This window comes from Geotrypetes seraphini, chromosome 11, assembly GCF_902459505.1.
Source record: "Geotrypetes seraphini chromosome 11, aGeoSer1.1, whole genome shotgun sequence".
NCBI classification, from domain to species: domain Eukaryota; kingdom Metazoa; phylum Chordata; class Amphibia; order Gymnophiona; family Dermophiidae; genus Geotrypetes; species Geotrypetes seraphini.
The window spans coordinates 26,195,883-26,339,482 of record NC_047094.1 but is presented as its reverse complement, the minus strand read 5'-3'; the positions used below and the strand labels follow the sequence as shown (position 1 = coordinate 26,339,482).

Genomic DNA, 143,600 nt, shown 5'->3' with positions numbered 1-143,600 from the left:
GAGTTTTTACTTAAAATGCTTTCTTAATACTCTCACCTTGTTGTCTTTTGACTTCAGATTGTGTTGAGCTTTTCCTCTAGCCGCTAGGACCCATTAGCTTCATGCTGGTGTACAGTTTTGCAGTATTTTTTTTCCTGCTTTTCTCCATCACCGTCGTCAGTGAGAGTCTGGCTACATAGTCTAATATAAATCTCATGTAATGTGTGGCAAATTAAAATTTATTTACTGATAGTCAGGGCCAGCCCTCCCAGCAGATAAACTAAATGCCTGCCTACGGAGGCACAGTTCTGGGGGTGGCACTGGAACCTGCATTGTCACTGAGCACTTCAAGGCCTGCTGCATCCCATCACCTCCAAACTTCCTGTTTCAGCGGGTTCAAGCTTTGTAAAAGAACCCAAAGTTATTTAAGCAGGCATTTTGGGCTCCTTTTACAAAGGTGCGTTAGGGCCTTAACGTGTGGAATAGCGCACGCTAGACCTTAAAGCCTGCATTGAGCTGGTGTTATTCTAGAAGCGTACCACGCGGTTTAGTGCGCAGTAATTTTGTGCGTGCGCTAAAAATGCTAGCGCACCTTAGTAGAAGGAACCCTTAAGATAGACTAAGAAAGGAGACATTTATGAAGTACGACTCTCATGAAGGAGTTTCTTTTGGAAGATTGAGGAATTTTTTTTATGATCGTTGTTTTTTTATTTGGTATTTTGTTCTGTTTTGTATTCATAATTATGTATGTCAAGAATTTTTAAGCTTGTGTAGAAATATAAATATTTTAAAGAAATCGTTTTCAAGATTTTTGTCCTGTTTTCACCCCACAGTTTCTAACTGCTCACACAAGAGTTCTGCGTAGAAACGCCTAAAAATTTGCATTATGAGGGAACAGAGGAGTGTCAGGTCATGTATTAAAAAATGTCCTTTATTTTTAAATTTATTTCAACTTTTTTGTTTTATGTATTTGACTGTAGCTGCTGTGTCTGTCCTGTGCAGGTAGGTGTATTTTTTTTTCACTTGGACATGCATATCTAATTACTTAAGTACAATTCTCAGCTGAAAAATAGATGTTGGGATCTGAAACAAAAATGGTTTGCCTTTCGTGTAATTTCCTTCTTTTTTATAGTTCAACATCGTGCCCTTGAGAACGTACATTGCCTTTTCTCATTCTGTTTTGCAGCAAAACGTTTCTTACATATCTCTGCTTACACATTTCCAGTGTATGTTAACAGACTTTGCAGTTGTTTACACTAAAATCAGCAAAGCTGTTCCCCAAGAAGGTAGCGTGGCCGAGCGGTCTAAGGCGCTGGATTAAGGCTCCAGTCTCTTCGGGGGCGTGGGTTCGAATCCCACCGCTGCCAGACTATCCTTTTTTTTTAAATTCTTTTATAGGTTCAGCTTTTACTGCAGCGCCGCCTGGCGTGGGAACCCTGGCTCGCACCACACCCCCCCCTCCCCAATCTCCGGCTCCCTCGCAGGGAATTGTGGGTAAGAGGAGCCATTCCCACGTGTCCATGCGTGGAGCAACATGGCTGCCGCCTGAGAGGCGCTCGGGAGCTCGGAGCTGCCCGGAGCTCAGTGGTTGTCACCGGCGCAGCGGCGACCGGCGTCCTTTCTAAGGAGGCTTTGACTTTGGGTCCTGCCTATCGTGGGCGGGCGGAGTCTTCTGGCATTTCATTGCGGTTTCCCTAGTCCGGGTGGGAGGCTACGACGCCGGTAAGCAGTTCCGGAGTCCGCTCTGCCCGGTTGGGGGGGGGGGCAGGCCGGAGTCCATGCCCAGCTTCCACGTGTGCCCATGGCATGGGGTTGCATCAGCTTCTGCAGACCGATGCTGCGCCTCCCTACGGCCAGTTTGATCTCTCCGGGATGATTAAAGGCGGGCAGGATCAAGTAAACTTAGGAGCTTTTGCAGGGGTTGCTGCAAACGTGTGCCCGGGCATGGGATTGGAGGGATCTGCCTCTTGAGCTGTGTGTTCCCCCCTCTTCCCGGGGAAAGTTGGGGTGGGGGCGGCGGCTGCTAAACAAACCCGGCAGGGACAGAAGGAGTGGCGCTGCTAGCAGGAAGTTAACCCAATAAGACTAATTAAAGCTATGCTATAGGAGCCACCTCCCAGTATTGAACGAGTCCCTTGACTGTGTGCTCAAGGTGAGTGAATTCCTGTTGGCCTTAGCACCCCCCCCCCAATCGTTTAGAAAATTTGCTTACCGTGTAAACCTAGTGCCGTTGACCTTTGAGCAAAGCATTACCTCTGAGTAAAGAGCTGAATCCGGATCATATTTTGCTTACTAACTGAATGACATAAATGCCAAAATGTAATATACACCCAGTTCAGTTCATAGAAAACTGGACCTCAACCCAATACCTCAAACTAAATAAGAGCAAAACCAAATTTCTTTGGCTAGGACCCTCACCTGACCCATGTTACATTCCAAGGATTACAGTAGACGACCCACCATTAGAACTACAATGCTGAATCTTAGGAGGATAAATTGTGCATAGCTCTTCATGGTTAGGTGGTTATCAATCAATAATAAAACAATCTTTCCTTGTGATGAGAAAGCTAAGATTCATTAGAAAATACTGTACTGTACTTTGACACAGAGGCTTTCTGAATTTTAGTGTAATTCTTAATCCTTTCTTGACTAGACTATTGTAATGTAACACTAGTTCTTTGTTCTAAAACATTTGCTAGTTCAAAATGCAGCAGTAAGACTTGTACAGATTATGGAACTCAGAGCACCTATAGTCAACTACATAACTGCAAAGATCAAGTTTAAATTAAGCATCACTACCTTTAAGATCCTGACAGGCAATGCCCCTGACTACCTAACAGTGTTGGTCACCCTACTCCAGGTTGCCTCCAACAGATATTCCATCAAAAATATTATCCACTTAAAATTCCTAGCATGGAACAATATAAAGTCTACCAGGTAAATTACTTTATCCATCCAATATCAATTAGCAAAATGCTGGAACCAAGTAGCACTTACACTATGATCTTGTGAGCACTATCTCAGGTTCAGAAAACCTTTAAAAGCATTTCTGTACCAAGACAGGGAGCCAACCCTGAAGTAACTGAAATGGTAATTGTAAAAGACCATTTCTAAGCTGTCTAATGTAGCTCCTGGGACATGATAAGCCAATTATAACCTACTTGAACTTGTAACTATGTATTTGTAACTATGACCTAACTGAATTAACTGTGTATATATATATATACTGTGTATATATATATATATATATATATACCATAACCCTCCTTATAATATATAGTGATCCTTCAAAAAATCTCTCAAAATCTTCTATACCCACCTGTCTACCACCCTAATAGCCCTTATAGCTGTAGGTTGCACCTATATGGAAATAGAGCAGGATTTTGGTGGACTCACACTTTTCATCATAAATGTAGTGGTTAGAGTTTCTTATAGACCTAGGTTCTCCTCTCTTTGGCTTATTAGACCATCCACAAGGCTACTTAAGACACCTGTGTGATGCTCTACTAATCTTTCCCATACCAGATGCTGCTGTGAAGGTGGTAGGCATCACTTAGATAGGATTTTAAATAATGCTGGGGAGGAGCTGCCTGTCTTGTTACATATAGGTACCAATGATGTAGGAAAATGTGGGAGGGAGATTCTGGAAGCCAAATTTAGGCTCTTAGGTAGAAAGCTGAAATCCGGATCCTCCAGGCTAACATTTTCAAAAATGCTCCTAGTTCCATGCGCAGGACCCAAGACACAGGAAGAGCTCAAAAGTCTCAATGCGTGGTTGAAATGATGGTGCAGGGATGAGCGATTTAGATTGGTTAGGAAGTGAGCAACCTAGGAAAGAAGGGAGCTTATTCCGGAAGGATGGACTCCACCTTAACTGGGATGGAAACAGGCTGCTGGTGGTAGATCAAATTGGAGGGAGGTTGCGCTATATGTTAGAGGGAATTTGAATCAAACAAAATAAACATTCCAGTGCAATAGGGATGGTTTGCGGAACCAAGGGTCTTGCATCCGCTCCCATGAGTTTGTTGCAGGAGATACTGATTATTGGTTTTCAGTACCACCTCCTTATTCCTGCCTTCTGCTGCCTCCAGTCGTCATTTCTTGTGCAAGTGAGCCTGTAGAAGCAACTTTGATCTGTTTACTCTTTTTTTTTTTTCCCCCCAAGTATTTTTTGCAGTTTTTAGCGGGATTTTGTATTCCTGTTCAGCTCCAGTGACTGCCTAGCTGACAGGTGGATCTTGCGGAGACCTACTCAGCCAGCCTGCTGGAACTGTGGAGCTTGGGGGTTTTCCCCTTCTGTTTGCTCACTCCTTGACTTGATCAGGAGTGCTAGTGCAGGCTGTACAGGCATCAATTGTGTTTCTTCAGAGTGCATGCAGTGTTGACTGCACTTTCCTTCCTCCTCTTCGCGGTGTTTGGAGATCCTGTGGGTTGAGGCTCAGTCCAGCTCTGGCCCAACTGACAGCTGAAGAGTCAGAAGAGGCAGCTTTCTTGGTGGCAGAGATCCTTTCCTATTTCCAGCTACTCTGAGAGGATCCGTGGTTGGTTGCAGCACATCTTCCCAGCATCTGGTCTGTGAGAGGATGGTCACAGCCCACAGGGCAGTTCGGGGGAGGGGGAGATCTGGAGTTGTGGTTTTTAAGGTTATATTTTGTTGTAGCCTTGTTCCCCCATCCTAAAAATCCTAAAATCATTGGGTTTTTAGGTCCTCCTGTGGAGATACAGCTGTTTGTTTGTTTTTAATGGGAATTCCTGGCACAGCCATCTTGGATTTTTCCCGATTTGATTTCTAAGTTTTCATACTTCTTCCAAAAAGCCTCATTTTTTATTCTACCCACCAGGGATGGAGTTATAGCTAAAATAAAAAAGTAACATTTAATTTAATTGCACATTTAAAATCCATAGAATGCCGGAATTAGGAGAACATTGGCAGCCAATACAATCAAGCTAAATAAAAAACAAAGAGACACAAACCTACAAAGTAATATATTAAAAAGTATCTAACTCCAAGCATAACCTTAGAGGGTAATTTTATAATAGGGCACATAGGTTAATAAGATAGATGTTTTTTGGCTCCAATAGCCTCTTTTACTTTACCTTTTAACCATGCCGGCTCTCTTCTCTTTTTTCTACCTTTGTTAATATATGAAATACTTCTGGTGTATAACTTTCCCTGAATGTCTAACAAGAAATGTTTGTTTGCATCAGAACGATTGACTAGGTCACATTCTTAATCTAGAGGAAAGATGAAATGATTATTGATACAGGATTATATAAAATCACAGGTTGGCTTTATAATGTTTGAAATAAACCTCTGATGGCACCATCATGCTTTTTTTTTTAATTTCTTTCAGATATCGCCCAGTGAAGATAGCTCAAAGTTGAAAGATTTTCTACTCATTCTAGCATGGCAAATGAGGAAGATGATCCAATTATACAGGAAGTAAACATATTTTTAAAATTGTGTTTGTGTTGTAATTATCATTTGGTTAAATATATAAATATGACTGCTTGAAAAATAATATGAATTACTCCAAAACTCGGAGCTTCTGTTCTCAAAATCATAATTACTGATAAGAATAATGACGTTTGACTAGATTAGCATAATTTCTCTCTGCGACCCTTTTGGTAAAAACAGAAACATCATTAGAATGATTAATCTCCAGTATGATGTAAATCTATCATTATGGCTCCTTAGAGCAGAGAGATGACTTCTTTTTAGTCTATTAGAAATAGGATCATTGTGACTAATGTCATAACCTGTCCTTGCATAAATCTTTGGTGAAATCTCCTCTTGGAGTGCTATGTACAATCCTAGAAAGTATGTATTTGAAAGACTGTGGAGTGGAGGAGTGGCCTAATGGTTAGGGCTACACCTCATCACCCTGAGGTTGCAGGTTCAAGCCCAGTGTTGCTCCTTGTGACCTTGGGCAAGTCACTTAACACTCTATTGCCTCAGGTAGTACGTTAGTCAGATTGTGAGCCCACTAGGACAGAAAGAGAGAATTACTTGAGTACCTGAAGGTAACTGGTTAGGCCAGGGATAGGCAATTCCGGTCCTCGAGAGCTGGAGCCAGGTCAGGTTTTCAGGATATCCACAATGAATATGTACAAGATGGATTTGCATGCAGATCTCTCTCATGCATATTTATTGTAGATATCCTGAAAACCTGACCCGGCTCCGGCTCTCGAGGATTGGAATTGCCTACCCCTGGGTTAGGTCATAAGCAGTGTATAAATAATAAAATAAACAGAATATCAAACGGTGAACTTGGACAAAGAAGTGGCTACTAAAATGGCCAGTGATCTTTGTCATTAAGCATATGGGGACAGACTTAAAGATCTCAATATGTATACCAGTATTTTAGAAGAATGACAATAGAGGGGAGATATGTTAGACATTTAGCTACCACTAGGGCAGGCTTATCTAAGTTCAGTTCTTGAGGGCCCACAACGGACCAGTTTTCCAGGATATCTCTTAATGGATACACATGAGACAAATTTGCATGCAAATCTCTCTCATACATATTCATTGGGGATATTCTGAGAACATGGCTTGTTTGTGGCCCTCAAGGACTGAACTTGGACAAGCCTGGCCTAAAGTAGAATGCTCTCAACGGGAAGGAGCCTCTGTGTTGTAGAATGAAGGTGAAAGGAGAGTACCATATATACTCAAATATAAGTTGATCTAAATATAAGTCGAGACCCCCATTTCCCCCCCCAAAAAAAAACAAGGAGTTAAAATGGTTGATTCAAATACAAGATTGGGCCTTAATATTCAAGTGCCCTGCCAGGCTCTGCACCCAGCGTCACCTCACTCTCTGCCAGGCTCACTAGGGACAGAAAAAGTATTTGCATATAGTATATGTAAACTGCTTTGATTGTACCCATAGAAAGTTGGTATTTCAAATCCATGACCTTTACTCTTAATTCTTCTTTTTTTGCCATTTCAGATTGATGTCTTTTTGGCTAAAGGCCTGGCAGAAAAGCTGTACTTGTTCCAGGTACTGTATATGTTAAATTTTTATACGCTTTGTATTTTTATTTTTAAAATATAGGCAGATGTAAAAACTGATCACACTTTGATTTATTATAGAGCAGGGGTAGGCAATTCTGGTCCTCGAGAGCCGGAGCCAGGTCAGGTTTTCAGGATATCCACAATGAATATGCATGAGATGGATTTGCATGCACCGCCTCCTTGAGATGCAAATCTATCTCATGCATATTTATTGTGGATATCCTGAAAACCTGACCTGGCTCTGGATCTCAAGGACTGGAATTGCCTACCCCTGATATAGAGCTTCATTGGCTTCCTGTCCAGGCAAGGGCACTGTTCAAATTTTACTGTAAGCTCTCTAAAGTATTGTTTGGTTTGGCTTCATCCTATCTAGTCGCCCAATTTGAATGGGGAGTGATGTCTAGATCTTGGGGGGGGGGGGAAAAAGACTAAAATTGGTAAATTTGATGGCTTATTGAGTGGCTAGGTTAGACATGGAAGTTTTGATGAGTTTAACTGATTATTTCAGATTTCCGGAATAGAATTGACATGTTTATTTTAGAAATATATATGTTCGTAGAAAATGACTATTAAAGGTAAGTTTAAATTGTCATAATATCTGAAAATGACCATCCTTGAACTGAAATTAGTTAATATAGAGTATGTTTGTCAAATAATCTTTAGAGCTTTTGTGTTTAATAAAGGGGGATGTTATCAATGTGGGAGACTTTAAGACAGGGGTGTCCAACCTTTTGGCTTCCCTGGGCCGCATTGGCCAAAAAAATGTTTCTGGGGCCGCGCAAACGCTGCAGCAAGACAGAGGAGGGAGCTGGCAAGACGGTAAACACCCAGGGGCAGCAGAGGAAAACACTGCATCGCCCTTGACCTGGGCTGCACAAAATACTTCACGGGGCTGCAGGTTGGACACCCCCGCTTTAAGATATGTTATGTTACTGTGAACCCAGTTATTGTCGCTGTAGGTTGTATGTGAAGGGTTTAGCTTAGTGAGGTGGATCTTTGTAGCATTCATTAAACCCCTGTCTTCAGTCCTTCTGTCAAATCACTAAAGTCTTGAAGTAGAACATTAAGGGGCCTGTGCAGTGAAGTTTTACACTTAACCATGCCTTAACTACAAAAATGAACAATGGTAAGTGCAGGGGCTGCGTGCAAACTGTACCCTGAGTTCTTTATCACACCTTAAGTGTGTTTGCCTCTTGGGGAGGGGTTAAATGCCCCTACCCTCACTGCACAAGCGATGCATGCTGTTAAGTAATGTGTGCAGTCTCGGTGCGTATTCCATGTCTGTTTTTCACCCATTTGCTCCCACTGTTAGCATGCCTTAGCGAACAGACCCTTTAATGCAGAAAAAGATACCGTATTTTTCGCTCTACAAGACGCATCGGACAAATAAGATGCACCCACCTGAAGAGGAGGAAAACCCAGGAAAAAAAATTCCCACTGCTTTGCCCTGTACCCCCCTCTGGTGGTCTAGTGGTAAGCTGGGATAGGGTCTTATAGAGTGAAAAATCCATAGGCAGTGTAGGCACCCCCCCATAGGCAGCAGACGCACCCCCTTGTACCTTTTTTTTGTGCTGTTCGCGTTCCTGCCTGGTCCGGCGCCGCTCCCCGATTGGCTGCAGTCAGTTCTCGTGCCTGCCTTCTACGCCGCTCTGTCTGGCCCCGAACCGAAGAAGAGCCATCCGGCGAGGGAGACAGGCAGGAGCGCCGAAAGGGGACTTAAAAAAAGGTACTGGGGGGGGTGCCTGGGCTGCCTACGGAGGGGGGGGGAGAGTATTCGCTCCATAAGACACACCCTTATTTTCACTCCCTTTTTGGGGGTGGATAAAGTGCGTCTTACGTAGCGAAAAATATGGTAATTTCATTTCTTTTTCTCGAATTTGCTGAGATAGAAATGAGAACTAGAGCAGCAGTTTAAGCACAAGGGAGAGGCAATGCCTCTTTTGTTGTTGCTTGTAAACTAACTGGAATATGCCAAATAACATTCTGTTTTCTCAGAAAAAAGAGGGCTGGGGGACCATTGAATCATAAATACTCATTGCAGAATGAATGGTGGGACTAACTTTCAAAACACAGGCCAAGATCTCACTTCGTTAATATTGAAAAGGAATAAAGCAAAATGTCATGTGCAATAATTTACATACAGTGGTAGTACAATATAGTTACTGTATATACTTGAGGACTTGCAGCAGCCAGTCACTAGTGGCTCCCTAGAAGGCTGCTCCTGCTCTGGTTCACTACTGGACGCAAGGGAGGTAAAGGAAGGCACAGGAGGCCGGCACAGGAGGCGGGAAGGATCCCTCCTGTCCCGGCCCACTGCTGGACCACTGAGGATTTTTAAAGTAGACGGGAGGGTGGGCAAAAATTTTTTGAGTCGGCCCAGACAGGAGGCGGGAGGGATCCCTCCTTTCCCAGCCCACCAGGTCTTTACAGCAGGCCTAGTGGAGGCCTGCAAGGCATTGGGAGGGAGAGGGCACAGGGTAGGAGGGAGGGGGGCTGGGTTCAGAGCCTGGAAGGAAGGGAGGGGGCACAGGGTGCAGAGCCAGGGAGGGGTGGCTGGGTGCAGAGCCTTTCAAGAGAGGGAGGGATGGAGTGGGGCTGGATGCAGAGCTGGGCAGGGTACTTGAATATTGACCCCCCCCCCCTTCCCGGTTTATATTTGAATCAACCTTTTTCCTCCTTCTCTCTCTCTTTGTCCAGAGTCTTTCTCTCTCTCTCTTTGTCCAGAGTCTTTCTCTCTCTCTCTCTTTGTCCAGCGTTTTTCTCTCTTCCCTTCTTCTCCCTCTCTTTGTCCAGCGTCTTTCTCTCTCTTCCCTTCTTCTTTCTCTCTCTTTGTCCAGCGTCTCTCTGATCCTCCCTTCAACACCCAAGTTTATCTCTCTATCTCTCCCCTCTACCTTCGAGTCTAGTATCACTCTCTCTCCATCCTACCCTCCCACCCATTGTCCAGCATCTCTCTCTTCTTCCTCCTCCCCCTTCCCCCGCCTCAAAACTTATCTTCTTCAGGTCTGTAGTAATGGCAGTGGCCTACTCCAGTGCTTTCCCTCTGACTTGCTTCACCCATGTGTAAACAAGATGTTGGTTCAAAGGGAATGCTCTGGAGATTGCCAAAGAGATTAAACTCTATTCATTGGCTTTTCTTTGATTTGACTCTTGTTAATCTGTTTATTCATCTCCTTGGCCATTTCCACTTCTCTGTAGACTGTTTCCTGTGTCTCCGAGGGTAAGAACAAAAGATCTGGGGTTTGGGTTTTTTAAAAAAAATATCTTGTGCATATTCATTAGGGAAATCCTGAAGACCTGACCTATTTGTAGCTCTTGATGACTGAACCTTTGCCCCCTGATCTATGTGATAGCCTTATGCAGAGCCTTGAGAGTTTTTCAATATGTCTTTTGAATTAGTTATATGGAAATATCTCTTGCAAATTTAGAGAATGATTTGAAGAGGCAGTTTCATTACATTACATTACATTACATTAGGGACTTCTATTCCGCCTATACCTTGCAGTTCAAGGCGGATTACAAAAGAGCTAACTGGACATTTCCAGTGAAGTTACAACAGTTTGTTTGGTTTTTTTGGTTACAAAGGAGGAGAGGTAGCTGGATTAATGCCACTATACATTAAGGGGTCTTTCCCAGAATAAAATGTGGATGTCTCCTAACCAAGTTATATCTGATATGTAGATTTTGAAATGCCCCCAACATGTGAACCATTGTACGCTGAATCATCTTGCTGCTCTTCCCTGCTCCCCTCTCCTCATAACTAATGTGCACCTGCATGTTTCTCTTTCAGTACCCCATCCGACCTGCCTCTATGACCTATGGTGATGTGACCCATCTGTCAGCTAAAATTAAACCAAAGCAGCAAAAGGTTGGGCACTTGAAGAGGAGTCTGAGAAAGCTACTCCTTTCACAAAGTCTTTTGTACAAAAAGAGAGAGACATCTTAGCTTTGATTCTGCAAAACTCGAGCTGTAGAAATGTTCCAGTATCTGGAGAGATTTGGTCTTTTTTCTCATTAATAAGTGGCACCTTGTAGATTAACCATTTTATCGAGGCGTGAGCTTTTGAGGACCAGAATCCACTTCGTCGGATGCCTCAATAAATTGATTGGCCTGCAAGATGCCACCTGCCTCCTGTCAGTGTTATCACACTAGACTAACAGGGCTACCCTTTCTAAATGTTTAAGATATGTTTGGCAGCTCTCTGCAGTTTGGCCCTTGCCAAATTTTGCCAATTAGAAGCCTAAGAGAACTTGTGTGGTAGGGAATAAAAGTGGAACACAAAAGAAAACAGAAATCTCCACAGTAACTATAAATAGAAACACAAAGAGTGGAGTCTCAATACTGTTTCAACTGTGGTGGTCAAAGGTGCTAAATATATAAGAAGAGTCTCTTGTTTCAAGTTTTATTAAGTTTCAAGTTTTATTATTTTTAATATACCGACCATTGACAAGTATCTAGCCGGTTTACAATGATAAGATAAAATAAAAAATTAAAATAAATCTTATAGGAGGGGGAAGAGTGAACATTAAAAGACATTTTACAAAGACAAACATGAAAGTGGGGGGTAGAAGGAAAAAGGGGGGTAAATGATTACATTGTTAAAAAAAAAATATGAGTTGAAAAGGAAGGGAGAAGGGATGTAACAGGGATTGGGTCGCTTCTTTTTTTTTTTTTTAATTTCTTTATTCAGTTTTGCATATTACAACAAGTGTATCAGAAAAATTCATATAATCTTGATTTTCTTCATGAACACTTTAAGTACAATATATCATACTTATATTCATATTTTATAATGATTTAAATATTATGTAATACATTTAATAAATATGACAAATGTAAATAAAATAGAAAACCCCCCAATCCCTCCCTCCCTATTTCAGAAAATCTAACCTAATACATCAAAATGTATTAATTAATTCATACATATTATGAGATAAATAAAATAAAACCCACCCCCATCCCCACTTAACAAATATCTTATTATGGAAAAATGTTATTAATCATTACAAAAATCTGCTAATGGCCTCCAAATCTTCTGAAACTTAAAAGCGCTTGGCAGGCTTTTGAGAATGAGAAGTTTAGAAGCTGTGGAATGCATCTTGAAATAAGAATGTTTTTAGTTAGACAACACAAGGGGAATCCACACCTATAGAAACCCCAGTGGATAAAGTAGTGGATATGAATTTGTCTTTATTTCTGGAAAATTCCCTTGAGGTTGTCACTCAAAGAACTACCATGTTGTTGACCCTAGCCTTGGAGAGTGATAGGGAATTTATTCTTCGTATGTATTTTCGTCATATAAATGATAAGTTTTTGGGCTCTAATGTTCGAGTTTTTCCAGATTTAGCTCAGAGGACCCAGAGACGTAGGAAGGAGTTCTTGTCCCTGAGGTCAAGAACCCTGGCTCTGGGGGCTACATTTCTTGTTAAATTTCCTGCAAAGTGTTATGTATCTTTTCAAGATAAGAATTTTCTTTTTTTTTTGAGCCCAAACAACTTTTGGAATTTATTGGACCAAAAGAGAAATTGGTAACCATGTCTAGTAATGTATGACCTGCCAGCTGGCTGTAATTTGGGAATCTAATGCCGTGACCTTGATTAGTTGATTTGTTACTACTATTTAGAAGTTTATTTCTTTCCTTGATCTTTAAATTGTGGACTAAATAAGACATTATTATTTTTCTTTACAAGTTTTATTGAATATTATTACTGGATCTCTTGCATTGTATAAAAGTAATGCTTGTATTTAAAATGGAAAATCTTATAAATAAAAAAAATTAAAAAAAAAAAAAAGAATGTTTTTAGTTTAGCCTTGAATTTGTCAAGAAGATTTTCGTGATGGAGTTGGGATGGCAAGGCATTCCATAAAGTTGGGGCGACTACGGAGAAGTTGGTTTTCCTGGTGTAATAGAATTCTTTGATGGAGGGGACAGATAGTAGGTTCTGATCTGCTGATCTGAGAGTCCGGGAAGGGCAGAGAGGGATGATGAGTTTATCCAGAAAGGGTGGAAGACGCGAGAGTTTGATTTCAAAGACTAACATAAGTGTTTTATAAGTAATATGGTGTGTGATAGGTAGCCAGTGGGCTTCTTTCAGAAGGGGAGTAACATGATCATATTTACCTATCTTATGTATAAGTTTTATTGCCGTATTTTGGATGAGCTGTAGACGCTGTAATTCTTTTTGGGGAATTCCGTTATAAAGAGAATTGCAGTAATCAAGATGAGAGATGACTAATGAATGAACAAGGGTTGTGATAGCTTTGGTTTCGAGGATAGAAGTCTTTGTTCTGGTAAATTAAGCTTCATTGATATTGGAGAAAGACACAGGGACAATTTTTTTTTTTTTAATTCTTTATTCATTTTTTAAACTTAAATTAAGTGCAACAGTATATAACATCATTTTTACTTAAGTACAACACTTAATAATCTATTAAAATCTAATTCAGATTCCATATCCCTCCCTCCCCCCTACTTAATAACTTTCTTCAAACACAAGAAATCACATAATAGCCTCCTCCCTATTTTTTATTAGGACTCATAAAACAAAAACATTCCCCCCACCTCCTCCTTGGATGTGCATATTTAAGGGAAAAAGAGATATTCAATCTTTACAGTATCTTGTTAATGGCTCCCAAATATCCTGAAATTTCTTAAAATTCCCCTGCTGCAAGGCAAGTATCCTTTCCATTTTAAGGAGAAGCAGGAGATTTGGGCAGAGAGCAGAAGGAGATCGGAGCACCCCGGTTTATATTCAAGTGAACCTTTTTATATTCAGGTATATATGGTGCTCCCCTAATCCATCCTGAACTCTGTTATCAAATTCAAATCACTTAAAGCTCATTTTCCCAGTTACCCCTTCCATTTTAGGTGGAGTATTTGGATGCATATCCAGAGATTCAGTCACTATAGAATATTTTGCATACATTTTAATTTTTTTCAATGATTTTAATGTGTTAGAATTTATTTCTAAGGTATGAATGAGTTCTACTTTTAATGACATTCTTTTCTTCCTCTGCGTTTTGTGTTTATTAATAATATTTTATAAACACATTTTGACCTGTATGTCAGAAATGGCGGTTTTGAAACAAAATAAAAAACCCATTTAAGTCCTCCCCTCTACACTGCATGTATAGAACACTAATCCGAGCATTGATGAATTAAATCCTCTTGTGGTGTCGCCTTAGATGTTAACCTAGGCTTAATAATCTGCAGGTGGAGCTCGAAATGGCCATCGATACCATGAGTCCCAACTATTGTCGCAGCAAAGGGGAGCAGATTGCACTCAATGTGGACGGAACCTGCACTGATGAAAGTAGCACCTACTCAACGTAAGCGTGCTCTTAACGTGGTCTGTGTTCTCCTTTGTGTGCTGAAAAGAACTCTTGGGTACACTGAGGACTAAATGCACTAAGACAGGGGTCTCAAGGTCCCTCCTTGAGGGCCGCAATCCAGTCGGGTTTTCAGGATTTCCCCAATGCATATGCATGAGATCTATGTGCATGCACTGCTTTCAATGCATATTCATTGGGGAAATCCTGGAAACCCGACTGGATTGCGGCCCTTAAGGAGGGACTTTGAGATTCCTGCACTAAGAGGACCGATGAGACCGTGTAGGTCTGCTCCGGTCTGATTTTTTGGCTGCTTCAGAAAGTGCTATTGATGCACTAAAAAGCTTGCATGCAAATGATTCACGCAGATGCTCGTCGTAATTCCCAACTTCCGTCCGATTGATCGCTGTGAGAGCGACTCTTACACGTGCACAAAGCCGGCAGGGTAAAGCCCGAACAGCTGAGAGGCAGAGGAAAGCCTCCTTCAACTCAGTTGTTCAAGGCAGGAAACCTTTTTTTCCTTCTTTTTTTTTAATGGACACAGATGGTGTGTCTGTTAAACACGTACAATATCTGCCCCATTAAGAAAAAAACCCTACCCCCCCCCGCCGATAATGGCCCTCCCCAACAACCCTGTTGAACGCAGCACCAGGAATCCCCCTAATCACCCCCCACGCTAGCGAAAATCGGTAGGAGGGATGGCCATTCCCTCCTGCTATTTGCCTTCCCCCCATGAGACAAAAATGACAGGGACTATGCCCACTCCTTACTGTCATGCCAAATCTCTCCCCCCCCCCAGGCAGCGAAATGGCATGAAGGATGCCTACTCCCTCCTGCCACCAAAGGGGCCCTTTCCCCCAGAAAAAAAGGCAGAAGGGATGCCCACTTCCTCTTGCCATGCCGTTTTCACTGGCGTGAGGAGGGGGGGTGGAGTTGGTTCCCAGTGCTGGTTTGTTGGGGAGGGCCATCATAGGTGGTGGGGGCGCTTTTTTTTTTTTTTTCTAATGGGGCAAATATTTTGCATGTGTAACTTGCACAGCATCTGTGCCCATTAAAAAAAAAAAAGAAAGGTAAGCGACTGGTCTTGACCAGTACCTTTTTTGGGATTGCTAAAAGCGATCACTTTTTTTAGTGCATCGGGAAGCCATGTTAGAGCATCAGTCGCTGTACTAATTTACATGGCATTTTAATATTAATGAGTATTTTGCATAGTCAGATCAGGGAATGAACAATTGTGCAGAAAAACAGGTGGTGCATTGGATTGGCAAATTTGATCGTTGATAAAGCCTGTTAAAACAGGTTTAACGATGATCACCGGCTTTAGTGCATCTGATCCTGAATGTGCAGCTATATAATGGGTGCAGCACTCTATCCTCTCTCTCTTTCAGCTTCAGAATAACACGCTTAGTACAGTCCAGGAGATTTCAGCCCAGCCACAGCCTTTCTGAATTAGCAGATCTCTTTGTGGTTAGACAGGGCCCTAAGGCCATGCTTGCAAGAGAAGAAAGCGTAATAAAGGGGGGGTTACCACATGGAACCTCAAAACAGAAAAAAAATATTCCTAGCCCCTTGTCTGGGTGGGTTGGGGTTGGTGGCAGAAGGGTCAGCGTTTTCATAGAGGTGTTTGGCATAGCGATTCTGGTGGTTTAGGGAAGGAAGAAAGGGGTGGGTGGTAGGGGATAGACTGGACTGGCTTGTTCTCTGTGTTACAGAAGGGGTTTTTTCTTTGTGGATGGGTGCTGTCTAGTATAATTTTGATGCACAGAGGTGTATCGTATTTATGGTGGTTTCTGTTTACTCTATAAAACTATTTCATGGTTGGCATAGCAGAAAGTTTTCTGTATGGACTTGCTTGTAAACTGTTGATACTGTTTGTTTTGCTCTTGTTGCTCTTTTGCCATCAACAAAAATTGTTTAAACAAAAAAAAAAATGTAATGATAGCTCTAGGTATTTCTGTATAACCTGTGTTTATTCCTTGGTTTCTGTACAGGAAGCTTATGGATAAGCAGACATTCACATCCATACAGGCTGCCAGTAACACCTCCCGCTATGCGGCTGCAGTCTACAGAAAAGGTGACGTTATCTTCTTCTTATAGAAAATAGTCATAGTACAGACAGGAAGGCATTTTATGAGCCTATTTTGTGAATAAAATCTGGGAATATACATACACACAAAAGTGCGTAGTGTGTTAAGTGGGAAGTGTGCAGATGTGGGAGTGGCCTAGCCGTTAGAGTTGCAGCCTCAGCACCCTGAGGTTGTGGGTTCATGCCAGCACTGCTCCTTATGAACCAGGGCAAGTCACTTAATCCTACATTGCTCCAGGTACGTTGAGTAGATTGTGAGCACACAGGGACAGATAAGGAAAAATGCTTGAATGTAAAAACCGCTTGGGACAATCTCCATTGATGGGCGGCATATAAATAGCAAATAAACTTGAAATATTAGCTTAAGCCCAGAGATCTGCACAGTGTTAGGCGTCTAAATTAAGACCCCGTTTATAGAATATGTGCCTTACTTTCCAAGATCTCAAATTAGACCCATATATAAACCTGTAGACACCTCTCTATTCTTTCAAGAATACTTTTTTTTTTTTTAATTTATTCATTTTAAAACTTACAAGTGCACAAATCACATCCTTGAAAACTTTTACAAATCACTTGAAAAACTTTCTCTTATCATAAATACATAAAATTTAATCCCTTCCCTCCCACCCTTCCACAATTAACTTAAATGAAAATAGCATATACTTGTTATAATCTTAATTATGCAACACAATTTCATACCCACCCCTACCCCTAAGTAAAAATATTATCAATGAAAAATGATGTCTACTCATTACAGTAATTTTCCAATGGCCCCTAAATCTTTATAAAATTATTATAATTCCCTTTCTGCAAAGCAATTACTCTTTCCATGTGACATAAAGAATTCCACCAGAATGAATAACTAAGATTAGTATAATAGTCCATCCCAGAGGGTGTCATTTAGTGGAAACAGAAACATGATGGCAGATAAAGGCCACCTGACGACCTGTCCATGTTTTCAGATGTCCTGCAAGTAGGATATAGGGTCTTGGGCACATTGATAGCAACCGTGCTTTTCCTTTTTCTTAATTTAGCTTTTTCAAAGAACAGTACAAAATACAACCAGTAAGCAAATATACAACAGCCAGACACCCCACATTCCCACACTATCAAGAAGCCGTACCGCGGTTCTTCAATACAAGGCTAAACAATTCAACCTGAGGGACTAAACCCCCCCCCCCCACCTCCGAATGAACGGTTGCAAAAAAGAAAAATGAGAGGATAAGAGAACTTGGTGATAGTCTACAGCTGGGCAAGACTAAGTGAGATGGGTGGACCATTTCATGTAGGGATCCCAGATTTTGAGGAAGAGGGACAATCTATTTTGCATCATTGCAGTCAATTTGGACATCCGGAAAATAAAATCTAACTTCCCAAGAAAGTGCTGCCAAAATGGAGGAAGGGCGCGTTTCCAATGAGCTGCCGGCAGCAAACATGTGGAAAGCCAATTTCTGAAATTTGCGAGGCAACATCCCATGAGGGAGACGTAACAGAGCGCTGCCCATAGTTTTGCGAATTGGTCTATGCAGTATGTCTGATAGTTTCAAACACCATATCCCAAAAAGGAATAATTTTCGGACTGTCCCACCATTATATGTAGAAATGTTTCCTGCTGCCCGCACTGTCTCCAACATGATTCCGAAGATTGGGGTTATATTCTATGGAGACGTGCCGGGGTAAGATACCACTGATAGAGCATTTTATATCCGATTTCCACCAAGGAGCTCGCAATAGAAGGGTGTAATAAGTTCTGCGATTATTTCTCCCATCACTGGTTTGGCTGAGGCTGTCCCAACAGGGTTTCCCAAATTTGTATATATTTAATGGGGCTTGTGTTTTGTTGGATAAGCGCTCTATAGAATTGGGTGATGCATCCTCTCCCACTTATAGCCCATTCAAGCAGGGTTTCCAGCAGTCGGACAAACGTGCTTTTCCATGTGCATCTCGGCTGAGGTACATCATCACATTAGTTGATTAAGAAAATAATTGGTGATATCCATCGTCATATTCTTCCTTGTGGAATATCCTGGTACCACAGGGGCATTTGTGATTGGTGGCCTAGGTAACAGGGATTGTAGATTTTGTCTGCCTTGACAGTTTCCTCACACCCTTATCTGTCTGTATTATAGCCTGGCTATTATGAGGTGTTCAAAACAGACTACCTAGTCTCCATTTCTTAGGGGGAGGGTTGGATGTAGGCCAGCCTGCATCACATTTCATTGTAACCTCTCAAAAAAAAAAAAAAATATTGCCATTATGGTCAAGATTCCCCTAAAGTCCCCCTACGTGTATATGGATGCCAAATTACAGCTCTTCATTAGAGGGGGTGTGACATGTTACTGGAGACAATACAGCTGAATGTGACGAAAACAAACTTATTATCCGTCAGTTTATATTTGCTTCACTTTCTGAATTCCACTTTTGCAGATAACATCTTGACTTATTTTTTGGCAGGCGAGCTACATTTAACACCACTGCATGGAATTCTGCAGTTGCGGCCCAGTTTCTCCTACCTGGATAAAGCTGATGCCAAACACCGAGAAAGAGAAGCGGCAAATGAAGGCAAGTGTTACCTGGCAGAATTTCTTTACAATTGCAGACCCGGTAATGGCCCCTGGGCTCCCTTCAGCCTCTGGGTCAGTTTATTTTTTGGAAGCAGGAAACGAGCTTAATCTATAACAAAATGCTCATTCCATGAGAAATTTTGATTTTCTGACTTGAGTCGGTGGAGGGCAGCACAGACATGTCATAGCATCTGTCTGTCTTTCATCTTTAGAGCAAGCAGCTGTTTACTTGATTGCCAAGACCAAAGACTTCAGATGTTAAATAACTTGCTTTAATAGACTCTGTAGGAAGCTTAAGAACATAAGAATAACCTTACTGGGTCAGACCAATGGTCCATCAAGCCCAGTAGCCTGTTCTCATGGTGGCCAATCCAGGTCCCTAGTACCTGGCCAAAACCCAAAAAGTAGCAATATTTCATGCTACCGATCCAGGGCAAGCAGTGGCTTCCCCCATGTCTTTCTCAATAACAGACTATGGACTTTTCCTCCAGGAAAATGTCCAAACCTTTCTTAAAACCAGCTCCGTTATCCGCTCTTACTACAACCTGGCAATGCGTTCCAGAGCTTAACTCTTCTCTGAGTGAAAAAATATTTCTCCTATTAGTTTTAAAAGTATTTCCCTGTAACTTCATTAAATGCCCCCTAGTCTTTGTAATTTTTTTTTTTTTTAAGTCAAGGTTTTTTTTTTTTATTGAAACATTTTTCAAAGGTAAACATACAGATGAATGAAAAACAAGAGTTATACAAAGTACGTAATATAGTGCATGTACAAACCAATATCTGAACAGAGCGATATCATTATAACCTGGAATAAACAGTAGTTGTATAACTCATACACTTAGAACAAGTGAAAATACAACTCTACAGCATGAATAAAGAAAAAATAAAAAGGAGGAAGAAAAGGGAAAAGTAGAAGGTATGACAGAGCCAGAAAGATCAAGAAATAGGAATACTGAGGAAGATTCTTAGTGAGTTCCATCTGGTTTGAAAGCGAGAGAATCTATTGGTGGCTTTAGCTAAGTAAGCTTCAGTGCGATATGTAAGACAGACTGAATTCCACCATTGAGTATGTGACACCTTAGAAAGGTCTTTCCAGTTGCTAAGTAGGAGCTTGAGAGCGAGGGAAAGCAAGAAATCTATCAGGTAAGCATCATCCTCTGAAAGTGTGTCCTTCAGGGCAGTGGATTTGAGAAGTAACATTTGATAATCAAGGGATTTGTTAAGGTGGAAAATGGAGCAAATAGTATCCCAGACCTCATTCCAAAAGGAGTGTATTGAGGAACAGGAAAAGAGGAGATGTTTTAAAGAACCCACCTCTTTATGACACGTCCAACAGGATTTTGAATAGGAGGGATTTATGTTGTGAGATTTGAGGGGAGTCCATTGGGCTCTGTGCAAAAGAAAAAACATGCTTTGGAGAAAGGATGCCGATCTGGAGATGTGAAAAGTAGAGTGAAAGATGCGAGACCAGTCATCCTCGGAAACGGTCTTGTTTATGTCCTGTTCCCAGGATCGTAAGAGAGAAAGAGATGGGTTAGGAAAATGGGATTTGAGAAGTTTATAGAAATGGGAGGCGGTATGACCAGCATCTAAAAATTGGATGGAGAGAGTATATAGAGACGGTATAGAATTGGGGCCAGGAGTAAGGAAACCTGATTTTGTTATGGAGGAGCGTAGTTGCAGCCAGCGATAGAATTATGATTCAGGAAGTGAAAAGGAAGTCATTAGATCAGCAAAGGAAAGCCAAGACCCATCAGGATGACAGATAGAGTCTATAGACCAGATATGTTTGGTGAACCAGGAGGGCCATGTAATAGGTTTTTTATCTATCAGAAATTGACGATTATTCCATAAAGGATAATAAGATGATTTACACCAGGGTATGTCTAGATTTTTATCAAGCTCTGCGAGAGCTTTGTAAGTGGTCATAATAAGTGGGTTATAAGGAGAATGCTTAAGAAGGGTGGAGCCCAAAAGTCTCAGTAGCGGATAGGGGCGCATAAGAGCTGTTTCTAGGGAGAGCCAATTAGGAGGATCGGAGACAGTTGAGGGAGAAAGCCACAATGCTCCTTGCCTCAGAATGAAAGCCTTATGATAGCAGCGAAGGTCTGGGAAATTAACCCCACCAGATTGTTTAGGTGACTTCAATTTTAGCAGTGAAATACGATGCGGTTTATTATTCCAAAGAAAGCGGAGCATAAGGCTTTCTAGCTGTTTGTAAAGAGGAAGGGGGAACATGAGAGGAAACATGTTAAAAATATAAGTGATTTTGGGAATTACCATCATTTTTAATGTATCCAGTCTCCCCCACCAGGAAAGATGTAATGGGGACCAAGAGGCTAATGCATCTTTGACCTGAGAAACGAGTTTGGCAGTTATAGCTTGAGAGGAAGAATTGATGTCCTTTTCAAATGGTAAGCCTAAGTATTTTATGCCTGAAGTAACCCAAGTAAAGGGATATGACGTGTTGGTGAAAGGAATACAGGAGTTATTGAGAGGCATTATTTCAGATTTATCCCAGTTAATTTTGTAACCAGACATTGTGGAAAAGAAAGAAATAAGATGGCCTAGGGAGGATACGGAGGATTGCGGGTCAGTAAGATATAGAAGAACATCATCAGCATATGCTGAGATCTTAAATTCCACATTAGCAATTATAATACCCTTAATACTTGGGGATTGCCGGATGGCTGCGAGGAGAGGTTCAAGAGCAAGGTTGAATAAGAGAGGGGACATAGGACAGCCTTGCCTAGTTCCTCGGGATAGAGTAAATGAGGTTGAGGCGTCGTCATTAACAATCAACTTAGCCATGGGGTAATGGTATAACAGAGAGATCATATGGGTAAATTGTTGGGGGAGGCCAAAATGAGACAATACACAAAAAAGATATTTCCACTCCACCCTGTCAAAGGCTTTTTCTGCATCCAGGGAAACTATAGCTGAGGAGTTGGTGTCTGACAGGGCGGAGTGGAGGATATGACATAAGAGTCTAGTATTATCGGCACCATAACGTCCTTTCATGAAGCCCACTTGGTCTCTATGAATCAAGCTGGGCATGACTGTTTCCAATCGCAAAACCAAGAGTTTAGCAAAGATTTTGTAATCCAAGTTTAGAAGTGAAATAGGACGATAATTCTTCACCAGTTGAGGATCACGATTCGGCTTTGGCAGAAGGATGATGTTTGCTTCTAAAAAACGATGAAGGCTGTCAGGAGAGTCAATTAAATGTTGAAAGTAGGTAAGTAGGTGAGGCAATAGAAAAGTGGAGAGAGATTTGTAAAATTCAGAAGGAAGACCATCTGGACCAGGAGCTTTAGCAGAAGGGAGCGAAGAGACAGCTTTAGTGATTTCTTCTAGAGACAAGGGACGACTCAGGGATTGCTGTTGAGAGGCAGTGAGGGAAGGCAGATCCAGAGAATGTAGAAATTCCGTGATGTGGAGTTCTGATGAGGAAGATTCGGAGGTGTACAAATTTTCATAAAAGGTGCGGAAGTCTTCCAAAATGTCCTTTGTAGTAGTATGAAGGTGGCCAGTAGCGGTTTTGATATGAGTGATCCGTTGTTTAGAACGCCTGCCTTTAAGATATGTGGCCAGGAGATGTCCAGATTTATTAGAGGATGCATAATATGTTGCTGAGCGTCGAAATATTGAGGCAGAGGCAAGAGAACTAAAAATTTCATTATACTGAAATTTCAATTGTTGCAACTTCTTGTAAGCGGTGGAATCAAAATGGTGGTAAAGTTGAGTTTCATAAATATGAATGTCAGATTCAAGTTGGTGGAGGGTTAATTTCTTTTGTTTAAGGAGAGAAGCGGCAAAGCTGATCGATTCTCCTCGCAGCCAGGCTTTATAAGATTCCCAAACAAGGGAAAAATCAGAAACAGAGGAGATGTTGTTGAGGAAGAAGATCTGAGATTCATGCTTGATGTGGGAGATAAGAGTCATCTTGTAAAAGAAGGTTGTTCAATCTCCATTGTCTTGATTTAGGAAGGTTAGACCAGTTCAAAGAACAAGAAACAGCAGCATGGTCCGAAATAGTGATATCATGAATTTTGGCAGAGGTGGTGATGGTAACAATGTTCTTAGAACCCATGATGTAGTCACTCCCTTTTGTTGGGCAAGTCGGTCAGAGTCCTGTCGGACAATGCCACGGCGGTGGCTTATGTCAATCGTCAGGGGGGCACCAAGAGCACTCAGGTGGCGCAGGAGGCGGCTCGGCTCATGGTTTGGGCGGAGTCCCATCTTCTGGATCTCTCGGCCTCTCACATAGCCGGGGTAGAAAATGTTCAGGCGGACTTCCTCAGTCGTCACTTCCTGGATCCAGGAGAGTGGTGTCTTGGCGCCGTGGCATTTCAGTTGATAGTGCAGGCTTGGGGGCAGCCCCTGATGGACCTGATGGCCACGAGTGGCAATGCCAAAGTGCCCCGTTTCTTCAGTCGTCGCAGGGACTGTCTGGCCGAGGGTCTGGATGCTCTGGTCCAACCGTGGCTAACGGAGGGGCTGTTGTATGTGTTCCTTCCTTGGCCATTAGTGGGCAGAGTACTTCTTCGCATTGTTCACCATCCGGGTCTGGTGGTTCTGGTGGCTCCGGATTGGCCTCGACGTCCGTGGTATGCGGATCTGGTGAGGCATCTGGTGGCGGATCCTCTTCCTCTCCCTCTCTTGGACGATCTTCTGACGCAGGGTCCCATTCCCATGTTCGACCCGTCTCCCTTCTGTCTTACGGCTTGGCTCTTGAAAGGGGTCGCCTTAGTAAGAAGGGATATTCAGATAAGGTGATCTCTACACTCTTGGGGTCCTGGAGGCTTTCTACCTCTCGGGCTTATGTGCGGGTTTGGCATCTCTTTGAGGGATGGTGCCGGGCGCGGGGAGTGTTCTCTTTTCGCGCTTCCCTGCCTAACATTCTAGAGTTCTTGCAGGATGGCCTGGATAGAGGCCTGGCTTGGTCTTCTCTCCGGGTTCAACTTGCGGCCCTGTCGGCTTTTCGAGGGTTGGTGACAGGTCAGCGTTTGTCGGCCATTCCTGATGTGATTCGCTTTTTGTTGGCGGCCAAGTTGCTCAGGCCTCCCCTACGGCCCTCTGTTCCCTCTTGGGATCTCAATCTGGTTCTCTCTGTGTTGGTGCGCCCGCCTTTCGAGCCGTTGGATGGCTGTTCTTTGAAGGACCTTACTCTGAAGGCGGTCTTTTTGGTGGCCATTACTTCCGCTAGGCGAGTTTCTGAGCTACAGGCTTTCTCTTGTAGGGCTCCCTTCTTGGAATTTTCGAGGGAGCGGGTTGTCTTGCGGCCTGTTCCTTCCTTTCTGCCGAAAGTAGTTTCTCCTTTTCATGTCAATCAATCGGTGGTCCTCCCGGTCTTGGGTAGTCGGGAGGGCTCTTCTGAGCAACGGCAGCTGCGCAAGTTGGATGTCGGTCAGGTCCTCCGCTCTTATGTGCAGCGGACCCGGGAATTCCGGAAACCCGATCATCTCTTTGTCCTTCTGGCGGGTCTTCGTCGGGGGGGGGGCTGGCGCTTCTAAGGCTACTATTGCGCGCTGGATCAAGGAGACGATTGCTTCCGCTTATCTTCTGAGACAGAAGCCTGTTCCGGAGTTTCTCAAGGCTCATTCCACTCGGGGTCAGGCAGCTTCTTGGGCTGAGTCGTCGCTCGTGCCTCCAGTGGATATTTGTAAGGCTGCGGTTTGGTCCTCCTTGCATTCCTTTGTTAGACATTATCGGGTAGATGTTCAGGCGCGTCGGGACGTGGTGTTCGGTGAGCGTGTTCTGGTATCGGCCCTTCGGGGGTCCCGCCCATGAGAGGGACTGCTTTGGTACGTCCCATTTGTAAAGATTAACCTCTACTGGTCTGGAGAGTGCTAAAGAAGGAGAAATTAGGTTCTTACCTGCTAATTTACTTTCTTTTAGCTTCTCCAGACCAGTAGAGGTCCCCACCCTGTCTGTTGTTGTTGTTGTTGTTGGGGCTGTTTTGCGGGCAGTTTTGTGTTTTGCTGCGGGTTCTAGTATTTTTCTAGGGCTGGGGAGAATTGAAGAACAGCGGCTGTGGCTCGGCTGGCTTAGCTGGCGAGCTGTGGGGACATTTTCCTTTGGGTATTTCTCCTCTGCATTTTCCAACAGCATTTGGGTATGTTATTTGTTACTCCTGTTCGGAGTATTGTTTTCTTTCTGTTTTCCAGTTCTTGGTTCTGCTTGGCTATTCGGCAGACTGAGGTAAATAGAGAAGGGAGTATATTATATACTGTCCCACAGTTTTGTTTTCAGTCTCCACCTGCTGGTCATGATTGGATATATACCCATTTGTAAAGATTAACCTCTACTGGTCTGGAGAAGCTAAAAGAAAGTAAATTAGCAGGTAAGAACCTAATTTCTCCTTCTTCTTCACCCAGAGAGTGGTAGAAAACTGGAACGCTCTTCCAGAGACTGTCATAGGGGAAAACACCCTCTAGGAATTCAAGACAAAGTTAGACAAGTTCCTGCTGAACTGGAACGTGCTCAGGTAGGGCTAGTCTCAGGGCACTGATCTTTGATAAGAGGGCCGCCGCATGAGCGGACTGCTGGGCACGATGGACCACTGGTCTGACCCAGCGGCGGCAATTCTTATGGGCATCCAAAAGACAGATGAAATTTTAATATGGATAAATGCAAAATGATGCACATTGAGGAAATATAACCCAAATCATAGTTAGCAGATGCTAGGGTCCACCTTAAGAGTCAACACCCAAGGAAAGGATCTAGGTGTTATCAAAGACAATACGATAAAACTGTCCACCCAATGTGCGGTGGCAGCCAAAAAAGCAAATGATGCTAGGAATTATTAAAAAAGGGATGGTAAATAAGACTAAGAATATTATGCCTCTGTATCACTCCATGATGCAATCTAAATTTGAGTATTGCATTCAATTCTAGTCGCCATATTTCAAAAAAGATATAGCGGAATTAGAAAAGATTCAAAGGAGAGTGACTAAGATGATAAAAGGGATAGGACTCCTCTCATATGAGGAAAAACTAAAATAGCATGTAAAGCAGAGGCTGAGGGGAGATATTACTGACGTCTACAAAATCCTGAGTGGTATAGAACGGGTACAAGTGAATCGATTTTTTTTATTCCATCAAAAATTACAGAAATTAGGGGACACGCGATGAAATTAAAGGGGAAATACTTTTAAAACCAATAAGAGGAAATATTTTTTCACTCTGAGAATAATTAAACTCTGGAACACATTGCCAGAGGATGTAGTAATAGCGGTTAATGTAGCTGGGTTTAGAAAAGGTTTGGACAAGTTCCTGGAGGAAAAGTTCATAGTCTGCTATTGAGACAGATGTGGAAAGCAACTGCTTGCCCTGTTTAGGTTTTTGCTTGTACTTTTGACCTGGATTGACCACTGTGGAAACGGGATAATGGGCTTGACCCAGTATGGCTATTCTTAGGTTCTGCACAGTTCATCAAGAATATGTTGAAACCTAGCTGGCTGCAGGGTAGAGGCTCAGGTTGGAGTTATGGCAAATTGGGCAGTGATATTCCGGTCAGAGTTTTCTGACTGCAGCTGCTTTCTGATTGGTTAATCTGTAGTATAAGAGAAATAATTGTGTAATTGATGGCCTAGAGGCCAATCAAATTTCAGTTTTGGCTTCAGCACTGAAACTGATCAGATATCTGGGTTTGGCTATTTTTTGCTTTTGGATGAAAATGTCAATACTGTACATTTTCAGCTGGGCACGTCCTCCCTCCCCCCTCCCCCATCGCTTGTCCTCAGTAGCACCATCAGAAAGCGGGTCCCGCCTTACCGGGCTGGTCACCCTTAATCACTCCTGTGCATGCTGATTCCAAGCTCAAAATGGCTGCTGGGATAGACTGTGGCAGTTTCGGCAGCCATTTTGACTGAGGAACTCACGGGGCCAGGACCAACTAGGGATCCTTCAACCCAGAAGAGGCCACTAGACCGCCAGGGAGGCTCTTTGGGTAGTGGAAGGTGGTAACTGGCTTGGCAGGACATGCTCTTACTCTGCCGGGGGGAAGGTCGGGAGTGGTGTCAGTCTAGGAGGACCCGTGCTCTCTGCTGGGAGAGTCAAGGGTGGCAGCGGCCCGGGGTGGACTTGTTCTCTCTGCCTTGGCTCTATTTTCAGTTTCAACCAAAAGCAAGTGACAAAGTTTGGGCGTTGATTCAGTTACATTTACCCTCTGTGGTGGCCTTTTTGCAGTTAGGAGTCTGTTCCAGAGCAGAGTATATACAGTGATGTTCTTCATTTCTCCTGTCTAAAGTATCTTTAACAGAGCATGTAAGAAATATCGTGGGCAGAAGAATGTTAAAAACAGCAAGCAGGACATTGTGTTTTCTACTCTCTTTTTTTTCAGCTGGTGATTCTTCCCAAGATGAGGCAGAGGAAGATGTTAAGCAGATTACTGTAAGTCGAAGTTCCTCTTGGGAAGACATTGGTTACCATGTCCCCTCCCAAGAGAGCTTACTATGATAAGTTGGGGCGCAAGGTAGTTAAGTGACCCTGGCAAAGTTGCATAACAACAACTGGAAATCTGTACTTTTGGAATGTCCCACACCAGACCCATTAGACCAGGGGTCTCAAAGTCCCTCCTCGAGGGCTGGAATCCAGTCGGGTTTTCAGGATTTCTCCAATGAATATGCATTGAAAGCAATGCATGCACATAGATCTCATGCATATTCATTGGGGAAATCCTGAAAACCTGACTGGATTGCGGCCCTCAAGGAGGGACTTTGAGATCCCTGCATTAGACAGTGTGCTGGGAAAATTTGTGATGTTGACATCATATTTGATGTGTCGTGAATTAAAGACAGTCTGATGATTCACAAGTCCACTTTAGCCTACTGTCTGTACTCTGCGTTCAGCAGCTTTAGTCCAGATTCTTTGAGTAACCTCAGGCTTGAGATGTGTAGGGCATATATCAGCCATGGAAAGGTACCTGACTTGGTAAATAGTCATAAGTTTTCGGAGAAAGATATTGACCTGTTTGTGCCTGTGCTCTACTGATGAGCTGCGATGCTTAAGAGCCCCTGTTTTAAACTAAACTAAAACTTAGCTTTGTATACTGGGTCATCAACCAAATAAGGAGCTCGACTCGGTTAACAATGATTTTTAAAAAATACAAAAAAAGATGAAAAGAAGAGACAAGGTTAGGAGAAATATTAATGCTTATGGTTTCAAAAATGTTTAGCAAACAAAATAGTTTTTAAAGTTTTATGAAAAAATTGAAAAGAACCGGAACCCCTTAAGATAAAAGGAATTTCATTCCATAGTTCTGTTTTCTAAGATTTTCTATCCACAGTAACCTCTTATGTTCAATATTTGTATTCCGCTCTGTCTTTCCAATTCTAGTCAGTGTACTTAATCATATTCAGCCAATCAAAACATAAAAGCATACAGCATAAATCAAAATAAAATATATTCATAATTATCCAGATTTATGGCTCTGCCATTTTAGTTAAAATTAAATTCTACAAGCAATGTGTGTCTGTGGGGAGCTTTTGAAAGCTTTACGGTGTTGCTTCAGAGAAACGCATGAACCATGTTTGATTTTTGCAGGTACGCTTTTCTCGTCCGGAGTCGGAACAGGCACGTCAGCGACGTGTACAGTCCTACGAGTTCCTGCAGAAAAAGCAAGCAGAAGAACCCTGGGTTCATCTGCATTACTATGGTGTGAAGGTGAGAGCATGTCTTATCTCTTGGTTCTCTGTAGCAAGGAGCTGGAAATTGTGGGGAGATATACATACCTGACAGCAATGTTACTTACCGTAACAGTTGTTATCCAGGGACAGCAGGCAGCTATTCTCTTCCGCATCGGGGCTCCGTTGGATGACGTCACCCACTAGTGAGAATACCTGCCTGATTGTCCTGGGATAATGACAGGTTTCAAGCAGGAGAAACACTGAGGACGGCTCTGAAAAGGGCACCTACTTTCCTTTAGAGTAGAGAATGACACAAGGACAAATTTTTCCCCGTCCCCGCGGGAACACATTTTCCCTTTCTGTCCCCGCAAGTTCTTTTTCTGTCCCTGCCCCATTGCTGGAAGCTCCATCCTCATCTGCACAAGCCTCAAACTCTTTAAAATCATAAATGTTTGAGGCTTGTGCGGTTAAAGGAATGGGACAGGATGGGGACAAATTTGTCCCTGTGTCATTATCTACTTTAGAGAACACACATGTAAAAGGTCGTGTACCTGTCTATATGTTAGACACGGGCAGTGAAGCCTGCCAGAGCTGGTGTAAATGCTTATAGTTTAAAATTTTTTACACTGCTTGGTGTATGTTACAAATATAAATCATAAGAATATAAGAATAGCCTTACTGGATCAAACCAATGGTCCTTCTAGCCCAGTATCCCGTCTTCATGGAGGCCAGTCCAGGTCGCAAGTACCTGGCAAAAGCCCAAATAGTAGCAGCATTCCATGCCATCAATCTAGGGCAAACAGTGGCTTCTCCTATGTGTGTCCTCCAGGAACTTGTCAAAACCTTTTTTTTTAAAACCAGCTACATTAACCGCTCTTACCACATCCTCTGGCAACGCATTCCAGAGCTTAACTATTCTCTGAGTGGAGAAACATTTCCTCCTATTGGTTTTAAAAGTATTACTCTGACTTCCATCGAGTGGAAAGGAACCGCAAAAATGGACAGGAAAGCCCATAGATAAAATTAAAACTACCTGAAATCATAATTAAAAACAGATAACTATTTTGATGACATTCTCGCTAATCTTGATGAAAGGGTGATTTCAAAGGCAGCCATAACATAATGGGCCTTTAAAAGATGTTTGAGTTTAAGAAAAGAAGTATGAAATTTTGTGGTGATCTTGTTTCCATATTTCTTGATGTTGCTATGGCAACACAATATTGATGAAAAGAATTCCTTAAGTTAAAATCTCAGGTACTAGCTTTGAATGCTGTATTTTTCTTGAAATTTCCATGCAAGTGTATTATTAAAGTGCTACAAAAAGAATTAATATTTTGGGATCCTGCACATTTGCAACAATTTCTAAGTACATAGGAACAGAGCAAGGATAAGGAAGCTTGAAAATTAATTGCTGATCTTTATTACAGCAGATAAGAAGGAGTAGCTCAGTTTATTCTGAGTTTAATATTTACTTGTAATATTATGTATTAAGTTTAAGTAACTCCTCCATTATGTTGGGCTAGAAAGATTATCTACCTCTTTTACAAAGCCGTGCGGCAGTGACCCCAAAGCCCTTTAAATCTCTATGGGCTTTGGGGCCATTAACGTAGCTTTGTAGAAGAGGCCGTATATAATGAGGAAAAGGTGTGTTTAATTGATTGTTTATGGATGTGCTATCTATATTCTTTACTGTTCAGATTGAACTATAAATATGAAAAATTATAGTAAAAATAAAAGATGTTTGAGATGTCAATCAAACCCCATCTAAAGAGGGTATCCTTAAATTTGATGCAGGTCCGCCCAAGAAATAGGGACTTCTCTCATTATAAACCCTGTGTATCAAAATCAGTAGTTTAAATAAAATTCTATATTGGACAGGGAACCAATGATGATACAAGGTGGGGTGATATATTTGTGAGTGCTACGTAAAATACGGATCGCCATGTTTTGCAATGTTTGTAACTTTTTAAGGTTTGCACTAGATAATATCATGACAACTCAGATGTAATCCCTAGCAACTCAAAGAAATGTACAAACTACTCCCTAAATTCTTCTAATCTCCGGACAATCCATTTGTAATCCGCCTTGAACCGCAAGGTAATGGCGGAATAGAAATCCCTAATGTAATGTAATAATCCTGCCAACACAGCATTTGCATAACCCAATTGAGAAACAAAAAGGGCATGCAAAATAATATGAAAAGCATTTACATCAAACTAATTTCACATTGCTCAAAATTTTTGGTGAGTCATATAATCCCCTATGAACCATGGCAGAATTGAAAATCGTCCCCAAGTATTTAATGATATCAACTACTGGGATTGAATCATAGAAACATGATGGCTGATAAAGGCCAAATGGCCCATCCAGTCTGCCCATTTGCGGTAGCCATTATCTATTCCTCTCTCTAAGAGGTCCCACGCTCTTGAATTCAGACACACCTCTTCTGGGAGACTGTTCCACGCATTTATCACCCTTTCTGTAAAAAGATATTTCCTTAGATTACTTCCGAACCTATCACCTCTTAACTTCATCCTATTCCCTCTCATTCTAGAGCAGGGCTGCCCAAGTTCAGTCCTCGAGATTTACTGGCAGGCCAGGTTTTCAGGTTATCCTCAATGAATATGCATGAGAGAGATTTGCCTGCACTGCCTTCTTGGTATGCAAATCTCTCTCATGCATATTCATTGTAGATATCCTGAAAACCTGGCCTGCCAGTAGATCTTGAGGACTGGACTTGGGCAGCCCTGTTCTAGAGCTTCCTTTCAAATGAAAGAAACTCGATTCGTGCATATTTACATCACGTAGTTATTTAAACATCTATCATATCTCCCCTCTCCCACCTTTCCTCCAGAGTATACAGATTGAGATCTTTAAGTCTGTCCCCATGTGCCTTATGACAAAGACCACGTACCATTTTAGTAGCCTTCCTCTGAACCAGTGGTCTCAAACACATGGCCTGGGGGCCACATGCGGCCCGCCAGGTACTATTTTGAGGCCCTCGGTATGTTTATCATAATACAAAAGTAAAATAAAACAGTTTCTTGATCATATGTCTCTTTAGCTATAAATTACAATATTATTATTAAGACTTAGCCAAAAGATTTATAAACTATAAAGAGTTTTACCTCATGCAAAATTGCCATTTCTTTTAATAAGACATTAACTATTTTTTTCTGAGGCCCTCCAAGTACCTACAAATCCAAAATGTGACCCTGCAAAGGCTTTGAGTTTGAAACTACTGCTCTGGACTGACATCATCCTTTTTATATCTTTTTAAAGGTGCGGTCTCCCGAATTGTACACAATATTCTAAATGAGATCTCGCCAGAGTCTTATACAGGGGCATCAATACTTCCTGCTGGCCATACCTTTCCCTATGCACCCTAGCATTTGTCTAGCTTTTGCCATCACATTTTAAACCTGTTTGACCAGACTTAGAAAGGCGGACCTCCTTCCCTGTCACCTAACATGCTGTGGTCTTATCCTTATTCAGGACCAAACCATGGTCACTTAGTCATTTGGGCACCGAACATAAACAGTCTTGTAATATACTCAAATCCCAAGCGGTTCTAGGGACCTCAGCCACCAAAAGATCATCTGTCTTCACCTAAGTTGCTAAAAAAAAAAACCCCCAACCCCCCCAACCCACAAAAATTACAGCATTTATAATTTTATGTAACTGTGTGCCCCACTCACGCTCTGCCCATGCTTACACCTCCTCTCAAGTTACATGCTGTTGCAGTTAGGTAGGTGCCATGCTATATTGTAGCATGAATATTTACATAAAGGTGTGTATATGCTGGTTTTGTGGTCTGGCTGACACTCTCCTTATGTCTGTAAGGCATAAAGAACTGAAGCCTCTGTGTTCAGCTGAATTTTTCTTTTCCTCAGGACAGTCGCTCGGAGCACGAAAGACAGTATTTGTTTTGTCAATCTCCAGGCATGGCAGAGAGCACAGAGTTAATTAAATCTCCCAGGTAAAATAACATCTGGATTTGTTTGTTCAAGTGGCTCTGGCGCTTTTGGATAGAGTGTGGAGAGATGGGGCTTTGTAGTTAAGGATTCCCACTTGTATAGAGACAGGTTCTCAGCTCAATATCCTGGTCCTTGGCTTGACCAGGGTGGATGGTGCCACTGGAGCCCTTGAGTAGAGAGCACCACTTAGTGGTTGGCTAGGGAGTAGCATTAGAAGTGACTGTGGAGGGAGGGGCATCCCGCAGTGTTTGGCCTGTATTGGAGAAAACGGGGTGGGGGGAATCCTGAAGGCTGCGCGTGATAGAAAGGCATAATGGAGTGTAGGGAGAGGCCTTGTAGGGTAACAGAGAGATTGGCCAGGAAAGTGTAAACAGAGCAGTGTGACTTCTGAGCTTAGTTTCCCGAGTACCAGTGTAAATGTAACGTGGAAAATCTTGATTGCTCACGTCAATGTGTTTCTGTATTTTTCTTTTCTTTGCACAGTGAGTACCTGACCATGCTGATGCCTCCAAGTGTAGAGGAGGAAAAGTAAGTGAAATTGGCAAATCTGAACATCTTGAATGAGAACATTGCGCTTTTGAAAACAATTTGTGGGAGTGTGTGGCACCAGTGGTTAGAGCTGCAGCCTTGGCACCCTGAGGTTGTGGGTTCAAACCCATGCTGCTCCTGGGCAAGTCACTTAATCCCCCCCATTGACCCAGGTACCTTAGGTAGAGTGAGCCCACCGGGACATAGAAAAATGCTTAAGTACCTGAATGTAAACCACTTGGGCCAGTGGTTCCCAATCCTGTCCTGGAGGACCACCAGGCCAATCGGGTTTTCAGGTGGGCTAGCCTAAAAACCCGATTGGCCTGGTGGTCTTCCAGGACAGGGTTGGGAACAACCACTGATTTAGGCTATAAGTCAGTAGTCTCCAACTTACACCCTTTGCAGGGCCACATTTTGGATTTGTAGGTATTTGGAGGGCCTCAGAAAAAATAGTTCATGTCTTATTGAAGAAATGACGATTTGCATGAGGTAAAACTTTTTATAGTTTATTAATCTTTCCTTTTGGCTAAGTCTTAATAATAATATGATCAAGAAACTGTTTTTTATTTTACTTTTGTGATTATGATAAACATGCCGAGGGCCTCAAAATAGTACCTGGCGGGCCGCATGTGGCCCCCGGGCCGCGTGTTTGAGACCACTGCTATAAGTGGTATATAAATACTCAAATAAATTATTCATTGTTTGCGAGTTGTATCTTTTCCAGTCCATCCTTTTTTTTTTTTTTCTTGAAGGGAAAAACCTATGGCCCCAAGTAATGTGCTGTCTATGGCACAGCTGAGGACTTTGCCCCTCGCAGATCAAATCCGGATCCTGATGAAGAATGGTACGTGCATCTCTGCACTGGTTGCCGGTGGAAGCACGAGTAATGTTCAAATTTCCATGCCTTTGTTTCAAGTTGTTCTGGGGATTGGCCCCTGTCTACCTGTTATCTCATTTCGTAACCCGGTGAGGGTAACCAGGAATTGTAACTTATTTGCATACCCGAAGATTTTAGGCTGTAAAGTTAGGTCTTTCTTAGACAGGATGCTCGCATTTCAAGCAATTAAACAACAGTCCTGGTTGGGCAACTACATTAGCGGAGCCATACTGTCTTACGGTGCCTTCCGAAAAGAAATTAAGACTACTATTTGATAAATTTATCTCTTAATTCGAGGTTTTATTCTTAACATAATAATTTTACTGTATTAACTTAAATTTTTTTTATCGACCTTTTAGTTAATATGCTGTATTCTTACTATTAATATTTTGTATTTCGCTGATTATCCAGTTTTTTCTTTTTTGTGTAAACCGCCTAGAATTCTTTTGATTGAGGCAGTATAGAAAAATAAAGTTATGTTATGTATTGTTTCTGATGGCTTTGCTTCATGACTGATATGCAAAGAGGCAGTCGGGGTTTGTGGAGTATGATCTCCGTCTCTCTAATTTACTGCTAAGGCTCACTGTAGTGCTTGCATCGTGCCAAGAGAGCTTTCTTGCAGCGTTTGTAGAGGCAATTTATCCAGGTGTGCTTGGAAATTCATTTTAATCAAGCCTGCAGCACCCAATACAGTAGGAAATAGTTCTGCATCTTTCTGCGGCATTGTTTTGATCTCTGAATGCATTTGTGGATTTTCAATAGAGAATGACACGGTAACAAAATTCATCACCATTCCCGGTCCCCGCGGATAACCGCGGGAAATAAACCCATGTCATTTTCTAGTGTCTATTTCATCCTCTGTCCTTCTACACCAGCATTATTCAAAGCAAAGCTTGCGGGTCAGTGGTTGTGGCCATTCATACTCTGATTCTTATGTGAGCCAAGGATAATGAGGCCATTGTGACATCACTGATGTGATTGGCTCTTAGGCACTGGTGGAATGAGGCATTATGACATCACAATATCTGCTCTGGATACCAGAGACTGTCATTCTGTAGTGTCTGTCTCAACCTCAGTCCTTCTTCAAAGCAAAGCTTGTGGGTCAGTGGTTGTGGCCATTCATACTCTGATTCTTCCCTCTTTCCTTAAAGAATGACATGAAGATGGTTTCCCGCGGTTACCCGCGGGGACGGGAACGGTGATGAATTTTGTCACCGTGTCATTCTCTAATTTTCAATCAATTCACAGAATAATTTCTGGAACCGATAGTGCTATAATTGGTGTCATTCTGGCATTTCCCCCCCTTTTTTTTAATTGTCTCTGCAACCTGCAGTGGCGTACCTAGGGTATGTGGCACCCGGGGCCCATCATTTTTTGACACCCCCCCCCCCCCATGTAAAAAAATGTTTTTTGTTTTTTTTTTGCAATAACCATGAAATGGAATAAATGGTCAGAATAGAAACAGGCAGTGAAAATTTTCTTTTATTGAACCTCATATATGTAACCATTATTCCAAACATAACAAAACATAAATTATGTCTAAATTGTCATGACATTAGAAGTACATATGGAGTAGTTGCAGGCAGTGGCGTACTTAGGGTATGTGGCACCCAGGGCCCATCATTTTTTGACACCCCCCCCATCTATATGAAAAATATGATTTTTAGTACCAATCTACATATCGCACCACAAGAGTGTACCTAGGAAAAGGCTGCATCTTAAACACTGCAGTGAGCACTAGAACACCAACACATACATTGTAAAACTAAACAAGCCAGATCCCGCACAGTCAATTGGTCCTGTAGTCAATGCCAACTGAAAACTATGTCTTTTTCATACACACAGAACAGAGATACACCCTCGCCCAAAATGGAATAATCACAAACTAAAAATAGAAATATGTAGACAAAAGTTAAACTGATCCGCCAAGAAACCAGACCCTGGATACAATGCAACACCACAAAAAACAGTAACACATGTCCTCTAATACAGTGCAAAATATAAAGACAGTAGATGTAAATTTGAAAAAACTGATACATAACAATCACCACTTTATAAATTAACAAATAAAAATAAAACAAATAATGAGATATAAAAAAATACAATTTTATTGGACTAATCCCCGTAAGCTCGGTCCCCATCCCCGCAAACCACCTGATTCCATCCACACAAGCCTTGAATTGTTTATATTAAAGTATAAAAAGAAACAATATTCTGTACAATTGTCAATTTATAAATCAGCGTCTTCTCCCCACTCTCTTCCCCATTTCCCTTCAGCATCCTCAGCCCACTCTCTCTCCACTTTCCTTCAGCGCACGCACATAAAAACAAGCAAGTAATTTTATATCATTTTCATTCTATTCATTCATAGAAATTAAGGTCTAGATAATGCCAGTCACATAACAAAACATGATTTTACAAAAATAATTCCCTGCAGTCAAGCCTGCAAGGATTATTAGATGTCTTTCAGCAGTTCCCCTCCCTCCCTCCCCCTTACCTTTGTGGCCAAGTCAAAATGATCTACCAACAATAAAATTTTAAAAACACAAAGCACGCTGTACGCAGAGAAAATGTTAATTATCATTTATATTCCGCGGGTTTTCAAAGAGGTCAAGGCAGATGACTTTATGCAATGTCACCTCAGTAACAACTATACAAAAATAGACAAATATTCCCCCTCCCTTTTTACTAAACTGCGATAGCGGTTTTTAGCGTAGGGAGCTGCGCTGAATGCCCCACGCTGCTCTCGACGCTCATAGGCTCCCTGCGCTAAAAAACTCTATTGCGGTTTAGTAAAAGGGGGCCATAGTGCAAAATATAGACAGCAGATATAAATTTTCAAAACGGACACATTTTGATCACTAAGTTGAAAATAAAATCATTTTTCCTACTTTTTTGTCTGGTGATTTCATGAGTCTCTGGTCCTTCTTCTGATCCTTCTTCTTTCTCTCTCCCCCTGGCTCCCCTCTTTATTTCTGCCTTTCTTTCTCTCTCCTCCTGGCCCCCCTCTTTCTTTCTGCCTTTCTTTCTCTCCCCCTTGACCCACCTCTTTATTTCTGCCTTTCTTTCTCTCCCCTTGGTCCCCCTCTTTCTTTCTGCCTTTCTTTCTCTCTCCCCCTGGCCCTCCTCTTTCTTTCTGCCTTTCTTTCTCTCCCCCTTGACCCCCTCTTTATTTCTGCCTTTCTTTCTCTCCCCTTGGTCCCCCTCTTTATTTCTGCCTTTCTTTCTCTCCCCTTGGTCCCCCTCTTTCTTTCTGCCTTTCTTTCTCTCTCCCCCTGGCCCCCCCTCTTTATTTTTTCCTTTCTTTCTCTCTCCCCCTAGCCTGCACAAAGCCATCGTGCCGATTTCTCCACTTCCACGATTCTTTCCCTACCCTCACCCCCAAGCCAGCAGCCGATTTCTCCCTGCTCCTTCCCCGATGTCCTGAACTTCATCGGGCAGCAGCAGCATTCACAATTCACTGATGTTGCCCGCTTCAGGCCTTCCTCTCTGTCGGGTCCTGTCTTCATGAAAACTGGAAGTAGGCAGGACCCGGCAGAGAACACGGCCTGAAGCCGGCAACAGCAGCGAATTGTAAACGCTGCTGCTGCCCGAAGAAGGTAATGGAGCACCGAGGCAGTCCGCTTCTCCCCCCTCCCAGCCGAACCCCCGCTGACCCTCCTATCTCCCCCCCCCCGTGAACCTTTCCGACCTTCCCAGCGAGAGCAGCAAACCTCCTTCGCGGCTTTCTCCTCCCTCTGCCGCGTTACTGATGACGTCATCAGTGATGCGGCAGAGGGAGGATAAAGCCGACGCTACTGGAGGGAGGTTTGCTGCTTTCGCTGGGAGGGTCAGAAAGGTTCACTTGGGGGGGGAGAGAGATAGGATGGTCAGCGGGGTTTCGGCTGGGAGGGGGGAGAAGCGGTCTGCCTTGGTGCTCCAAGGCCTGGCGCCATTACCTTTTTCGATAATGGCGCCGATGCTGCTTTCGCTGGGAGGGTAGGAGCGCGATAGGGACCGGGCCAGCTGTGCACCCCCCCCTAAGGCGGCACCCGGGATGGACCTCCCCCTCGCCCCCCTTGGTACGCTACTGCCCTGGGGAAACAGCCTGCAACAAGATCGCGCGATGCCAGAGATCTTTGCCTGCTTCGGCTGTTTCCTCCGCCGCTGTCCCGCCCCTCCTCTGACATCAGAGGAGGGGCAGGACCGTGGCGGAGGAAACAGTCGAAGCAGGCAAAGATCTCTGGCATCGCGATCTTGCTGCAGGCTGTTTCCAGACGCGACACCCGGCGCAGGGGGGGGGTAACTGGACCGGACCGGGAGCACCCCCTCAGGGCTTGGTACCCGGGGCGGACCGCCCCCCCCCGCCCCCCCCTTGGTACGCCACTGGCAACCTGTAAACATTTTAGTAAGTGCCAAGAACTGTGGCAGATCTCTGAATCTGTAAGACTCCCTTCTTTTTATATCTAACTGCTTAACTTTAATTGATTTTGTTTGATTTTCTGATGAAAGAGGAGGAATGGGTTGAGAAAACTGGGGTCTTTACAGGTTGTAATTGGATTGTACTACAAAGACTCAGAATTTTAGTTGGATGTAGTGGTAAAAAGTTATAATGAAACCGCACTGATCAAAGCCCAAAACCGAAACTGGGCCTTGTGCTGGGGCCATCAGATGCAGAGAAATTTGCTGTGCTCCTCTTTGTGCCAGTCGGATTCCTTGCCTCTGACGTGTTAAATTGGGGGCCCTGATATTTGGGAAATGTAAAGGTTTCTGTTAAACTGAGATTGATTTTTGCCTTTTGCTGTTTGTTCTGTTTTAGTAAAAGTTATGCCCTTTGCCAACCTTATGGGCCTGGTGGCGGCTGGAACAGATCCAACTGCTGTCTTGCGCTGTACACAGCAAGTGGCGCTGTTGGTTCAGGGAAATTGGGTTGTGAAAAGGTACTGTAACTGCAGCCCCACGGACTGAGAGCGCTCCAGGGGCCCATTAAAGAGAGAAACATCATTCTCTCGTAAACATTTACCCCCCTCACTGTAATGCAGGTGCCCAAATGTAAGCACCAGTTGCATGCTCAGATTTTAGAATTCTAACACTTGCTCGAGTGGATGTTACAGATTTGCGCGTAAATGCTAGGTGGGCACTAAAGACCTGATTCTGTGCAGGATGCCCAGTCTTATCAGCCACCTAAGTGGCTTTTGAGAATCGCACACAGGCGTCCTATATAGAATCGCGTCTGTCCGCCAAACCCTGCCTAACCACCCCAGTTCTCTAACTGGCGTCAGGGTCACAGGTGCCGGTTAGAGAATGTCGTTGACGCTGAGGTGATCGTGGGAAGGGGAATCTCCCTGCCGCGATAAGCTCAGCGGCCAGGGCAAGAAACCCCCCCAGCTGCGAAGTCGGCTAGCAGGAGGGATGCCCAGTCCCTCCTGCCAGAAGCCCCCCCCCCTTAATGTCTGTGGCAAGAAAAGTACGTGATAAAATGCCAATTCTTTAGCACTCTCCAGACCAGTAGAGGTTAATCTTTACGAATGGGTATATATCCAATCATGACCAGCAGGTGGAGACTGAAAACAAAACTGTGGGACAGTATATAATATGCTCCCTTCTCTATTTACCTCAGTCTTCTTTCAGTCTCCAGCAGGTGTTGATGTGATCTGTACCCATCTCCCTTGGTAGGGCTGTTGGAATTTGTTTAGGGGGTTTCTAGTCCCTGTTTTTGGCCGGACGGAGCTTGGGCGGGCCCTGTTTGGGGGTCCGTCCGACCTCGGGGGTGTCAAACCCGGTGGGTCTCGAGCGGGGTCCCTCCCCCCACTTCCTCCACCTCCCCACATTTTTCTAGAGGAGCCTCAGCAGTAAGCCTTGCCCCCTAAATCAAGCAAGGCATATTGCTTCGAGAGCCTGTGGAGTCTGTTCTGCCAAAGATATGGAGTAAGTGCGTTTGCCTAAATGGTGGGGTGTGTCAACTTAATTAGTATTCTATAATGGAATCTGGACACCTAGATGCCATTATGGAATTTGTACTTAATGCTCAGAATGTGCCTAACACTTGGTGCACTTCACAGGGGAATTTATTTTAGAAATGACGCTCTCTGTAACTGGACAGCATGCGCATTGACAATGACACTTGAAATAAAGACATTTAGGACTTTATTTTGTTTTGGATTTGAGGCCGTGTAGTGTTGATTTTGGCTGGCTCCTCTTTCTTCACCATATCTCTTTACCTCTCACTCAGACACCCAATTCTCCCCTTTCTATTCCCTCCCCTCACCTCAGCATCTCTTTCCCTCACTCTCTCCATTTTAAAATAAATAAAATTAAATAAGAAATCGTAATAAACTTGGAAACTTGAAAGGAGCCAACTATATAAAAATAAAATTTCTCAGCCTTCAGCAGGAAAGGAACCTTGATGCATTAAAGTGTTTCTTAACTGAGGCTGACGGAATAAGTCCTACAGACTCCCAGATTTAAGTGCATCTTGCTGAAGCCTCGGTTACTGTAGATTTTAGTCCAGGGGGGTCTCAAAGTCCCTCTTTGAGGGTCGCAATCCAGTCGGGTTTTCAGGATTTCCCCAATGAATATGCATGAGATCTATGTGCATGCACTGCTTTCAATGCATATTCATTAGGGAAATCCTGAAAACCTGACTGGATTGCGGCCCTCAAAGAGGGACTTTGAGACCCCTGTTTTAGTCTGAATCCCTCTTGAACAGTGCTCTACTTAAACGCAGATTCAAATCCTCTGCACACGAGCCTGGGTAAAATTAAGCAAAGCCACTTATTAAAGTGGTAAACCAGGAATGTGTAAGAGGCAGGCATTCTCTGGCATCAGCAGGGAATTGTCTTTCCCTCCCTGACACTGTTCAATCATCCAACTTGTCTGGAAGGAAAAGGAAATGTTTGAATTCATCTCTTTACTTTGGCTAACTAGGCAAAACCTAACATGGTTTACTGTCTGTTTTCTCTACACAGTGACATCTTGTATCCGAAAGAGACATCAAGCCCTCACAGTGGAGTTCCTGCGGAAGTGCTGTGCAGGGCTAGAGATTTCGTAGTAAGTCTGAAAGTGCGCTGCTGGTTTAACTGCTCAATTGCTGAATGTTTGTTCACTGAAAATGTGCTGTTCGTTTTTTAATCAAATGTTTTAGTTTGAAATTTAAGTAATGAACATAACAGAGCATTTCCAAAACCACCAAAAGCTTTGCAAATTGGTAACAATACACATTTGAAGCAGAATTTTTTAAAAATATATATTTTCCATACAAACCTGCCCCTTAACCTAATTATCCTTAAAGCATTCTATAGACACAGGCCCTCTAGAGCAGTGGTCTCAAACTCGTGGCCCGGGGGCCACATGCGGCCCCCCCAGGTACTATTTTGAGGCCCTCAGTATGTTTATCATAATCACAAAAGTAAAATAAAACAGTTTCTTGATCATATGTCTCTTTAGCTATAAATTATTATTAAGACTTAGCCAAAAGGAAAGATTTAGAAACTATAAAGAGTTTTACCTCATGCAAAATTGTCATTTCTTTAATAAGACATTAACTATTTTTTTCTGAGGCCCTCCAAGTACCTACAGATCCAAAATGTGGCCCTGCAAAGGGTTTGGGTTGGAGACACTGGTATAGAGCAATTTGCTTTTCTCTCCCTAGTCCAACCCATCCCTGCTTCAGATGAAGTAGTGGGTACTTAAAGAACATTAACAGCCCAATAAATTAGAAATCTAATTAATTAATTCTACCAAAAAACCCAGCCCACATAGCATCCAGGCTACGCCTATACACCCCTAACTGCCCCCTCCGCTCCAAAGCAGAACAAAGACTCGGCATTCCCGCAGGGAGATCCCTCCGAATGAATACAGCGTACAAAAAAATCCTACAGCCATTTCCTACCTCAGCTATGGAACCGACTACCCACACAGACCAGGTCGCTAGACTCACTAATGACCTTCCGCAGAGAGTAAAGACCTTTATCCCAGGACAAGCAGGCAGCATATTCTTAACACATGGGTGACGTCACCGACGGAGCCCTCGGTACGGACCTTTTTAACTAGAAGTTTCTAGTTGGCCGCACCGCGCGTGCGCGAGTGCCTTCCCGCCCGACGGAGGAGTGCGTGGTCCCCAGTTTCTTCGTTTCCGCGGAGCGAAGAAGACGCGTGTGTTTTTTCAACGGCCGTTGAAACCACTTTTTGCCTTCCCGCTCGCGCTTTTTTCCATTTTTTATCTTCCTTTGCCTTCGGGTTTCCATTTTCTTTGCTTTGTAAAAAAAAAAAAAAAAAACTTTGCTTTTTTTCCCCTTTTTTCGTTTTTGCCCCGGCGGGGCCTGTTGCCATTATACAGGCCTCGGGGTTCGATTTTGCGGAGGCCATTTTCACCTTCCGCAGAAAGTAAAGACCTTCCTCTTCCGCCAATCGGGCAATTAAAAACTGCCTCCTCAATATACTTCTTCGCTACGACCTGTCTGGTCTCTAGAATAAGCTCTGCTGTTGTCTACTGTAACCTATTGTCATGACTAGTCTGTTTTCAAACGATTGTGAATGTCTACTTGTAACCCGTTCTGAGCTTCTGGGAGAACGGGATAGAAATCGAACTAAATAAACAAATAATTTTCGATACCATTCTCTCAGGGCAGCTCAGAACGCTTTACATAAATTTATTCAGGTACTCAAGCATTTTTCCCTGTCTGTCCCGGCGGGCTCACAATCTATCTAATCGGTATTATACTTCAGGGCCCCACTAGAGAGGGTTTGTAGATTTTGCTCCAAGATAGAGAAAAAAATGTTTTCTTTTTAAGATTAGTTTTGCATCTTGTAATTCAGCATAAGAAGGGTGTGAAGTTTTATCGTGCCAATAATCAAGTGTTTTAAGAAGCAATCATTTCCACATCTCCCAAAAGGGGGTTAGGGAGGGTAATTTATTTTATTTGGAAATAGGAATATTGACAAAAAGGGGGGATATTTATTTTATATTATAAGAGTATTTGAATGTAATTCAAGTGTTATGAAATAATTGTCTTTTAGTATGTATTTTCACTTGATGTAAGAAATGAAAATGAATAAAGAATTAAAAAAAAAAAGAAGCAATCATTTATTTTTAAATTGGTTACCACAGTGATAGCAACTGAATGAACAGTGGGAGTAGGAAGTGTCCAGTTCATATTGAACTGAGTGGGGCTGGGTTACATTGGTGGCATATGGTGGTCTAGAATCAGTAGTTGACCACCAGAATCGGGATCAGAGCTGAGATGTGTGTGTGTTTCCCCTCTCTGGCTTCTGCCCTTCTCGATTTTCTATCCTTCACTGCTAACAAAAGCATTTCTCCTTTCATTCTTAAGATGTGGAAGTTCACACGCAGTCGCTGGGTGGTGAGGAAGGAAGTTGCAGCCGTCACAAAGGTAAGGACAGGTAATGCCTGCTGGAGTTGCTCTCTGATGTGGGCTACGCTGACCAGTTCATTGAAAGACAGTTGCAGCAGCACAGTTTTGGGTTTTGTTTTTTATTTTAAATAAAGGGACAGGATCTTTCCCTAATCCTCACCTTTAAATATTTCAATACTTGTGGGGAGAGAATAAAACTGGCTCTTCAGACTCACCCTTAAATAAGGCCGTGTGGCAGAAGCAGACTTTTGTTATCCTGGACTGGAGCTTTGTAAGGTCCAGTAGATCAAGCTATGTAAAAGAAATTCTTGCATTTGACTTCGTACAAAGCAGAGAGTGTGGAAATCATCTGCGTTCTGAGCTAGCTGGTGGCAGATTCGTTGTTCTGATAACAGAAGAGAGTCCCGGGGAAGGTGGCATTATAGTGCATTAGGGCAGATAATAGCCTTGACAGTCATAAGAAACAGGTAGTTTGGCCTGTGGCCAGTTGTGAAGTAAGTGTCTCATAGAATGAGGGGATAATTTTAATGAATTTTTTCCAAAATCATGCCTTCTTTATAAAAGGCAACATTGCAGCCTATGCACCTTTTTATAAAATAGGATTCCAAAGCTATACCTGCTCTGAGGCACACACATTGCAAATCCACCTGTGCTCCACTCAGAGCACTGCAGAATCTGCCTATTCATCTGTCAACTCTGCTGTACGCACAGCGCTCCGGAGGCTGCTTGTGTTTGTCTGCCTGCATTTATGTGCATATATTTCTGCACAATTATAGATGCCATTTTTCACATATAAAATATAACTTCTTCAGCGTCTCTTCAGACCGGCACAGCTCACTGATGGGTAATAGCTCACACAACCAGTAGGCGGAGACAGAGCAGTCAGTGGGCTGTGCTGGTCTGGAGAGACTAAAAGAAAGAAAATTGGCAGGTAAGAACTTAATTTCACCTTTACATGTATAAAATGCTTTATACAATGATCTTTGAATGTATTTACTTTTTTAATGTTTTTTTTATTTTTCAAAATTAATACAACAAATTTACACGAAATAATACAATAATCATTATAAAGAAAACATCCTAATTCAAGTCATGAGAGATTTCCAATTAAGTTCGTACAGAATTCATCCAGTGGAGCCCATTTCCTAGTAAAACCATCAGTATTGATTTGTTTGAAAGCTATTATTTCTTCATATTTTCTAATTATACATAGATGATTTCATCATTCGTGAAAATAAAGTTTAGAGTTAACTTTCCAAATACAGGTAATGTGGTGAATAGTTAGAGCAATCATGGGACCTGTTTTACAAAGCCGTGCAGCAACGGTCCCAAAGCCCTTTAAATCTCTATGGGCTTCGGGGCCGTTACCACGTGGCAGCCGCTAGCACGGCTTTATAAAACAGGCCCATAGTGTCAAATATTTTGATGCATGCTGATGGAATTGAGATGTCTGGGTTAGAGGAGCGCAATATAATGGATTTAAAGGAGATAGGTAAATTGTTGCCCAATTGAGTTACAGAGAGTATTCTAGACCAGTGGTTCCCAACCCTGTCCTGGAGGACCACCAGTACAAAAAAGGAGAAAGATTAACCACTAGTAACTAGATCCACAAAAGGTTAATCTATTGAGCAAAAAACCATATAATCGGATGATATTAATCAAAATGAAGGAAAAGATCTCAGACTTGCCACTCCCAGGATAATAATAATATCATCCAGATATGGAAATGTGGCGTGGGTATCTTTCATTGGTCAAAAAACCTTCATATTTGAATTTTTGACTTAATTCATCAGTATTCAATATTCAATGTTCAATAAATATAAATATTTAAACCACTCCACAAATAATATATTTCTTTAGCACTCTCCAGACCAATAGAGGTTAATCTTTACAAATGGGTATATATCCAATCATAACCAGCAGGTGGAGACTGAAAACAAAATTGTGGGACAGTATATAATATACTCCCTTCTCTATTTACCTCAGTCTTCTTTCAGTCTCCAGCAGGTGTTGAGTGATCTGTACCCATCTCCCTTGGTAGGGCTGTTGGAATTTGTTTAGGGGGTTTCTAGTCCCTGTTTTTGGCCGGACGGAGCTTGGGCGGGCCCTGTTTGGGGGTCTGTCTGACCTCGGGGGTGTCAAACCCGGCGGGTCTCGAGCGGGGTCCCTCCCCCCACTTCCTCCACCTCACCACATTTTTCTAGAGGAGCCTCAGCAGTAAGCCTTGCCCCCTAAATCAAGAAAGGCATATTGCTTCGAGAGCCTGTGGAGTCTGTTCTGTAAAAAAAAAAAAAAAAAAATCCTGAGGTAGTGCCGGTCAGCAGGGTTGCTTCCCTGTCAGTTTAATGTTTTTTACTGAATTTTTTCATCTAACTGGCACTTTGTTTCTAGCTAGGTCGCGTATGGAGCAATTGTGCCCTTCTCTGGGGGAGTGGGACACAATTAGGTCCAGCCGCGAGGCACTCGCGGCCGGACTGATTTCGGTAGTTTGGCCCGGTGATGTGGTGGAGCTCCGTCGGCAGCGGCTGCAGGCGCCCAGAGCTCCCCGCCGATGGTGCCTCGCGAGTCGGCTGGAAGCAGTGGGGAAGCCCGGTCTTCCCCAACCGCCCATGGAGGGATTCCCCGAAGGATTCCCTCTCAGCTGATTTTTTGACAGCTGATGCCAACTTGCCTGTTTTAGCGGCTGGGACTGTTTAGGCTTCTCAGCCGCTACAGGCTATGGAGGGGGCATTTTTGGCGGGAAAGTCGCCATTTTCACAGTCTGGCCCCTCCATTTTGTCTTCCACCTCAGGTGACCTTCCCCCTGTATTGGAAAAACAGGGGCAGGTTTCTGCTGGGTCCCCTGCAGTGGCAGGGAGTCCCTTGGGACCCTCGGGGGGGGGGGGGGGATTTTCCCCTGATTTCTTTTTTTCTTTGTGCAGAGCCTATTTTCAGGCGGCTGGGGGTCCCGGATGCGCCCAGGGGGTTTCGGGGAGTGGGGTTTCCTCCGCGCTCCCTGCGGCTTTGCCTCTCTCGTCTGTTGTGGCGTCCCCTCCTCCTCCTCCCTTGTCCAAGCGTCCGCGGGTGTCTTGGGACGAGGATTTATGGTCTGAGGAGCGTGTCGGTTTGGATGAGGACCTGGACCCTTTTGAGGATTTCCAGGACCCTCTCGAGGGGACGGCCGCTGGCGGCGGGTTGTCGGGTTTCCCGTCCTCCGGCGAAGAGGCGTCCGTGGTGCGCCTTTTTCAGAGAGATGAGCTACCGGACCTGATTCAACAGGTTTCTTCGGTGTTGCGTTTTGAGGATGCGCCGCCGGAGACTCCGCGTGTGGGGGATCCTCTGCTTCGGGGGGGATCCGTACCGTTTCCTGCTCTTTTCCCATGCATCAGGATATTCAGGATATTGTACTGGAACAGTGGAAAACGCTGGAGGCGCCGTTTCGTTTGGCGTGCAGCATGGCTCGTTTGTATCCCATCCCAGAGGGGGATCGGGCTACTTTAACATCGCCAGTCGTAGACGCGGTGGTCTCGGCGATTTCTAAGCGGCATACCGTGCCTGTTGAGGGCGGTTCTGCCTTGCGGGACTCTGAGGAGCGCACGTTGGAGAACATTCTTAAGCAAAATTTTCAGGCCTCTGCCTTTGGGGTCCAGGCGGCTATTTGTTGGGGGCCGGTGGCTCGCGCCGTATTTCGGTGGGCTGAGCGTGTCCTGGATCGGGAGTCTGATGACTGGTCTTTGGTGGATCAGGAGGTGGCGAAGATTGAGATGGCTGCCTCGTTCCTCTCAGATGCTCTTTATGACTTGGTGCGGATCTCGGCTAAGTCTATGGCCTTTGGCGTGGCCGCGCGGCGTATTTTGTGGCTGCGCGCTTGGTCGGCGGATGCTGCGTCCAAAGCTAAGCTTACTAAATTTCCCTTCCGGGGGTCTTTTTTGTTTGGGGAGGAATTAGATAAGTTGCTTCAGACTCTGATGGACTCAAAGGTGCCCCGTCTGCCTGAGGACCGTGCCCGCCCTGCATCTCAGGGTGGCACTGCCCGGGGGCGTTTGCGGGAGTTTCACAAGTATCGCCCTGGGCGTGGGGCTGCTTCTTTCCTGGCTCCAGGGTTTTCCCGGGGTCGGTTCTTCCAGCGCATGCAGCCCTTTCGGGGGGCCCGTCGGGGGGCAGGGAATCCCTCCGCCGGTTCCCCCGCTTCCCGTCCTGCACAATGACTCCTTGCCGGCGCCCCCTTTGGTTCCGGTGGGGGCCCGGCTGCGCGCCTTTTTCCCCAAATGGGCCGAGATCATGTCCGATCAGTGGGTCCTGGAGGTGGTGCGGGACGGTTATGCCCTGGAGTTCGCCCGCTCTCTGCTGGACCTTTTCCTAGCTTCTCCATGTCAGACTCCTTGGAAGATGCAGGCTTTTCGCCAGACCCTTCAGCGCTTGCTAGATCTCAAGGCAGTTGTTCCAGTGCCCCCTCCGGAGTGGGGCACCGGCAGGTACTCCATTTACTTTGTGGTGCCCAAGAAGGAGGGGACCTTTCGGCCCATCCTGGATTTGAAGGGGGTCAGTAGGGCTCTCAAGATTCCCTCTTTTCGCATGGAAACTCTGCGGTCGGTCATTCTGGCGGTTCAGCCGGGGGAGTTTCTCACTTCTCTCGATCTGACGGAGGCCTACTTGCATGTTCCCATTCGGGCCTCTCATCAGCGCTTCCTTCGCTTTGCGATCTTGGGTTGGCACTATCAGTTCTGTGCGCTTCCCTTTGGTCTGGCCACGGCTCCCCGGACGTTCACCAAGGTGATGGTGGTCGTCGCGGCGGCCTTGCGCTCGGAGGGCATTCTGGTGCTCCCCTACCTAGACGACTGGTTGATTCGGGCAAAGTCGTTGCAGGAGAGCTCCCGAGTTACGGCTCGGGTGGTGGAGTTTCTCCGATCGCTTGGCTGGGTGGTCAACTTTTCCAAGAGTCGGTTGGTCCCGGCTCAGCGTCTGGAGTACCTTGGGGTTCTGTTCGACACCTCCTTGGGGAAGGTCTTCCTTCCAGGGGCCCGGGTGAGCAAATTGCAATCTCAGATTCGCCTGCTTTTGGCGTCCCGGTGTCCTCGGGCGCGAGATTTCCTCCAAGTCTTGGGGTCGGTGGCGGCGTTCCTGGACGTGGTGAGGTGGGCGCGGGCCCACATGTGTCCTCTTCAGTATGCTCTACTCCGGAGGTGGTCACCCCAGAGGCACGGTTTGGAGGTTCCTGTCCCCCTGCGAGGCGTGGCGCGCTGCAGTCTGCGTTGGGGGCTCCGGACCCCTCACCTGGTTCAGGGGGTGGGTCTGGATCTCCCGCAGTGGACGGTGCTCCTTACGGATGCGAGTCTCCTCGGTTGGGGGGCTCAGTGTTTGGGTCACTCAGCTCAGGGCACCTGGTCCACGGAGGAGGCCTCCTGGTCGATCAACGTGTTGGAGACCAGAGCGGTCCGTCTGGCGCTGTTAGCTTTCCGCTCCCTTTGGTTGGGCAAGTCAGTCAGAGTCCTGTCGGACAATGCCGCGGCGGTGGCTTATGTCAATCGTCAGGGGGGCACCAAGAGCACTCAGGTGGCGCAGGAGGCGGCTCGGCTCATGCTTTGGGCGGAGTCCCATCTTCTGGACCTCTCGGCCTCTCACATAGCCGGGGTAGAAAATGTTCAGGCGGACTTCCTCAGTCGTCACTTCTTGGATCCAGGAGAGTGGTGTCTCGGCTCCGTGGCGTTTCAGTTGATAGTGCAGGCTTGGGGGCAGCCCCTGATGGACCTGATGGCCACGAGTGGCAACACCAAAGTGCCCCGCTTCTTCAGTCGTCGCAGGGACAGTCTGGCCGAGGGTCTGGATGCTCTGGTCCAACCGTGGCCAACGGAGGGGCTGTTGTATGTGTTCCCTCCTTGACCATTAGTGGGCAGAGTACTTCTTCGCATTGTTCACCATCCGGGTCTGGTGGTTCTGGTGGCTCCGGATTGGCCTCGACGTCCGTGGTATGCGGATCTGGTGAGGCATCTGGTGGCGGATCCTCTTCCTCTGCCTCTCTTGGACGATCTTCTGACGCAGGGTCCCATTCCCATGTTCGACCCATCTCTCTTCTGTCTTACGGCTTGGCTCTTGAAAGGGGTCGCCTTAGTAAGAAGGGATATTCAGATAAGGTGATCTCTACGCTCTTGGGGTCCCAGAGGCTTTCTACCTCTCGGGCTTATGTGCGGGTTTGGCGTCTCTTTAAGGGGTGGTGCCGGGCGCGTGGAGTGGTCTCTTTTCGCGCTTCCCTGCCTACCATTCTAGAGTTCTTGCAGGATGGCATGGATAGAGGCCTGGCTTGGTCTTCTCTCCGGGTTCAACTTGCGGTCCTGTCGGCTTTTCGAGGGTTGGTGACAGGTCAGCGTTTGTTGGCCATTCCTGATGTGATTCGCTTTTTGCGGGCGGCCAAGTTGCTCAGGCCTCCCCTACGGCTCTCTGTTCCCTCTTGGGATCTCAATCTGGTTCTCTCTGTTTTGGTGCGCCCGCCTTTCGAGCCATTGGATGGCTGTTCTTTGAAGGACCTTACTCTGAAGGCGGTCTTTTTGGTGGCCATTACTTCCGCTAGGCGTGTTTCTGAGCTACAGGCTTTTTCTTGTAGGGCTCCCTTCTTGGAATTTTCTAGGGAGCGGATTGTCTTGCGGCCTGTTCCTTCCTTTCTGCCGAAAGTAGTTTCTCCTTTTCATGTCAATCAATCGGTGGTCCTCCCAGTCTTGGGTAGTCGGGAGGGCTCTTCTGAGCAACGGCAGCTGCGCAAGTTGGATATCGGTCGGGTCCTTCGCTCTTATGTGCAGTGGACCCAGGAAGTCCGGAAATCCGATCATCTCTTTGTCCTTCTGGCGGGTCCTCGTCGGGGGGCTGGTGCTTCTAAGGCTACTATTGCGCGCTGGATCAAGGAGACGATTGCTTCCGCTTATCTTCTGAGACAGAAGCCTGTTCCGGAGTTTCTCAAGGCTCATTCCACTCGGGGTCAGGCAGCTTCTTGGGCTGAGTCGTGGCTCGTGCCTCCAGTGGATATTTGTAAGGCTGCGGTTTGGTCCTCCTTGCATTCCTTTGTTAGACATTATCGGGTAGATGTTCAAGCGCGTCGGGACGCAGTGTTCGGTGAGCGTGTTCTGGTATTTGCCCTGCGGGGTCCCCGCCCGTGAGAGGGACTGCTTTGGTACGTCCCATTTGTAAAGATTAACCTCTACTGGTCTGGAGAGTGCTAAAGAAGGAGAAATTAGGTTCTTACCTGTTAATTTACTTTCTTTTAGCTTCTCCAGACCAGTAGAGGTCCCCACCCTGTCTGTTGTTGTTATTGTTGTGTTGTTGGGGCTGTTTCGCGGGCAGTTTTAGTTTTTTGCTGCGGGTTCTAGTATTTTTCTAGGGCCTGGGAGAATTAAAGAACAGCGGCTGTGGCTCGGCTGGCTTAGCTGGCGAGCTGTGGGGACATTTTCCTTCGGGTATTTCTCCTCTGCATTTTCCAAGAGCATTTGGGTATGTTAGTTGTTACTCCTGTTCGGAGTATTGTTTTCTTTTGGTTTTCCAGTTCTTGGTTCTGCTTGGCTATTCGGCAGACTGAGGTAAATAGAGAAGGGAGTATATTATATACTGTCCCACAGTTTTGTTTTCAGTCTCCACCTGCTGGTCATGATTGGATATATACCCATTTGTAAAGATTAACCTCTACTGGTCTGGAGAAGCTAAAAGAAAGTAAATTAGCAGGTAAGAACCTAATTTCTCCTTTTTGGTAGTTTTTCTTAAAAAGATAAATAAATATTTATTTATTTATCAATTTAGGTGCAGGGAGGGGGGAAGTGATTATTACATGTTTTAAATGATAATGGAATATATGGGGGGGGATGGGAAAGGGGTGGGATGGGGATAAGAATTTATGAAATGTATCAATGATTGTTTTTAAGTGATGTATTTATTGTTATCGTGAATGAATATATTTTAACACTTAATGTAATGTTGAAAATGAATAAAGAAGATTAAAAAAAAAAAAAAGATAAATAAATAGATATTTTTTAAATAATTTTTCAAAGAGCTGTGCAAACAAGCATATTGCAAAATTGTGCAAATCAAGTGGCTAGGGAAATAACTGGCCTAAAAGGTGCAAAAAAGCTGTGCAAAGAGCAAATGTAACATCAAATAAAGCCAAATGCTGGCACTTATCTTATTTGCATATAATGGAAGTGACAGGCATGCAAATCTGTTCCATGCCTATTCATTAGGGCTAGCCTGAAAACCTGATTGGCCTGGTGGTCCTCCAGGACAAGGTTGGGAATCACTGTTCTAGACCATACGCTCGACCAGTATAATTATACGTTAGGACATTCATAAAGGATATGTAAAAGAGTACCAGGTTGCGTATGCCAAGACCAACATAATCCTGAAGAAACTGAAAGAGTAATCTTGGCAATTTTTTATTTTTTTAATATTTTATTTATTGAAATTTCAGACATAGTACATTCAAAAAATAATATGAAACAATACTAATGAGCATTATACCTAGACAAATTACAGACTTAATATATTATAACATTCTCATTGTTTGAGGACATATTACAAGTTTAACCTAAGAAAAACTATAAAACAGAGCACACATGGGCTGCCATTGCCACCTAATTTTAGTAGGGGTCCAATAGGCCCCTATGTAGATTGACAAATTGAGGCTGACATAGGGCTCCTTTTACTAAGGTGCGCTAGGGCTTTCACGCGCAGAATAGCGCGCACTACACCTTAATGCCAGCATTGAGCTGGCATTAGTTCTAGAAGCGTAGCACGCGGTGATTCCCTGCGTGCGCTGAAAACGCTAGCGCACTTTAGTAAAAGCCCATAGTGGGTCGAGCAGATAATGACCAGAAAGAGGTCCAGTTTATTTCTTTTTGTATGTATTTTCAGTGTTTATTTTATTTTTTTTTATTGTTATCTATGGTTATATACTGGCTTTTGGTGACATTTGACAACATTATTTGTACAGAAATGCTTTTGCGGATGGCTGTGGCTGGCTGCGCTCTCGTGGGACATGCCTCTCCAGCAATCATAAAAGCTTACACAAAGTAAAAGCTGCTATTTCCAGAGCTTAATTTTTTTTGGGGGGACACACAGATCCTCTACTTTTCCCGACTCCAGAGCCACGAGGAGGTTCTACTCTATCCTTTTCCTTCCAGCAGCCTGCAGGGAAGAGTAAGGGAGGGTTGAGCCTGGATGAGAAAACGATCTCCGTTGTCCCTAACCTTTTCTCCTCTTGCTAATCCCCCTGGCTTGTTCAGTCATCCATGCCTCCCAGCTCTACTGTTCTACTTTTGGTCTACAATTGAACCCTGTCTAGAGCCAACTGTTGTAAAAGTTTAAACAGAATGAAAGCTAGAGCCTAAATTGTATGGAGGAAACCTCCAAAATCTGTTCTATCTCCCCTAGCTACCCGTAGCTCCACGGGCACAAAATAGCACATTAGCCTTGTTTTCTGCTGCCTTAAGGATGAGTTATGGGTTCTAGAGTCAAAGGGTGAAGATGGATGGTCAAAAGAACGTTTTTCAATACCTTTAAATCCTTAGTCCAGCGCTAAAGGAGCCTCTATGTTTAAAGGAGCAAACTTTTCATTTAAAGACTTTTTGCTGAGATATATCCAATATATTTTCCCCAAACATATAACCTAAACAGAGGACGGGAGTATCATAACTACAAAGGGTCGGATCATAGGACCTCCTGTAATTTATATATTATTACAGGTCCACATCCTGTGACCTTGTTTTAATCATATATACCTGTCCCTCCTTTCCCTCCCTTATATTGCATCCTCTATAATAAAACCCTAAGCACGTATGTGCACTTACGATGCCGTGATCCCTGCTGCCATGATATGTGCTTCCGTGCCGCACATTCCGCACTGCCTGCCTTCCACTCCGATCTCCGATGCCGGCTGACTTCCTGCGCTGCCGGGATGCCTCTTCTCACCCCTGGACCAGCTAACGCAGCAGCCGCGGTTTCATCTTGCAGCCGCGGCCGGCATTTGCTAGGCCGGCCCACTTCGATAATGTGAGGCTGCCCGTGCTAGCGGATGCTGGACAGGGGGGAGCAGGGAAAGGAGAAGGGGTACTACTGGACAGGGGGAGCAGGGAAGGGCTGCTGCTGGATAGGGGGAGCAGTGAAGGGGTGCTGCTGGACAGGGGGGAAGTAAAACAAAGGGAGAAGGGGTGCTGCTGGACAGTGGGAAGGTAAAAGGAAGGTAGAAGGGCTACTGCTGGACAGGGGGAGCAGGGAAGGAAAGAGAGAGACAGAAAGAAAGAAAGACAGACACACACATCTATTCTAGCACCCGTTAATGTAACGGGCTTAAAGAGTAGTCTTATAAAGTGCAAAAAATATGTGCATCCCAACAAGCATTGTGAAAAATGGCCATGTCTCTACTCATATAGCATATTTCCAAAAGATTCCATACTAATAGCAGTTGCTTCTAATGCTGACTCGTTAAAAACTAAGAAAAGGCAACACCTTGTAAGGTCTGAACCCATTACCGGCACTGGTTTAGAAGGATGAGTTATGCCATTAACTCTTACTGCTGAAACAGGTTGGAAGGAAGGAAAGCAAGGCAGGAGTTCAGCCCCCTTCCCCCCAAAAAAAAAAAAAAGGTTGTCTTTTTTTTGCAACAGGATGGCAGTCTGAAGACTAGTTATTGATGAGGTTTCTGTCTTGGTCTTTCCTATCGCAGCTTTGCCCAGAAGATGTGAAGGAATTCTTGGACCATGTGGCCATGCCCAGAATAAACCGGGGCTGGGAGTTTCTTCTGCCATTTGATGAAGACTTTGTGAGGAAGCACCCGGACGTGGTTCAGAGGCAGCATATGCTCTGGATGGGGATTCAGGCCAAGTACGGGTGCCACCTGCTAATATCCTGGCATGAGAACTCGCACACGCTTTCCTCTTAGTAGATCGTCCGTCTGCGTATATCTTCCTGATGAGTTTGCTGCTCGCCCCTTCCCTGTCCCCCGCACCTCTCTAATGCTTGCGGCACGAGCAGCAACCCCAATCTGCTGTTTGCGCCAGCGTTGGCTCTTCCTCTGATGTCACTTCTAGGTGCATGTCCAGGAAGGGATGTCGGAGGAAGAGCCGCTTGGGCTTGCTGCTCGTGCTGCAAATGTTAAGAGGTATGAGGGAAGGGGTGTGCACAGTAGTGTTGGTGGGGTGGGGAAGGAGAGGGGGGGGTGGCAGAGAGGATGATGGGAGCCAGCGCCCCCACCAAGACAGTGCCCAGGTCGGACTTCCCCCCCACTTAATATGCCACTGGCACTCAGTGTCTGAAATACAGTATAAACATTAACAGCACTGTAAAAGTCATATAAGAGAAATACGATAAAGATCAGCAGGGCATAAATGATATATGAATGCTGCCTATTATGATATAGCACAGATATGATACTTTAGATGTCAGTGCAATACAAACAAAAGTCCTTTAAAAGTCAACTTGGCTTTTCTTAAAATTGTGATCTTCGCTTCCCTCTATATTATCCCTATCGTATTTTTTTCTTTAATTCTGTAAACCGTGTCAAGCTCTATTTTTATAGAGAAGATGGTTTAGTTTAATATTCATATAAGACAGATATGATATACATGATATCAGCACAGTACAAGTGACATGCCTTAATAGGCACCCATTAGAGCATTTAGATGGGATACAATGCTCATAACGTCATTATGATGTTTCAGTGAATCGTACTAGGCAGCCAAGGGGACAATGAAAATTGAGACACAGACCAGACGGGTAGGTCAAAGTCATTGTAAGAAATAGATGGATGGCTATATTGAAGGTAAATTATATGTACAGTTGAATAAGTTCTGTGGACCTGATCTTAATTTTAGAGTATGCAGCAAGCTAGTTCAGAGGCAGCGTGAGTGGGTAGAAATTCCTCTCTCCTTCCATCTATATGTGTGTGCGCCTGTCTTTCCGTCTTTGTCTCGCATGTCTTGACTTTCTCTGTTTGCGTGTGTGTCTTAGTTCTCTCTGCCTGTGTCTCTCGCCACGTGAATGTTATTTCCCTGCTGCCTGAGGGTAGGTACGTCTCTCTCCCTTTATGTACTTGTCTATGCTTATTAAAAGTCTTGATATACTGCCTGGACTGGCGTTCAGATCCCAGCGGTGTACATAAAATCATAAAATAAATGATATAATAAGGAACGCCATATTCTTTATCATTTCTCCAGAACGGCACAGACGGATGAGATGGAGATTGAGAACACACTGAATTCTTACAGTACAAGTGGGCTGTGCAGTCCCTCATAGAATCAGTCTGTTCTGTCTCCAGGTGGTAAGCCTGTGCGGTCTTCTTTTAGGCCTTGGCAGGGTCTGTTGGAAAGGTTAGGCAGTGGCCTTTTTATCTGCCCCTATTTTCTGGTCAGATTTTACTGGGGTCCCGTGGGACCATTACCATCTCGGGGGTGTCCCACTTAGGTGGTCAAGTTCCTCCCCCCCATTTCCCCCTACCTGGATGGGCGTTCAGATCAAGCAGTGTACATAAAATACATGTGATAAGGAAAGGAACTCTATATTAAAATAAGACAGTATCAAGCATTAACCCTATTAACATAGTCATAGGTGATCCAGGAACATGCTACATGTAGTTCTCTGGTGGCGATAGTCATATAAATTTCCTTTTGAAAACAAGTTCCCAGATATAAAATACATGGGGACTTTGTACCTGCTTTGTTGTGTGGTAGAGAGTTCAGAAGCAGATCCCCATGCATGCTTTGGGCTCACCCTTCATTGGGGTCCTTTTCTCCATAGCTAACAGAGCCGTATGATGTAAAACACATTGACTACCGTATTTTCACGCAAATAACGCGTGCGTTATACACGATTTTACAAACCGTGCATAACCATGCGCATTATACGCGTGAGTGCGTTTTACAACTTTTTTTTTACATAGTTCCCCCCCCCCCCCGACGTCCGATTCACCCCCCCCGCAGGACCACTCGCACCCCCACCCTGAAGGACCACTCTGACGTCAGAGAAAGGGCGGGACCACCGGAAGAGGAAGCAGCGCAGAGGAAGCAGCAGGACAACAGTAGGAGCTTCTCCATGATGGGGGTGGGGGGTGGGGAGGCTGTGGGGGTGCGAGCGGTCCTTCGGGGTGGGGGTGCGGGTTCGAGTGCGAGCAGTCCTTCGGAGTGGGGGTGCGAGCGGTCCTGCGGGGGGGGGGGGGTGAATCGGACATCGGGGGGGGCATCAGGCTTTCAGGGAGGGGACAGGACTTCAAGGGGGAGAGGAGAGTCGGGGCGGGCGAGAGTCGGGGCGGCATGCGCGGTATACGGGTGTGCGCGGTATATAAAAATTTCTTTACATAAATTACAGTTTCCCACGCGCTATATCCGTGTGCGCGTTTTACACGGGTACGCGGTATATGAGTGAAAATACGGTATTGAGTGGAGGGCAATTTTCAAGCTGGAAGCTAAATACCATTTATAAAGCAATGTTATGCTTAAACCTTTTCTAGACTTACATGCAAAGTCTGGACTATTTCACCCTTGGTATATTTGGGTGATACTTGCTCACAACTGCATCGGACACTTTTGTAGAAGTTGAATCTTATTTGAAAGGTGTCTAACAAAGGTTCCCTTCTTATTCAGATTGGAGAAAGTATTTAATCTTTCGAAGGAGGATTTGATGCCAAAAAAGCTAGAAGCACAATCGGGTAAGCTTTTTTTGCTTTCATTTAAAGTGAATGAGATGAGAGCATTAGCCTATTAGTTTGTAGTTTAAATTGGACTTTTATTTTAATAAGAGCAGCTGTTGCTAGGTGTTCCCCTGAAGACAGGTGACCCTGAATAATCCAAAGATGACCTAGTTTTTGCTGGATGTGTCTTGCCATAGTGAGGAAACACCTTAGACACAGGCTGTGATGTAACTTGGAGTTAAGAAAGGAGTGAGAGCAATTTTGCATAATTGACTTTTGTGAATGAGCTCCTCCATTTCGTGCATATCCTCCATATTCAGAGGAGTGCAGAGGACACTGGCTTGGAGAATGGATGCATTCCTCAGGCTGGTGGTCTGCTTGTGACCTGATAATCACCCATGCGTCCCTTGATTGTGACACTTCATGACCAAAGGGTTTGATTGGAGCTGCCAGAGAGATCACAGGCCCTACATTCAGCCCGTTACCCACCCTCCCTTAAGGCAAAGAAAGGAAGTTGCGTCATAAGGAGGAGTCCGGCCGAGGGAAGACCACGAGCATTGTCGAGCAAGCCTGTGTTTGATGGCTCGCTCCGGAAGGTTTGTGGCAGGGAGGGAGGGAAGCCATCTGGACCCGTGAGCTAGTGCTGCCCGATTCGCCTCCTGGTCTCACCTTAAAAATTAATTACAGCCTGTGGAGGATCGCTGGTGCACTTTCCCTCTGCTGCAGTCCTGCCCCTCCTCTGACCTAACGTCCTGTTTTGATCTGGGGCAGACCGCAACAGAAAGAAAATGCACCAGTGATCCTCCACAAGCCATAATTAGCTTTGAGGTCTTATTTAGTTGTGTAGCCTGATAATGAAATGTAATCCATTTCTTGATCATAACTGTGTCCGGTGGATGGAATGGGAAAGGTTTTGTTTTGTTTTTTTTTTGGGGGGGATGCATGGTTTCAATTATTGATTTGTTATTGATTTTGTATTTATAATCTTCAATAAAAAGATTTAAACCTAAATTATTTTCTTTTCTTTTTTTTGTCTTTAATAGCTCAACCTTCATTCGTTTCTGGCGAACAGAGGGTTAATGCGGCCAGAGCAAAGGTGAGGGAGAACTGTCAGTTGCTGGAGCGAGACCTGCAGAAACAAAAAGCTCAAAATCAGCCCAGCTTAACTTCTTCACGAGCCGAGCTCTCAAGCATCCACATTAAGGAGGAGCCCATGGACACGTCCTTGGACGACGCTCTAAACAATGGTATTGTGAACGGGATCCACTCAGATGAGAACTCTTTGGACTCCTTGAACGGTCACCTTCCGCGGGGCAGCGGGGCGGCTTCCGTAGCGCAGGAACTGAAAGCGTTCGTGACTGCCACGTTCAAAAGGCAGTATGTGCTGACGCTGAGCGAGTTGAAACGCCTGTTCAACCTGCACGTGGCCAGCCTGCCTCCGGGACATGAACTTTTTTGCAGTATCTCGGATAAGGTGCTGCAGGAAACGGTTTTGGATGCGGGCTGCAAACAGATCTTGGTGCCTGTGAGTATGCTGCGTGTATGGTTGCTTTTGGAGAAGGATAAAAGGGCTGAGCTCAGCAGTTTCCATCTGCTTTTTATTTATTTATTTTTTTTAACTTTCAAACCATTTTATTATGATTCTGCAAAACAAGTCAAGTTTATTGAGAATTTTTTATCCCTCCTTTTCAAAATTACAAAGCGGCTTTACAACGATAAAAAGCAAAAACAGGGTAATACAGACACATTAAAATTAATAGCTAATTAATATCCAGTAAAGTACAAAGTCTCACAAATCAAACTGACACGAAAGGAAAAGGGTAGAACTACAGTAGGTTGAGAGAAAAGAACAATTAAGGAAAACCCAAAAGGTAAGGGGTACTAAATTCTTAATCTGACAAGAACAGATTATCAATGTGGTCATCCACATTTTTACTTGTAAACTCTCCAACCCTCCCGCCCTCCCTCCCCATATGCTGGTCTGGTCAAACAACTGTACAATGATGCCCCAGAAAAGGCAACAGTGAAAAAAAATAACAAAACGCAATTGTAGTACACTTGAGTATCAGAATGTTGGAGGATTATAAGTAAAAACGAAAAGAACCAGCAAAAATTGCAGTGAAGATGCAAGGCAAAAAATCAAGACAAAACTGCAGGGGAATGAATGTACAGGGTGCAGGAATTTAGTCAATAAAATCAACAGAAATCATCTAATATAATAAAGCCCTAAGCGCGCATGCGCATTCCCACCTTCGTGCTGCCGTTTTCCATGCGCTGTAGGGCACCGCAGGTAGGAGTGCGCATGCGCGAGAATCCCCTGAGGTGGATGTCGGCTGCAGCCGCTGTTGGCGACTGCAGGCCGCGGCGGAAGATGGCTGAAGCCTGGCTGGAGGAGCTGCGAGAGCTCCGCAGAGGCAGGAGGTAAGGAGAGAGAGACAGAGACAGATGAATGAGAAGGATAGAGGGGCTACTATGGGGGCCAGGAGAGATGGTAGGGGATATGGAGAGATAGACTTCAGGGAGTGTGGAGGGGGCAGGAGAGAGAGATGGTCTTGGGGAAGGACAGAGGGGGACAGGAAAGGGAAAGATGGCAAAAGAGGTGAAACAGGGTCAGAGAGAGATGGTAGAGGGTGTGAAAGGGGGAAAGGGAGAGATGGAAATGGTAGGACCACTGCTTTGGGGCACTGAGGGAGGAAAGGTTGGTACGTCAGGACTGCTGCTGCCGCCTCGGGTAAGTAAAGACCCTGTCAGGAGGGCCAAAAGGGTACAAAGGAAATGATGAAAGGTGAGGTGGTGGGACTGGGATCAGTGGGAGGCAGGGTCCGGGCATGATAGAGGCGGGGCATTGGTGGGGTCAGGGTCAGGGTATAGGTGGGGCTATTCTAGCACCCGTTAGTGTAACGAATGTAACAGGTTAAAACACTAGTAAAAACATATGACATATATAAATAAACAAAAAATGAAGGACTTCTGAGTATAATGATATCTACAATATATTGTAGAACTCTCAGATACCTGTGCTGTTAAATCATATTCGATTTTTCTTAACAGCTTGTACAGGTTAAAGATATCATTCATTGAGTTCTACGTTTTACTAAAGTGCAAATGCTTTGTGCAAATAACTCAAAAATAAAGTGCTACTGTGCTAATGAAACCAAAAACAGTACTTATCTTAGCTTGCTGTCGGTTATAGAATGGGACCCGTTTCGCCTTGTCTCCGGCTTCTTCAGGGGTCTTACTTGAGGCTATAACAACTACAAGAAACATGCCAAAATAATAAAATGTTAAACCATATTGCACTATATTGTAAATATTCAAGAAACAATTCATACGGTTACTCACTGGGCAGCTCTGCTCCTCCGTTACATAGCAGAAAATGGCGCTGGCGTTACTAGTATGCCACGCATGCGCTTAGTATCCACTTCATTAATTATTCATGACACGCATAAATTTAAATTCAACTTTAAATTTTTGAAGTGCCACCATATATAAAATAAATACATAAGCTACAATAATTATATAAAAAAAAAAAACTGGTCCTAATATTTGTGTGGACCACATCCGACATGGTCCATGTTTCGAAAATCACTTCTTCCTCAGGGGTCCCAAATGTTATCATGAAGAAAGACACGGTACTACTCGAAAGGGTCCAGCGAAGAGCGACTAAAATGGTTAAGGGGCTGGAGGAGTTGCCGTACAGCGAGAAATTAGAGAAACTGGGCCTCTTCGCCCTTGAAAAGAGGAGACTGATAGGGGACATGATCGAAACATTCAAGATACTGAAGGGAATAGACTTAGTAAATAAAGACAGGTTGTTCACCCTCTCCAAGGGCAGATGAGGACAGAGCTTAGGCATAGATCAGGGATCTCAAAGTCCCTCCTTGAGGGCCGCAATCCAGTCGGGTTTTTAGGATTTCCCCAATGAATATGCATTGAAAGCAGTGCATGCACATAGATCTCATGCATATTCATTGGGGAAATCCTGAAAACCCGACTGGATTGCGGCCCTCAAGGAGGGACTTTGAGATCCCTGGCATAGATGGAATGAGACATTATGACATCACAATCTGAGCTCTAGAATGTTGCTACTTAGGATTTTAAAGTGTTTGAGGCGTGTGCAGATGAGGACGGAGCTTAGGCATTGGTGGAATGAAGCATTATGACATCACAATCTGAGCTCTAGAATGTTGCTGCTTAGGATTTTAAAGTGTTTGAGGCTTGTGCAGATGAGGACGGAGCTTAGGCATTGGTGGAATGAGGCATTATGACATCACAATCTGAGCTCTAGAATGTTGCTACTTATGATTTTAAAGTGTTTGAGGCTTGTGCAGATGAGGATAGAGCTTGCAGGAATGGGGCAGGGACAGGAAAAGAACTCTCCAGGATTGGACAGGAAAATAGGTTCCCATGGAGACAGGAAAAATTTTGTCCTCATGTCGTTCTCTACTTGGGAGAATAGGATAGAAAATTAAATAAATAGTGTGAAGAGTTTCAGCCTCTGATAACCGTCAGACCAGAGCTGGTATTGTGACATCACAATGCCTCATTCCACCAATGCCTAAGAGCCAACCTCATCAGTGATGTCACAATGGCTTGATTGTCCTTGACTTGGCTCACTTTTGCTACATTTCGATTTCTAGAGTGGTGCAGTGTAGAGAATGACACGGGGACAAATTTGTCCCTGTCCCCGCAGGAACTCAATTTCCCCGTCCCTGTGAGTTTTGTCGCTATCCTTGTCCCTTCCCCATTCCTGTAAGCTCTGCCTTAACCGCACAAGCCTTGAATACTTATGATTGTAAAGTGTTTGAGGTTTGTGCAGATGAGGATAGAGCTTGCAGGAATGGAGAAGAAGCAGGACAAGAACTCGTGGGGACGGGTAAAATGTGTCCCCGTGTCATTCTCTAGTGTGCAAGCTCCTTTGCCTTCCTTCAAGCTAGCCTCAGTTTTAGAGGGCTCTGTTTTATATGTGCCTTGAAAATGTTTTTGTCTGCAGTCTGCCAGCAACAGCCGAATTTATGCACAGTAGGGGAAGGATGGGAAGGATTACAGCTGCCGGCAGTAGTGACTCTGAAAGCTCTGATCTCGTGTCTCTTTACCTGTCTCTTGTTTTTCCTGGAAAATGTTCTGGTGGACTAACACAAGTCACAATTTTCTGCTCTTGAGTTGACTGAGGGTATGTTACCGTATTTTCACGCATATAACGTGTGCGTTATACACGATTTTTACAAACCGTGCATAACTGTGCGCGTTATACGTGTGAGCACGTTATCCCCTTTTTTTTTACACAGTTCCCCCCCCCGACGTCCGATTCACCCCCCCCCCCCCGCAGGACCGCTCGAACCCCCACCCTGAGGTCCGGCCCCTCTGTCAAATTTAAGAACTCATTGTGGCCTATGAGTCAAAAAGTTTGCCCACCCCTGACTTAGACGCACTGTAGATGTATTTTCAATATCCAGCACTTGATTAAGTGTGGCTCACACTACAGCGCTGTGCAATGTGGCAGAGGGAATCTTGTTTGAGAATCCTCATCCAGGTCAGTTTTAGATGTATTCAGACCTATGAGAAGAGAAGAGTTGTGTTCACTGGTAGATCTACAGGCTAACAAGTAGCAAAGGCGAGCCTTAGGAGGTGACACCCCTCCTGTCTTCAGACTGATTGGGGGTTCCTGCATCTGGAGAAGGAGAGCGAAAGGCAAACGAAAGAAAAAATATGGCATGGCCCAAGAAGGATAGATCAGGACCTTGTAGACATAGGCTGGGACCCGCTGTAAATGTGATTATCTAACTTAAAATTGAAGGGCTGAATCCACTTTATTTTGTGAACCATATACTCCTGTGCCCCCGACATACCCCTCCTCCCACCCCCTTCTGCACCATTTCACTGGATGGGATACTCCTATGTTTCTGCTTTCACTGAAGGGATCTGCATTCAGACCAGTGCACAGATCCATTTTTGTAGGTTGCATCTGATTGGTTGGCACTATGATGTCACACAGAGCATGGCCCAATCGGATCTTTTTTCTCATCAGGCAATTCATGGCATCATTTCAAATGTGGCTTTTCCCAGGAGAAGCAGGAGCTCAGGGAGTTTGACTGGACGGTAAATGGGATGGGCTTTTGCAGGTTGTAACAGTCTGTGTAGCATATTGCGCTCACAATATCCAGGAGTGCGGTCGGCTTTCTACAGATGTCCTTGCAAATTCCATGTTAGCCGTTTAACTGAAATTTAGAGAAGACTGTACATAAATGCTCACCCTTGCAATCTTTTCAGTTTTCTCCTCAGACCACTGCTTCACCTGATGAACAAAAGGTTTTTGCCCTGTGGGAATGCGGAGATACGTATGATCAGGTAACGTGGACTTGCCCTTGGAATGAGTAGCATGGAATGTTGCTATTCCTTGGGTTTTGACCAGGTACTCGTGACCTGGATTGGCCACGGTGAAAACGGGCTACTGGGCTTGATGGACCGTTGGTCTGACCCAGTAAGGCTATTCTTATCTTATGTTCTTCTGTTATCTTACTTTTGAATAAGCAAGTTAAGAAAGTGAGTTTCAGTACAGGGTTGTATAAACCACTATGAACTGCTGGTTAGGCGGTAAATAAAAATAAATTATTATTATTATCAAGGTTTATATTTTTAGTAACTTGTTTGTGTCAGCTATGCTCTTTGTTCCTTTTGCAGTTTCCAGGTTGGGTGATTCCTGTTCAATTATACTGTTACAAAATTATACATAAACTAGCTTTATACGCCGTTACATTAACGGGTGCTAGAATATATGTGTGTGTCTGTCTTTCTTTCTTTCTCTCTCTGTCTCCTTAGCCGCTTTTTCCTGTCCATTCTCCCTTATTTTTACCTCCCCTGTGTCCACCACCACCCCTTCACTGCTCCCCTTATCCAGCAGCAGCCCTTCTCACTTTGTTTTACCTCCCCCTTGTCCATCAACACCCCTCCTGCTCCCCCTGTCCAGCAGAGGCCTCCCTTCATTTCCCCCCCCTTGTCCATCATCACCTCTTCTTGCTCCCTCTGTCCAGCAGTAGGCCTCCCTTCATTTCCCCCCCCGTCCATCAGCACCTCTTCCTGCTCCCCCTGTCCAGCAGAGGCCTCCCTTCATTTCCACCCCCCGTGTCCATCATCACCTCTTCTTGCTCCCTCTGTCCAGCAGTAGGCCTCCCTTCATTTCCCCCCCCCGTCCATCAGCACCTGTTCCTGCTCCCCCTGTCCAGCAGAGGCCTCCCTTCATTTCCCCCCCCCGTGTCCATCATCACCTCTTCTTGCTCCCTCTGTCCAGCAGTAGGCCTCCCTTCATTTCCCCCCCCGTCCATCAGCACCTCTTCCTGCTCCCCCTGTCCAGCAGTAGGCCTCCCTTCATTTCCCCCCCCCTGTCCATCAGCACCTCTTCCTGCTCCCCCTGTCCAGCAGTAGGCCTCCCTTCATTTTTCCCCCCTGTCCATCAGCACCTCTTCCTGTTCCCCCTGTCCAGCAATAAGCCTCCCTTCCTTTTTCCCCCCTGTCCATCAACACCTCTTCCTGCTCCCTCTGTCCAGCAATAGGCCTCCCTTCATTTCCCCCCCCCCGTCCATCAGCACCTCTTCCTGCTCCCCCTGTCCAGCAGTAGGCCTCCCTTCATTTCCCCCCCCTGTCCGTCATCACCTCTTCCTGCTCCCTCTGTCCAGCAATAGGCCTCCCTTCATTTCCCCCCCCTGTCCATCAGCACCTGTTCCTGCTCCCCCTGTCCATGGGAGTTAGTACAGGGCCGGTGTCTGCCATTCTCCCCAGAGTCCTTGCTGCCCCTCCCCCCTTCCCTTCCCTTCCCGCGGAGCCGACTACCTACCCGGCGATTCAAGCAGCGTACACGCTGCTTCGGGTCCTTCTACTGCCCTGATTTACTCTGGCACGTCCCTGATGACATCATCAGAGACGCGGCAGTAAAAGGGCAGTGAAGACTGCTGCACACGCTGCTTGAATCGCCAAGGTAGTCGGGTCCGCGGGAAGGGAAGGGGAGTGAGCGGCAAAGGACCCAGCTCCGTCCCCGTCCGCAGCCCGGGCCAGGCCTCCCGCGCTTTCTCAGCGGCCCGGCTCGCTCGGTTGTTTTTTGTTGTTTTTTTTTTTACCTGGCTGCTCCGCTTCCTGCATTCGGCTGCTCTCCGCCGACAGCCGCCTGTCTCAAAGCTCTCCTCCATACCCTACCCCTAGCATGACCACTGCGCCTTGAGATTGCCCTGGTCTCGGGGCGTGCGAGGACGGCTCCTTGCCCAGCAACGCTGCTTCTCTCCATCCCCGCCAGTGACGTACTAAGTGCGCATGCGCACTCGTGCTCGTCACACCCCGACAGAAAAGGGATCAGGGAACATGCGGCTCAAGTGCGCATGCGCGGCTAGCATTTTATTATTTAAGATGACTCGGACTACAAGACAGCAATAAAAATCTTAAAAAGGAATTAATAATCCTGATGCAAGAGCATTCAAAATAATTATTATTATACATTGTACATGACAGAAACAGAGCACCAAAGAATTTGAGTGTCACCCTTAGTATTTTAAATGATGTAAACCGCATAGAACTTCACGGCTTTGCGGTATATAAATTATTGTTATTATTATTATTAATGTTGTTATCAATTTATATTTAACTCATGCCTTTTCACTATATATTACACTGTGACTCATACAACACTTTTTCCCGATACAAAAGAACCCCCAAGGTAAATTGGGTGTAGGCCATGATTGCTCTCAGGACAACTTGCTTTTGGCCTGTGTAACATTCCTGTCTTTTCTTCTGGGCCACAGCAAAGGAAGACATAATTTGTAATATGTATGTAGGTAATGGACTGTGCTCTTTCTACGGTACACCCATGCCCAAATTTTTCACTAGGCGTAGTAGGCAGTTTTTCTAGGTGACAGTGGCCCATAAGAGACTCACCCTTTTAAAGGGGTAGCATTCAGAGCACTGTAAAATAGAAAGTATGCTGTCCAGTCTGCTGGGCTCCTTTAAGGGGATGGGTTTGAAGGGACCCTACCACTCAGGCTGACCAGTGCTTGAGGAAGAAATGCTGCTTTCCCCATGGGGTGTGTTTGGAGGAAAATCTGTCCTTAACTTTTGAATACTTTTTACATTCTTCATCTGCAAAGAGGGCTTCCTCTTCCCCCTATGTCTAGGGGTGCACAAGAGATGTGCCTCCCCCCATGCCAAATTTGTGTTGAGACAAAGAGGCTCATTTTCAAAGCACTTAAGACACACAAAATACCATAGGTTTCTGTGGTACTTTGGGTGTCTTTAAGTGCTTTGAAAATGAGCCCCAAAGACATTTGTAAGCTGAAACATCTAAGGACTGAGAAGGGGCCTCCTTTTTTTTTGCTTCATCAGTAATTTTGGGAAATCAGTTCTCTCTTGTGGTATTCACTAAAAAATTATAATATCAAGATTAAGGCTAAGGAAAACAACTCAAAACGGTTTAAATGTAGTAATAAAGATAAATATGTGATGTTTGGAGTAAGAAGTCACACTTTTCCACTTCTTAAGTTTTGAAGATCTTATATGATGGTAATGTTTTTATCACTGGGAAGTTAATACTCTGAGCACACATTTTTTTTGCTTGAGTGAGGTAAAACAGTTTAAAAGTCCGTTCTTTATTGCTATTTTATGTTTTCATTTGCTTTTCTTAACATTAATGTGGGACGAATCTGATTGATTTAGTGAGGGTTGTCATTCATTTCTAGTTTGATTGTTTTTGTGCATTAAAACTTCCTAATTCCTAAAACAAGCTGTGGTGATTATTTTGTCTTTTAAGCATCGACAGGCTTTGCTCGACATCTTTTCCAAGAACTATCGTGTGCGCAGGCACGTGATCCAAGCACGGCTGAATGAGGAGAGCGGGGGACAGTTCAATAAGCAATCAGTGGATAAATTGTTAAAGGTAGGACTTTGCTCCTTGCAGTAGTTACAGAGCCCCTAAGAGGCTTTGGTTGCCCCTTTGCATTTCTGACTGTTCATTTGTATTGATTTGAAAGTGGGAGAGTATGTCTGACTCCAGTTGTATCTAAGGATAATATAGTTGATGAAAGGGGATTTGGGTCTCTGAGGGATTGTCCTGGCTGCAAATGGTGGTTTGACTGTTAGACTTGTGCAGAAACTGACCCAATCGCAGCCCTTAAGGAATGGAAATGAATACCACTGACTTAGAATTTCTGCAAATTCAAAGTTGGTGCTAATTTCCGTTCCTTAAGGGTTGCAATTGGGCCAGTTTTTCAGGATACTTCTGATACGTATAATGGAGATAGCATAGATGCAAATCTCTCTAATATTCATTAGGTGTAACCATGAGAATTGCCATACTGGGACAGAACGAAGATCCATCGAGGCCAGTATTCTGTTTCCAATAGTGGTCAGCCCAGTCCACAAGTACCTGGCAAGATCGCAAGGAGAAAAAATGATTTTATGCTGCTTATCCTAGGAATGGATTTCCCCAAGCCATCTCAATAATGGCTTATGGACTTTTCCTTTAGGAAACAATCCAAACATTTTTTAAACCCTGCTAAGCGTGGTCCTTGGAATAAGAGTGAATTGCTATTTTGAGTAAATGCCTGGGAGGTGGTGGGTGAATTGTCTTTATCATTTGCTTTTAAAAACCTGATTTAAAGCACTTATTTTATAATATCCCCCCCTTCCACACACACACTCTTCCTGGATAAAAAGCTTTTAAATAGATGAACCACTGGTGTGTGTATGTTTTAGAAGTTCTTGATCTTTGGAACCTAACTCAATCCAGGCCCAAAGAAGAGGCCTGAATCACACCCCACATGTCTGGATGCTCTGTTCAGACACAGTGCATTATATTAGAGTACTCTAAAGTGATTGTGTGCTGTTTTACTAATTTTTAAAACAGATTATATAAGTAGAGAACATTCTTTACTCTTAAATCAGAGGATAACATTTCTTTGTCTAACCCTTCAACTGCAACTTCCTATGTTAGTACTGTATTATATTTCACACCAAAGAGGAAAATACAACCCCAATATACAACACAAGAAAAAGTGGGGCAAGGACACCGTACAAATAAATGCTCCAACACCATCTTGATCTTGGTAATGCTGATTTGTCAAGCACTGTTACCTAAACCAGTGTGTCTCAAACTTTTTTTTTTTTTTAGCTTTGGCACACTAAATGAAGCAAATATTTTTCGTGGCGCATTATAACTGAAATGATAAAATTTTCAAAACCAACAAAAAATTAAATTTGAGTTATTTGTTTAAAGTTCTTTAAGCTATGTCCGGTAATTGTAACAATGATGAAACTAAAGTAGATAGAATTGCTAATCAGTGCGATGGATGTGCTTGTTTTTGGGTGCAAATTAATGAGGCTTGACCGTTGCCAAGCAAACACGCATTTCATCATCCACCATCTGCAGTTGTTTGGGTTTTTTTTTTTCAATTTAATTTTTGTCCGAGCTGAAAATCCAAGTTCGCAAAGATAAGAAGATCCAAACGGAAACAAAGCCTTGATTGCTTTGTTGCTCAAGTTAGGATAACTACTGCATAAAAAAATAAAACTATAATTACTTGCCATTAGTTTTGAAGGACCAGTCATGATGCTTATCTGGGCGGTTGTATCCTTACGCACAGACACTCGTAACATTGACAGACTCTTAAGTACGTGATTTACATGTCATCTATTCTAGTGTATATTTATGAAAGGCATTTTAAAAACAAAGTAAAATTCTAGAATCTCTCAGGACACACAGTTTCAGACACTGACCTAAACAAATGATAGCAAGGAAAGTTTGACAAGAGTGTGGATCCAAACTAGGGTTATCCTTGCCAGAGTGCATCGTGGCTCTTTTATAAACAAACTAGTGTTTAAGCCCGTTACATTAACGGGTGCTAGAATATATGTCTGTCTGTCTTCCTTTCTTTCTGTCTCTCTCCCTCCCGCTGTCTTTCTTTCTGTCTGTCTGTCTCCTCAAAGCAAACCAAGATTGCTCCCTGGCCCTCTTTCCCACTCCCCCCCCTTCCCTGTGCAGCAGTAGCAGCATTTTCCTTCGTCGTTTCTGGCTGGCTCCCTTGCCGAAGTTATTTTTTACTTCAAAGCCGCCACCGCGGCTCCTCTCATGATCCGCACCTGCGGCTTTGAACTCAAAAATAACTTTGGTAACAGACTGAAGAATAACTTCAGTAAGGGAGCCGGCCAGACCGCGGGCCACAGATTAGTACCTGGGGGACCGCGAGTTTCAGACCGCTGCGTTAGACGGAGTGAGGGCAGGAGTTGCCACCGTGGTCGCTGCGTCCGTGGTTAAGGTGCCTCCGCATGCACAGTAGGAGCCAGCATCGCCGAGGGAGGGCGATGGGGAAACCACTGCTGGCTCCTTCTACTGTGCATGTCTGACACGGAGGCACACATCACAGACGTAGAAATCATGGTGTTTGAACTGTGCATGTCCGGTAAGGGTTTTATTATAGCGGATAAGATTTGTGTTATCTGACGTGACATAAACATTTGCTGTTATGTGACTGACATTTTTGCTTTTTTGATGTTTCAGGACTGCTGTGTGAGCCAAGGAGGAATGTGGTATCTAAAAGGCACTGTCCAATCCTGACCATAGACCTTCACTGGGTAGACGCAGAATCCCTCCAGGGTATGGCAGGAATACCAGAACAGTATGGACAAATGGAGGCATTTCCTTAAGAGTGCAAGAACACACAGTGAATTACACAGGATGGCCATAGGAGTCATGGCCATTCCCGCTCATCATCCCAGTCTTCTGAAGGCAGAGTCCATGCAAAAAAAAAAAAAAAAAGCACACAGTCTGCTTTGCTGGTGCATAATTAATTTGGACTCAAATGCATTTTTATTTAAATTTTCATTCTCTGGCTTTCTGGAAGTAAAATAAAGTGGAAACTGTCACCAGATGTGATGGGGAAAATGGTTTAATTTTGTAACCTCTGCCAAGGAATGAAGTTTGCTGGACAGCTTAGTAAAATGTAGCTGAAAGCTGATTTGTCAGCATGAAACTAATTACTCAGTGCAATATCTGAGATGATGGCCCATGCCATTTAAAGTAACGCCTCCCTCTTAAGATATGCAGAGTTATGAGTGGAACCGATTTCATGGTGTTGGAGAAAAGAACATACGACAGCAGCTGCTTTTTCTGTTAGAGCACTATGACACCTGCTAGGTTGGTGGTGGAATTAGCATTCTTTTCTTGTCTACATCCAGCCCTTAATGTGACAGGGGCTGTCCTCTAGGTGATAGGTTTTGGAAGGCAGTGTTCTGTCATTACAGCCCCTTCTTCTGTGACGTTTAACCTGCTCCAGATCATACTCTCTGCACCTTGAGCCCACCACTCATTGGAGTTTTGGGTGTTGTCTGTGAGGCATTAAATTCATAGACTTTAAACTGTTGTACTCTTTGGGTATGGCTGAGAGTTGCGGGCTGCTACTTGTTTGATCCCGTGCATGGTGCCATCCCCATTTGTGGGATCCTTCTTGTATGTGCTATACCTTTTTGGTTTGTGCACACAGAGTCCCACATATGATGATGCTGTGTGCACTTTGCTTGGAATTTTTAAAAAGGAAACTTAATGCAGAGATATTAGTTTGATTTTTATTGTGTCAACTATAGTAATTTATTTAGACTTTTTACAAATGATTTCCTTTCAAAAATAAAATAGTTTCCCAACATTTTACTGACTGCATCTCACTGCTTTCTCTTTGTTAATTAGTTCTTATTTCTATTTTACCCCTTTCTTGGCCTTCTAGTTTCTTCCTTCTCTGGGTATTCCAACTCCGTTGCAACCAGGCTCTATTGAGCTGCGATGCCATATATTGGCCAGGATTTTTTTTACATCTGTTTCCAGAAGTGGTTTACATGAACCTTATGTCAACCCACTGAGCATAGCAATTGAGGTTTTCCCTTCCGTCCCTTGAAGGGCTAGAATTACCTTCACAACAGCCCCAGCTGTTCCAGGTATCCAAAGATGTAACCTATGCACTGCAACCAAGTTTCCACAAGCCAGTGTGGAGAGCTACCAGTTAGAGAATGACACATGGAAACCACCGTCCCCTTCACCGCCCCATCCACCCTTCAGCGGCCTGAGAATCTCCCTCCCTCCCCCTTACCTTCATGGCGCTTTTGTTAAAAAACTTACTGAAGCAGGCAAAGCCTGTCTGCAGTCGCGTGTGTGTGGGCGGAAGCTTCTCCTCACACACACGTGACTGCAGGCAGGCAGGCTTTGCCAGCTTCAGTAAGTTTTTTACAAAAGCACCGTGACGGTAGGAAGGAGGGAGGGGGCCGCACGCAATCGGTGACCGCATGCCTTCCCTCCCTTAACTGTGGGGACAAGGCCATTCACTGCTCTACGGGGCGGCGGATGGCCTTGTCCCCGTGCCCGCAGTGAGCACTTCCCCCCCACCGTTTTGGCGGGTTACCCATGGCTACTCACGGGTAACTTCTACCGTATCATTCTCTACTTCCAGTGAGCTGTGCTTGTTTTTTAAATTAAGGAGAGTTCCTCAGGGATGAGCAGAAAGTCCTCACTTGCTGTTCCATGTTTTTCCTTTGAGCCTAGACCTGGTTTTAAGGTGAAAGGACATTGAAAATGCACAAGAAACATCTTTCAGATAACTGATTACCCTTTTGTAGTTATTGGCCAAGGATGTTTTGGCATTTGTCAGAATCATCTTTAGCACCAGAGACAACAGATACCACAAAAACACATTCTAAACTTCAGCATCCATTTGTATCATACAGTAAGTATGAGGGGCTGCTGAAATGTTCTCAGCGGTCTCCATTGAGGGCTATATGCTTAGGCCAGTGATTTTCTACTTTTTTGTTTCATATTTTTCTGATGGCACACAAAGTGGAAAAATTGCTGGACTTGGTGAATAGTCCTTGCTGGAGACTGCCCCAATTTTGTTGGTTGGGCTGAGAACTTTTTCAGCAGCCCCTCATACATTATTACACTGATCTTTTTTTAACTAGCATTTCTGTATCGCTTGATAGACCGGTATAGTTCCTTTACGGATGGGCAATATGCGTCACTGCTACCAGCAGGTGGAGACCGTGATCAAAACTTGTATATCAGTAGAGCATCCCCTCTTGCTACTCCAGTTTTCCTCAGTCTCCGGTAGCAGGTGGTAAGGCTTTTCAGCTCCCCTCTTAGCACTTTTTGTGCCGGATAGAGCTTGGGCGTTTCTGTTTGGGGATCTGTCCGACCTCGGGGGTGTTAAACCCGGCGTGTCTCATGCTGGGTCCCTCCCCCACCTTCCCATAGTTTTGTAGTGGGCCTCAGCAGGCAGCCTGGCCCCCTGGTTGGTCAACCCTTCAGCTTTGAGAGCTGTGGAATCTGTTCTGACTAAGTTAAAAGAAATAACAAAAAAATCCTGAGGTGTGCTGAGAGTTCATTTCCCTTTATAACTGCCTTTTTTTCTGTGGTTTTCTCTACTAACCGGCACTTTCTTTACAGCTAGGGTGGTTTTCAGCACAATAAGCTCTTTTAAAGGGAAAAAGTGCTCCAGGCTAGAGAGTTGCGCGGGGACAGAAATCCCACCCGTCCCCGCGAGGAATCCCACCCGTCCCCGTGAGGAATCCCTCCGTCCCCACCCGTCCCCACGAGGAATCCCCTCCGTCCCCGCGAGGAATCCCCTCCGTCCCCGCCCGTCCCTATAAACTTCAGAAATAGTTATTTCATTTAATTATGCTACTGAATTAAAGGCTCTGGTAGAAACCCATTTACAAATAAGCAAAAAGACTTTATTAATTTGAAAATATTAATTGGGAAGAATACATACTTTGTAAACGGGTTTCTACCAGAGCCTCTAATGTTTATAAATTTTTATCAACACAACTAATATACTACTTTATCCTGAAGCAAAAAAAAAAAAAAGAAATAGAATTATTTTCCTACCTTTGTTGCCTGGTTTCTGCTTTCCTCATGTTCTCATTCAATTCCTTCCATCCACTGTCTCTCTTCCTTCTGCATCTTCAATTTGCTCTGTTACTGTGCCTCTCCCTTTCTTCCCCCTTCCAAATTGGTCTGGCACCCATCTTCTTCTCTCCGCTCCCCCCATAGTCTGGCATCTGTCTTCTTCCCTGCCAGCGTCTTCTCCCTACTCTCTCTTCCTCATTTCCTTTCAGTGTCCTTCTCCCCCCCATCTTCCCCATGTCCTTTCAGCGTCCTTCTCCCTCTCTGTCTTCCCCATGGCCTTTCAGCGTCCTTCTCCACCCCTTTGTCTTCCCCATGTGCTTTCAGCATCCTTCTCCCCCCTCTGTCTTCCACAAGTGCTTTCAGAGTCCTTCCCCCCCCCGCCCTTCCCATGGCCTTTCAGCGTCCTTCTCCACCCCTTTGTATTCCCCCATGTGCTTTTAGCGTCCTTCTCCCTCCTCTGTCTTCAAGTGCTTTCAGAGTCCTTCCCCTCCCCCTCCTGTCTTCACCATGGCCTTTCAGCGTCCTTCTCCCCCCTCCTTCTCTATTGCCCCGGGTGCAGCACAGCCGGCCAGGTCCCCTTACTTTTGTGGCACTTCCCCGACCGACCGACAACAGCCCCGGTCCGACAAACCTCCCTGCCCTTAACCGCAAATCTAAATTACCTTCTTACAGTGCCACAAAAGTAAGGGGACCTGGCCGGCTGTGCTGCAACCGGGGCGGGGCGGACCGCCCCCCTCCCTTGGTAGCCACTCGAACCGCGAGGCTACTCTCCTTCTCCTTACCTGCCCTGCCTGCAGCACAGAGCCGAACGGAAGTCTTCCCGACGTCAGCGCTGATGTCGGAGGGAGGGAGGGCTTTGTTTAAGCCCTCCCTCCCCTCCGACGTCAGCGCTGACGTCGGGAAGACTTCCGTTCGGCTCTGTGCTGCAAGCAGAGAAGGTAGGGAGAAGAAGAGCCGCGCGACTGAGTACATCCAGCCCCGTGACCCTCGGAGGCGTCCCCACGGGATCCCCGCGACCCTAGAGGCGTCCCCACGGGATCCCCGTGACCCGAAGGGGGAACCCGCGGGTCCCGCGGGATTCCCGTCGTCCCCGTGCAGCTCTCTACTCCAGGCGCGAGGTACTCGTGGCCTGCCAGGGCACCCCGCCATATATGCCTCGCGGTTCAGCTTCAGATCATGGGGAAGCCCGGGCTTCCCCCGATGCCCACATGGGGGGTTCCCCAGCTGCCGACGGTCAGGGAGAAAAGGATTCCCTTCCCGCCAGATCAGCTGGGGATTCCCTTTTCACATCGGTTGGTTCCTCAGCCTCTGTTTCAGGAAAGTCCCAGACTTTTCAGACGCCGCAGGAGCTCCGATTTTGGCGGTCTCAGGGCCAATTTCGGCGGGAACCTCCTCCTTTAGTTACCTCAGGTGGCCTTCCCCCTGTTCTGGAAATACAGGGGTAAGGTATGTCATGGTACCCTGCTGGGGCAGGGAGTCCCTTGGGGCCGCCGGGAGTCTTTCCACCTGAATTTATGTTAGCATTTTGTAAAGCTTATGTGCTGGCAGCAGGAGGTACCGTGTCCACTCCGGGAGGGGGGGTGGGTTACCCTCGACGTCTTCCCCGGTGCAACTCTACACACCGGTGGCTTTGCCCCCCTCTATTCAAACATCTGAGGGTCTCTTTGAAAGAGGATTTTTTCCCAGCGGAGCATGAGGTGATTGATGAGGACCTGGACCCTTGGAGAGAATTCCAGGAACCTCTTGGGGGGCCAGATTCCGCCAGCGAGGGGTTTGAGCACCCCCCTGCCAGCGAAGATGCATCTATGGTGCACATTTTTCAGCGGGACAAGCTCCATGAGTTAATTCTTCAGGTGTTCTTGATCTTGCACTTTGAGGACCCCATGTCGGAGCCTCCGCGTATGGTGGACCCCTTGCTTAAGGGGATTCGCTCTGCTTTCCGCTCTTTTTCTATGCATCAGGATATTCGGGACATCATGCTTGCATAGTGGCAGGTGCTGGAAGTCCCTTTTCGCTTTGCACGCTCCATGGCCCGCCTGTATCCCATTCTGGAAGGGGATAGGGATACTCTGAAGTCACCTGTAATGGATGCAGTTGTTTTGGCCATCTCTAAGTGGCATACCGTGCCTATTAAGAGCAGTGTGGCCTTGAAGGACCCGGAGTGTAAGTTGGAGTTCCTCCTTAAACGGAGTTTTGATGTGACAGCTCTGTCAGTCCAGGCGGCTATGTGTGGCAGGTTGGTGGCTTGGGCGTGTTTTCGTTGGGCCCAGCATGTACTTGATGATAAATCTGAGAATTGGGACTTGCTAAGGCTAGAAGTTGCCAAAATTGAATTGGGTGCTTCTTATCTCTCGGATGCCATGTATGACCTCTTGTGAGCTTCTGCCAAGTCTCTGGCCTTAGGGAGTGGTAGCACGCCATACCTTGTGGCTTCACGCTTGGTTGGTGGATTTGTAGTCCAAAGTTAAGTTGATGAAGTTTCCTTTTAAAGGATCTTTCTTGTTTGGGGAGGACCTGGACAAGTTGGTTCAGACTCTCACTGATTCTAAAGTGCCTCGTTTGCCTGAGGATGAGGATAGGCCTAGGCTGCTGGCTCGAAGCGGTGCTGCTCGTGGGTGTGATTTCCGCCGTTTCCACTCCAGTCGAGGGGCTACTTCTTTTCAATCTCCTAGACTCTCAAGAGGCAGGTTCTTCCAGCACATGCAGTCCTTTCGTGGGGCTTGCCGGGGTGCAGGTAGCACCCCCGCCGGGGTCCCTGGGCACCCGGTTGAGAGACTTATCCACAGTGGGCAGATATCAAGTCTGATCACTGGGTTCTGGAAGTGATCCAGGATGGTTATTCTCTGGAGTTCGCCTGGTCCTTGCCAGACTGTTTTCTTGTTTCTCCCTTGCCGGTGGCGTGGAAGCAGCAGGCTTTTTGCCAGACCCTTCAAAGATTGTTGGACAGCGGTGATGGCTCAGCTAGCTTAGCTGGTGAGCTGTGGGAATGTTTTGCTTCCAGGATCAAGTTCTATACATGTTCCAACAGTTGTTTAAAGATGTTTGTTGTTTTCTTACACTCCTGTTTGGAGTGTCATTTACTGTTTTTCAGCTAAGAAATTTCCTAGGTTCTGCTTGGAAAGTGGATCAATTTTTCACTCCGTCAAAAATTAAAAAGACTAGGGGACACTCGAAGTTACAGGGAAATAATTTTAAAATCAACTGGAGGAATTTTTTTTTCACTCAGAGAATAGTTAAGCTCTGAAATGTGTTGCCAGAGGTTGTAGTAAGAGTGGATAGCTGGATTTCCTGGAGGAAAGTCCATAGTCTGTTATTGAGAAAGACATGGGCCACTGCTTGCCCTGGATCGGTAACGTGGAATATTGCTACTCTCTGGGATTCTAGAATCTTGCTACTCTTTGGGGATCTGGAATCTTGCTTACTCTGAGATAATGGAATGTTGCTACTCTTTGGGTTTTGGCCAGGTACTAGTGACCTGGATTGGCCATCTTGAGAATGGGCTACTGGGCTTGATGGACCTTTGGTCTGACCCATTAAGGCTATTCTTATGTTCTAAGTTTGCTGGAAAATAATCCTATTCTCTTAAACCAGCACTAGATCTAGTGTAGAGGACATTAGAGTTTCTAGTTTAAAAAAACACACAACCAAACACACCCCTGTGGCTATAAGAACTTTCCAACATCATTCCAACCTCCCACGGCAGGAGTATTCATAGCAGCAAAGTTAGGGGGCCAGATTGGCCTAGGTGCCCAAGGGGTCTTAGGCCCCTCCCAATGCATGCATGCCAGGATGTAAAGGGAAGGAAAATATCTGCCATTTTGAAGAGAGGCAGGAAGGAATAAGCATCACTTCTCCCAGTCTTCTAAAAATGGGTTTTGTCTTGAGCCTTGGTGTGGTGGAGTTATGATAATTTTCCTCCAGGAAACCCTGGACACCCCCACAAAGCTTCCTCTCTGCTTTGGGACGAGCTGCAGCTGGATGGCCTGGAACATGCATGGATGTTTGTGATATTGTCCACCCACATCCAGGAGCCCAGCCAGTCCTCTAAAAAGAGACCATGTCTGGCTTTTCCCAGACAGCGGGTAACCCTATGTGGGGGGTTGTCAGGGGAAGGAGAGCTTACTGTCTGGGGCAGTCCCCTGGCATATGGGGGTGGGGGGGGGAGTGGCCCTGACCCTGCAGCAGGAAGGAGTGTGTATCCTTGCCAATCTGCTGCATGATGTTCAAGGGCACCAGGCATGTTTTTAGGCTCTGCAAGGCAGTATTGTTAAATGCACAGTGCCTTTAGAGAATCAGTACTAGGTTCTACATTCTGTTCCCACTTAGTCATACAAATCCTCATGGGTACTGGCAGGCTTAGCTGGTATATAAGTGTATTTTGCTTTACAACAGATTTAAATGCTGTACTTCTCTTGAAAGTCTTAATCTGGCCAAACATCCAGTAATACTACAGAAGCACCTTTATCGATATGTTAGAGCATCTTATTCTTCAGAGTTGCTTAAAGCAACAGGCTTATTTCTAGACTCCCCCCTTTAACTTCATACAACTGCTTAAAGGCCAAAAGCTCTGCTCTATTCCGAGGTGATAATGCTGCTGTACAGATCCATGGTAAGACCCCATCTGGAATACTGTGTACAATTCTGGAGACCACATTACCAAAAGGATGTTCTGAGAGTTGAGTCAGTTCAGCGCATGGCCACAGGACTCAAGGACCTTCTGTATGAGGAATGGCTGGGCAAGTTACAGCTATACTCACTTGAGGAACGCAGAGAGAGAGGAGACATGATTGAGACATTCAAATATGTCACGGGCCATATCAAAGCAGCAGAAGATCTCTTTTTTCTTAAAGGACCCACAGCAACCAGAGGGCATCCGTTGAGAATCAGGGGAGGGAAATTCCATGGCGACACCAGAAAATATTTCTTCACCGAAAGGGTGGTTGATCGCTGGAATAATCTTCCGCAACAGGTAACTGAGGCCAGCAGCGTGCCAGACTTTAAGAAAAGATGGGATTGGCATGTGGGATCACTTCATGGGCGTAGTTAGGGGGTGGGTCATTAGTGTGGGCAGACTAGATGGGCCATGGCCCTTTTCTGCCATCATTTTCTATGTTTCTATTCTCTCAATTTTCAAAGCAGGTGTTAAAAGGAAACTAACAAAAGCTACTACTATTCATTATTATATGCAGTGCTGTACAGCATCAAAGACAGTCCCTGCTTGAAAGAGCTTCCAATCTAAACAGATGAACCACAACCAGAATTTCATGGATACCATTAAGAACATAAGAAGTTGCCTCCACTGGGTCAGACCAGAGGTCCATCCTGCCCAGCGGTCTGCTCCCGCGGTGGCCCATCAGGTCCGCGACCTGTGACGTGGTTACTGACCATTTCTATAACCTACCTCAAGTTCTATCTGTACCCCTCTATCCCCTTATCCTCCAGGAACCTATCCAAACCTTCCTTGAACCCCTAGACAGAGTTCTGGCTTATCACCTCCTCCGGAAGCTTGTTCCATGTGTCCACCACCCTCTGGGTAAAAAAGAACTTCCTAGCATTTGTTCTAAACCTGTCCCCTTTCAATTTCTCCACGTGACCCCTAGTGCTTGTGGCTCCCCACAGTTTGAAGAATCTGTTCTTATTCACTTTCTCTATGCCCTTTAGGATTTTGAAGGTTTCTATCATGTCCCCTTTAAGTCTCCTCTTCTCCAGAGAGAACAGCCCCAGCGTTTTTAACCTGTCAGCGTATGAGAAATTTTCCATACCTTTTATCAGTTTAGTCGCCCTCCTCTGCACTCCCTCGAGTACCGCCATATCCTTTTTGAGGTACGGCGACCAGTATTAAACACAGTACTCCAGGTGCGGGCGCATCATAGCGCGATACAGCGGCATGATGACTTCCTTCGTCTTGGTTGTGATACCCTTTTTGATGATGCCCAGCATTCTGTTTGCTTTCTTTGAGGCTGTCGCACACTGCGCCGATGGTTTCAGTGATGTGTCAACCATGATCATTAAAGAGATGATTAATCAGCTGGCTGGGTTGGTAGGGAGAGGGTAGTAGCATCTCTCCCTCTCATAAGAGGAGTGCAAGAAACCCCCACCCTTATTGCTTCTTAAAGTACATATGATGTCTACATTTAGAGAAAAGCAACCTTTCTGTTTCCCTCATAATGGAAGCGCTAGCAGCTCAGACTGGCATTGTTTGCTGCAGTAAGCAAAAGGTTAATGCTTAGCATAGCTTTGTAAAAGAGTGCCTTAAATTTTATTTTTTTTAATTTTTCATTTGTCCAGAGCATGGAACATGGCATGAATTGCGGTTGTAGGGAGGTAGACTCCTATAGGAGTAATGTTAGGAAACTTTTGTGGAGAGGTGGCGAATGCCTTCCTAAGGGAGGTAGTGGCGATGAAAACAGTGATAGAATTTTTTAACAAACCCATAGGATAAACATAGATCTCTAATTAGAACATGAATGGACTATATGGAAGAGCTAAGGCCAATACTGGGAAGACGTGCATGGTCTGTCCCATCTATGGCAATTCAGTAAAGGGAGGACAGTGATAAGTACTTTGGACCATGAGGACCTTGGTGGGTAGATTTTACAGTATAGTTGCACAAGGAATGAGATGGTTGGATGGACTGGAGTTAGCTTTGATGACAACTCCAGACACTGGGACCCAAGGACAATTGATGACCCAGAAATAAAGAAGAAATCTTATTATAAATTTAAATTTATGAGTTTATAATGCATGTAACTAATGGCAGACAGTATAGACCATGCACATTCATTGGGGAAATCCTGAAAACCCAACTGGATTGTGGCCCTTAAGGAGGGACTTTGAGACCCCTGCCAGTGCTTGTCATTTACTATGGCCATCTGACAATGAAATTTCAAGTACAGCTCCACACCTTTTCAGAATGGTTACAATTGCAATGATTTCAACACAATTAAAAAAAAAAACAATCCTTGTGTGTTATCTACTTCCTCATTCCATTAAGAACACAAAACAGGTGTTTACATTGCATTAGAGAACTAAAGATTCCAGGACAGGCTAGGCCTTGGCTGCACCGTAATTTATGGACAAAAGTTTATTTTTCTACAGTTTTAACTTTCAACACAGTAAGTGTATGAACAAAAGCATACATCCTTCTCAACCAGAAATACCAGCTTTGTCTTTGGTTTGGCATGAACGCTGCCAAAAAATTACTGCCCTCCTTGGCATGAAGGCTTGTGCCCAAACGTTTCCTTGTTATGTCATTACACCATGGAACCCAAGTGACCCCCCCCCCCCACCCCCACCCATTTACAGGTAGGCTGGCAGCTATCTGTGCATATTATGGCAAAGATTGACCAGTATTCATGTTTTTATAAACAACTGGCCCTGAATGAACACTGAAAATATTTTCTATGACATTACTTAATGCATAACCCCCCCCCTGCTCCCTCTATTTAATGACTCGGTTGACAGAAGAGATACAGGCACATCCATTGGATAAATGGCAGGAGACACACTAAGGGCAAAGAATCCCTCAAAGGGTGCTAAGCACGTTAGCATATGCTAAAGATGCCCATTATATTCCTATGGGCATGTTTAGTGAGTGGCACCCTTTCATGAATTAGCACAAGTTTCAAAATGGAACTATACAACCAAAACTGGGGTTGAACTAATCTTAGTATTCAATTACATGCAAAACAAGAACCCATTAAACTAAAGAACTGTCCTTCGCTGGTATTAGAAACAGGTTTTGTTACAGCTAAATTTCTGCTTGCTTCAACAGAAACCTACAACCCACAGGGCAAAACCCAGCAACAAGACCTTTGGCCAAAGAGGCGTGTTAAAAGATTTTTTTAATTTCAGTAGTTAACATTTGTCTGATCTAAGAAGATCACCATCAATTTTTACACATCTACAGCTGGGTAGAAAAATATTTGTACTTCATTCTTTGCTCATGTATTTCTTCCTTTGTTTTCCTAATACTGTTAAAGATTTCTTCAAAAAGTGTTTTATATTCTGGCTGTATATTTTGGGACAGGTCAGCGAGTTTGTGGCCTACAGATTCCTGGCTTCTGGTTAGCGGAAGAGCCTCGGGCTTTGGGCTCCTGCTACAGTCTTTGGTGGTCTGAACTGCCTTATGGCTCAGGGAGTCGCCGTCCCCCTGACATTTCTGAAGCAGCTCTTCGTATTTGGTCTTCAGCGCAATGTACTGTGCGTCCACCTCATTCAGCAGAGAGATGCCCCTCTGTTTCACAGCCTCGGTTCTCCTTATACAGGTTTCTTCGTGGCCGTGGAGAATTTCTTCTGCTGCAGCGCCACTGAGAAGTGTTTGGCTGGTGCTTCGCTTTAGAGAGGTATGGACAGTCTCTGGCACAGTCACCCGGGGCTCAAGACGGCACAGATTCCACTCTTTCCAAGACTGAAAATAGCCTTCCGCAGCTAAGGTTTCCACACGGCTCACAAATGCGTTCTCCGATTGGCACGCCTGGCGCATTTCTGCCACTTCAGTTTCCAGCTCCTGTGCCCGCACTCTATACGTATCCGAGTCTGTCAGCCTCTGCTCGAGGTGGGTATTCTCCTTCAGGACCAGGCTATATTCCTCTTCTATCGTTTTCCTCTTTCTTCTCTCCAGGTCCATCTGAGCTTGAAGTGCTGACAGAGTCTTCCTCAAAATGGCATTTTCTTCATCCAGCGGAAACTCTTCCGTCTGAAGGGATACAATTCTTGCGAAAGTGTGATCGTACACAAAATTCCTGAGGGTAATGGGGAGGAAGATAAGACATGTCATTGTGATTAAATAGTTTTTCCCACACCATATTTAAATCAAGTTTGCTAGTGAAAGCAGCAATGTCTTATGTATACCTAGTAACAGTTCATGTTAAACTGAAGTACTTATTTATTTTGAAAACTTAAAAAAAAATTTTGTTTGAAATTTTTTGACTTAACTGCATTTTTCTATCTTTTAAGATATTTGATAAGTACGATCCCTATTTATTGTATGTTCAGACTCTTCTCACTTTGAGCCACCTTTGAGATAAATTTTGATTTAATTGTAATCTGTATTTTTCTGAGAAACCATTTGATAATTTTTGTTATTCGTTCTATGTCCAGCTTTTTCTTATTGTAAACCGACTTGAACTGAAGGTTTGGCTGTGTATATAAGAATAAAATTATTGTTATTGCTTACACCAAATACATAATTTCATTATTCACTATCTTTTTAGCATTCCGTGAATTACTGCTAGTTACATACAGACACAAGCTTATAAAAACAATGTAATCTCCAAATTAATTCAATGAATGTGCCACAGAGTTCTTTCTGTTCAAGCTGAAGGAATCTTTTTGCCCTGACGCAGTGTACAAAACAAAGCTATGTTAGCATTTGGCTCTCCTGCACAATTCAAGAGAACAAGTTAAAGATATGATCAATATACTTCATTCAACTTATGTTAAGAAGTCAATGAAGCACAATAATTTGACTGTATGAATGCATGAGGAAGCGACAGTGAGTCATAGTTGCCAGCGTGAAAAGTTAAACCAAAAATGGCCACTTCTGAGCAGTCCTAAAAAAACAGTGTATTAAATATTCATGCGGGATTGGTTGTGGATTTGGTACTGTGTCATCCTTATAACTTGTGGTTTTTCTCTCTCACTTATCTGGATGCTACATCATCATTAGGCCACTTTACTACAAAAGTGGAACTGCTCAACAGAGCAGCAGCTGAACCACAGAAAGCAGGATTCAAAGGCCACTGCTTCAGGCATACTTTAAAACCAGCCCACCATGCCTGAATGTAGCTTACCTTCTATTAAAGGCTGGAGCTGAATCCAATCCCTTCCCAATTCAGTTGAGCTTCCAATGCACAACTGGCCCATTACACAGTTGTCTTTTTCTTTAGAAAACTATTCCTAAAATCCAGTTTTATGCAACCCCTGGCAATTCCACTCCCCTCCCTGGTAAGCTATACCTAGAGAATGACACGGGGACAAATTTTTCCCTGTCCCCGTAGGAACTCATTTTCCCATCTCAGAGAGTTATTTTCCTGTCCCATTCCTGCAAGCTCCGTCCTAGTTTGTATAAGCCTCAAATACTTTAAAATCATAAGTGTTTGAGGCTTGTGTGGTTAAGGCAGAGCTTACAAGAATAGGGCAGGGACAGGGACATAAATTTTCCCGTCCCCATGAGTTATGTCGCTGTCTCTTTCTTGTAAGCTCTGCCTTAACCACACAAGCCTCAAACACTTATGATTTTAAAGTGTTTGAGGCTTATGCAGATGAAAACAGAGCTTTCAAGAATGGGGCAGGAAAAGAGCTCTCCAGGATGGGAAAATGAGTTCCTGCGGCGACAGGGAAAGTCGGTCCCCGTGTCATTCTCTAGCCATAGCACCACGTCATCCTCCAAGCATCTACTGCTCAATTGCCATTCCCAGTCATTCCTCCTGCCCCTGGGGCTGCTTAGAGACCCACCCAGAACATAAGAACATAAGCAATGCCTCTGCTGGGTCAGACCTGAAGTCCATCATGCCCAGCAGCCCGCTCACGCGGCGGCCCTAACAGGTCCAGGACCTGTGCAGTGATCCTCTATTTATACCCTTCTATCCCCCTTTCCAGCAGAAAATTGTCCAATCCTTTCTTAAACCCCAATACCGTACTCTGCCCTATTACGTCCTCTGGAAGCGCATTCCAGGTGTCCACCACACGCTGGGTAAAGAAGAACTTCCTAGCATTTGCTTTGAATCTGTCCCCTTTCAGCTTTTCCGAGTGCCCTCTTGTTCTTTTATTGTTCGAATGTTTGAAGAATCTGTCCCTCTCTACTCTCTCTATGCCCCTCTTATAAGTCTCTATCATATCCCCTCTAAGTCTCCTCTTCTCCAGGGAAAAGAGACCCAGTTTCTCCAATCTCTCAGCGTATGAAAGGTTTTCCATCCCTTTTATCAGTACTGGCACTAATTCTATTCTCTTATAAGTAAAACTTCTCGTGCCAGTTATGCAGTGCCAGCAGGAAAAGCAGTTGCAGATGCAAAATGGCAAAGGCTCAGATTAGCAGAATCTGGGTAACTGAAGCCTTGATTATTAAAAATAAAAAAAATTGTCGAGTTGCTTAATGGTTATTGCAATGGCCTGAGAACTGGGAACCTGGGCAAGTCACTTGACCCTCTATTGCCCCAAGTGCAAAACTTAGGGTTTCGGCGGGTATCAGCCCACTAGAGTCAAAATTCCTGTATGTAACATGTAACATTTTGGTTGTACCACAGAAAGATGGTATATCAAGAATCCAATAAAAATATTTGGCCGATAAATGAACAGTGAATGCTTAAAATGTCTTACTGGCGAAGGTCATACAACTCCTTCAGGCAGGGGACACTGTGTACGGACAGCGCTTTGGACTGCTCTAGCCTCTCTCGACGCTGACCAGCTTGAGCCGACCTCTTCTGATCTTCCACTTGCTGCTGAAGATCCTCCACTTGTGCCTGCAGACCTTCAATTGTCTCCGTCAGACTGCAAGGGGGATATGCAACAACACAATCAGTTTCTTCTGTTACATTATAAGACAAGCTAAAACCAACAAAAGCACCTGCTAGTCACCAAGGCTAACCTTTCATCCTCAATTTAAAAAAAAAAAAAAAAAAAAGTTACTGTCCGAGCATTAAAAGAACCTTCAGCCCCTAGTTAAAAAACCCAGAAGAAATAATGCCTAGAATTCTAGAGACAGATGGCTTAACTCTTAAGTGTTAAATGCACATGGGTACAAGATAACCAAAACGGCGACATGAATGGGTAGCATGAAATCAGATATGTAAACACATCTAACTGTTAGATGTTTCCTTATATATACTTAAGGGATTCTACTCCATCTAGTACAGGCCTCTGAACAGCCAATTGAATGGGAAATGTCATCCACCAAAAAGTGTTTTATCTCTAGGTTCTGAGAAGTCAGCATCTCTCTACCACCAGGGCTATAGAATTGGAGAGTCAGAAGCCATTTTTGGGCTGTGAAGTCGGGTGATGGTGAAAATGTGCTGACTCCTACTCTTAATAGTTAATTTGTAGGTCATGCAAATATTATAATGCTAAGAATTTCTTATTTCATAGATAATTTTATTAACCCATTGGTTTCAGGATATGGTTTTACTTTTAGAATATTTTTTTGACTGATTACAAAATGTAATATTTTATATTTATATTAGTGGAAGTGGCACCTAGAGAATGACATAGGGACAAAGCTTGTCCCCCAACTCATCCTGCAAACTCCTAGAAAGGATTTGGAAGGTTTTGTGTCCCGACTCCACAGCCCTGTCTATCACTCATGTAAGTGGAGCAAAGATCATTAATTGGATATAGGAAAAAGCTTACCACCCTTACAGCTCCTGAACAGCTATATATGATCGTGGAGGAAAAGTCCATAAACTGCTAGAGACAGCCTTGGGAGAAGCCACTGCTTGCCCTGGATCGGTGGCATGGAATCATCTGGGGTTCCGGAATCTTGCTACTCTGAGATTCTGCATAGAATCTTGATACTCTTTGGGATTCTGGAATGCTGCTACTGTCTGGGTTTTTGCCAGGTACATGCAACTTGGATTGGCCTCTGTGACGACGGGATACCGGGCTAGATGGACCATTGATCTGACCCAGTAAGGTTATTCTGATGTTCGCATAAAAGATGAGATTACAGAATAGAGCTGCTCGTTATTTAAGGCTGAGTCCCAGAGTCTAATTCTTACCTTAGTATCTTCTGCTGAGACACTCTGCCGTCTGCCACCATCTTCTGGTTGGCTTCTTCCAGGTCCTGTGCCGTCACATCCAGCTGCTCATAGACTTTGGCATGCTGTTCGTTCACCTGCCGCACCAGCTCCACCTGTTTCGTCAGGTACTGACCAAGAAGTAGCACAGATTATTAAGAACCACTAACTAAAACCTGCAAAACCCCCTTCCATGTGTTGCAGTTCTCCAATAATTGTCCAAGCCTCTTACCATTAAGCAAGCATATGATGAAAGGCCAAGGCTTTGCAGTTTAAATTCATTTTAAGTGAAAGGATTTTCCCCCCTCCCCCCAGGGTACACCAGTACTTAGGACCACTACAGAAGCAACTAAAACTGTGGCCAGTTTCCATAATATCTTCAAGTTCTCCTCCTATCCTGCAAACTACATCAGCAGCACTCAGGGGATGCGGTCATCTACCACTGCAGAGGTCAGTCTTGCAGCTCATACCATGGAATGATCAACACTGCTGCAGGGGGCGACATCCCGTTAGGTACCACTCCACTGCAGATCTAGGAGGGAGAATGCGAGTGATGTTCTACCATGTTTGAATAAAGTGGACAACCCTGTATTACACTTTAGATGCCTTAGATATTTGCAAATTTTATCAAACAATATAAAATTTGAAATATGTATTCTACTGTCTAATTGTGTTATATGAGAAAAGAGTTAGGGGTGAATAGTATGCATGTGTATGAATGAGTATGATGTTATACTCTCTGTATGAGGGGGAAGGGTGGGGGGGGGTGAGATGTTTATTTTAGACATATAAATCCCTTGCTTACATTGGGAATTGTTATGTGGAAATATTTTGAAAAATGTATTCTACTGTCTGTTTATATGGAAAACTTTTTCAATAAAAAATATTTGAACTATAAAAAAACAAAAAAAACAACCCAATGGGAAAGATGTTCAAAATTGCTTCTTATTTCATAGCTTGCTGGAACCACTTACACAAAGTGAAGCAGTGCCAAAGCTCCCAAGGAAGGAGGTTTTCTCCTTCAAAACAGAGCCCCGTCAGACTTTATCAGCATGCAGTGCGGTCTTGGGTTTTGACTTTTTCCAAGCCTGAAGATAAGTACTGCGTTATGCTTTATCTTTTCTGGAAGTGTATTTGCATTTACACTGCTTTTGCAGAGATATTTAATTTAGACGCTGACATTTGTACTAACAGTAGCAGCAATGCAAATAATTAATTTGTTTGGACACATTATATAAATTTTGGCACAATCACACGGGAAGGGTCCGGGGATGTTTCACAATTTACCCTTTTGGGTTATTATTGAGTGACAATTTTGTTTGGTCCACCCCATATACGAGTTGGGATAACTGAGGGCCCTCCCGCATTACACATAATTTTTGATTCGTGATCTTATTTAATGCTGCGCTGCTGGTTTTAGTCTAATAAATAGAGGGTGAGATATTGTGATCCCTTAGATATCTACAGATCATCAATGCCACATTTTTATAAGGTGCGTTGAGAGCATTTTTAAAAAAAAATCTTTATTGATTTTCAAACTTCGACAGTGCAATAAGAGAGCATTCTTCTGACTTGCCTAGAGAAATTGGTGCAGAAGTCAAAACATTTAAAGTTTTTGTTGAAAACTTCTAAGCAAACTTACTCAACAGCCAACACCATGAGGAAGACTGACTATCCTTCAGAGAACTACCGTATTTTCACTCATATACCGCGCACCCGTGTAAAACGCGCACACGGGTATACCGCGCGGGGAACACAAATTTATGTAATAAAATGTTAATATAGCGCGCACACGCGTATACTGCGCATGCTAAAACCTCCTCCCGCCTACTCCGAACAGGCATCCCCCCCCGCTCGCGTCACACACCCCTCCCCCTCTGATCCGAGATAATCTGATCTGGCATTCCCCCTGCGAACCGGCATCCTCCCCCCACCCCACTCGCGTCACCCCCCTCCCCCGCGATCCTACATCCCCCCCAGCGCCGCAAAGACGACTCTTACCCGATTGGGCACTGGCACCAATGCACAGCATGTGCCAGAGCCCGAAGATCCTCCCTCGTTGGTTTGGGCTGGGCTGGGGCGGGCGGTGCGAGAGAGATCCTCCTTCTTCCTCTGTCGGGCTGGACTAGGCTTTGAGCATTTGCGCATGCTCAAAGCCTTCTGGTCTCGCTCTCTCCGAGATAATCTCGGAGAGAGCGAGACCAGAAGGCTTTGAGCATGCACAAATGCTCAAAGCCTAGTCCAGCCCGACAGAGGAAGAAGGAGGATCTCTCTCGCACTGCCCGGCCCAGCCCAAAACCAACGAGGGAGGATCTTCAGGCCCTGGCACTGGCACATGCTGTGCATTGGTGCTGGTACCGGTGCCCAATTGGGTAAGAGATGTCTTTGCGGTGCTGGGGGGGGATATAGGATCGCGGGGGAGGGGGGGGTGACGCAAGCGGGGGGGGAGGATGCCGGTTCGCAGGGGGAATGCCGGATCAGAATGTTAAAAAAAAAATTGTAAAACGCGCTCACACGTATAACGCGCATGGTTATGCACGGTTTGTAAAATCGTGTATAACGCGCGCATTATATGCGTGAAAATATGGTACTTCAGCTTACCTCTTAACAGAATATTAGAAAGGATTAACAGCTTCGGAATGCATGAGCTAGGTCCTTCCTAGTTTTGTTTTTTTAATGGGAGTTTACAATTCATTTTTTCCCTATATATACTTAAGGGATTCTACTCCATCTAGTACAGGCCTCTGAACAGCTGCAAAAGCAGTTTTTACTTTAACACATCAAATTCAGTTCAGCTAAAGGGAAAACTAAACCGTGCAATTCCAAAACGAGTGAGCTGGAATTACTTTTCTCAAAAAAAAAAATCCCCACTAGGCAGCGGGCCCAGCATTTCGGCCACTTCCTGCATGATGTAACCAAGCTGCAACACAAACCCGGGACGGGGAATTTTTAGCTGCACTTTAAAACACCAGCTGTCCAATGTAGGAACTCCTGTGGACAATTTGGGTTTTACTGTAAAACCCAAAGAGAGTACACAGACTTCAACTACCTTTGGGGGGAGCAGAAGTAATGATGCAGATACTTCATTAGTTTTAAACTAGCCAAGGCAGAAGGAAACAATTACCGTATTTGCCGGCGTATAAGACGACTTTTCAGTACCTTAAAATCCTCCCCAAAGTCGGGGGTCGTCTTATACGCCGGGTACAGTTTACATGCCCTTACTTGCGGGGCTGGATGTACTCAGTCGCGCGGCTCTTCTTCTCCCTACCTTCTCTGCTTGCAGCACAGAGCCAAACGGAAGTCTTCCCGACGTCAGCGCTGACGTCGGAGGGGAAGGAGGGCTTAAACAAAGCTTAAACAAAGCCCTCCCTCCCTCCGACGTCAGCGCTGACGTCGGGAAGACTTCCGTTCGGCTCTGTGCTGCAGGCATGGCAGGTAAGGAGAAGGAGAGTAGCCTCGCGGTTCGAGTGGCTACCAAGAGAGAGGGGCGGCCGCCCCGCCCCGGTTGCAGCACAGCCGGCCAGGTTCCCTTACTTTTGTGGCACTTCCCCGACCGACCGATAACAGCCCGGGTCCGACAATCCTCCCTGCCCTGTAGCCGCGAATCTAAATACCTTCTTACAGCAGCTGTAAGAAGGTAATTTAGATTCGCGGTTAAGGGCAGGGAGGTTTGTCGGACCGGGGCTGTTGTCGGTTGGTCGGGGAAGTGCCACAAAAGTAAGGGAACCTGGCCGGCTGTGCTGCACCCGGGGCGGTAGAGAAGGTGTGCGGAAGAAGGGGTAGTCTTATATGGCGAGTATAACACAAAACTCTATTTTTTAACTAAAAGTTGGGGGGTCGTCTTATACGCCCAGTCGTCTTATACGCCGGCAAATACGGTATATAGATGGAAAAGTTAGAGAGAAAATTTCATCTGTTCTGAACCCACAGCGGAGAAAGCACCACCCCTTTCACTATCAACATAACAAAACAACCTTTCAGAGTTCTTTGGACAAACTATGTCTCAAATCCAATTCCAGACCTTTAAAAACTATTCTCACCTAGGTGGCTGGCTTCCTCCTGCACCGATTAAGCAAGTAGCAGAGCCTGTCTAACCTCATGCATATACAATATGGTAACCTTTGAGCATTAGATTGGATGCAGTCGGAAAGGAAGTTATCAACTGTAATTTCACCTGTCTGTTTAGTATAATAAAATAGGGAGGGACTGATTGGAGATAAGCCATTGAGGTGCCGGCTTATATGACTGGTCTAGTTTTTTATTGGTGTTGAAACAGGTCTGCATGTTGCGACATGTGTCAAGGTTACTTAAGCACAGTTGTGGCTCATAGCGAGTCTAACATTCCAAGAGACAGAATGTCAGGAGAGTCCTCATGAGAATCGAGTAAAAAAACTGCTAGATTTGGAGTAGAGAATGACACGGTGACAAAATTCATCACCGTCCCCGTCCCCGCAGATAACCGCGATAAACCATCTTCATGTCATTTTTTAAGGAGAGAGGGAAGAATCAAGAGTATGAATGGCCACAACCAATGACCCGCAAGCTTTGCTTTGAAGAATGCTGGTGTAGAAGGACCGAGGTTGAAATAGACACTAGAAAATGACATGGGATTATTTCCCATGGTTATCCGCGGAGACAGGAACGGTGATGAATTTTGTCACCGTGTCATTCTCTAATTTGGAGTACTGTTAAATGATAAAATTTATCACAAAAACGAAGGGAAAAAGGCAAAGGAGATCCATGAACACATGACTGCAGTTTATGGCAAATCTGTCCCATCATTTTACAAAGTAAAATTCTGGAGCAAGCAGTTTAAGTAGGGTAGAGAGTCCACTGAAGATGACCCTAACACTCAGTGGTATAGTTAGGGGAGCAGGTACGCCCCGGGCGACGTCTTGGTAGGAATTCGACACCCATCATCTCCGCCATCCCCCCTGCCGCGCACATGCATTGCTTCCCTTCCCCTGTACCTCTATAATGTTCATGGCGCAAGCAGTGACCCCCCAACCTGTGCTGGCTCTTCTTCTTACGTCACTTCCTGGACTCATGCTTAGGAAGTGACAAAGGCAGAGCCCAAGCAGGCGCAATTGCAAGTTAGGGAGGTATGGGGGAAGGGAAGCAACATGTGAGGGGGCACCACCGCCTCAGGTGCCTCTCACCCTCGCTATACCACTGCTCACACTGGACAGCCTGTGGAAGCAAGAAAGTCAAGGATTTAATTTTGTCAGACATGAATTAAAGGTTTCCCGACTAGCTGAATTGGGCAGGTATTTTGGTAGGTACAGTTTGGAAAATAATTCAAAAAAAGTTGGGCATGTCCAAGGTTGGTGCAAGATGGGTTCCAAGAATGCCGACACCATGAAGGCCACGAGGCTCCAGTACCATCAGAAGAACTTGGAGATGCTCCATGAAGACCAAGTGAATTTTCTTAGTTAATGCAGTGGACGCATAAGTCATTCCCCACCCCAAATGTTCAAGACAGAAAAATCTGCAGGCAAAGTCTTCTGCAATGAAGGACAGAGTTCATGCCACACAAGGCAACCATAACTGGGTAGAGTTATGCCAACACAATGATCACTCAAGGAGAAGGAAAACTCACAGCAGGCAGGCCAGTGCACATGTCATGACAATCATAGGCTGCCATCCAAGAACGTGGGTTTCAGCAGCTGAACCATCTACCCTACAGTCCTGACCTGGCTCCCTCAAGATTATTTTCTATTCTGAGTTTTGAAGAAATCTCTCCATATAGACAGCGGTTTTCCAAGTGAAGATGACATCACGGAAGCTGCAACATCCTGATTTGAAGGTCAAACAGAAGAATTCCTTTTCAAAGGGGCTAAGGTCATTGTGGGAAAGTGGATGAAGTGTATGGAGCTATCAGGGGACCATTGAAAAAGACTTTAAAAAATTTTGAAAACTGTTTTCTTTCCTACCGAGGCAGATAAGTTACTGAATGTCCCTTGTATATCCTCAGATTTTAAAACTGAGTTTAAACAGCAGCAGGATTTTTCTGCCCTCAGAAGTGGTGCACTCCTTGATCTATTTTCCAGCACACGTGTCTGGTACACAGTTCAGATTGTAATTTAGGGTAATTTTCTATTGTGTAACATATGATATCAGCCATAAAGCCCTCAATTATTGCCCTTAAAGCAGACGGACATGGACTTCGCATAATGTGCTGCCCCTTGATCCTCTATATCAGTGTTCTTCAACTACCGGTCCATGGACCAGTGCCGGTCCAAAGATATTTCCTGCCAGTCCACAGGGCCAACACGTGCATCAGGCCCAAAACACTGTTCTTCAACCGCCGATCCACGGTGCGATCGATGCAGCGTTATCTTCGAGCCAGCTCCCTCTTCCTAACTAATTCAGCGCACAAAGCCACGTGCAGTGGCTCCTACAGGCAGTGGCTCCTACGGGCATCCTGCGCCTGAACCGGAAGCCTTCTTTCTGACATTGCAACGTCAGAGAGAAGGCTTCCAGATGAGGCACGGGACGTGCAAGGTGCAATTAGTACTATAATGGGGCAGGGTCTGGAGAGGAGATTGGGTAGAGATGGGCGGGGTCTGGCCCACGACTTAGCCCAGTGTTCTTCAACCACTGGTCCACGGACCGATGCCGGACCACAGAATAATTCTTTTATTTCTGCCGGTCCATAGGTGTAAAAAGGTTGAAAAACACTGCTCTATATGATCAAGAGAAGGTGGGAGAAAGAGTGGGAAAGAAATTGGTCTCTAAGTCTTGTATAAATCTATTGTTTCAGATGAGATTGGACTGATCCTTATCACCTTAGGAAGAGGAAACATTTTTAGAATTAAATTTCTAACCCTTCTAATTTAGGCAGGATACTGCAGAAGCTGACACCTGACTTCCACCATCAAACAAACTGGTAGGAGGTCCCAGGCTTCAGCTAGTCATACATGGCTTGCATGGCTGGACTATGCCCACATCCCTTTGTCACTTATTAATAATAAAAATTTATATACCGCAGGACCGTAAAGTTCTATGCGGTTTACAATAATTAAAAATGCTACAGATTGAATAAAACTTAAAGCTAAAAACTCATAACTAAAACCTTAAAAATCAATCATTGTATAAAATTTTGAAATCAGCTACCTAAGTGTTTCAGGAACAAATGTTTTTAGGTGTCTCCTAAATTCTTCATAAGTATTAGTAAGCAAAAGCAGTTTTTCCAAATCTTTACCTCATAATGCTGCCCGATACGAAAAAAGATGTTGATGATATTTTTTAAGTTTGCACCCTCTAACCGGTGGGGAGACAAAACGGCCTCTTTTAAAAAGCCGCATTAGTGGCTGCCGTGCAGCAACAGCCCCAAAGCCCTTTAAAACTCTATGGCAGTGGTTCTTAACCTTGTTGGAGGTACTGAACCCCACCAGTTTCATATGCGTGTTCACCGAACCCTTCTTTATTGGAAAAATAAAATACGATTCAAATTCAAAACATAGGTATACAGTGAGGGAAAAAATAATATCAATTTTGAAAACAAAAAAGGTTCTCCTATATTTCAAATAATAACATAATAATGAAATTTACTGCAAATCAGTGTGACTTCTGCTGTTGATTGATAGATCAAGAAACCGAGTACACGATCAGTCTTGATCAAAATCACTGAATAACTGATAGATGATTGAACATGACTGAAGCGCTATATGAGTCGGAGGTGTGTTTTGACCTCCGCCGAACCCGCGAGACTGACTCATCAAACCCCTGGGGTTCAGTCGAACCCAGGTTAAGAACCACTGCTCTATGGGCTTCGGGGCCCGTTAACACGCAGCTTTGTAAAAGAGGCCGAAAGTTCAAGTGTGAGCTTCTCTTATGTCTACTGGTTGAAAAAGAAAAGGTCAGTTATATTTAGGAGCTAAACCAAATAAAACTTTAAAAACAGCCAAACTTAAATTTCACACGCGCCTCCATTGGCAGCCAATGCAGAAGTCGATAAGAAGGTGCGATGTGATCAAATTTCTTCAGCCCAAACAGCCTGACTGCCGCATTTTGCACCAATCGCTGCATATTCTTCTGAGAAATTGCCAAATATTGAAGTATAAATAAACAAGTAGTTTGATAACTTCATCAACACATCTTTAGATTAGAACTCCAGTCCTCAAGAGCCGTATTCCAGTCGGGTTTTCAGGATTTCCTCAATGAATATTCAGTGCATGCAAATAGATCTCATGCATATTCATTGGAGAAATCCTGAAAACCCGACTGGAATACGGCTCTCGAGGACCGGAGTTCCCTCCCCTGGATTAGAGCATACACCCGGGGCATTGTTACCATACAGATGCATTTGGCTCCTCTTTTGCTGGTCTCAGGCTCCATCACCAGTAGAACATAACATATGGTTCTCTAACCATTTCAGAAACCAGAGGGGACAGTCTCTTCCATCCCCAGTTATGAGAATACCTCATATGTAACTAAACGAGTAGCTGAATTTTTTTGCGTCAAACCATGAAAGTAACCCACATTATAAACAAAATACAGGACAGAAGCAAACATACCAAAAAAAAAAAAAAAAAAAAAAATCCCAAACACATAGCACCCAAAAGAGCAGATCCCAAACTAAAAAAGAAACAAAGTTATCCTATTATTAAATGGCAGGTGAAAAAAAGGCCTAAAATCTTTACAACTAAATCCCCGAGAATAAAAAGAAATCCACAAAAGGATCAGTTAAAAAAAAAAAAAAAAAAAAAAAATACAACTAGGTATAAGATTACTCTAATCTTTAGAGGAGAACACAATCTACCTTGATGTTATTTGATATTAAATAAACAGGGACATAAGACCTTGGCTATTAGCCAAATACCTTAAACCCACAATAGCCAAGGTCCTAAAAAGATAAATTCTATTGCAGCACTGGCAAAAGGAAACCTCCAATAAGATAATATTTAATCTAAAACATGTGAAACCTAAACATTATACAAAGCTCAGCAGCTGCCTTTTATAAAATATATTCCTAATGCTGCAAAAAAATAAAATAGGCACAATGAACAGAAGCATGTATTTTATAAAAAAATGAACCGCATACATCTCCATATAGAACTTATTCAAGTAAGTTGATGATACTTAACATACAAGTGGTGGCTTTTCGTACTTACAGGTTAAAAAAAAAACACCACAACAACAAAAAAAAAACAAACAAACAACAAAACCATTAGGTTACAGAGTTCTATTCGGCAATATAAGGTGGATTTGAGTCACAGGGACAGAACTGGTCCTTGTCCCCAAGGTTAACTGTAGGAAGCCATCTCCGTGTTATTTTTAAAGGAACGAAGGAAGAATCAGAGTATGAATGGGCCCAGCCACTGACCCTCAAGCCTTGCACTGAAGAATGCCGGTGTAGAAGGACTGAGGTTGAGTAGCAACATTCCAGAGCTGAGAATGTGATGTCATAATGCCTCATTCCATCAATGCCTAAGAGCCAACCTCAGCAGTAATGGCTTGATTGTTTACAGAAGAACATAAGTTAGAGAATGACAAGGAGAGTCCCCATCCCCGTGGTTAACCACAGGAAGCCATCCATGTGTCATTCATTAAGGAGAGAGAGAAGAATCAGAGTATGAATGGGCCCAGCCACTGACCCTAAAGCTTTGCATTGAAGAACGTTGGTGTAGGACTGAGGTTGAGAGACACTAATGCACGGGATGCTTTCATTACATTACATTACGGATTTCTATTCCGCCTGTGCCTTGCGGTTCTAGGCGGATTACAATATTCCCACAGTTATCTGTGGGGATGGGGACAAATTCTGTCCTCATGTCATTCTCTGCACATTTCCTCTCCTCCTCATCCCATAAAACATTTCAAATGAGAAGTTATAGGGGCTACATTCAATACAATGTAATATAATTGCACATGCAGTTCTAAAATACAGAATAAACTAATGATCACCCAGCCTGCACCTCCTTTACACCTCCATACTGCCTCACATTCACACAAGCAGCAACTGTTCTAAAACCACAACTTCTGCATACATGCTAGAAACTGCGCAACCCTCTCATAGCCAATCAAATGCTAAACAAACAGGCACTCGTATGCAATTCTGAATTATACTGTTTTCAGTATGAAAAAACGTTTGGCCTTAAACTAGAGAATGATGACATGGGGACAAATTTGTCCACGTAGGAACTCAAATTCCCCCGTCCTGTAAGCTCTGCTTTAATCACACAAGCCTCAAACACTTAGGGCTGAAAAGAGTTTTGAGGCTTCTGCAGATGAGGACGGAGCTTAGGCATTGGTGGAATGAGGCATTATGACATCACAATCTGAGCTCTAGAATGTTGCTACTTCTGATTTTAAGGTGTTTGAGGCTTGTGCAGGTGAGGACGGAGCTTAGGCATTGGTGGAATGAGGCATTATGACATCACAATCTGAGCTCTAGAATGTTGCTACTTATGATTTTAAGGTGTTTGAGGTATGTGCATATGAGGACGGAGCTTAGGCATTGGTGGAATGAGGCATTATGACATCGCAATCTGAGCTCTAGAATGTTGCTGCTTCTGATTTTAAAGTGTTTGAGGCTTGGGCATTGGTGGAATGAGGCATTATGACATCACAATCTGAAACAGCTTCTACAGTGCAAGACTAAAACAACTGTCCAAAAGCAACTACAACTCAAATGCTACCTCTATTTCCTGTAGCTGCTCCTGGTTAGTTGTGTACATCTGCTGCAAGGACTCCTCCAGTTCAGTATTCCGGTCTAGTAAGGTCTTTCCCAGCTCAGCAGCAAGATACAGATCTGGAAAAGTCATTTTTCATGTTAAAAACTTTGCTTTTTATTGTATGTAAGAAGAGCCAGAACATCCTGAAAAACCTCACTAATGACACAAGGGTCCTTTTAAGGTGCGCTAACCAATTTAGCGTTAATGCTAAGGCACCGATAGAATATAATGGATGCCTCCGCATTTAGCGTGCATTAAATCGGTTAGCACGCCTTAATAAAAGGACCCCATACTGTCAACTGACAATAACCTTTTGTGCACAGTGGAGAGAAAAAAAAAAAAAAAAGTTAAAAAAACCCCTATAGTATATGTACATTTGAAAAATAAACACCACATGTTTTAATTATATATGTTTTATTGTAATCCACTTTGAATAAAAGAGAAATACAGTGGAACCTTGGTTTACGAGCATAATTCATTCCAGAAGCATGCTCGCAAACCAATTTATTCGTATATCACAGCGAGCTGCCCCATAGGATGCAAGGGAAACTCGCTTGATTCATTCCACCTCCTCCCCCCCCCCTTCATGTGGCCACCGGCGCTGCTCCACAACTTCCCCCCCACCGCGATCTGCCATCCCTCACCCACCCAAACACATTCTCTTACCCCTATCTGGCACCAGCACCAAAGCACAGGACATGCCGGTGCCCGAAGATCTTCCTCTTCCTTGTGCTGGGCCTTGAGCATCTGCGCATGCTCAAGGCCTTCTAGTTCTCGCTCTCTCCGAGAATCTCAGAGAGAGCGAGAACTAGAAGGCCTTGAGCATGCGCAGATGCCCAGCATGGCATCATAGGGCAGAACATGAGTTTAGAATATGGCTTTAACCTTTTCCTATCGTAATACATTTTACGTTACAAAGCTTTGCTAAAATAATTACAATTGGAACCAGCGTATTATTCACCGTTATCATTTATGGCTATTGTAAACATAATGTAAATAAGTCATAAGTCTGTAAATTCAAATATTTTGTGTTCCTGGCTCTTTTAGTCCATACAGACTCTTTATCCACTGTCTGTCATTTTTGGAGTGTCCCGTCATCCAGGACACACGATGGGAAAAGGTTAAGGAGGGACCGCTATAGGGAACTGTGGGGTCCATGCCAGACGCTTTCCACATGCATAGCATAGTTTTCCTATGGGACAATGATACAGAAAAGAGTTTCAGTACAGATATTACCTTACACAGAAACCTTTACCAGACTGCATTAAAATGTTTTATCAATGCAGTGCTTCGCTATCTTGCGGCCATCCAGGGGCAAACCAAAAACATTGTTCTTCCTTCTGCATGGAGTCACAGAAGGCTTGGTTGAGAGTAGGTGTCTAGCAGCACTCAGTCGCTCCAATCCAACAACCCTGCCCAGAGTTTTGCAAACTCTCTGTCCCTGAACAATAACAAATAAAATACCTAGTGGTCTAGTGGCCCCGCACCCCCACCCAACTGCTCCCCTGCCCCCAACATCCACAGTACCATACAAGGTAATCTTTTTCTTATATGGCAAATTGACCCCGCCCGGTGCATCCCAAAATACATTGCACAGGGCAGGGTACCACCATTTTGAAGATGGCAATGCCAGAGACATCACTCCTGCCTTTTTGGGGTATGGGTCTGGGGTTGTTAAGACACCAAAGATTTTTCTCTCAAAAATTTGGTTACAGGGGTGCCATCCGAATTTTCTTTTTATCTTTTGGGTGCCAGGCAGGGTTGCCAAGAGCCAGTATACTAGCAGGAAGGAGGATATTGAAGCAAAAACCCAAGACAACTACCACCTAGGCACCAACAGGAAAATTGACTCCATGAACTGCAGATTACTGCTACGATTTTAACATGTCTGTGCTCACTAACTACATCATGCCACAGTAATTTCGACTATGGGCTCTCTACCAAAAGGATTTCTACATAGGCCCCTGGGTAATACGGTTACATCCAGAGTCAAATGGACCGAATTCCAGATATGAAACACTCACTACCTACTACATCAGACATCAAGTTACTCTGGTTCCCAAGCTGCAGGTTTAGCTTTAGTACCCATCATGGAGGCTCATATCTACAGGAACAGTATATGGGTGGGTCCCCTATCTGCCATCGCATACAGTTTAAGATCTTATTGCTGACCTACAAGTGTTTTCATTCTGCTGCCCCTCAATATTTCTCTCCTCGCTTCTCTCTCCTTATACACCTCCCAGAGAACTCCCTTCCTCAGATCAGCTGCTCTTAGCTGTATCCTTCTCCTCCACTGCCAATTCCTCCAGACTTCGTTCCTTTCATCTAGCTGCCCCCCATGACCGGAATAAATGACCCGAGTTTGCTCGTCAATCCCATTCCCTTCCCTTGTTTAAAAGGAGACTGAAAACCCACCTTTTTGATATAGCCTTCAATCCTTAACCCTACTCCTCTTCCCTCCAACCCAGCCCACTGATTTAACCGTTCCCCTTAACTTTATCCATGACATCCCGTTAGTCTTGTCTGTTTGGTTTGTAAGCTCTTTCGAGCAGGGACAGTTTTCTTCTTCTTTGTGACCCTGTGCAGCGCTGCGTGTGTCTGGTAGCGCTATAGAAATTATTAATAGCAGTAACAGTGATAGCAGCCACTGTGCTGCGTACAACCTAGTTCTAGATGGGGTCTGCCTTATGCTAATTAAAAGACGCACTGTATGAGAAAGCGACGAGAATCCTCATCCATTACCTGCTGATTAATAGAACAGGGATCAAGCACTTTACTTGTATGCAAAACCCATATCACCTCTGTTGCTATTATAAAATTTTATAGCCCTGCTTTAGCACACCAAGGTTTGCATCGGAGACAATGCATCCTTGATCATAACTGATATAATGCGAGGGCTTGAGATAAATACTAAGCAAAGGTCATTTCAGACCATTCCAGAGAAAAAGGGAAGAGATTAACCCCTTTAGGGGGGGATATAAAGCCTATATCTCATTAATGGATCAAGCTTTTAATGCAGTAAGAGCACTGAAATTTAGGTTTAATCTTTTAAAAGTAGCTGCAGGAAATGGAGACATTATCAGTTAGAAATTTAATTATACAGGAGCAGCAGAATTCTACAATGAAAGTGAAGCATTCTTCAAATGCTCTCATCACTTATAAAACCAGCACTGAGAGTCTGGTGAAGAGAGCTCAAGCCATCATCCCATTACGTTATGTCACTCAGATGTCAATTCTGTTCCATTAACAGAAATAAGTCATTTCTGGAAAATTACTGTGAAGATACAGAGTGTCCTGTTTCTGGGGGGGGGGGGGGAAAGGGATGCGATGAGGCAAATCTCCCATTTTTTGTGCAAACATTTCCTAATACTTTTGTGCACACAATTCCTTAATTTGGGATTACCACTTTTCGAAAACTCAAAGCCAGTGTGCTTAAATGAAAAAATTATTATTATTTTTTTTAATTAATCCCTCCTGATTTTCCCTATTACATCTATGTCACACTGAATGATTTCTCATCTTTAGTGTAAGGTTTGGTTTTCTTTCTTAACATAAAATTAAAAGAACACAATTCAACATATATGACAGCAAACAGAATTCAAATCTAACGAAAGGTTCCTCTTACGTGATTAGAACATTTGTTCTTTTTACAACTTCTATATGCTGCAAAGCAGGACAAACTGTTTCTTATAGCCTAACCCTATCCTTCTCCGATCATCCCCATCTACTCCCCAATGCCCTCCACAGCCTCCCTCCCACCCTATTCATTTCCGATCACAAAAGAGCTGTTGACTCAATGCCCATCACTTCAAAGTATCATATTTGCCACTGTGACATCACTAATGAGGTTGGCGCTTAGGCACTTGGTGGAATGAGGCATTATGACATCACAATTCCAGCTCTGGAATGTTGCTACTATTTTGGTTTCTGCCAGGTACTTGTGACCTGGATTACAGGATACTAGACTAGATAAATCGCTGATCTGATCTAGTATGGTTATTCTTATTAATAACTTCCTCCCTAAGAAAATATTTGAGGGCAATCCAAGAAAGCATGAAACAAAGTAGTACTTTTTAACTGTTCCCACATTTAATACATATAAGGAGTCTACCAATAGGCTGGAAGACCGAGCTTCGTTCGTTTGGGAAAGTGGGTGAATGGTTATGATGGGGTTGTTTGGGTTCTCCGAGTAGGTATTGGGGTGCACATGCCTACCCAGTAATTCTTGGGCTCACCGAGTTGTGGGGAGGAGCTGTCCTAAAATTGTAAATGAAAAATAAGTTTATTATAAATTGGATTAATCGCTTATTCAAAAATTTTAAGCGATGTACAAAGCAATAAAATTACAAATTTCTGGGGGAAACAAAACAAACAACTAAAACTAACCTGACAAAACATATTAAACAAAAGGAAAAGATGGGGAGAGAAATACAAGTTGTTGATAGTAAATAAAAGACATGTATGGGGGAAAGAAAAAAGAAAAAAACAACAACGAATAGAACTAACCTGACAAACAAAAGGAAAAGATGGGGAGAGAAATACAAGTTGTTGATAGTAAATAAAAGACATGTATGGGCGAAAGAAAAAAGAAAAAAACAACAACTAATAGAACTAACCTGACAAACAAAAGGAAAAGATGGGGAGAGAAATACAAGTTGTTGATAGTAAATAAAAGACATGTATGGGCGAAAGAAAAAAGAAAAAAACAACAACGAATAGAACTAACCTGACAAAACATATTAAACAAAAGGAAAAGATGGGGAGAGAAATACAAGTTGTTGACAGTAAATAAGACAAGTATGGGATATAAACAATAGGAGGGGAGAGAGCAGTGTGCTTCAAAAAAGTTGGGAAATAGGATTCAATTGAAGATCCTAATCACGCTTTCTAGCTATCAAATGCATCTTTTAAAAGAAAGCTTTTTAACTTGCTCTTGAATCTCACCTCTTGCCACTTTCATCTTTTTCCTCATCTCCTTAGCACTTCTTCCCTCCAACCCGAGAGCCCTATCAGCCCCCTGCTGTTTGAATTCCACACTGTTCCTTTCCCTGTCCTCATCCGTTTTGTTATGCCAACCCTCAGCCCTCATCTTTGTATCACCGTGGATGCCTCCCCAGCTTGCATTTAGTTCTGCTCTTTCTTTCCTTCCATGTGTGTTCCCTCAGTCTCTCTTCCCCTCACAACTCTTAACACTTTAGCTCTGTGTTGTCTGCTGTTAGTCCATTCCTTAGCCAGTCAATAAGCTGCAGAGGAAATAAGACATCAACCTTCAGTTTGGCTTCTCCCTGCAGCCTATTGGCCAGCTAAGGTTCTTTAGGAATGTCTGACCAATGGGCTGAAGGTGGAGGTGGGAGCAGTACCTTAGCAACTTTGAGTCTTGATTTGTTGCTGCAGCCTATTGGCTGGCTAAGCTTCTTGAGGAATGTCTGACCAATGTGCCAGTTTATCTTTGCATCAGTTATTTTCAGCTGTGTTCTCCCTTTTACATTCCATTCTTTTCCCTCAGCCTGTTTCCCTCAGAACCCCTTTGCTACAGAGGAGTACCTTAGGAAATAACTACTCAAGCAGTCAACTCCTGCCGTGTTGGCTCTAAGATTTTGGGCCTGTCGGTCAGGAAATCTCTGACTGTAGAATGCCACTCCCATTTGTAGTCTGGCGCTCATCTCGGGACAGTCCATCTGTGTTTTCCAAAACCCACTCTGGTGCTCCAACAGCTCTTCTTGGTGCATTCCAAGCCCCGAATGACCCTTAAAATGACTGACATTCTAAACCAGCAGTCTCAAACACGCGGCCCGCATGGGGCTCTCCAGGTGCTATTTTGCGGCCCGCGGTCTGGATGCGATGATCAACTGTAAAGCAGTGGCGGCTCCTCGCGCATTTCTCTTCCCCATTCCCTTGTGGAGTAGCAGCGTGTCTGGCCAGCTCAAGTCGATCGATCCGTACAAAGCCGCGGGTGGCGGCTCCTTGCGCTATCCACTCCTGCATCGGAAGCCTCTCTGACGTCACAACATCAGAGAGGCTTCTGACACAGGCGCGGATCTCGCGAGGAGCCGCCACCCGCGGCTTTGAATGGAACGATTGATTGGGAGCCGGCCAGACATGCTGCTGCTACACAAGGAAGGGAACCGAAGGGGAGGGGAAAGAGAAATGCCTCTCCTGCACAGGAAAGGGGGGGAGGGAAATGCTGCTTCTGCTGCTGCTGCATAGGGAAAGGGAGAGGGAGGGAAGAGGAAGAGAAATGCCTCTCCTGCACAGGAAAGGGGGAAGGGAAATGCTGCTTTTGTTGCTGCTGCACCCAATTGGGGAAAGAGAGGGAAGGAAGGAGAAGGAAGACAAGGGAGAGGAGAGGAACAAGAGATGCCAAGTTCATGGGAGGGAGGGAAGGAAAGGAGATATCAGACCATAGAGGGGGAGGGAGATATGCCAGGGCAAGGGGGGAGGGAAGGAGACAGATGCAAGACCAGGGAAAAGGAAAGAAGAAGGGAGGGAGAAAAGGAAGGAAAGAGATGTCAGACCATGGAAATATGGATGGAAGAAGAGAGAGATAGAAGGAAAGGTAAGACATGGAAACGTAGATTTTGAAAAGAAAGCAGAAAAATTGAATATTAAGTTAATGCCAAAGATGGATGCAAGGCAGAAAGTGAAGACGGAGAGAAAAACAGTCAAAGGACAAGAAGGCCCTGGAAACATAGTTAAAAGCACAGAAAAATAAAGTCACCAGCCAACAAAGGTAGGGAAAATGATTTTATTTTCAATATAGTGATTGAAATGTGTCAGTTTTGAGAAAGAAAAGATATTAAACTTTAAATGTGAGGGCTGCAGAAAAAAATAGAGTACTTGGAGGGCCGCAGAAAAAATAGTTAATTTCTTATTAAAGAAATGACAATTTTGCATAAGGTAAAACTCTTTATAGTTTATATATCTTTCCTTTTAACTGTTAAAGGAAAGTTTTATAAACTATAAAGAGTTTTACCTCATGCAAAATTGTCATTTCTTTAATAAGACATTAACTATTTTTTCTGCGGCCCTCCAAGTACCTACAAATCCAAAATGTGGCCCCGCAAAGGGTTTGAGTTTGAGACCACTGTTCTAAACCTAGCTAAATCCATTTCTCACGCCAGAATACCATACATTCACCCCATTTTACCAAAATCCTTAGGGCCTTTTCAAGATCAAATTCAGAGTTCAGAAACAAACGTACAATTATTGCACATTCCTTATAAATTACTACATATACTCCCAGTACTGATGAAAATAGTGTGCAAGTTTGTCAATCGAAAAGTTTCTGGCCTGACCAACAAAGACTAGCAGCACAATTCTATAGCTGTCCAGCAGATGGCATTGACAAACAGCTACAATTAGATTTTCAAGTTAGTCCGACATCTAGTTTTGTCTTGTTAGTCTTTTGAAGTGAACTAGTCCACTTTATTATTTTTTTTTTTAATGGGACAAAATTGGGAGTATCGTGTCATGATCAAGATTTAATTTCAGTAGGTGATTTGAGTTTTGACACAGTATATAAATTTTATCAATACAAGTGAAAAATAATGTGTGGGTCAGAAGCTGTACCAGTGACCTATATTAAGTTCAAACCAGGTCATCCTATTTTCAGGTGTCAGTGGGTAACCAGAATTTACTCTTCAGAGCTTCCTAATCTGTGGTGTTGGTTACCTGGGAGGACTCTCCATATATGCATTGCTATTCTGCATCAGGGATGGAGGGTAAATCACAAAAAAAGATTTATTGTAGAGTAGAGGGCTTTATGCTCATTATGTGCAGTGCAGATGAAAGTAGATATGTGGAAGTTAAAAGCTTGCACTAGCAAGCCTCATCTTCCTGTTGAGTAACGTCTGCCTTCTCTCAGTCTGCTATTGAAGCAGGATATACACCACAAGACAAAGGATTAAATAATGTTGCATTGCAGCAGGATAAATCCCGTTAGAAATTTTTTCTTCCCTCAGTAAAAACAAAGCGAGATAGTTACACATCAAGGTCAACCTTTAGTCATTCAAAATCTTACAATATAACAGTTCTCTGGAGATTACAGAAGCTCTTATGAACACACTCGTGAAATGAGGCTGTACATAACAGAGCATTCATTGTAGCTCTGAAATCCAAAAGAATTTAAGCTAAAGAGTCTTCAACCCTGCCCATTTGATTCAGGGTTACTATAGCTTGACAGAAACAGAATGAGTACCTTTAAACCCGACCACCTGTCACAGAATCTACAAAGCTGCCCAGACCACTAACCAAATATGAATCCGATACAGACACTAAGCAAATTATTACATAGGAACTGGCTTTGAAGACTAGTGTTGCCTTCCCATTAAAAAAAAGTGTTCCAGGCAACATGCATAAAAGAAATCCTCTTCCCCACCACGTAAAATGCTTTGACATCCAATTATATTACAAAATAAGCTTCCTAAAGTGTGCAAATTCATTTCAAAAAGCAAGATTAAGAAGATTCTTTGTAAGAACTGATTGTTTCTGCATAAATTAATATTCTCAGGTGGTTAAGGCAGCAGAACTTCTCTGTAACTTTACAAATCCATTGCTAAAACCAGGGCTGTGGAGTTGGAGATGGAGTAGATAAAAATGCACCAACTCCTGATTAAATTTAAATTATAATAAAAAAAAAATACAGCAAGTTCAAATGTCCCATTTCACAAGCAAGTCATAATTAACAATTGTTTGTGGGCATTTTTCGCCGATCTATACCTAAAAGCAGGCCAATTTTAAATGTTGTACAGGAAATTAAGCCGTCTGCACCATGTGCTGTGGCGGCAAAAAGGGCAAACAGAATGCTAGGAATGATAAAGAAGGGGATTACGAACAGATCGGAGAAGGTTATCATGCTGCTGTACTGGGCCATGGTGAGACCTCACCTGGAGTACTGCGTCCAGCACTGGTTGCCGTACATGAAGAAAGACACGGTACTACTCGAAAGGGTCCAGAGAAGAGCGACTAAAATGGTTAAGGGGCTGGAGGAGTTGCTGTACAGTGAGAGATTGGAGAAACTGGGCGTCTTCTCCCTTGAAAAGAAGAGACTGAGAGGAGACATGATCGAAACATTCAAAATACTGAAGGGAATAGACTTAGTAGATAAAGACAGACTGTTCACACTTTCCAAGTTGGGAGAACGAGAGGGCACTCTCTAAAGTTGAAAGGAGATAGATTCCGTACAAACGTAAGGAAGTTCTTCTTCATCCAAAATGGTGGAGAGCTGGAATGCTCTTCCGGAGTCTGTTGTAGGGAAAAACACCCTCCAGGGTTTCAAGACTAAGCTGGACAAGTTCCTGCTAAACTGGGACGTACACAGGTGAGGCTGGACTCATTTTAGAGCACTGGTCTTTGACCTGGGGGCCGCCGCGTGAGCGGACTGCTGGGCACGATGGACCACCTTGTCTGACCCAACAGCAGCAATTCTTAAGTTCTTTAACTTCTGAACCATTGCTTTTTTTTTTTTTTTTTATAAAACTTTCATTTCTTATATTGAATTCAGTAAAGCGACGTTGCATATGCGTGAAAAATAAACGACCAGAAAACATCCAAAAAAAGAGATTCCAGCAGGAGTTTTTTAAAGAACTAAAAGTAGAAAGTATGATCGCTCATCAAAACTGACTGTAGAAGAAGCCATCCTTGTTTATTCCGGGATTATTAGTGATGTGGCTAGAACCGTAACAGCAATGCCACCCACCTAAGTCAGTGTTGAAAGACTATTTTCAGCTCTAAAAATAATCAAGATTTAAGAGGATCCGGCAGAAGCAATTCTGTTTCTTAGAACAACACATTGAGTTAGTTTTGGATTGCATTTAACAGCTCGTCTACTCTACAAATATATTTCAAGTTTAATATATAAACTGTTTTAGGTTTTCCAGCTTTTGTTTTTGTGTTAAAACTAACAAAGAATGTGGTTCATATTTTTAAATTGGTAAAGTTCCTGTTCCTGATTTTTATGCATGCTATGCTACTACTTTATAGCCACTTGATAAAAACAATAAATAAAAAAATTGTTTGCATTCTGTTTAAACTGGCCAATACAGTAGAGCGTCAGCTTCCTAGCCAGTAGTTCTGTTGTTAAATGGCATGTATGCTGCCTTACTTCAATCAACGTGGAAAATACATTAGCATATTAAATACAGATGAGTCGGAGTCATGGGTACCAGAAAATGAGGAGTTGGAGTCGAAGGATTTACTTATAGACTCCACAGCCCTGGCTAAAACTCAGCACTTTACAGGTGACCGACAATTCCGACACATGAGCATTAAGTGTTAAAGCCGTTCCAGAAATACCTTTCACACCAATCCGATTACATTCCTTGCACCAGATTGTATCCGACAGCTTTGGTGGGCTTAGCTCCCTTCACTGAAGGACAGTCTTATGCAATTAGCTTTACAGAGCTAAGCCATCAAGTGGTTCAAGACCCTTCCTTCTGTGTCCGAGGGGGAACAGCAGTAAGTGCAAAATCTGATGCATGAGCAAACCTGCGGCAACTGAGGTGGGAGAAACAGATGCCGTCACACATGCAGCACGGGAAGGAAATAAGTCAAAAGCCCTCTTGTGCCCCGCTTGGCAAAGTTTAGTAAGAATAAAAGAAACAGATGACTGGCAGCAGGTGGAATGCCTCCTAAAATATTTTCATTTTAGTCGTTTCCATTTGTTTGGAAATTGGACTACATGCTTGTTTAGATGAGAAGGTGCAGTAAAACTCCCTTGGCACACCTTAAGATCTCTTCCTTCCAGATTGTAACGATCTCTTACAAAATTAGCTCAGCACTGTCGTAGTAAAGGGGTGGGGGTCCCCTCCAGGCGCAGTCTTTGTAAAGGGCACAGGCACCTGTCCTCTCCGCCCCCTCCTTCCCGACCCCCCCCCTGCCACATGCTTTCAACTCTACCCTTCCTTCATACCTCTAATTTTTCCTACGCACCCATCCTCTCTGCCCCCACCTTCCCGACTCCACCCACCACATGCTTTCAACAATGCCCTTCCTTTGTACCTCTAATTTTTCCTACGCACCCATCCTCTCCGCCCCCCCCACCATACGCTTTCAACCCTGCCCTTCCTTCGTACTTCTAATTTTTCCCACGCACCCATCCTCTCCGCCCCCTCCTTCCCGACCCCCCTGCCACACGCTTTCAACCCTGCCCTTCCCTCGTACCTCTAATTTTTCCCACGCACCCATCCTCTCCGCCCCCTCCTTCCCGACCCCCCTGCCACACGCTTTCAACCCTGCCCTTCCCTCGTACCTCTAATTTTTCCTGCGCACCCATCCTCTCCGCCCCCTCCGTCTAATTTTTCCTGCGCGAGAAGCATTAGAAATTTGCTGCCTGCGTCGGTGTTGCTACTCTACGACATCACTTCCAGGCCCCGTGCCTAGAAGTGATGGTGTTAGAGGTCCTGCTGTTGCTGTCGCCTGGAAAATTAAGAAGGTATGGGGGCAGAAGGTCAGGCGCCACTTACCCTCGCTATGCCACGGCTCATATGCTTTGAATTAGAAAGCACCATCATAGGGCATTTAAGAGCTTACAAGTCAAATTCTGAGCACAGGGAGGTGCAGGGATGTACTCGGAGGTGGTGGAGGCGAAGAGACCAAGCACAAAAAAAAAAAAAAAAGGAGGGGGGTGGAGAAGACTATGGTAAAGACGTACATGAAACAGGCTTTTATTCAGTTAATAGAGCAAAGTATAACAGCGTATATCAGAAAATACCGCATTTTTCATTTTATTAGAAGCAACCAGCCATAAGACGCAACCCCCTTGTACAGGAGGAAAAACCAGGAAAAAAAAAAATTGTTCAGAATTTTTTTCCTTGGTTTTTCCTCCTGTACAAGGGGGGTGCATCTGGTGCTGGGAAGCCCAAAGCCCGCAGGTACCTTTTTTTCTGGCGGTGGTCGGTGGTGGACGGCTGCTTTTCTCCCTGCAAAGCGATCCATGAGAACTTGATGGCAAGCCAATCACGGAGCGGGACCAGGTAGGAAGCGCAAAGGTCATGCTCCTGTCTTATGCGCCGCTCTGCAGGGAGAAAAGCAGCCGTCCACCACTGAACACCACCAGAATAAAAGGTGCTGGGGGGGGAGGGGGAGAAGGTGTATTTGCTCTCACATATGATCTTAATGATTAGGGACCCAACACAGTCCGTGTTTCGATTAAAACATCTTCCTCAGGGGTCTGGAGGAATCTATGTTAAAAATTAAAAAAAAAAAAAAAAATAAGACAAAGGTAGATATAAGATAAGGTAAAACCTTGTTTTGAAGTTAAATCAATCAAACTCAAATAATAGCCATGGTGAAAGAACCGTCTAGCGAAGAGATCTGCAAACTGTTTTAACAGTTCGAACATACATTGGGCAGGATTCACTAAACCTCCAAACCGTGCACGATCCGTTTCCTATTGCATGCCGGCCAACTGATTCAATCAAGGCCTGCATGCAAATGGAGACGATCGTTAGCACGCCCCCCTACCCACAGCCAGAGCGATCCCCGCTCATGCGCACACCCTGACAGTAGTGACAGGAGAAGCAGCCTCCTGTCACTGCTGTCAGGGCCCAGCGCAGCCCAGATCTCTCTTGCCTGCTCCCAGACTCTCCTGCTCTCTACCGCTGTTCCCTGCAGTGCAAGCCCATGGTTTTAAATCAGGCCTGCACTGAGGGGAATGGCAGCAGAGAGCAGGAGAGTCCGGAAGCAGGCAAGAGAGATCTGCCCAAAAACCCCCCAGGCCGTGATCTCTCCTACCTGCCCTGCCGTGCCCCCCCTTTCCCCCCGAGAAAAAAGCAGGAGGGATGCCAACTCCCTCCTGCCATCAATGTTAAAACTGAAAAAAAAACCCCAAAAAACAAACAGCGCTGCACTCCCCCCGACCAGCGCGGCACTCCCCACCCCGATACCAAAGTTGGGAGCAGGAGGGGGGCTCGGTCCCTCCTGCTCCTAGGCCTCCCACTATCCCCGGCCGGCCCAGGCGGTCGAGCCTGGCCCACCCACCCCGGTACCTTTACAATTGTTAGGAGCAGGAGGGGTGCCCGATCCCTCCTGATCCTTCGAGGCAGACTCACATCTTCTGGAGCAGGAGGGATGCCCGGACCCTCCTGATCCTACACTGATGAAAATCTTCAGGAAGAAGAAGAGGAAAGTCCTCCTCCTCCTGCTTGCCAGCCAGCTGCCGCCCCAATAGCGGCCTTAGGCCCCATTCCGGCGCATCATCTGGCCAATCAGGGACTTCCCTAGACTCCTCTCTAAGGAAGTCCCCGATTGGCTGAGGTGCCCCTGCCTGAGGCACCTCAGCCAATCAGTGCCTTAGGCCTCTCCTCATGCATCAGATGATGCACCGGGGCGGGTCCTTAGGCTGCTATTGAGGCGGCAGATGGCTGGCGAGCAGGAGGAGGACGACTTTCCTCCTCCTCCTCCCAAAGATTTTCATCGGCATAGGAGCAGGAGGAGGGTCCGGGCACCCCTCCTTCTCCAGAAGATGGGAGCCTGCCTTGAAGGAGCAGGAGGGACTGAGCACCCCTCCTGCTCCCAACTTTGGTGTCAGGGGTGGTCCGTGCCGGGTCGGACCCGACAGGGGGGGGGGGGGGTTAGTCAGCCTATGGGGCAGGAGAGACCGGGCACCCCTCCTGCTCCCAACATTTTTTAAGGTACAGGGGAGAATGAGGGGGGGTGGGTCTGGCTGGCCTGGCCCAACCATGGGTGGACCGGTCGGGTGCGGTGGCTCTCCTGCTCCCCTCCTTCCAGGCAATCTTGCCACCCAGACTCTCCTGCTCTCTGCCGCCTTCTGTGCAGTGAGAGCTCGTGGGTTTAAAGCGGGGCTGCACTGCGGCGTGCAGCACTGCTTTAAACCTGTGGGCTCGCACTGCAGGGAAGGCGGCAGAGAGTAGGAGCTCAGGGCAGAAAGCAGAGCTGGAAGATCGGGGCAAGCAGGCAGGAGACATGGGGCAGAGCAGGGCTTCTATGGAGCTGGAGAGTTGAAAAGATGTTTTCGACTGGTCTCCAGCAGTCGCTTCTTGGGTTGAGCGGCCAGCCCTGTCGGATCCGAAATTTTGGGTAGTGAATTGGGTCGCTGTCCAATTTGCATGCATTTCACCTCATTTGCATGCACGGATTCAAAGTGGATCGCAGGAGGGGTAAGTGAATCAGGACGGATGGAAATTTGATAGTAAAGTGGTCGCAAACTAATCGATACAGGATCGGTTTGCTTAGTGAATCTAGCCCATTGTTATTTCCTAAACTTTATTACCCACTTAACACCTAAGCAGCTCATAAAAAACACATTCACAATAAATTAAAATACATCCACACAATAAGAACAAACAAAACTGACAAACAATACTTTGCAGCCAGTTATCTCTGCCCCTGGCATAATAGATCTACTCCAGTAACAATTCAAGCAAATACCCTCACAAAAAGGAATGTAGTTATCCAACTTCACCTTTTCTTTCCTGATCTTTCACCCTCCCTGACTGAAATGTAAAGCTTTTAATTCCGTGCAGTTTGTGCCACATTGATCGTGGCAATGTCACAGAATACTCTTGGCACAGTGCCATGTCTTCAATTTGCCGTGATTTTCGAGTGTTAGCAGCACCTTTACATGCTTGCCAACAGAAACGTCAAATGGAGCATTTCATTAGCTCCATTAATTGCTTAAAAATTTCTCAAGTAAACACAAATGAGGTGTGAAATATTTCTCAAGTGAACACAAATGAGGTGCAAGCCAAAGAATTTCAGTTTACATTTTTAAAGAAAGACTGGTTAGAGCTTAAGCTTCGCTTCGGTGACATATTAATATCACAGATATCCCTTAATGACAAAACAAAGTGATTTCCAGAATACTGGGGAGCTCGACAAAAATAAAAGGAGTTAAGTAGCTATGAAAAAAAAAAAAAGTCAGCCTTATATTTACGAATATAGCCCCATCTGAAAGTGTGGTGTAATCCTATACAATAAAACCCTAGCCGCGCATGCGCACTCTTACCTGCGTGGTTCCGTGATCTCTGATCTGTGATCAGTAGGTCTGTGGCGGCAGGAGTGCGCATGCGTGCATATATCGCTCCCTCTCTCCATGGCCACCAGGACTGGCCTGCGGCGCTGAACTCCTTGCTCTCCACCTCCTCAAGCAAAAATTAAAAGCTGCGGTGTTAGCTCCTCTCAAGAGCTGCACCAGCGTCAGAGAAGGCTTCCGACGCTGGCGGGGATCGTAAGAGGAGCCGCGGCGGCACTTTTAAACTTAAAAAAAAAAAAACTTCGGCTGCAACAGGCCAGCCCGCGGGAAGGGAAGGGGGGCAGACAAAGAAGAGGACTCCAGCCACAGGAACGCAATAAGGGAAGGGAGGGGCATGGAACAGGCTAGACCGCGGGAAGGGAAGGGGGCCGAATGGTGCAGGCCAGATCGAAGCAGGACAGAACGCAGTAAAAGAAGGGGAAGGGGCCGAATGGAGCAGGCCAGATTGCGGTAAGAGAAGGGAAGGGAGGGTGGGGGAAAATACTGCTACTGCTGTACAAGAATCTGGAGGGGAAGGGAAATACCACTGCTGCTTCAGCACAGGAAGGTGGAGGGGGGAAGGAGGGAAATGCTGTTGCTGCTGCACAGGAAAGTGGAGTGGAAATGCTGCTGCACAGGGAAAAGGAGGGAAAGAATGACATACAGACAGCGGGATGGAGGGAGACAGAAAGAAAGGAAGAAAGACACAGGGGCAGGGAGAGGGACAGAAAGACAGACAGAGAAAGGGGGCCAGGGAGAGAGAGAGAGACAGTGGGAGGGAGAGAGACAGAAAGACAGACAGACATATATTCTAGCACCCATTAATGTAACGGGCTTAATGACTAGTAGTGGATAAAGCTATAGCCTCAGCATCCTGAGGTTGTGTGTTCAAATCCTGCATTGCTCATTGTGACCCTGGGCAAGTCACTTAATCCTCCACTGCCCCAGGTACACTGTGAGCCCACCAGAACAGATAGGGAAAATGCCTGAAGTACAGTACCTGTATATAAAACTGTTTTGAGTGCAGTTGTAAAACTACAAAAAGGCAGTATAAGAGTCCCAGTCCCTCTCTGAAACCAGCCCATATTGTTATTGTAAATCTTCTTTTGGTCTAGGGCAGGGATCTCAAAGTCCCTCCTTGAGGGCTGCAATCCAGTCGGGTTTTCAGGATTTCCCCAATGAATATACATTGAAAGCAGTGCATGCACATAGATCTAATGCATATTCATTGGGGAAATCTGGAAAACTGACTGGATTGTGGCCCTCAAGGAGGGACTTTGAGACCCCTGGTCTAAGGCAAGGGTGGGCAACTCCGGTCCTCATGGGCCGGAATCCAGACAGGTTTTCAAGGTTTCCCCAATGAATATGCATGAGATCTATTTGCATGCACTGCTTTCAATGCATATTCATTGGGGAAACCTTGAAAACCTGACTGGATTCCGGCCCTCAAGAACCGGAGTTGACCACCCCTGGTCTAAGGCAATCAAGAACATGAAACACAGCTCCTTCACTACTCTCTTTCCTATAAAAGTACTACTTTGACTGTCTTTGTAGTTACTCAAAGTTGGAGTAGTTGGGCCTTTAAACTAATATGCACCAAGACAGGGATCTCAAAGTCCCTCCTCGAGGGCCGCAATCCAGTCGGGGTTTCAGGATTTCCTCAATGAATATGCATTGAAAGCAGTGCATGCACATAGATCTCATACATATTCATTGGGGAAATCCTGAAAACCCAACTGGATTGCGGCCCTCGAGGAGGGACTTTTGAGACCCCTGCACCAAGATGTATAAACTGTGAAGTATTTTTTAAATATTACACCGTCCATAAGGGGAAAACCCATTAAAAGCATATTAAGCTTTCAAACATCATAAACTAAAATAATTTTGGTGGGAAAATTGGATCCTCAATGGCACACGGAGGTGAACATTCTGGATGATGATCTCCTGGTGCATGACTATTTTAGGTGTAAGATTAGAATGAAGTTACAAGTAACTAAGACTGTTCAAGCTTGTTTTGCACAGATGCTCTCGTTGCATCGTTTAAAACCAATGTTAACACCATACAATTTTTGAACTGTAGTTCAGGCTATGTCTTGTCAAGACTTGGCTTTTGTAATGCCCTTATTATCTAGGAATAACAAAGGTTAGATGTAAATTGTTACATGTTACACAGAACGCTGCAGCAATATTGATAATGGGTTTGTCTAGATATGACCATATTTCACCTCATCTCCAAAAACTTCCGGTCGTCTTCAGAATACAGTACAAAGTTTTAATGATCCGTCACCAATTCAGTGGGTGTGGGAAAACTTCAGTCAGAAGAGAGGAAAGAGGTTTCCTTAAGTGGTGAGCACTTTCACTTGTCAGCAACAAATTTTTCTTAACAAACCCTCCGAAGTTACTCTTCTAGAACAGGGGTGCCCACACTTTTTGGGCTTGCGAACTACTTTTAAAATGACCAAGTCAAAATGATCTACCAACAATAAAATAAAAAACACACAAAGCACACCGAAAAGCAGAGAAAATATTAATTATCATTCATTTTCCGGGGTTTTTCCAAAGAGGTCAAGGCAGATGACTCTATGCCAGTGGTCTCAAACTCAAACCCTTTGCAGGGCCACATTTTGGATTGGTAGGTACTTGGAGGGCCTCAGAAAAAAAATAATGTCTTATTAAAGAAATGACAATTTTGCTTGAGGCTGTCCCAGAACTTCCTCTCCGACGTCAGAATTGACGTCGGGGAGAGGAATGCTGGTTGGTCCGACGCTTCTGCAGGGAGAGCTTGGGGCGGCAGTGGGGAACGTCAGGGAGAGGAAGGCTCATCGGCCCGGTAGATCAGGACAACAACACGAGTCTATTACGGAGCCCCCAACTCACATTGCTTTCCCAGTTGATCACAATCGACATATTGGGCACCCCTGTTCTAGAGGCACTCTGGGATCTGGTGACTAATTTTGGTAAAGCCATAAATCCCCATTTTCAGTATATAGAAGGGAAACTGATTGAACATACAAGGGAACTGAAAGAAGTAAAAACGGAACTGAATGGCTAAATCCAGCATGCAGAAAGTTGAACAGGATTAAATTTCCTTTAAACAGATCCAAGAGACAATAATTAAGGACAATGTCTATCTTAGGAGAAGAGTTGAAATGTTGGAGAATACTTCACGGAGCAAAAACCTAAAGTTGATTAATTTCCCTAGGGTCACTTTGGTGACTCCAAGGGAAATGATTAAAAGATACTTTCAGGAAATCTTGGGAATCTCAGATAAACGTTTACCTCCACTCTCTCAGGTTTATTACCTGCCTTCTAGTAATCAAGGTCAACAGCAAAGGTCTAGTAATCAAGAAGTAATGGATGCCTCAGCTCTTCTTGAGACATCAGTTAAAGAAACTGCAACCTCAGCAACATTAATAATATCTGTAGCCCTTCAACCAGATAAGGCATGGATTTTGAGCCTATTCTTTAAGAATAAGCAGAATTTCTTGGATATAAAAGACAGATGTTTCCCGATATATCACATGAGACGCAGAAGCGTAGGCGTGAATTTCTTTTACTTAAACCAGGAGTTTTAGCTTTGGGGGCTACTTTTTACTTGCGACATCCCTGCAAGTGCATTGTGTATCACCAATTGAATAAGTATGTCTTTTTTGAACTGTTTCAATTACAGTAACTACCTTCTTGTCACTTTCCCAGTTGGATAAAGAAAAACCTCAAGCTCATGAGACTGTTATACATTTTGCTCTCAGTTTCAAGCTTTGATTCTTTATTGTATTTTCATACTTTCTCACCAACTGTTTAAATCTTGGATCTAATTTGAGGACGAGTAAAATTAAACTTGTGTAAGTGAATTTCTTATTATTTTTCATTGTTAAACTGCCAGTTGGAGAATGTCCTAGGTTTGATTTCTTTCTGTGCAAGTTAAATGCTTGATATTTAAGTTAAAACTTATACATAAAATAATAAAAACAACATATCTAGTTATATTCCAAACTGATCCTTGCATTCTGAGAATTTGGCTCTGCTGAAGACGACCGTGAATCCAAGGTTGGTCGATACTGGCAAAAAGGCTCTCTGCTGTGCATGATATTTGGAATTCTCTGGTAGGACAGGTACAGAACTATTGTGAGAGGGATATATTTAGAAAATTACTCAAAACACAGTTATTTGCCGATGCTTTCTTTTAGTTATATTCTTTTATTTGATAAATTTAATGAGTTGTTTGTGAACTGCAGTTATGATATTAATCTGGATCCATGACAGAATATGAACGTTTGCTTGTTTTAAGATTTGCGTTTTATGTAAACTATGTTAGCATCTTTTAAATATGAATTTTAAGACCTTTTGTATGTCTTTTTAACATGTTTTAAGATTATGTATGTACACTTTGTTAACCGTTTAGTTGTAAACTGTATAGAAATTTTTTAAATAAATTTCTCCAATCTTTGGCGAGATAAGGGATACCTTTTGTATTTTCCTTATTATATCTATTATACTGAAAATAAAAAAAATATTTCTAATCAAACTCAAAGACAATCGATATTTTTTCTAAAAAAAAAAAAAAAAAAGATAAGCGATTATTATTTTTAAGTTATTCCTGAGGTAAAGGGACAACCTCACGGCCACCGTGACAGGCACCAGATGCGACACGAGCTCCCTGCAGTCAGACCAAGGGGGTGGGCACCGAACTGCTTTTCCCCCAAAACCACAGGCACCAACTTTTCCAAATCGATTGGGAATGCTAAACCTAACGGGATTTACCCCTCCGAGGAAACGCTTAAGGAGTCTGCTCCATATGGGCAAGCCCGACACCCTCTCAACTGGATCCTAGGTGAAAAGCAAAGCTTTGGTTCCATCCACATCCTGACCTCTGTTAAGTGTCCTGCTATAGCCCAGGCCAGTGGATGTTGGAGAGGTACCTCTTTTTTTTTTTTTTTTAATGCCCAATGATTAGGATGAGTCTGCTCTAACAATAGTGTTCTGGTGACAACAGATCTTTTTTTTTTTTTCTTCTCTACTGTTTTTTGCAGTTCGATTTATTTATATAAAAGTGGTACCTCCCCCGGCGGAAGAGAACGAATCCTTTTGTATGTGAACGTGGTATAGTAAATCTACTCCAATCCTCAACTTATAGTGCATTAACGCTCACCTACTTATAGACCCGATGCAAGCACGAGCATCACGTTATGTATCTAACACAAAGACCCTTTCCATATAGTCCTCGGACTGGGGTGCCACCGGCTCAGATCTAACTCCCCGCAGCTGTGGATGCTGCAGACGGGGCAGTCGTTCCTCCCAGGACTCAAGTTCCAGGAAGGGCGAGTCCTGCTAGCGCAGCCCACGCCGCCAAGCATCTCCTAGCACTCACCCTGCTGCAGGTCCTGGTGATCGTACCAGGGCTCATCGTCCCTGATCTCGAACTCCTCCACGATGCTGTCCGTCAGCATGCTCGCCCGCGAAAGAGACGACGCCGAAAGCTCGCACGCGCTGACAGCCACCTCGGGCTGCAGTTCTTCCAGGAGCCGCAAAATCACTCCGCCCCCCTCCGCGGCCCGAACACTCCCGAAAAGGCCCGAACTAAACCTGCCCCGAGTCCAAAAAGCCGCAACGTGGCACTCCTTTAAGTTGCGCGATCGCGACGCTCCGTCGTCACCACAAACCCCGCTTCGTCTTGCTGGGCCGCGCAGCAGCCAATCCGCGAAGAGGGTTTCTTTTTATGGGTGGGGCAGGGAAACGTACACTCGGGGAACTGTGCTACGCCTGATCTCGAGGGCCTGATGGAACGCGCAAGTAGTGAACTCTATTGGGCACTAGCAGAAGTCAGTTTAATTGGCTCCGCCCCCCAGGGGGCGTGGCTCGCAGGTGCTGCGGTGGAAGGTGTGTGTTATTTCCTGGTTTAGAGCAGGAAGCCAGTGACACTGGGAGATACCGATGGAGGGCATTGGAAGACTCGTTTAAAGACTTCTTGCTCGAATCCGTCAGTATACATGTTAAAGATGTGTAAAATAGCTGCTGATATATTGGTAGTTAGCTGGAATGTTAAATGTCTGTCTTTTTCTTTGTGACTCTGCAGAAATAATTAATAATAATAATAGTAGTAGTAGTAGCAAATGCCCTTTTTTAAAGTATGATTTCGGTATTCGGTGATTTTATATTTCTTGTACTCTTAGGCATAGTTTTATGGCTTTAAACCTAGAGTCTCTAGGTATTAAGTTGTGGCTCTGGCTTTCCTAAAGAGCAACATACAATCAAAGAGCATAAGACACTCTTACTAACTAGTAATGAAAAAGCAAAATTGAGTGTCAAACTTAATGTCACGAATTCCAGAGCCAACAACTTAATTCAATATTTATTAAATGGACCTCAAAATCCAAAGGACTTGGAAAAGGGAGACTTATGGATTATCACTGGTCCGCTCCGGATAAGCAGCCAACTGGAGAGAAAACCCAAAATGGGGGGAAAAAAACTCCCTAGGTTTCTAAAAAAAAACTGGCTAGACTTTAAATCGAAAAAGGCTCAGGAACTCCTGCCATTGAGGGAAGTAGTATCAGGAGGTAAGTTAAAAAAAATCCTGGGGAGACAGCTTATGAGCAGTATTCTACAAATGTAAAGCAGCCAGTAGACACAAAAGATGCACTTAACTTTACTGCAGTCTTCACATTGCTGTCTTATATAGCACACTACACGGCTCTCCAACCACAGTTCAAAAAATGCCAGAGCTTCTGGCCGCGGTTCCTGGCAGGAAATCCAAAGAACACTGTCAGCTGCTAACAATCCGGGTTCTCACGTCTTCTAGAAGAAAGTCCTTGTTTCGTCATATGTTTGCTGTATCAGGAAAAAATTGACTTCTCTGCTAACTGCATAGAGCAGGGGTGTCCAACCTGCGGCCCAAGGGCCGCATGCGGCCCCATGAAGTATTTTGTGCGGTCCCGGTCAAGGGCAATACAGTGTTTTCCTCTGCTGCCCCCGGATGTTTACCATCTTGCCGGCTCCCTCCTCTGTCTTGCTGCAGCATTTGCGTGTTTGTGCGGCCCCAGAAACATTTTTTTCAGCCAATGTGGCCCAGGGAAGCCAAAAGGTTGGACACCCCTGGCATAGAGCATTCAGGATCACTAGATCTTGCAAATCACATCCCCTCTTATCCTCTGTCTCTTTTTTCATGTAGGTTGAGCATTAGACAAGCAATAATATAGAAACTAAAGCAGAAGGAGGAGGTTGGAACCTCTTACAGTAGAGAGCTTCATGGGAGTGGGGGAGTCCCTTGGGTATGGAAGAAGTTGCCATGGGATTTTCACAGGAATGTAGTGAAAATCTCTGGTGACTTCAGAATGAGGTTTGGAATGGCCAGAGAGGCAGCTGGAACACTAGATTTAGGTTTGGAGCATTCATTGTTTGAATAGTGAATATCAGCCAAAAAACCACCACAGAAGGATGTTTGGTTTGGAAGGAAACAGAGTTGGGAGGATGTAAATAATAGCATTGACTCCTGCAGATACGGGTGGAGATGGAATGAGAGGTAATTAGATGCTCTTGTTAAGATATACGAATATAAGCGTTAGGTTATAGAAATATTGTGCTATGAGTATTAATAACCCTGCTAGTAAGAACTATTGACTTCATTAAAGTTCATTCTTCACGTTTAGGATGCATTAAATCTTAGGGAAGTTTGCAGTCAAGAGTCATGGCTGCCTATGTTATAAAACAGAAAGTGTCATATCTCTGTATCACTCCTTGGTGCAATTGCTCTTTGCTCACTGACCCTTCTCCCCACAGTCTATTTTGTTTTCTGGTCTCTCCAAACTCTCTCCCACCTCCACACTCTTGCTTGCCTTCCCTCTCCTCTTCCCCATACACTTTCACTCTCAGCTCCAATCCACTTGCAAGCACTTGGCCCTGCCAAGTGGTCTAAGTAGAAGAATAAAGTATTTGACTGCCTCGCAATGATAATTGGTTCTGGCCAGTAGACTGACATAATTGGGGGGGGGGTTTGATTAACTGTAGAACAGAGTTTCACAGGGACAGAAATTTCCACTTATCCTCAAAGGAATCTAACCCATCTCCACCTGAACCATTTATATTTGAGACCTCTATTGCAACTCGTTTCACACAGGGAGCTCATCCTTGTAGTTTGCACAGCTCTATTGGTCTCTTCCTGTCCTATGATTTGTGCTTATTTTTTCTTAATTCAATTAAACTAATATGCTATTGTATTCATTGACTTATCTTCATGCTATCAGGACCATGTGCCTAGTTTAAAAAAAAATCACTATGCTATAACCCCATTTCTATGTAAACTGCTTCATAGTGATTAGCAAAGATGCTCTACTTTTAAACCCCTTATCTAAATTTTTTCATCATAGCTTCTGCTGCATATTCATTTCCAAAATGGCACTGTAATATAGATGCTATGGGGCTCATTTTCAAAGTACTTAGACACACAAAGTACCACAGAAACCTGTGGTATTTTGTGTGTCTAGGTGCTTTGAAAATGAGCCTCCATGTTTTGATGCCTGTTTACCAGTCAGGTTACTAAACATCACTGCAGAAAGAACCGATTGAGCTCCTAGATGTCCCTGCAAAAAGAATTGATCTATTTCTAGATTCAGGCCCCCAGGGGGACTGAATTTTGAAATAGTTTGGTTCTCTTTGCAGAGACATCTAGGGGGCAATGTTAGGTAAGGGTTTTAAAGTGGTGCATATTTATTAATCACTATGAAGGAGTTTATACAAAAATGGAGTTTATTCAGAAACATAAAGAAGAATTAACCAGTACATGTCTTATGATGGCAAAAACTTACAGCAAAATAAACACTTTACCTGAGTCAACAACAATCAATAAATGTTAAGACTAACCATGGAAAGCAGCAGGGCTACTGTCATCTCTACAGCCGGAAGAACACTGGGTACCGGAACACTGGCGTCGCCTGGTGCCGGATTCCTGGTACCAGATCACTGGTGTTGACTGGTGCCGGATTCCTGGCGGCATCGACGGGAAACTGCTTCTGGAGAATACACATGAAAATGCGCTGAAGAGGAAAAAAGCAAGGGAAGAAAAAACCGGCAAGGCCGAGGTCCCGAGATTGCTAAAATAACAGAAGGATATCGGAGAAGACAAGTTCCACAACAAAACAACCACGTGGAGATAAAATGGGCAAGAAAAACCAGCCTGGGACAAGAGCCATGCAGAGGGGAGAAAACAAAATGGCGATCCATAAGGCCCCGCTAGGCCAAACCGACAACGGTAAAGAAAAAAGTATAATTAATTTTTTTATTTTTTTTTTTGTAGAATGAACCTATCAATGACAGAAAAGAAGCAACTGACAAAAAGTCAGTAAAAACCACGAGAGATTGGGGGGGGGGGGGGGTCCCTGCTATGCAGCAAGAGAACCACCCCTAGCACTAACCAACCCAGTGAGAGCCTTACTGTCTTTTGGGGTTTTCTGACCTGACATGGTGGCTCCTGTCTGCAGTGGGGTATCCCTGCCACTTACAGCATCAAACCTTAGTCCATAAAAGTCCACTATTGGACTAAGTCCATCCACTTTTGCAATGCCCAGCATGGAAACATTCTCAAATTTATAATGTGAGAAAGAACAAGGAACATAAAATCCCTGATATGACAGGGAAGATGGTAAATGGGATTGACTGGAAACCATTCACAGGTACAAAAAAAATCCCACCATAGAATGTCTGATATAAGGAAGGAGAATATAGGGTCTCAGAAACCCGCCTGATTTAGGACAGTGTTCTTCAACCTTTTGACACCTATGGACCGGCGGAAATAAAATAATTATTTTGTGGACTGGCACTGGTCCACGGACCAGCATTTGAAGTTGTGCCCATCTTCACCCAATCTCTACCCCAAACCCTGCCCCCATAATAGTACAAATTATAACACAACTTTTTCCATTCATTTTTCTTATATACACACACACAATATAATCGTATTAACAACACTTAATGGTTAACCACAAAATTAAAATACACAAAGCACACTGGATGCTTTTAAACATTCATTCCTACCAGAAAACAGATAATCTCATGCAAATGCAGGACCAAAAACTGAGGGCTCCTTTTACGAAGCTGCATTAGCGGCTTTATTGCACGCGACTTTTTATCACGCACAAACCCCCGCGCTAGCTGAAAAACTACCGCCTGCTCAAAAGGAGGCGGTAGCGGCTCGCGTGCCTCCCGTGCCTCATCTGGAAGCCTTCCCTCTGACGTTGCGACATCGGAGAGAAGGCTTCCGGTTCAGGTGCAGGCCACGCATAGGAGCCTTTTCCCATGGTTTTGTGCACTGCAGCACCCAGGGAGCCGACCCGAAGATGCCAAGCTGATTGCACTGTGGACCGGCGGCAAGAACATTGTCTTCTGCCTGATGGACGTGCCAGCCTGGCACCAGTCCACGGACCGGCGGTTGAAGAACACTGATTTAGGACATCAATGTGTAATATCAAGACTGATTGGTTCAGAGTCTCAATCATTGACCCTTATTTCCACCTCCTCCCTAATGCTCAACTCAAATCTCACTGTAGCTAGTACAGTATTCTTTTTATGTTCCACTTTTTAATTTTTTAATAGTAAGAAATTATCACTTACCGTAACTTTAGCATGCAGAGTTTCTAGCCAGCCCTGATGGGACCCGTTTTGCCACTAAGTGGCTTTATGAGGGGTTCTCAGGACACTTTATTTATACGTCCTTCCTCATTTTAGCAGCAAAAATATCTAGCTCCAAAATGAGGACGGACGTATAAATAAAGTTTCCTAAGAACCCTTGCCAGTTAGTGAAACGGGTCCCGTGCTTATCCGGATATCTAGCCCTTAGGAATTGGCTGTTTGTAAATATTTTCATTCTTTGATTTTTTAACTAGGAAGAGGAAGTGGATTGTTCTGAATTTGAAGAATGAAGTTCTCCGTCATCCATCAGAATGCGCTGGCGTACTGCACTACCACGCTAGGAGCTGGAATGATGAACAGTGTCTTTAACTTCTACTATGTTAAACTTTTCCTAAGTCGATACAAAATTTCAGAAGGGGCATTTCATCAAGCACAGGTGAGGTTTATTTTATTTTCTTGTGATTTGTTTTCCTCTCACCTCTCTTATTTGTCCTCCAGTATACTAAAACAATGTTGTAAATAATCGTGTTAAAGTAGAAATATCTTATATTCAGGCAGCTTATTGACAAAAGACACATGTAAAAAAATTCTGGGCAGATGCCACTACTGAATATCGTCTCTGACCTCCATGGCATTCGCAGGAGTTGTGCAGGCCCTGGCAGTGCCCATATAGCTAACTGAGCATGCACGATTATGTTTCATGTTTATTAAAATTTGATGCAAATGCTTATAACATAGTTTCAAAGTGAATTACAAATATAAAAAGGGGTAATAAGAACATTTCACACATATATTAACAAAAAAAATAGACAGACTTACAGAAAACAATGGGGAAAGGGGGTGGAACTCCAAAATTTTTGAGAAAGATGACATTGAAGGGTCAAACAATGTGGAGGGGATAAAAGCAGAAGCATATTTGTTTAATCATAAAAAAGACCTATAAAAATAAGTTTGATTGACGAATTCTAATTTCCGAAGGCACTGAATATTGGCCATATCCATATAATTTCCTGGATAACACCTGACACTGAATAACTGGGGCCGCCACCCATTCAGTATTGAGCAATCAGAAAATTTCCTCTGGGAGAGGCTTAGTGATTGGGTTGGAGCATCCAGCAGAGAATACCCTTAATAAGAATTGCAACTGTTGGGTCAGACCAGTGGTCCATCATGCCCAGCAGTCTGCTCACGCGGCGGTCCTTGGTCAAAGACCAGTGCCCTAACTGATACTAGCCCTACCTGCGTACGTTCTGGTTCAGCAGGAACTTGTCTAACTTTGTCTTGAATCCCTGGAGGGTGTTTTCCCCCACGACAGACTCTGGAAGAGTATAATGAATATGCATGAGAGAGGTTTGCATGCAGTTCAAACACTGCGTACATAAATCAGATGCATGCACCTGCGTTACAAACTGCCTGAAAACCGTACCAGCTTGAAGCTCTACCCTTGAGGGTTGTAATTGGATGGGGACAGTTTTGGATAACTAAAATGTCAGTCAAGGTATGGTACTTTGGTTATATTGTCTAAAGCATTGTTTCCCAAGTAGGTTCTGGAGTACCCCCTTAAGAACATAAGAATAGCCTTACTGGGTCAGACCAATGGTCCATCAAACCCAGAAGCCCGTTCTCAAGATGGCCAGTCCAGATCACTAGTACCTGGCCAGTACCTTGCCAGCCTGGTTTTCAGGATATCCACAGAGATTGTTTTGCATACACTGCCTCCACAATATATCAATGGTAATCTTTTATGCATGTTCATTGTGGATATCCTGAAAACCTGACTGGCAAGGGGTATTCCAGGACCAACTTGAGAAAAACTGGTCTAAAAAAACCAAAATGATAGAATTAGTAGCCAAAACAATGAATCCTTAAAATGGTTACATTTGTTCTCTCACCCCTATGGGTCCCATGCATAAAATGGACCTTTTTTGTGCTTTTGAAACTGTATCACGTTACTTCCTGACTCAACTGTGCTAATGCCAAGTGAGTTTGACTGTCAAGAATGAAAATTGGCATGCATGTTCATGGATGAACTGACTCTCTTTGAATTTCTTTGGCTGTGATGGCGCTTTGTTTATTTCCACAAAAAAGGTTAATCTACTGAAAACAATAAACCATTGATTCCAATGGTACTATTTATGAGTGAAGGAAAAGATCTCAGAGTTGCCACTCCCAGGATAATAATGTTATTGTCCCAAAGGGAATTGTGGCAAGTGGTTTCTTTCATTGATCAAAAAACCTTCATTTTTCATTATTAAAGACTTAATTCTCATTAAAAATATTTTTTTATCAAATACTACCACTCTAAACTAGTTTTAAATATTTTTTCAGAGGAGTATTAATATTTTTCAATACTGTGCAAAAAAGCCTAAAGTGCAAACATTTTCTAAAGTGGCTAGTGCAAATCTAGCTTATTAATACAGATAGGCTGTGCAAAATTGCAAGACTGGAACATCATGAACAGGCCTAAAATTGGCACTTATCTTTCCAACATGATGCAACATATAGCGGCAAGATCATCAAGCCGTTAAGCCCCGTATATCCCAACCAATGGGGACCCATTTCGCCGCACACATGCGACTTCCTCAGGGTAGTTAAAGGTAAACGGGTAATATCGTATAGCAAACCTTTTTTGTGGATCTATTTGATAGTGGTTAATCTGTTCTCTTGCTTTGTACTGCTTTGTTTATTTCCCCTGGATAACACATTTTCCAATTTTGTTTTGTTAGTAGCTGAAGTTTCCAGACTGGAGCATTGCCCTGTGTTTATTCAGGCTTATTGTTTCTTGATCTAATGGAACATTTTGGTCTTTCCTCAGATAGTTTACATGATCTGGAATGCCGTTAACGACCCTCTCTTCGGATACATTCAAGACAACTCCCGAGTTCAGTGCTGCTCTAAACGGCGATATTCCATCCTGTATGGTGCTCCCTTTTATGCACTGGCTTTTCTGATTCCGTGGTTTCCTTGGAAACAGTATCAGGAAGGTGACTGGCTGAGTGGCCTCCATCTTATTGTGGCGTTGTGCGCCTTTGATGGCATGCTTACGTTTGTGCTGCTAGCGCAGTGCGCACTGTTTGCAGAGATTTCCACAAAACACGAAAACCGACTTCAGCTTATTAGATATAACCAGGTGGCATCCTTAATTGGTTCAACCAGCATCCTGTTCTGCAGTCTGCTCTCAAATAATATGGAAAACCTTGTAGCCTTTCAGACTTTTACCGTTTTCCTTGCTGTGCTAGCCACTGCCTGCATGTCTTACACCGGGGTGTACAGCACCAGCCAGTACGACCAGAGAGAAAAGCTGTCGGAGCTTGGTGGTTATGAAAATGAAGGTGCTTCTTCCTGGGCCTCTGTGTTTTCCCTGACCAAACAGATCCTGACGCAGAGAAACTTTGTGCTGTTTGTCACCATGAACTTCTTTCAAATCTTTCTTCTGACCTTCTACAGTAATTTCATGATGATTTTTGCAGACAATCTTATCCCTAAGGAAGCTCTGCCCTCCTTTTTCAGAAGCATCATGTATGGTGCTGGCTTCATTTGCCCTCAGGTGGGTACTAGAATCTTTCAATACATATATGGAAGAGTCATGTGGAGTTTTCTTGCTTTTCATTGTTTAAGCATTCACTGAAGAGAAAATCCACTTGCCTCGTTTAGGGGTCCTTTTCTTAAGACGCGCTAAAACAGCTAGCGCGCCTTAGGAAAAGGACACCCTAGTTTCACGTTTCATGTTTATTTGATAATACTGTCTATTAGAAACTATCAATGGATGGATCATTCGGGTCTTTATCTGCCATCATCTACTATGTTACTATCGATCTAGGCCAGGGATGGGCAACAAGGGTTGGAATCCAGTCGGGTTTTCAGGATTTCCCCAATGAATATTCATGCGATCTATTTGCATGCACTGCCTCCCATTGTATGCAAATGGATCTCAATGCATATTCATTGGGGAAATCCTAAAAACCCGACTGGATTCTGGCCCTCGTTGCCCACCCCTGATCTAGGCAGTTTACTTAATATTATGTCATGTTAATCAGGTTTTCTATTCCACCTTTACTTATTCAATTCAAGGTCGGATTATGTTACAAAAGGTTGGGTCAGTTACACAGGAAGTTACAATGGACAGTTTGACACGGACATTCAGTAAAATTGCTAGTACAGTTTGTTAATACAGTTAGGTCATAGTTACAAATACAATTAAAATTTTAAAAAAATAATCCAAATATAAATAAAATAAGAATAAAAATATCAAATTTTAAAGGAAAACACATTCAAAATAGGAGAGGTGTGGCACAGAGAGGCGTAAAGTAATTTTAAAACTAGAAACTGCTGTTTGAACATCCCAGGGATGAGTCCTCTTGCTGATGCACTCCTAAGAAAACAGGCGGATTTAAGATTCAAAAGCCTTAGGAAAAAAAAATAAGGCTAGTTTTACATTTTTGAATAGAACAATTCCAATCTAAGGTTTTAGCTCCGACGTTCATAAGAAGTCTATGAGTGTCAGAGCTTTTAGCGCCGCAGCCAGAAATAAAAAAAGCATAACGCAGCTTCATAAAAGGGGAGGGGGGTGCCTGTTTGATATTCAATAACCGCTCTGGATGCTTTTTGATATTTGGGTTTTATAGACTATCTTTCAGTGAATAAGTGTCCACTAGAAAAAAAGAGATTTAATATTTTACATCAATTCCATTCACTAAAATATTTATTGGATGAAGCAGTGTCGCATGTCTTACTACACATTTTACCGATCTCTTATATCGATTATGGTAATGTGATGTATGCTAGCATCTCTACAAGTAATACTGAGAGCCTTCAAACATTGCAGAATGCAGCCATTAGATTGTTGGGAAATGTACATAAATATGATCATATCTCACTCCCCCCCCCTTTTTGTTTGAAAGCAATTTCACTAGTTACCCACTTATTTCAGAATAAAATTTTAAATTCTAATCATAGACCACAAAAAATATTACCAGAATGAAAGAAGTTATCCTGCCGTTGTATCGGGCAATGGTGCGTCCGCATCTGGAGTACTGCGTCCAATATTGATTGGTCTTCGTACCTTAAGAAAGACATGGCGTTACTCGAGAAAGTTCAGAGGAGAGCGACGTGTCTGATAAAAGGGATGGAAAACATTTCATACGCTAAGAGATTGGAGAAACTGGGTCTCTTTTCCCTGGAGAAGAGGAGACTTAGAGGGGATATGATAGAGACTTACAAGATCATGAAGGGCATAGAGAGAGTAGAGAGGGACAGATTCTTCAGACTTTCAAATAATAAAAGAACAAGAGGGCATTCGGAAAAGTTGAAAGGGGACAAATTCAAAACGAATGCTAGGAAGTTCTTCTTTACCCAACATGTGGTGGACACCTGGAATGCGCTTCCAGAGGGCGTAATAGGGCAGAGTACGGTACTGGGGTTCAAGAAAGGATTGGACAATTTCCTGCTGGAAAAGGGGATAGAAGGGTATAGATAGAAGGGTAGAGATAGAAGATTACTGTGCAGGTCCTGGACCTGTTGGGCCACCGCGTGAGCGGGCTGCTGGGCGCGATGGACCTCGGGTCTGACCCAGCGGAGGCATTGCTTATGTTCTTATGTTCTTACTTGCGCTCTCTCTCCATCCTGTAGTATCAACTAGGACAATGTTCTTTAATGCAAGGCCCAGGGCCAGTGACAGCGCCAGGAGATCTCTGGTTCGACCCTATCCTCTCTCTCTCTCTTTTTTTTCTTCTACTCTTTCCCTGTTGACTCAAGCTTACAAATGAAAGGGGGAAGAGCAGTATGTTTGAAGGACAAGGCAGTTTTCACTGGGCAAACCCCCTCTTTTATTAAGCTGCGCTAGCGTTTTTAGTGCGCACAGAAAATTAGCGCACGGCTAACCCTGCGCTACACGGCTAGAACTAACGCCAGCTCGTGCGCTAAAACCTCTAGCGCAGCTTAGTAAAAGGAGCCCAAAGAGAATGCATCTGGAAACGTTCACCCCCTTGAGCAATGTCTCTCAAACTGTGTGCCCCAAAGAGATTTATGAATTTTACTTTATTTTTAAAAATTCCATTCCTAATTCTACACTAGAATAGATGACATGCACGTCACATACACAAGAGTCCGTAAATGTTATGGGCATTTGTGTGTGTAAGGATACAACCGCCCAGACAAGCATCATTCTTTGATGTGATTGGCCTTTTGAAAACTAATGGCAAGTCATTTTTAGTTTTTTATGCAGTAGTTATCCTATCTTGAGCAACAAAGCTATCAAGGCTTTGTTACTGTTTAGGTCTTATCTTTGCAAACTTGGATTTTCAGCTCTGACAGAAATTTAAAGAGGAAAAAAAAAGAGAACGACTGCAGATGCATTTTTGCTTGTTGACTCGAGCCCTGTTTTGTAATGTAATGTAATGTAATTTATTTCTTATATACCGCTACATCCGTTAGGTTCTAAGCGGTTTACAGAAAATATACATTAAGATTAGAAATAAGAAAGGTACTTGAAAAATTCCCTTACTGTCCCGAAGGCTCACAATCTAACTAAAGTACCTGGAGGGTAATAGAGAAGTGAAAAGTAGAGTTAGAGGAAAAATAAAAATAAAATAAACATTTTAACAAGACAGCATTGATCTAAATACTTTGGAATGTAGAAGAGAGGAGAGAAAGGAATAGAAGCAGAAGGGGGAGCCGTTGAACAGTAGAATTCTGGAGAAATTTAAATGATAGAAATAGAACAAAACAAAGACAAAAGGCAAAACAATAGATAAGATTAAAGATAAATCATAAGCTGGAAAGAAAAATAAAATAAAACTTTGTCTTCAATCCACGGTTTCAGCGTCAGTGATGAAGTGGAGCAAGTAAGTTTAGGAGGAGCGATTGACGTTTCCAGAAAGGGTTAATATACACTCAAAAACAGCGTTTATAGCGCAGGTCGGCACCCTGAATGCTCTGCACTGCTCCTGACATTCATAAAATTTGAGTGTTATTTATTTAAAGTTATTTAAGCTATACATGGGTAACTGTAACAATGGTGAAACTAAAGTAGATAGAATTGCTAATCAATGCAGTGGATGTGCTTGTTATTGAGTACAAATTAACTCAAAATACAGCTCGATAGTCGACAAGCAAACACACAATTCATCACCCACCATCTACAGTCGTTCTCTTTTTTTTCAAATTCATTTCTGTCAAAGCTGAAAATCCAAGTTCGCAAAGATAAGAAGATTCAAACGGTAACAAAGCCTCAATTGCTCTGTTACTCAAGTTAGGATAACTACTGCATAAAAAATTAAAATTAAATTACTTGCCATTAGTTTTCAAGGACTAATCACGTCAAAGAATGATGCTTATCTGGGTGGTTGTATCCTTTCACACACAGATGCTCATAAACTTGACAGACTCTTGTGTATGCGATGTTTATTCCAGTGTATACTTATAAAGGGAATTTTTAAAAATGAAGTAAAATTCTAGAATCTCTTGTGGCACATCTGGAATTTCTTTGGAGACACTGCTGTAGAGGTTTGCACCTGCTTGGCTTTTTAGTAAATCTAGCATTATTTATTGCATATTTGCATGCATTCACACATGTTATTTACCCACATATCCAGTTTTATGCATAAGGATAATGCATTTTAATAATAATGCATGTCAGGGCACTTTAATAAATCTAGGCCATAGTTTCGAAAACGCACAGCCCTTCACATTATTGCCCCCTCCCCATCCCGAATTAACTTTCATGGTTAAAAGTACTGTATGCACGCTTTTACCCATGCACACAGTATTTTCTTTTGCAAAAAAACTAACTCACTGTTTTTATTTTGCATATAATAAATATAAATTTCTTTGGTGATATATCAAATCTATGACTCTTTACCTTTTTACACTTCTAAATTTGAATTCCTTTTTCTTGTTCTCCCCTTTTTCTTTGCATTCCAGTTTCTTGTGCTGGTCGGTCACACTTTGTTGAGGAAAGCTGGCTATTATAGGGTCATCTTGTCCACTTTTTATCTGGAAGGAGCTGCTGCAGCGGTGATGTTTCTCTTAGGGCCAGAGCACTATTATCTCTTGGCTGTATTTCTCACGGCAAACATGTAAGTAATTTTTGTTTTTAGAGTTGGATTCACCTCTGGCATGTCCCTAGGGCCAAGCAAGGGACAGGAGTGAAGTCCTCTCCAAGGCTGAAGGAGTGGGAGTGGGGTCCTCTTGGAAACTGCAGAACCGGGGCAAAGAAGAGGGGGCACCCTGACATGTTTATGTCTATTACAATTTGATATTCCGCTAAATCTTTCAAACGTTCTCAGCGAATTACGTAAAAATACAAAGTACATCTAAAAGTAAATTGCATATAAAATAGTTAGGAAATCCATAATATACAGAAAAGACCTAAACTCATTCACACCAAAGACACAGTCGTAATCCAATCTCGCCAAAAAAAAAAAAAAGGTCAATTGCCTGTTTATCCATCAAATCAATAAATATGTTCATTTGGAATAGAATCAGTACCGAAAGCCTCTTGAAAGAAATATGTTTTCAGTAATTTTTTACACCTCTTATGATTTAACTTGCTGCGAATATCTTGTGAAAGCTGATTCCACTGACTAGGTATTAGATAGAAAGATGCCTTGTTATGTGTTGATTCTAATTTGTTCTTTGCACTGACGGGATGACTACCATCTTAGTGTCCGATTTGGGGTATAAGGAATAGTCAATGATTGCAAATAACAAGGTTCAGAAGAGTTTAAAGTGTTACAATCAGGTCAACCTGATTATTTGGCGAAATGTTTAGTACCATATAGGCCAACTTGTAACTTACGTTCTTCAACTGCTCATCAGCTGACCTTACCCTCGGTCCATTTGGTTAGTATCAACCTGCAATTCCGCTTTTTTTTTTTTTTTTTGCTTCTGTTCCTACCTTATGGAATTCTCTTCCAAATGAGATACGTTGTAAGCTCTCTTATTCCAGGTTTAGGACTCTTTTGAAGACCTATCTTTTTGGGTCTAGCTTTCATTTCATTATCATAGCTTAGGGTGTATAACGATCTCATAGTAACTACTAGACTTGTGTGTATATATTTTTCCTTTACCCCTCATTTTATGAAAATGGCGTTCCTTTCTCTGATTTTTTTGTAAACTGTACTGATGTTAAAGCGAAGAGCGGTCTAGAAACACTAAGGGCTCCTTTTACAAAGGTGCATTAGGGCCTTAACGCGCCGAATAGCGCGTGCTACAATGCCGCGGGTGCTAGCCGCTACCTCCTTCTCTTGAGCAGGCAGTAGTTTTTCGGGTAGCGTGAGCTAATCCGGTGCCCTAAGAAACATAAAGGAAACTGCCAAATTTACCGCTGCCTAAAGCACAAATTTTCTGAAGTTTCACCCAAAGGAACACCCTAAGGAGCTCCTTAATTGTGTTCCTTTGTCAACGCAATTGCGTTGACACACTTCCACTGCATGTGCCTCCGGGGTGTTGCCCCCTGCTCTTCACCCTTGCGCCCGGCATTTGAATATACAGACGGACAAATACAGGCACTGTGGTCATAGAGGTTAGTGCTGTGTAGGCAGGATGAGCTGATAAGCCTCTAATTCAGTGACTCCTAGACTTTGAATCATGACCTCCAGATAGGGTCACAAAAACCAGGCTGCTACCCCGCCCATATGTGCCGCCTTCCTCTGAATCTGCCACAGGCTGCAACAGTCAGTACGGACTCACAGGCAGCATCCCCTCCTTGTACATGGGCTTCCTGTGAATGCATACTGACTGACAGGCCCCTATGTTGCTGCTAATGACGGGGGCAGGGAAGGGACGAGTGGAAGCCCTGCAGAGGGAAAGCAGAAAAGGGTCTGATACTTCACTGTGGTCAGCAGGTAGGGTCAAGTGGGTTTTCAAGACTTAAAATGGGGTCATACTGGATTAAAGGTTGGGAAGCACTGATCTAATTTGTGCCATGCACCATATGCTGTTCCCCATTTTTTTGAAGTTAGAGGTATATTCTGGAACTAATCATCTCATTGTGTTTGTGGGTTTTGTCCCCATTGCAGGGTGATTGTTCATGCATCATTCAGTCTATTTAATTTGCCTTTGGCCGATATCGTTGATGCAGATTTGGAAAAGTACACACGCAGGTATGTTGATTTTGCACTGGCTATAATCCGAGCCATTCTCCAACAGATGGATTATTAGGTAATTAGCTAATCCAGGACCTTAAGAGAACAAAGAATTAAAATCAGTGCTTCACAGAAGCCAAAATTATTGTATGAAAGAAAAATCTTTATTGATATAGTAAGTTAATATGAAGAAAAAGAAAATCTTTGTTTAAAAAAAGGGGAGTTGTCTGACAGCCTCACTTGGAATATAGAGAGATAGTTCTATAAAGATTAGCCTAATTAGAGCCTGGAGTGGAGAAGTAGCCTAATGGTAGAGCAGCAGGCTAGGTCTCAAGACCCAGGTTTAAATCCCACTGTGGCTCCTTGGTGGCCTCGGGCAAGTCATAAACCCTGCATGCCTTGGGAGCAGCCAAGAATCCAAGGGGGAAAGAGGGGAGTCCCTCATGGTTGCCAGGAGTTAACTCTGACACAAGGGCACATCTGGATCTGAGTTACATAGTTTTTGTCAAGTTTAATTTGCATATTTTTGACAGGTGGTCACATCCACTTCTGGCCAAGCCTGCCAATCAGAAGCAAGGATCTACCCAAGTCCTGTCCACCTTCTGCCACTTCCCCCCTGACATCACCATGTATGATGTTGTGATCCCACCCCTTTTGCATCCCCTCTTTTTTGGGCCATTAGAGGAAGTGATGTAATAACTCCACCCAGGAGCATATGCAGTTTTTTTCCCTGTCCCTGGGGTGAGGGGTTCTATACATTCCTCCCAACTTGTTTTTTCGGTCCCTCTGCTTTTTACAACACATAAAAAAATGCTGAGGAGCAACACCTTCCTTTCAGAAAAAAACAGAGCACAAGAAAAAATAAATTCAACTTTTTTAGTCACAGCTCCTAAGCACTGGTTTCTGACCAGTCCTGAGTTACCAACAAATAGATAGAAGTCTGTTAAAACTAGTAAAATGAAGTTTCTGTCTGTCTATCTCTCACTCTCTCTCTCACTTCTGGTTTTCTGACCAGTCTTGGGTTATAAGCAAAAAGACAGAAATCCATTATATCTAAAATGTTCAAAAAGATTAAAAAAGTTTTTCACATAGAGGGGCATAATCGAAAGGGATGTCTAAGTCCGTTTACGTCCATCTTGCAAGTCGTCCAAAGTTAAAAAGAGCCTAAGACACATTTTCGAAAGAGACGTCCAACTTTTTTTTACTTTTGAAAAATCGTCTAATTATATGTCCTGCCGATCTGATCGTCCAAGCCGCTAAATCATATATCTTTATACCACATTTCCGTCCAACTTTCCGTCCAAGTCCAAAACGCCTAGAGCAAGCCCTGATGGACATGGGAGGGGTCTGCAAAGTGATGGATTGAACACCCAGACATGCCACCTAAATAGTGGGGTACCTTACAGGGCACTGCTGTGAACTTCACAAAAAGGGTGCCATGGCTTCTCCTCACTACAGCTCCCTTATAGGTCATGGGGAGCCCCCCAAACCACCTCCAGAATCCCCTAGACCAGTGGTCTCAAACTCAAACCCTTTACAGGGCCACATTTTGGATTTGTAGGTACTTGGAGGGCTGCAGAAAAAATAGTTAATGTCTTATTAAAGAAATTACAATTATGCATGAGGTAAAACTCTTTATAGTTGATAAATCTTTCCTTTTGGCTAAGTCTTAATAATAATGTTGTCATTTATAGCTGAAGAGACATATGAACAAAAAACGGTTTTATTTTACTTTTGTGATTATGATAAACATACCGAGGGCCTCCAAAATAGTACCTGGCGGCCCGCTTGTGGCCCCCGGGCCGCATGTTTGAGACCACTGCCCTAGACCCACTTATCTACCACCCCAATAGCCCTTATGCCTTCAGGAGCCACTTATATACCAGTAAAAAAGGGGTTTTGGGGGTGTATAGGGGAGTGCACATGTTTAAGTATCAATGCAGTGATTACAGGGGCTTATGGGCATGGGTCCTCTTCTCTATGGGTCCCTAACCCATCCCCAAGATGACTTAAGCTGCCTCTGGGTTGGACGACTAGGCTTTCCTATGCCAGGCAGCCAGGCGATGATGGTATGGAGGCTGAAATTTAAAGATGTGAATAAAATTTTTATGGGGGTGGGGGGGGGTTGGTGATCACTGGGGTAGTGTGTGGGGGGTCTGTGTTATGTGTTTGAAGTGCTTATCTGGTGAGTTTAGGTGGGTTTTTGTGACTTAGACCATGTTTTACATGGTCTAAGTCACACCGTCCAAGTTCCGTCTAGGCTCTGTTGTAAAACTTTCGGTTTTACATGCTGTACGACTTAGTCTAAGCCGGCCCACGTCCCACCCAACTCCCGCCCTCGACACGCCTCCCGAAACGCCCCGTTTAGCTTTGGACGTTGAGCGGCACTATGAAGGCCTAGGTCGTTTAGAAATATGTCCAAAACCCGGTTTTATTATCAGCACTTGGATGTTTTTCCAAGGGCCGACTTAGGCCGGTTTTTGGACGTTTTTCTCTTTCGATTATGAGCCCCATTGTCTATACCATCCTCCCTCTACCCTCTCTTCATACATCCTTCTTCCTCTCTCCTTGTGAAAAAGCAGGTAGTGTAGGGTAGAACTCTAAACTAAATTAAACTAAACTAAACCTTAAGTTTGTATACCGCATCAGCTCCACAATCATAGAGCTCAGCACGGTTTACAGGGGCGTAGTATAAAGAGGGAACTCCATAGTAAGGGTTACAGGAACTTAGTATGAAGAAGGGGTTACAGGAACTTGTTATAAAGAGGGAACACCATAGAAAGGTTTAGGGGAAGAATATAGAGGGAAGATAGGATTACTCTTAAGAAGAAAACTGTTTATACTCCCTCTTTTGTTTCCTCTGGTTTTTAATCTCCTATTTTTCTGACCGGTCCTGAGTTAGCAGCAAAAGAAGCAAAACTCCGTTAGAGCTAAAGTGTTCATTCAGGACATGACTGTTTTAAAAAGCTTTTGTTGAACCAAACACTGAACAACTTGTGCCATCCATAGGTCCCTGTCAGACTATGTTTCACATACTTCACACTCCCCCCATCCCTCCACACACACCCTAGGCTACTGAAAATCCAAAATATATCTAAACTTTAAATATATGTAAACTTTCATATACATAAGCGTTAGAAATATTTTTTTATTTTTTTGGAATGCGCATAGCAAGTGCGGGAGTGAATCTTGGATTTGTAATGTGCATGGCGAGAAAACTGCGGATTAACCCCGTGCTCTTCTTGCGCATTGTATATTTCATATACCAATGCCAAATTTAAAAAAAAAATCAAAAATCGCTTTTAAGGGCCAGTTATCCTTTCCCCCCCCTTCCTTTTAGCTAGATTGTCACATGCATCTGATGTCACGGGGTCGCCTTTGTTTGCTTCACGCTTCATGGCAGAAAGAGCCGCACAGCCTCCTGGGATTCGTAGGCGGTATATAACAGCACGCGATTCCAGCGCATTCAACTGCTGTTAACTGTTGTGCCTTCTAGCAACTTAACAATTCTTTTCCTGAGAGAAATGTTAAGCTGTTTGGAAGCGCGCAATAAACTTCGAGATCGATCCATAAAAAAAGGACGAACTCGAAGAATTCCGCTGCTCACTCAGAACAGTGCTTTGCGGTAGACGCATTCGGAGTCCGCCAATGACATCTGCGATTAAACCCCACCCCATTTCTACGCAGTGAAGTCCTAAAGAGCTAGCGCATGCATTATGTGCTTGAAAACCAACGAGGAGACAGTGTGCATGTGCGTTGATTGATGTTAAAGCGAGACGTGGGGGGGGGGGGGGGGTGTTTATGATTTGATCACTTGCTTTACTGAATCGATCGGCCATAATGACTCAGAAATGGATAGGACACGAATAGGATCCATTTGTGGACTTTAGTGAATCTAGCTCTTAGATCTTCAGTATAACTCATTCCCAACTGAGCTGTTTCAGCTTATTTGAAACCCTCCGCAGCTATTCTTGTCTAGTATTGCTTTGTGATGGAAGTCTGATGCAGAGGCAGGTGACAACCAGTGGAACTGCATACAAGAGCAGTTTCCCATAATCAGTGGGTTTTACAGTTTTCATAAATCAAAAATTTTGAAAAAATGCTACTTTTTTTTTTTTTTTTAATTCTTTATTCCTTTTTAATCATTCAACAAGTGTACAAGAAAAATCATACATAGGCTCAAAAACAACACTTGATAAATCCATCAAGATAATAACAATTGTATATATATATAAACCCATAACCCACTCTCCCTCCCAACACTATTCTTCTTAATTCATTTTACCCTCTCTCCAATTGTACAATCCCTCTCCCACCCCTCCTTAAATAATTTATCTTCAAAAGAAAAAATGGTGTTTATTCATTACAAAACAATGTTAATGGCTCCCATATTTTAATAAAACTTTTATATTTTGCATTTTGTACCGCTATTGAACGTTCCATTTTATATAAATGACATAGTGAATTCCACCAAAAATTAAAGTTAAGTCTGCTATGATCTTTCCAATTGTTAGTAATATGTTGAATGGCAACTCCTGTCATAATCAATAAAAGTTTGTTATTACTTGCCGATATCTGACTCTTTTTTCCTCATAGACATGCCAAATATCACAGTATCATAAGTTAATGCTACAGGATTTTCTAATAAAGAATTTATTTGATCCCAGATCGAATTCCAAAAGGCTAAGATATAGGGACAAAAAAATAAAAGATGATCCAATGCCAGCATCTATTAGATAATGAACTATTCAACTTTTGTAATCTAACTGGGGTCCAAAATGCTCTATGCAAAAGAAAAAAACCAATGCTACTTTAAAAAAATGCTACTTTAATTTTATGCTTGGCGGTTGGCCTGAATACCCTTCTCCTTGATGTACATCGTCCTCTTGGGCTCTCGGACTGAAGGTCAGTATGTGTGAACGTGTTGGGCCATTAGCTTGCTTGTACTTCATACACGTTCAGATTTTATGAGGATGTTCATTCATGGTAGAATGGCACACAGTGTACACCTGCTTTGAGACCTCACAATGACTGCATTCTTTTGGATTTTTTTAGGACCCCAATTTCCTCTATGGTTTTTGGTACCAATGCTTTGTTCACAAAGCCTGCCCAGTCTTTGGCTCCAATGCTTGTTGTAATGATATTAAATCAATTTGGATATGAAAACTTGAACAACAGCAGTGTCCAGCCTGATCCAAGGTGAGATTAAAAATAAACTCTTCATTTAAGAGAGTTAGTATGGAGGGCATTGGGAGCTCCACTGCTTCTGAAGAGAATAGACAGAAGGTTCAAATAGTCATCCGAAGATCTGTAATTCAGAAGCTTTACAGATCTGGTGTGGCCCTTACTTTTCTTAATATGCAGTTAAAATGCTCTAACACTTTTAACTTGCATTATTTTACTTTGGGCCCCATTTTGTATTGGAAAAGGGAGACAAAAATGATAAAAGGGATGGTACAACTTCCCTATAAGGAAAGGCTAAAGTGGAGAGGGCTCTTCCGCTTGGGGAAGAGATGGCTTGGGGTAATACGATAGAGGTCTATAAAATACTGAGTGGAATGGAAAGGGCAGATATGAATCACTTGTTTACTCTTTACAAAAATACTAGGACTAAGGGTCATGCGATGAAGCTACTAAGTAGTAGATTTAAAACAAACAGGAGAAAATATTTCTTCACACAGTGTGTAATTAAACTCTCAAATTTGTTGCCCGAGAATGTGGTGAAATCAGTTAGCTTAGCAGAGTTTAAAAATTGTTTGGATAATTTCCTAAAAGAGAAGTCCATAGGCCATTATTGAAATGGCTTAGGGATATTTACTGCTTTATTCCTAGGATAAGCAGCATAAAATCTGTTTTACTACTTGGGATCTAGCTATTCCAAAGCTAACACTTTTAGAAGGCAAGTTAGGCTTTTAATTGAAATTTTATAAAGATTAAAATTATAGGGTAATATTTGCTGAAGAAAAATAAGAGTACAAGGGGGTGCTGAAAAGTTCTCAGCCCAACCAACCAACTTCCTAAATTCTAAGTGTTATTTTGCCACTGTAGCTGAAAGCTGAAAAGAGCGTTATCTTATTTTTGCTAAGTGCCAATTTGTAGAAGCAAAATTCTATGTTTTGACATTGTTTCAGATCATTGATTGAACCGTCATTCTCTTCTTGGTTGGACTGAGAACTTTTCAGCATCCCCTTGTATAGGAGTCATTCTTTGATCCAGTACAATATATAGATGGTTGACAGATGCCCTCCTCTGGCAATCTCATGTAACTGCAAACATAACATTTGAACGTGGATTCATTTCCTTTCATGTAAGGCTACTCTTGTCATTGGAAGACAAAAGAATGAACGGGTCACTTGAATAGTCTGTCTCGTTAAATAACAAGAGTGGAGGGTGCCATTTCAAGGAGGAGGGTTTAAGTCTCTCTCTCTCTGTTAGGGCAGACATATTTTGTGTGCTATAATGAAGGAGAATGCCCATACAGAGCAGGAGAGGGAACTGAAGGGTTTCCGTCTCGAAGGATATGCCTTGGTGAGCAGGTGAAATTACTTTGAATGTTTTGATCAGGACAACAGTATAAAAATTGTTTTAAGGAAACAAAGCGATTTTTTATTTTTTCCTAGCTAAGGTTGGAAATGTCTTTTAAACATCTCTTTTTTTTAATCAGGTCACACAAATTTGTTGTTTAAATTGTGCCACAATCTTCATGCTTATTATTTTGTAAATATTTTTAAAACTTTTCTTTTTCAGAAGTATCTGGACTAGTATGGTTTGTTGGTATGATTTCTTGTATTTGTATTAAAGAACAAACAGCAAAGGAGACTCTGGTGTCCAATCGCCTTTATTGTATCTCAAGACTCTGTCCAATCACCTTTATTGCATCTCAAGGTGATTGGACAGAATCTTGAGATACAATAAAGGTGATTGGACACCAGAGTCTCCTTCGCTGTTTGTTCTTTCTTTCCATTTTTTGGAAGTTGTCATCTCCTGTTCCTCTAAGTAAGTTGCTTTGAACCAGTTTCATCTGGGATAGAGTGAATTAATAAATGCTGTGGTTATGATCTTACTTGTATCTCTAATTACTGAATTAAAAGTGTTTTGTAAGGTGCTGTACTCATTGTTTTACCTTTTTTCCCTCCCAGTTTGTTTTTAGGTCTTCATGATGCCATGTTCTCTTTGGTCTGCCTAGTTCCTCTGTGCATTGCAATTATTCAAATTGTTGTGTGGACTCCATACTCCATTCGGAATAGTCATGTGACTTCAGTATACTAAGGGCTCCTTTTATTACTAAGCTGCAAATAACTTTTCACTTGAGCTGGCGTTAGTTCTAGCCGCTTAGCGCGGGTTTAGCGCATGGGGCAATTCTGCACACGCTAAAGACGCTTTCACAGCTTAGTAAAAGGAGTCCTCAATCTCGAATACTTGGGGCCTTATCTTAGTCAAGAGAATTTCCCCGATTTCCAGCAGGTAGAAAATGCCCCACTTAACAAGGTTCCCATGCCTAGATTTTGCTTGCATTATTCTATCATAGGGACAGAGGATGTGTGGGGTAAGTATTCCGTAAACCTACTTCCTAGGTGCTCCACATGACTTCTTTAGCTTCCTTTTGGATACAACAAAAGAATGAATGTGTTAAGTTATTCACTGTGGTCAAACGTAGGCAGCGGAATGGGATGGGCCACAGGGACCATGACTCTACCAAATTTTTGCCCCACACAGCATCAGCAGCAGGAGGGAGAGGAAGAAGGCAGGGATTGCTTGGTTTGCTTGACCCTCCCAAGTGAAAAGCTATTCCACTGCCTCTGTCAAAGTGTAGCTGTGCCACTACATAACTTGGCTTGCAGGAAGGGCCAGCTTGGCTTTCTGTGGTAAAAGAAATTCAGGAACATAGAAAGAAACAGCCCCTTAGGTTAACATGTCAAACCAGGGGTGGACAGACCCTGAGTAATAAGGGCCCCTCACCATCTGTCAAAAGCAATTAAATTAGATGGAGATTAGGGGAGAGCGAACCCCTTATTGTTGTGAGCCCTTGGGCACTGCCCTATTGTCCCAATAGTCAGGCCACCCCTGTGTCAACCTGTCTCACCAGGGAGAACATTCTTTGCCCTTTTTTAATTGTATGTTTTTGGAAGCTACAAGAAACTTTTAGGAATTATATTGAAAGTTGTCTGGAATATCATGTTTTTAAGATGAAATTCCTGTTGCGTGTACCTTAGCCTTCCAGTTGTTTCTTGGGCTATTGTTGGATAAAGGGGATATAGGTGGATAAAGGGGAATCCATTGACATCATTTACCTTGACTTTCAAAAAGCCTCTGGTCTGCCTCAGCGGAGGCAGCGGAGACCTCTGGTCTGCCTCAGCGGAGGCAACTTTTTATGTTCTTATGTTGCCCAAATTGTGGATTGCGACTGGAACTTCTCAGTTGTGAAAGGATCACATCAACCTCCAGGAATTTTATATATGTTTAAAATAAGGTTTTGGAACTGTTTTTGTAGCTTTCTGTTTTTGGTCTGATTGCTCTAATTGACAGGATATACAAATCACTAGAGCAGGTAGAGAGGAGCAGACCAAGTGGACCAGTTTGTTTATATCTTTCATCATCTACCATGTATGTACATAGTCTGTTTGTTCACTAATACAAAATGATGGTTATGGGTTGGGATGAGGTCATCTGCAGCATTAACATGTAAACTGATACTGGGGGTCTGGCATGCAATGTCATCATCTCTGAATTATTTTTACGTCGGTGCAGTAAAGTGCATTAGAAGTTGCAAAGAATTCAAACATGAATAAGAAAATAGCAACTCTATCTGAAATTAATTATGTAATTTTGATAGCTAGGGTGGTCAAAATGATGTACCTTACTAAATTTGAGTATAATAGGGTATAGTATGAATTCAATTTGGAACATTTAATTATTTTTGTTGTTATTATTCTTTTGTTTTCTTACCTGGCAGTTTCTTTCTGCTTCTTTGAGCTTTCGGCTCAGTCAGAACCATGAGCCATCATTTACATCTAGCTGGGGACATTTCCCTCCCCCCACTCCATTTTATACCACCTCACAGTTTACTTTAATTCGGTCATTCTAGTGACAGCTCTTGGCAGGAGGCCATGTACCATATACTGTGAATTCAAGGGCCCTAAATTCAACCACTAGATGTCGATATCGTGCAGTGATAGGACCCTCTCCTCAGAAAGCAAGTTTCCCAGTCAGCCTAGGGAGCAGGAACAGAGCTCAGGTCTCTCTGCATGTTCTTAGTATTGCAGCTTTAATATTGTAAGACACCAAAGTACAAATTAATACACGTGTACTGTTTTAACTTGTAATATAACAAACCTGTGAATAAAGGCTTTGATTTTTTTTTAATGTAAATAATAGTATTTTGTAAGAAGGAATTCCATCATGTCCAGGATTGGGCATCCCTCCTGCCATGTTCGTTCGGGGAGGGAGGAACTGGCAGCAGCGGCAGCTATACTTATCATGGCAGGGAGATCCCTTGCCGCGATAAGTGTAATGGCCACATCTACTTCCAATGTAGGCCAGCATTTTACTGGCCTACATTGTACGCATCTCCTGCTGTCCTAGGCAGATGCGTACAGTCGCTTAGGTTCACCTAAGGCTACGCCTAGCCTTAGGTGGGCTTGCGGGTCTCCCTATGCTCCTGGAGGTGCCTCCAATTTAGGCGGCCTGCCTGGGGCGCTTTTTTTTTTTTTTTTTTAAATGTGCATCCCAGTTGACTGGTTAGACAGCTGTAGGATGCCTACAGCTGCCTACAATTGGGACGCAAAGGAGCAGAAGGAAACTTCTGATAAAAAAAAAAAGAGAGGCTACAGTTTTAAAGCATTTTTTATTTGAAACAGAAAATAAAAAATGTCTTCTGTCCAGTCTGTCCTTTCTTGACTCTGTGTAGTACTACTGGTTCCCACACGGGGCTGCTGTGAGTTACGAGAACACTAGTTGCACTGTCTGGCTGTCTATGAAACCGTATCCAAAAATACCTGCAGGCAGTGGCGTACCTAGGTAGGTTGCCTGATATTGCTGGTGCAAGCAGCATCTTCCACTTTCTACTCGTGCTGGCTTTGGCTCCTTTCTGATGTCACGTCATGGTCCTTTGGCCAGGAAGTGATATTATAAGAGAGCTGAGGCCAATACGAGAAGCAAGTGGAAGATGCTGCTTACACTGGTGAACATTTCAAGAGGAGAGATGAGGAGGAGTAGATGTCCCCGGGAAGATGGCACATGGGGCAGTCCACCCCCACCCCTTTACTACACTGCCCTTATCTGCCGTCTGTTTCTATGTTTCTATAGAAAGGTAGGGGAGGGTTATTGGGGTGGGCAGACTGGATGGGCCGTGGCCCTTATCTGCCGTATGTTTCTATGTTACTGCCTGCAGTTAGGAAGGCCCTTACCTCTTCTTGCAGTACCTCTTGGCTTTGGGCAGGCAATCTGCTATTGCAACTTCTTTAATTTGTTTAAATCCAGGTTATTCTTATCACTACATAATGACATGGGGAAGACAAGGAGAACCAGACAAAAGCACAGGCTGCTTTTCTTTTTTCAAAAATTGAGACATTTAGCTTCATTGCCAAAATTAAAAATTTTTTAAAGATAAATAGAAGAAATGCAGCCCCGAAGTCTGCAGCGGCTGCCTATCACCACATGAAGGAATATCTCAAATGAGAGGAACCGAAGAGCTGACAGGGCGATGTTCAGAACATAACTCCAGCGCTAGAGGCAATTAACGTCAAACTAGCACCGGCGTTAGGCTGCACACAATGTACAGAGGGACCAGCATGAGCATAGAAGATCAGCTCAAATTGTAGATTTTGTCAAAAAAAGATGTTTAGCGATTCCCTCCCAATACTCAGAAATAGTGCACAAATCTAATTCTGTCCTTACTGCAGGAAACCTAGTGCCAGCTCAGATCTGGCATTAGGATGGGAGTAGAATGCTTTAGAACCCATGTGGGTCGAGCTGGGACAGTGCCAGGCATCACCTCTCTGACCTTTGGTGTGGGAAGGAGCTAAGCAGAGCCCTGTGTGCCAGAGCTATTCCCTCGCTGTGCTCTCTGAAGCGGGTTTTCTCAACATGGAGGCACAGGGCTCTGCCCTGTTCAATTTCAAACCTGGGTGCTGCTTGAACTGTGAAAGGGGCCAGCAGAGCTTTCCCAAACCTTTCCGCTTCCTCCTTCCAGCAAGCCCCTGTGTTTTGTCAAACAAGTGACCTGCATGGGAATGGAGTGCGGATCCCAGAGTTCTTGACTGGGCATGCGCACAAGAGCTTTGCTTACTACGCAGCTCTTGTGTGCATGCGCTGGGCATGTTCCTCTTCCTTAACAAAAAAAAACTTCCCAATACTCATCACTAATAATGTGCATGCTCTTAAGTGTTGAACACTGGGAAGTTCCCCACGGCCTGTTAGTAAGACTCTGCCAGGCCTGCATCCTTTCAGCTCTTGTGTGAGTTCTTCTGCATCTCCATCACCAGCTATCCACAGCCACTAAGCTTGTGTTTATTTTCAGGCATTCCCCTCATTCTGTACTGGAGTCTTGACCTCACTTGTGGAAGACTAAGCTTGGGTTTATTTTCAGGCCTTCCCCTCATTCTGTACTGGAGTCTTGACCT

The 143,600-nt window shown here is 43.9% G+C and overlaps 3 protein-coding genes and 1 non-coding gene across 6 annotated transcripts; 3 read left to right on the top strand and 1 right to left on the bottom strand.

The window, feature by feature from the left end:
• The first annotated feature begins 1,264 nt into the window (after positions 1-1,264).
• TRNAL-AAG lies at positions 1,265-1,346 on the top strand. Its single transcript has one exon. It is a non-coding gene; the product is annotated as a tRNA-Leu (tRNA).
• Positions 1,347-1,451: 105 nt separating this feature from the next.
• Positions 1,452-70,650, top strand: POLR3E (RNA polymerase III subunit E). 3 transcript variants are annotated; one of them, XM_033914188.1, is made up of 21 exons: positions 1,452-1,701; positions 5,334-5,422; positions 6,933-6,983; positions 10,788-10,865; positions 14,212-14,327; positions 16,319-16,401; positions 18,868-18,975; positions 27,325-27,374; positions 28,527-28,646; positions 32,503-32,588; positions 33,070-33,114; positions 33,867-33,958; positions 38,790-38,910; positions 40,939-41,020; positions 43,303-43,362; positions 54,020-54,177; positions 56,931-56,995; positions 58,021-58,502; positions 63,248-63,325; positions 66,765-66,890; positions 69,510-70,650. In XM_033914188.1, the coding sequence occupies exons 2-21, from the start codon at positions 5,387-5,389 to the stop codon at positions 69,564-69,566; spliced, it is 2,094 nt and encodes a 697-aa protein (XP_033770079.1). In that variant the 5' UTR covers positions 1,452-1,701; positions 5,334-5,386; the 3' UTR covers positions 69,567-70,650. The 3 variants fall into 3 exon arrangements, with proteins under 3 accessions (XP_033770079.1, XP_033770080.1, XP_033770081.1); XM_033914189.1 differs by lacking the exon at positions 1,452-1,701 and adding an exon at positions 1,981-2,131; XM_033914190.1 differs by lacking the exon at positions 1,452-1,701 and having other exon boundaries at positions 5,334-5,418.
• Positions 70,651-80,357: 9,707 nt separating this feature from the next.
• CDR2 (cerebellar degeneration related protein 2) lies at positions 80,358-117,046 on the bottom strand. The gene is made up of 5 exons (XM_033963498.1): positions 116,646-117,046; positions 96,271-96,383; positions 85,610-85,758; positions 84,216-84,386; positions 80,358-81,640 (listed from the first exon to the last, which is right to left on the bottom strand). The coding sequence occupies exons 1-5, from the start codon at positions 116,722-116,724 to the stop codon at positions 80,800-80,802; spliced, it is 1,353 nt and encodes a 450-aa protein (XP_033819389.1). The 5' UTR covers positions 116,725-117,046; the 3' UTR covers positions 80,358-80,799.
• A 47-nt stretch (positions 117,047-117,093) lies between these two features.
• On the top strand, positions 117,094-141,338 carry LOC117369238 (transmembrane protein 180-like). Its single transcript, XM_033963497.1, has 7 exons — positions 117,094-117,254; positions 122,149-122,330; positions 124,710-125,441; positions 129,815-129,969; positions 131,914-131,997; positions 137,035-137,178; positions 139,119-141,338. Exons 2-7 carry the CDS (start codon positions 122,181-122,183, stop codon positions 139,246-139,248), a joined length of 1,395 nt encoding a protein of 464 aa, XP_033819388.1. The 5' UTR covers positions 117,094-117,254; positions 122,149-122,180; the 3' UTR covers positions 139,249-141,338.
• The last annotated feature ends 2,262 nt before the right edge of the window (positions 141,339-143,600 follow it).

What these genes read in the sequence shown, in the direction of transcription:
- POLR3E (XM_033914188.1), top strand. Translation starts at nt 5,387, where the DNA reads ATGGCAAATGAGGAAGATGATCCAATTATACAGGAA. An exon ending in AAAAGCTGTACTTGTTCCAG is followed by an intron (nt 6,984 to 10,787) that starts GTACTGTATATG and finishes TTTCTCTTTCAG; the next exon opens with TACCCCATCCGACCTGCCTC. An exon ending in GAAAGTAGCACCTACTCAAC is followed by an intron (nt 14,328 to 16,318) that starts GTAAGCGTGCTC and finishes GTTTCTGTACAG; the next exon opens with GAAGCTTATGGATAAGCAGA.
- LOC117369238 (XM_033963497.1), top strand. Translation starts at nt 122,181, where the DNA reads ATGAAGTTCTCCGTCATCCATCAGAATGCGCTGGCGTACTGCACTACC. An exon ending in TTGGAAAAGTACACACGCAG is followed by an intron (nt 131,998 to 137,034) that starts GTATGTTGATTT and finishes GGATTTTTTTAG; the next exon opens with GACCCCAATTTCCTCTATGG. An exon ending in AGTGTCCAGCCTGATCCAAG is followed by an intron (nt 137,179 to 139,118) that starts GTGAGATTAAAA and finishes TTTCCCTCCCAG; the next exon opens with TTTGTTTTTAGGTCTTCATG.
- CDR2 (XM_033963498.1), bottom strand. Translation starts at nt 116,724, where the DNA reads ATGCTGACGGACAGCATCGTGGAGGAGTTCGAGATCAGGGACGATGAG. An exon ending in TCACCAGGACCTGCAGCAGG is followed by an intron (nt 96,384 to 116,645) that starts GTGAGTGCTAGG and finishes TGACTTTTCCAG; the next exon opens with ATCTGTATCTTGCTGCTGAG. An exon ending in GAGTTGTATGACCTTCGCCA is followed by an intron (nt 81,641 to 84,215) that starts GTAAGACATTTT and finishes CATTACCCTCAG; the next exon opens with GAATTTTGTGTACGATCACA.